The sequence below is a fragment of the Neomonachus schauinslandi genome, chromosome 5 (assembly GCF_002201575.2).
Source record: "Neomonachus schauinslandi chromosome 5, ASM220157v2, whole genome shotgun sequence".
Taxonomy (NCBI): Eukaryota; Metazoa; Chordata; class Mammalia; order Carnivora; family Phocidae; genus Neomonachus; species Neomonachus schauinslandi.
The window spans coordinates 85801454-85945632 of record NC_058407.1 but is presented as its reverse complement, the minus strand read 5'-3'; the positions used below and the strand labels follow the sequence as shown (position 1 = coordinate 85945632).

The following is a 144179-nucleotide window of genomic DNA, read 5'->3' as shown; positions in this document are numbered from 1 at the left end:
GCCGTCCAGGCCGCTCTCCCATGTGAGAGCTCAAGGAACTTGAGGCCCAGGGAGATACGTTGAGTGGCCCAGAGTCACATTATATTTAATGACAGAATCTGGACCAGAACATAGTTTTTTTTTTCACATTTCCTTGGAGGCCATCGGCTGAATACTATCGGGCTGGTTTCATTTCTCAAAGTCTTCCACACTTATTTCTATTTGTGTTGTGGAAGCTAGCTTCAAACATCTGCTTTCTCCGCTCAGTGGATTGGGCTTGAAGAGGGGTGTGTGGAGCAGAGGGTTATTTCTCTGACATGGGGAACTAGAAACTGTTTCATCATCAGAAGTAGGACCCTCAGAGATCATTTTCTCTTACAATACATTCTTAGCAGATGTTACGCTCTTCAGAATCAATTACATTTCTTTCCTCTATAACCTTTTGTTCATGCTATATATTGTTCCCAGAGTACAAGGAAATTTGATGCTTTTGGATTCCTATATGAAATGGCTGAAACTAAATTGGCACTGGTCAGTCTTTTTTTTTTTTCCCATGCTATAGTAAAGAGGATTTAAATTTAATTCAAAATGCAGATGTATAAAAATTCATCTGCTCCCAACAGAAACACAGAAAATGAAATGCAAATAGATACAGTCTATATTGTAGGAGGTGAATGAGAAGAGAGGTTAAGATGGAAGGAGAGTGTTCAGTTCACTGTATCCACATAAACAAGTTTATGCATACTGCCTTTATCTGAAGACATCATGCCAAAGTCTTCCAAAGGAAATAGGCTACAGATTATTATTTCCCTCTAGTCACCATATGGTTATTGTTACAGATCTTCCAGTCAGTGTGTTGGGGGGAGAGTGACTGTTGTTCTTTCGTTTTTCCTTGGGTTTTTTTGGTGAGGCTTTTTAAGTCTGTTGTGTATGTGTGGTGTGTGTTACTTTGGCTTAAACACAACATTTTTTTGAACTGTTTCAAAAAGGAAAAATGTCCCATACTGGAATAGCTAGAAGCCTAGGGAGTTTGGAAAAAACAGTATAGAGTAATTGTAACTCGGGTCAACATTTCAGAAAGCCAGATGAAAATCCCGTACTTGCAAACAATAGGTCAGCATAGGTACTTGTTACAGAATATAGCAAAAGGAACTATTCTCCAAAACTGTGAACTAGATCAATACTCTCTATCTCACCTAAAGCTCACCTTACTCAACTCCTGCTGTCTTATTGGACAGGTGTGCAGAGAGCTCAGGAAGTATGGAGACTTAGAGTAAGGAGGGAGCCAGACAAGCAGGAAAAGCCATTACTCCAAATGCAGGGTTGTTATGGGCGCCACCTTTCCAGCATGGAAGCAAGCTCCAAAGTTTAATGCGTGTCCCTGTTGGGTTGGTTACTCAGACATCACGCCCAAGTCCCCCACATGCCCCTGCCCCCAGTTGATAGAAAGTTCACGGTCTGGGGCTCCTGGGTGGCTCAGCTGGTTAAGCGTCTGCCTTCAGCTCAGGTCATGATCCCAGGGTCCTGGGATCGAGCCCCACATGGGGCTCCTCACTCAGAGGGGAGTCTGCTTCTCCCTCTGCCTGCCACTCTCCCTGCTTGTGCTCTCTCTCTTTCTCTCAAATAAATAAAATCTTTTAAAAAAAAAAAAAAAAGACAGTCGGGGCGCCTGGGTGGCTCAGTCGTTAAGCATCTGCCTTCGGCTCAGGTCGTGATCCCAGGGTCCTGGGATCGAGCCCCTCATCGGGCTCCCTGCTCCATGGGAAGCCTGCTTCTCCCTCTCCCACTCCCCCTGCTTGTGTTCCCTCTCTCGCTGTGTCTCTCCCTGTCAAATAAATTAAAAAATCTTAAAAAAAAAAGACAGTCATACTCCCATGGTGGTCAAAAATTAAACATAATCATAAACAAGCAATCTGCAGACTTCTTTGCATATCCACAAAAGTATTTTTTAAAATTATGTTTCCCGGGGCGCCTGGGTGGCTCAGTTGGTTAAGCGACTGCCTTCGGCTCAGGTCATGATCCTGGAGTCCCGGGATCGAGTCCCGCATCGGGCTCCCTGCTCGGCGGGGAGTCTGCTTCTCCCTCTGACCCTCCTCCCTCTCATGCTCTCTGTCTCTCATTCTCTCTCTGGCAAATAAATAAATAAAATCTTTAAAAAAAAAAAATTATGTTTCCCTTTGCACATTTTAAGTTTGACACCTTTAGTTTTTCATAAGTTGAGATCGTCGAAAAGATGCAATTTTTAGCATACTATCAATTTAACTTTGAAACTTTTTTTTTTTAAGATTTTATTTATTTATTTGAGAGAGGGCAAGAGAGAGAGAAGGACCAGGGAGAGAGGCAGAGAGAGAGGGAGAAGCAGACTCCCTCTGAGCAGGGAGCCCGACATGGGGCTGTATCCCAGGAGCCCAGGGTCATGACCTGAGCTGAAGGCAGACACTTAACCAACTGAGCCACCCAGGTGCCCCTGTCAATTTAACTTTGTAAAATAAAACTGTTAAATCAATTTTTTTAGTGTATCCAATAGAATATAAATACTGTTTTGATTGTTTCATCATCCACTTTTTTTTTTAAGATTTTATTTATTTGACAGAGAGAAGGAGAAGCAGGCTCCCCAGTGAGCAGGGAGCCTGACGTGGGGCTCGATCCCAGGACGCTGGAATCATGACCTGAGCCGGAGGCAGTCAGTAGAGCATGTGACTTGATCTTGGGGTCGTGAGTTCAAACGCCGCCTGGGTGTAGAGCTTACTTTAAAAAAAATAATTCATCACTTCTTGGCCTTCTGGCTAACATCAAGTATAGTTTCTGTTCTTATCAGTTTAATATCTGACATCCTCTACCCAAGGACAGTGTATGAAGTGGATTTTTGGAGCAGTGAGATGGACTAGGAGCTTGCTCTGGCCACTCCTTGCATCAACCTCCTGATATTGCAATACCTCCAGAAACAGTGCACCCCCCTGCCCGGGGGGCTAAAACAAAGATTCAAAAAAAAATAAAAGATGCAAACAAGCTTTTTTTTTTTTCTTTTTAAGTAATCTTTATGCCCAATGTGCAACTTGAACTCACAACCCCAAGATCAAGATTCCCATGCTGTACCCACTGAGCCAGCCTGGCACCCTACAAGCATTTTTTTTCTTTAAGGTTTTATTTATTAGAGAGAGCACAAGCAGGGGGAGGGACAGAGGGAGAAACAGACTCCCCTCTGAGGGGGGAGCCCGACATGGGGGCTCAGTGTCAGGACTCCAGGATCACAACCTGAGCCAAAGGCAGATGCTTAACCAACTGAGCCACCCAGGCGCCCCACAAGCTTTTTTTTTAAATAGGAAAATTTACATCATCCTTTTTCTCCTTGAACTTATATTTTCCATTTTACTTCATACTTGATCACAACAAATTATGATACATAAAATTAAATGATTTTAATTGTTTCTAATTCCATCCATTTCTGCGAGATCTGGTTACTGAGCCATTATAGCCATTCACTTTTTCACCATCCTGGAGAATTTTATACCCTGAGGTGTAAGAGTAAGATTCAGACAAGTTTTTCATACTCGAAGGAGAAAGGAGCTAATGTGAAAGGAGTGCCTTGATCTCAGGAGTCGGAGGGGTGATATATTTTACTGAAGAGTTCACGTGGAAAGTAAAGTTCTGGATGCCAAGTCCATTGAAGTCATCCTTGCCCACATACCTTTGAAATGTTTCTGTGTACTGATTTGAAGAATGCTGTCCTAGGCTATTTGGCCATTAAAATATTTGTAAGCATATTGATTTATAGATACCCGGTCACTTTAACCATATAAAGGTTTTATATAGATTTAGCCCGTGGCAGAGAAACTCACTATTGAACAGTTGCGAACAACTATGTATGTATGAGAATAAATTGACTAATGCAGAAACAAATTTTTTATTATGCGAAAGTAGTAATTTGGAAAGTTTTCCCAGAATTCTTCCAGAAAAATGGATCACATCCTTCATCTATAGGTTAAAAATAAATCTCTGAAGCATTTGGATTGTACTGTAAGAGCAGAAATGTTAAATTTTTAAATTTAACTTTTTAATTTAACATTAATTTTTTATTTTAAAATAATTAACAATGAAAAGTCAACCTAAAACATAAGGTGAAAGACTGGGTCAGAGGCGTGAGGGGAATACAGCAGAAGTATTTCATGTAATTCAAGCCTGGGACAACACATTTAAGTGGAGGATAGGACCCCAGAGCTGCATCTCTCTCACAAGCTCAGTGCCTCACAAACTTCCTGGAAAGTCCCTTACATCCTCTGTTAGCTATATTCAGAAAAGCCTATCGAGTCCACTTGAGGGAAGACTCCTTCTATCTCTCTCCTAGAAAGGGCTCATCTCCGTTCCTCCAGTGCTGGGAAACCGTGTAAGCCATCATCCTAGGTTGGCAGGATGGCTGAAGGGACCTTCCATCCGCCAACTCTGTTGCTAGGAAACCTGAATCCCTCCAGACCCTTGTTACTGCTCTGGGGCCTCCTTGTGTGGCAGTCAGGAGCACAAACTCTGGCACTAGATTGCCTGCCTGGATTGGAACCTAGCTCTGTCACTTACTATGCGCCCTTTGCCAAAGTACTTACATTCTCTCTATGCCTAGTTTTTTCCACATATCGAAAGTTGCTCTAATAGTTACTATTACACTATAGTTATTGTAAAGACTAAATGAGTTAACATGTGTTAAGTGTTTAGAACCTTTCCTGGCACCATGTAAATGCTTGCTACCGTTAGCTTTTATTAATTAAGGGCTGATTTTATCTAAAGTTTCTAAATTTTCCAGGGCACTATTAATTACTTTATTTGAGCAGTGTTTTCAGATTGGATCCCAAGTTAGCATGCATTAAAATCACCTGAAACGCTTGTTAAAACACAGATTTCTGGGCCCCATCTCTAGAATTTCTAATTTAGTCACGCTGGAGTGTGGTCCAAAAATTTGAATTCTGATTCTAACAAGGTCCCAGATAATACTAATGCTGACGCTCCAGGGACCACCCTTGGAAAACCACTGACATATAATAAGGTTTTGTGTTGTGTGTTGAATTTTTGTTTCATTTATATGTCGTGATAGAGTGCGAGGATACATTAAGAAGTCATTTACAAAGGTGTGCACAGAATATAGAAGAACCGAAGATGACGCAGTAACTCAGATGTTTCACACGAAGGTCCAAAGAGATGAGGGAGGTAACTAGAATCCAAAGAAGAGAGTTACTTCAGAGAAGCCCTTACTCTCTTTTTCAAGAGCCAAAGCCAACCTCAGTGTAGGCAACCCTGCATGGGATAGATCCAGGAGAATAAATGTACTGACGGCACTCTGATCACTCCAGTTGCTCTCTGGGGCTCCCAAGAGTTGTACTGGGTGTAGCTGGGAACTCCTGGGGTTTTCAAGACCTTTCCAGGGGATCCTCGAAATCAAAACTATTTTCATAGTAACACTAAGACTTATAGTAGTAACATAAAGGACATAGTAACACAAAGGACTTATTTGTCCTTTTCACCTTTATTCTCCAAGTAGTGAACAGGGGAGTTTCCCAAAGGCTGTCTGACCTCTGATATTTCAACTGAATGAATGCAGAAGGAGATGTGAAAAATCCAACTGTCTTCTGTTAATCCAGATATTGAGGAGTTACAAAAACGGAAAACAATGTTTTTTACTTAAAAAGGATGTTGGGGACACCTGGCTGGCTCAGTCGGTAGAGCATGGGACTCTTGACCTTGGGGTTGTGGGTTCGAGCCCCACGTTGGTTGTAGAGAATACTTAAAATCTTCAGGGGTGCCTGGGGGGCTCAGATGGTTGGGCGTCTGCCTTCGGCTCAGGTCATGATCCCAGGGTCCTGGGACCGAGCCCCACGTCGGGCTCCCTGCTCAGTGGGGAGTCTGCTTCTCCCTCTCCCTCTGCCTGGCTCTCTGCCTACTTGTGCTTTCTATCTCTCTGTCAAATAAATAAAATCTTTAAAAAATAAAATAAAATAAAATGTGCAATTTATACAGAGACATTTGTATTACTTCTAAGAAATTGCTACTAGGCTGTAATTATTGCTCTCTGCCTATTAGGCTGTTCACTTCTACCCAACAGGAAAATGAATGACTCATTCGTTTGTATTTGAAGTAGCAACTGAAGCTATGTGCCCTAAGTAGGTGCTCAAAGATCTGCAGGGTTTTTTTGTTTTTGATTTTTTAAGAAGTAATGTGTCTCAGGGCGCCTGGGTGGCTCAGTTGGCTAAGGATCCAACTCTTGATTTCGATTCATGTCCTAATCTCAGGGTTGTGAGATCGAGCCCTGGGTCGGGCTCCATGCTCAGCAGGGAGTTTGCTTGAGCCTCTCTCAAAAATAAATAATTTTTTTTTTTTAAATAAAGGGGCGCCTGGGTGATTCAGTTGATTAAGCATCAGCTTTCAACTCAGGTCATGTTCCCAGGGTTCTGCAATCAAGCCCCGCATCGGGCTCCTTGCTCAGTAGGGAGTCTGCTTCTCCCTCTGCCTGCCACTCCCCCTGCTTGTGTGCTCTCTCTGACAAATAAAATCTTTTTTTTAAATTAAAATAAGAAAAGAAGTAATATATCTCACCTAGATCCTTGTGTTGGGGTTATAGAGGCATCTGGAAGCTGCCAAAGAGCAGACCTGAGACAGAGCTCATGCCTATAATACCCTACTGGAAAGTGACAGGGACTTAATGGAGTTGTAGCATTTCAAACAAATTGGCCCCTAGCCCTATCCCATAAACCGCCCAAGAGCAAGGAGGAGGCAGCAAAGGCTTCCAGTAAGGGCCCTGATGTAACTTGAAATTTATAAAAGAAACACAAGTACATAGTAAACAGGGACAGATGCTCATTATCAGTGGTAATCAAAGATACACAAAACAATTAAAAATCCCTTTTTACTCAGTAGTTTGGAAATCATGCCCCCAAAAGTGATAATGCAATGTGGTATTATTCACTTCAAAAGTTAAGAGATAAACTTACGGTGTTTTATGTCAATTATATCTCAGTAAAGCTGGAAAACAATTGTTGAGAGTGGATCTCATGTTAGGTGTTCCTACCATGCACACACACAAAAAACATGAAGGACACAAGGGCACTCTGGGAGGTGTTGGATGTCTTTATTACTGTGGCTGATGATGGTCTCACAGGTATATCATATGTCCAAACTCATCAAACTGTGGATATTAAATACATCCAGTTCTTTGTATATCAGTCATACCTCAGTAAAGCTGTGCTTCTTTTTAAAAAAGAAAAAGATAGGAGGAAGGGAAGAATGAAGGGGGGGAAATCAGAGGGGGAGACGAATCATGAGAGACGATGGACTCTGAAAAACAAACTGAGGGTTCTAGAGGGGAGGGGGGTGGGAGGATGGGTTAGCCTGGTGATGGGTATTAAAGAGGGCACGTTCTGCATGGAGCACTGGGTGTTATACTCAATGAATCATGGAACATTACATCAAAAACTAATGATGTGTGGTGATTAACATAACATAATAAAATAGAATAAAAAAAAAGTAATGTCCACAGTTAGCAGGGTGGGGGAAACCGTTATACTCATATAGGGTTGGTTAGAGTGTCAGTTGATAAAACCTTTAGAAAGCATTAAAAACACATACTTTTTGCCCCAGCAATGCTACTTCTGGGAATATATCTTAGAGAAACAATCTAGTGAGTATCCAGAGGCACTTGTAGTTTGTTTTGTAAATGGTTTAAATAATTTATCTCTTGCCATAAGCAATGAAAGAGTAGGGGGCCCGTGGCAAGGGATGCAGAGGGGGAGCCAAGCTCCTCTCCTCCTGCCCTGCCCTCAGCAGTCACTGCTGGGCCCGGGCGTGCCACGCGGATTGCAGGAAGCCCAGAACACGTTCTCAGCCTCTTCCATTTCTATCTCAGTGGTCAGAACCAAATGATATGGCCACCTTACCCCTAAGGGTGTCTGGGAAAGCAAGTGTTCATCTTTCCAGTTTCTAGAATAGAGCAGGGCAGTGAAAGCAAGTTGAAGTAAGTGTTGAATGAGCCAAGTTGCAAAAAATACCCCACGACCTACACGTCCACCTGTATGAAGTTGATTTGTTGTTGTTGTTGTTGTGTTGTTGTTGTTGTTGTTGTTGTTAGGGAACTGATTAAAGAAGAGAATACCCATACTCTGCAGCTACTTATGGTGTGGTTAATCCTGTTCACTGTATATTTAGTAAAAAGAGTATAATATGTTTCACAAGATCCCATTTTGCTAAAAAGACATGGATACTCTACACTCACAGAAAAACCTGATATGCGTGGTATTGCTAATTCTCGGTCTTCTTTAAGGATTCTACGTTCTCTGAATTTTTTTGGCAAGCAGTCATGTTTTACTTTTAGAATAAAGAACAGAACATAAATTTCCATTTTTCAAAGTTCTCATGGGACCTGAAACAGGAGATAAACTAGTCCGTTAAAATCAACCTGATGAGGCCTCCTGCCCCCAAGTGACCTCCGAATCTTAGCCATTAAACCTTCTCGAGATTGACTCAAAGCCAAGTATGAAGAGAAAACCATAAATAAGTCATTTTGGAAAATACTGTTACTTGGAGTCTGTTCCGTTTCATTTTACTTCTAAGAGGACAAACTCCAGCACATCCTCCATTGCCTGACCAAAGCTTAGTCAGTGAAGCCAGGTGGTAATTACTACAGGAATAGGCTCAGCTCAAAATGGTGAAGAACTTGATGGTGAAGAAAAGCTGATCAGGGTGCCAAAAAGCAGTCATGGCCGAGGACGCTAAGTAGAAAGTTATTTGTAAATTGGTCCAGTGGGATTTGATACAGTAAAGTTGTATCATCTCCAAGGAAATCTCAGGAACAGCAACATAAAGCGTAAGTTCTCCTTGGAGTTTCAAGTGATTTGGTTTATTTGATTGCTGATGGGATGGCTCATAAGACATTGTATAGACAATGTGCAGAATTATATTTTTAAATCAAAACTAACCCTATTTTTTTAAAAGATTTTATTTATTTGAGAGCAAGCGAGAGGTGAGAGAGAGAGAGAGAGCACATGAGCAGGGGGGAGGGGCAGAGGGAGAGGGAGAAGCAGACTCCCTGCTGAGCAGGGAGCCTGATGTGGGACTCGATTCCAGGACCCTGGGATCATGACCTGAGCCGAAGGCAGACGCATAACAGACTGAGCCATCCAGGCGCCCCAAAACAAACACTATTTTTTAAAAAAAATAATAGCATAAATCTATCTTGTCCCCAAATCGTCAGATCTGAAGAGGCACTAGGCTTTGACCTTAACAGTATCTGGGCCAGAGTGTTCCAGAAAACTTACAGGAGGTCTGTGATTGCTTTCTAAAGTGACAGTAATCGGTTCTCATAAGATTCCTGTGGTTGAACCGAAAGGAGAATCAACACATACACTTTACAGAAATAATATATGAACTATGATCCCTTTACCTCCTTTTACAAAAGTAGAAGAAATCCAAAAGGAAAAGGAAGTAAAGAGTTTGGTAAAACTCTGGAAACAATAATAAGGATATAAATATGAGGATTAGAGACAGAAGGGAACAAGGACCAGAAAGTGGATCAGGTTGAGGGCTTAGAGAATAATAAAGGTCAAGGGCACTCAAGTACAGAGTTCACTTAGCAGCTTTGTAAAATGTCTGGTGAAATCCAAAGAATATACTGTTTAAAATCAAATTTTAAAATGTGCCTGGGGTGCCTGGCTGGCTCAGTCGGAAGAGCCTGCAACTCTTGATCTTGGGGTCCTGAGTTTGAGCCCCATGTTGGGTGTGGACCCTATTTAAAAAAAGAAAGAGAAAAATTATGGTAATTTCCAGATATTTGGGGGCTTTCAGGATAACTTTTGTAATTAATTTCTAATTTAATTCTATTGTAGGAAAAAAACACATCCTATAGTTTTCCAATCATTTCCAATCTTTTTTTTTTTTTTAAGTAGGCTCCCCTCCCAGCCTGGAGCCCAGTGCAGGGCTTGAACTCAAGACCCTGAGATTAAAAAAAAAAAAAAAAAAAAAGAAAAAAAAAAAAGACCCTGAGATCAAGCCCTGAAGTGAAACCAAGAGTCAGATGCTTAACCGACTGAGCCACCTAGGCATCCCGTCGAGTCATTTTAAATTTATGGAGACTTAGTTTGTGACCCAGATTACTATCTATTTTGGTAAATGTTCCATGTGTACTTAACAAGAGCATATCATTTCACATCTTTGTCCTTAGAGATTTGCTATCTTCTTGTTCTATCAATCACTGAGAGAGCCATATTGGAAGCTCCAACTAAAACTGTGGTTTTGAATCTGTCTATTTCTCCTTTTGGTTCTGTCAGGTTTTCCTTAGCAAATTTTGAAATTTTGGTTTTAGGTGGAAGTGATGAAGGATAATTGGAAGAAGAGCCAGGCAGGGACAAGGGGCCCCTGCCCTAAGAGGAAGCTACCCTTAAAAGGATTTTATACCCACCCTGGAAGGATCCCTCCACCTTTTTCCACGTGATAGATGACAAAAGCTTGATTGGATGACAGGCGCAGGGAGGGTTAATCAGATTAAAACAGCCCACCAACAAGCCCATAAAAACCCCTAGACTTAGCAACCCCAATGGCAACCCTCTCTGGTCCCCTCCATCTTCGGGAGCTTTGTACTATCACTTTACTATTGCTCAATAAACCTTGCTTTGCTGCACACCACTCTGTCTGGTCTACCTCTTCATTCTTCCAAGCGGCCTAAGAATCACAGGCACTGAAGGAGAAAAAAATCCTATAACACATGCTTATTTGGATTGCTATGTCTTTTTTTTTCTTTTTTAAGATTTTATTTATTTGAAAGAGAGAGACACAGCAAGAGAGGGAACACAAGCAGGGGGAGTGGAAGAGGGAGAAGCAGGATTCCTACCGAGCAAGGAGCCTGATGTGGGGCTCGATCCCAGGACCCTGAGATCCTGACCTGAGCCGAAGGCAGACGCTTAACCACTGAGCCACCCAGGCGCCCCTGCTATGTCTTTTAATCAATTCACTTTTTTTTAGTTTATTTATTTATTTTTTTAGTAATCTCTACACCCAATGTGGGGCTTGAACTCACAACCCCAAGATCAAGCGTTGCATGCTCTTCCGACTGAGTCAGGCAGGCACCCCTCAGTGAATTCACTTCTTGTCATTATGAAGCGTCACTCTTTCACTCTGGTAAAATTCCTTGTCCTGATGTCCACTTTGCCTGGTACTAATATAGCAACCTCAGTGTTTTATGATTAGTGTTTTCCTAGTATCTTTTTCTACCCTTTTACCCTCTATGTGTCTTCATATTTAAAGTGCATTTCTTGGGGCGCCTGGGTGGCTCAGTCGTTAAGCGTCTGCCTTCGGCTCAGGTCATGATCCCAGGGTCCTGGGATCGAGCCCCTCATGGGCTCCCTGCTCCGCGGGAAGCCTGCTTCTCCCTCCCCCACTCCCCCTGCTTGCGTTCCCTCTCTCTCTGTCTCTCTCTCTGTCAAATAAATAAATAAAATCTTAAAAATAAATAAATAAAGTGCATTTCTTGGGGCACCTGGCTGGCTTAGTCGGTGAAGCGGCAGACATTTTTTTTTTTTTTAGATTTTATTTATTAAAGAGAGAGAGGGCATGCCAGGGGAGAAGCGGAGGGAGAGAGACAAACACTTCATGCTGAGTGCAGAGCCCAATGAGGGGCTTGATCCCACAATCCTGAGATCATGACCTGAGCCGAAATCAAGAGTCTGATCCTTAACTGACAGCCACCCAGTGCCCCAAAACCACTGACTCTTGATCTCAGGTTTGTGAGTCCAAATCCCACATTGGGCATAGAGTTTACATTAATACATAAATACATAAATACATACATACATACATAAAGTGCATTTCTTGTAGATAGCCCAATAGTTGGGACTTGCCTTTTTTTTTTAAGATTTTATTTTTAAGTAATCTCTCTGCCCAGCATGGGGCTGGAACCCACAGTCCCAGAGATGAAGAGCCACACTCTACCGACTAAGCCAGCCAGGCGCCCCAACCTTGCTTTTATATTCAGTGTGACAATCTCTGCATCCTAGTTGGGCTGTTTTGACTATCAGCATTTAATGTAATTATCAATATATGGTTGAGTTTAAATCTACCATCTTACTATTTGTTTACTATTGCCTTATCTGTTCTTTAGTCCTTTTTTCTTTTTTCTTTCTTTTGAATCCAGTGTTATCTCGGCTTAGGATCTCCCTCCTGGCACCACCAGCCAGAAGAATACGGGGGGCCGGAGGGGGGGGGGCAGCCAATAGGACTGGCCTCATTTGTTTCCGTCCCCTCAGGGATCACAGTCCCGCAGTGTTTGTTGTCCAGTGACTGAAAAGAGTTGTTTCATTTACTTTGTCCAGTTTTCTAGTTGTTTACGGAGGGAGGGTGTATCTCTAGTCCCAGCCACCCCATCATGGTCTGAAATTAAATTCTGGAATATGTGTTGTTAATATATGTAAAGTAGACCCAAGATGGAGTTGCTTGTGCTAAGCCCTATAGCAGCAATGCAAAACTTAATAAGTTCCTACACTCAGCTCTCCCGGGAGAAGAAGACCCAGGCCCCAGTGCTAAAGTTCCCTTTACCTCATGTAAGGAAAGTAGTCCTGCTTTCCCCCACCCCCCCCAAAGTTTTTATTTTTAAGTAATCTCTATACCCAAAGTGGGGCTTAAACTCACAACTCTGAGATGGAGAGTCATATGCTCCACCAGCTGAGCCAGCCTGGAGCCCCAAAATAGTCCTGCTTTAACCCATCAGCAAGGGCCTAGTGTAACTTTCTGTTCCTTTCAGCTTTGGTCTATAAAAATCTCTCACCTTCTATGACTCTTCAGAGCTCCTTCTTATCTGCTAGATTGGATGCTGCCCAAATTCGTGAGTCACTGAATAAAAACCTACTAGATCAGTAAATTTTCTGTGGAAATCTTTCTTTTGACAGTATTTAACAAGTTTTAATTTAGTAGAATTTTTTTTTAAGATTTTATTTATTTATTTGACAGAGAGAGACACAGTGAGAGAGGGAACACAAACAGTGGGAGTGAGAGAGGGAGAAGCAGGCTTCCTGAGGAGCATGGAGCCCAGTGCAGGGCTCAATCCCAGGACCCTGGGATCATGACCTGAGCCGAAGGCAGATGCTTAACGACTGAGCCACCCAGGCACCCCATAATTTAGTAGAATTAAATGGGAAAATATACCTACTAGGCAGGAAAAGGCTTTCAGTACTATTTCTCTTTTCATTCACTCAACCAAATTTTATTGAACACTTACTAAGTACTAAGCACTCTGCATGGCTCTTGGAGATGCAATTATGAGCAAAAATAGATATGGCCTCCACAAGCTTCCAGTTTGGGGAGGGAGAGACTATCATTAATTAAATCATGTGATTATTCTGGTAGGTGCTATAAAGACAAGATTGCTGTGTTTTTTGGGTTTTTCTTTTTTTTTTTTTAAGATTTATGTATTCATTTGAGAGACAGTGCACACAGATGAGCAGGGGAGGAGCAGAGGGAGAGAGAGAATCCCAAGCAGACTCCCCACTGAGCACAGAGCCTGACATGGGGCTTGATCCCACAACCCTGAGATCATGACCTGAGCTGCAATCAAGAGTCTGACACTCAACCAACTGAGCCACCCAGGCATCCCAAGGAAAGACTGTGGTGTTATGAAAGCATATAAGAGAAGTGATCTGGCAAGTATGGTAGAGAGAGTGGGGCTAACACTCTCAAAAAAGTAAATTTGAGCTGAGATGTGAAAAATGAGTGGAGTTAGTTAATAGAAGGGGAAGACAAGAGGCTTAAGATGAGGCGTTGGCTCCAGAAGGAGCTTGAAATCAAGGCAGGCCTGATTGTAGTCTTCAGCCTCAGAGCCGTGGAAAATTGCTGAGGTATTTTAAGCAGGAGATTGACATGATTGGATCTGCCTTTTGAATAGAATAACTGTCATTTTTATATACTCATACAATGAAGATTCCTCCGCACTGAAAATCAATGCACTAGGACAACATGTTTCAGCATGAAAACTTCACACTGATTTGAGTTTAAGTAGGGGGGGGGTGGGGAACAGTGACAGAGGAATACACACAATGTGATTTCTTCTACACGAAGCAATAAAATATTCAAGAAAATATACAAATACATAAACACATAGGGACACATGTAAATGTTGTAAAAGCATAAAGATGTAAGAAAATGATAAATACCAAAATCAGGGTGGTAGTTACCTATCTATAACATTTAAGTACAGATGGAATGAGGAGAGGAGAACATGATTGGGGAGGGTTACAAGAGGGACAAAGCCATATGTAAAGATTTCATTTATTTATTTGACACAGAGAGACACAGCGAGAGAGGGAATACAAGGGAGTGGGAGAGGGAGAAGCAGGCATCCTGCCGAGCAGGGAGCCCGATGCGGGGCTCGATCCCAGGACCCCGGGATCATGACCTGAGCCGAAGGCAGATGCTTAACCAACTGAGCCACCCAGGCGCCCCCTGAAGTACTTTCTTAATAACACCTCGAAATACTGAGATTGGATTAGGAAAAAAAAATGGAATGCAAATAATAATTGATACGGAAAGCTGATTAGGAGATCTTTGTGGCAGGCTACTTGAGAGGTGATGGTACGTTGGACAGCTGACGTGATAACAGAGATGGAGTGAACTAACGATGTTTGAGTAATATTTGCATTTCTGAGATAGAATCAACAGAAGCAGTATACGCCCGCATCTGGTCAGTGTCCCTTCCCTGTCCGTTTTACCTTCTAAAGCTCTCTTGATGACATCTACTTAGTTTCACCCTCACTGCCGCTGTTCCATCTCGCCCAGATTCCTGCGCCAGCCTCAAAAGGACTGTGTGCAGAGTTACCTTTCACTTCCTTCTTTTTTTTTTCCGATTCTCCCCCACCAACCTTTCTATTTGCTATACGTCATCATGTCACTGCCCTATTTGAAACCCTTTAATGAGGGCCCTGTTAGTCTCAGGCAAAAGATGAACTATGTTTCCCTGGCCCTTACCTAATTAAAACAAACTGCCATACACTGTTTGCTATTAGGTTGAGTCACATAAAATTACCCTTTCTGTACACCAATTTGCAGTCCATCAGAAATTTCATATGGTTCAACCAATTCATGCCAAACACTGTCCTATATATATTAACGAAATGTGTGCATACTGACTACGTGTAATCCTCACAACAACCTGGCAAAGGACACACCATGGTTGTCATCCTTTTACAGATGAGAAAACTGAGGTATAGAGAAGTTAAGGATTTGCCAAGGTTTAACAACTGCCCTTTCCAATCCTCACAGCAAGAAGGTCGAAAAGGAGGTACTGAATTGATACCCTTCAAGGTGTGCCTGAGTCCCTTCTCTTTACTGTCTTTTGAGATAGAACTGATTTTGAGGGTTAAGGGAGGCAGAATTCTAAGAGCAGCCATGAACCTCGCCCCTCTGAGTACGGGTGGGAGCTATGACTGTGATGAGCCATCCCTCCTGTGATCCGGTGACATTAAATGGAAAAGGGAGATTATCCAGATGCACCTTATCTCCCTCATGAGCCCTTTAAAATCATGGAGATTTCTCCGTCAAGAAGAGGAGAAGTCAGAGAGGTTAACAACTCAGGGACTGGATGCCACCCTCTTGCTGGTTTGAAGATGAAGAGGGCCACGAAAGAAGGAATGCAAGTGGCCTCCAGGAGCAGGAATAGCCCCTGGTTGACAGCCAGCAAGGAAAGGGGGACTTCTGTCCTACAACTACCAGGACCTGAATTCTGCCAACAACCTGACTGAGCTTGAAAGAGAATCTTCCTCAGAGCCTCCAGATCAGAGCGCAGTTGGGCTGATACCTTGATTTTGGCCCGAAGCCCCCCCAGGACTTCAGACCTAGAGAACTGTGGCTGATAAATGAGTGCTGTGGCAAGCCACGGGATTTGTGATCATTTGTGATGATCCCACAAGTGATGATACCACAAGACTCAGACTTTAGCATGTAAGTTTTGGCGGGGAACTTGGATGCTCAGTTACCTCTTCAATTCAATATAAAATTATGCAAAAGAGAATCCTTTTGGGGCGTCTGGGTGGTTCAGTTGGTTGAGCATCTGACCCTTGGTTTCGCCTCAGGTCCTGATCTCGGGGTCGTGAGGTTGAGCCCCGCATCGGGCTCTGCACCCAGTGCAGAGTCTGCTTGTCCCTCTCCCTCTGCTCCTCCCCACCCTCTCAAATAAATAAATAAAATCTTAAAAAAAAAGAGAGAACCCTTTCTAAAAGTTCTCCTCTACATCTTTTGAAAACTGGGACAGAGAGAAAGGGCATGTTCCCAAGTTTTGATGCTTCTACTAACTTCAGAAAACAAGTAAGACGTCTGAGCCCAGAGGCAGGATGTCTGTTTGGTACCCTACTGATCTCTGGCAGCACCGTGCAAGTCTCTCACACTCCACAGATTCTTCCATTTCCTCCTCCCTTCGGAGATGCACCGGAGGCATACAGCCTTCCTGGCTTGGCTGCCAGAGCCCCTGCAAGTCGGCAGAGGTGACCGCTGAGAGATTCTGCAGCACATGGATGCAGATAATTAGCACCTGACAGCCAACTTTATTTGGGTCAGCTCGTCTTTAATGCCTAGTGCCTTCTAATTAAGAGATTAACCAAATTCTGAGCTGTTAATGTGATATTAATAATAGATTTTTCGGCGGAATTGCAGTGGGAGCTCACCACCCAGCCCTTGCTCATAGTCATTCTATTCCAGCAACAGTGTTTATATGTCCAAAAAAAAAAAGGGGGACTCAAAGGATGACCAAAATCTGTTACAGCAGTGGTGACAGCCGACATTAAACACATGCTTTAAATTATATTAATGGGGGGGCGCCTGGGTGGCTCAGTCGTTAAGCGTCTGCCTTCGGCTCAGGTCATGATCCCAGGGTCCTGGGATCGAGCCCCGCATCGGGCTCCCTGCTCGGCGGGAAGCCTGCTTCTCCCTCTCCCGCTCCCCCTGCTTGTGTTCCCCTCTCTCGCTGTGTCTCTCTCTGTCAAATAAATAAAATCTTTAAAAAAAAAAATTATATTAATGGGGGGCGCCTGGGTGGTTCAGTCGGTTAAGCGTCTGCCTTTGGCTCAGGTCAGGATCCCAGGCTCCTGGGATCGAGTCCCACATGGGGGTCCATGGTCAGTGGGGAGTCTGCTTCTCCCACCCCCCTTGCCCCCCACTGGTGCTCTCTCTCTTTTTCACTCTGCTCTCTCTCTCTCCCTCAAATAAATAAATAAAGTTAATGGGAATCAGTTCCAAAAACCTCCCTTGTGGACCCCCATGTTCCGAGCACTGGGCTACGTGTTGTTCAGGCTGTGTAGACACGGTTGCAGCGCAGAAGGACACTCTATTAGGGCTGCCCAAGCAAAGTACCTTTCTGTAGTACCTGCAGTAATTGTACAACTATCCCTCTTTTTCTCCCTTCCTACCAGGGACGAGCTCTTCGGCAAGACCATAGTCCCTGCTACAAGGCCTATCCTTAGACAGCTGGGCTTCTGCCTGCTTCTCCTCATCTCCTTACAAAGGAAATTGGGAAATTTCTGTGTCCTGAACCTGGTCCTAAGGAGGCTCTCAAAAAACGTTAGTTCCCTCTCTCTCCTCCCCATCCTACTAAGGGCTGTGAGAGAAAGGATTGTGTTCAGGAAGTCCAGTCCACGTACAACCACTTAGTTCATTAAAATTATTCTTAGTAAAAGGGAAACTAGACACTTAAGAAAAAATGCCTCTTTTATAGAAAAATGGGTTTTCAGTTGTTTGTTAATGACCTGTGACTTGCATAGAACTATAACGATCAGAGTCAAATCTCTGTCAGGCCAGAAGATGATGTGATTTCTCTAGAGAAAGGCCCATTAAAAGATGCTTTCTAGGGGCACCTGGATGGCTCAGTCGGTCAGGCCTCCGATTCTTGATTTCCACTCTTGATTTCCATTCGGGTCATGATCTCAGTGTTGTGGGATCCAGCCCCGAGTCAGGCTCTGCACTCAGCAGGGAGTCTGCTTCAGTTTCTCTCCCTCTGCTCCTTTCCCACCCTACCCCTACCCCCATCCCCCGTTCGCTCTCTCTTTCTCTCTTGCTCAAATAAATAAATAAATCTTTTTTTAAAAAATAAAAATAAATAAAAGATGCTTTCTCTATCAAATCCTTATTTTCCTTCCAGAGATTTATCTCCACCTAGGATAGCCTGCCCTTGTGGGCTATTTCTGCAGCCTGCTGAACTGGGCTACAAAGATGACAAACAAATTACACATTAATGAATCCTGGGCTGGCTGACAGGTTGAAAGAGAAGACTTCAAAATAAGAAATGGTTCTGGAACTATGCTGGAGGTAACATGGGTTCTAACATGGCTTTAAAACCCCATGAATGTCAGGGGCACCTGGCTGGCTCAGTCGGTAGAGCATGTAACTCTTTATTTATTTATTTATTTATTTATTTATTTATTTATTTGAGAGAGCGAATGAGAGACAGAGAGCATGAGAGGGAGGAGGGTCAGAGGGAGAAGCAGGCTCCCCGCCGAGCAGGGAGCCCGATGCGGGACTCGATCCCGGGACTCCAGGATCATGACCTGAGCCGAAGGCAGTCGCTTAACCAACTGAGCCACCCAGGCGCCCCGAGCATGTAACTCTTGATCTTGGAGTTGTGAGTTTGAGCCCCATGTTGGGTGTAGGGATTATTTAAAAACAAATAAATAAGTTATAAAAAGAAAAAAAAAAAAGAATCCAGGCCAATTCACTCAGTTTGTTGGGTGCTGGTACCCATGAGGCCAAGGGTTTGCCCCCCCAGGAGCCAGGAGATTCAGAGGATAAATTTCTTCCGTCATCAACACTCCTAATCCCTCTTTGCCATCTCAAAAATGAATGCTGTGAATTCCCAAGTGACTTTGAGGAGGCAGTGTAGACAGGGCCTTTTCAACACTCCTGGGGAAAGTGTGTCTTTATATTTTCGTAATGTATCAGCATCATCTTCACATTCAAGGGACTGCCCAATCTTAGAAGATAAACTCGAGAAACTTCTATGAAGTGAATAATGTTGAAGTTCATGTTCAAACGCAACGTGCCCCTTGACAAAGGAGACGTGGACACATGAGAGACCCCCATTTGTAAGTGCTTTAGATCCTGATTTCCTTCTAGGTCACAGGTCTCTCTTCCCTTGCCAACCTCATACATAATGCAATGGCATCCGCTTTTGGTGAAAGCTTGATTGATTCCTTCTCTTTCAAAAGCAATCACGAGAATGAAGCAATTAAACTTAATAACACGAAGTAGGAAGAAAACAGCTCTGTTTGTGTTTCAGTCCTACCTCAGGAAGATCATGTGGCTTTTGCATAATCTTAAAGAATTTTATGACAATAGTTATATGGGTTTTTTGTATACTCTTAATTGAATCAACCTGTTCAAACAGCTCATAATTTATGAAGTTTAAGTGTTCTTAAGTAATTGAATAGGAGCTTTCTTGGTAGGATATTAAAGGGCATTTCAAGTGAATAAGGACAGCATTGTAGACATAACTTATGACTTGGGCTCATCTTACAAATAGGCAAACATTAGCGACCTAATGTCCTATTTTTTCCCAAATGATATAGAGGAACAAATCAGCAGAGTCGCGCAGTGGAAGCGTGCTGGGCCCACAGAGCAACAAATCATTGTCATTTAATCAACAATGACTAATAAACTTCCCAAAATGTTCCTTTAAACATTTCGTTATTCAATCTGCAGGTACACTCAATACCTAGTTCTTTCTTGTCCTTATTAATCTGCCAACGTTATGCTTGTTATAAGAATAAAGAATATTTTTACACACTAATTGGAGCCAAAAAGATAAAATCCAGATTTTATTTCTAAATCTAGTTTTCAGGAGGTTTTGGAAGTTTGAGTTTGCAGTTCACTTACAAGGGAAACCCCTAAGTAATTATTAGCTCTGAGCTGCTTCACATCACCTTACCAATAAATACAAGCCATCCATTGATGTAGGAAAAAGAAATTTAAGGTATTTCTGCCACTCAAATAGTATGTAGTGGTGTCAGCAAGGATGTGGAGCAACAGGAGGTCCCATTCCTTGTCAGTGGGAATGCAGGATGGAAGAGAGTTTGGCAGTTTCTTACAAGACTAAACCTAACCTAAAACTTACCATGCAATCCAGCACTCACCCTGTTTGACATTTACCTGAATAAATTGAAAATTTATGTACATATAAAAAAAACTGCACATGGATATTTATAGCAACTTTATTCATAATTGCCAAAACTTGTAGGCAACCAAGATGTCCTTCAGTAGGTGGATGGATAAATCAACTGTGGTACATCTAAACAATGGAGTATTATATTTAATGCTAAAAAGAAATGAGCTATCAAGTCATGAAAAGATATGAAAGAAATTTAAATGCATATTACTAAGTGAAAGGAGCAAATCTGAAAAGACTACAGACTATGATTTCAACCCCACAACATTCTGGAAAAGGCAAAAAGTATGGAGACAGTAAAAAAATCAGTGATTCCCAGGGGTCAGAGAAGGGAGGAAGGAATAGGCAGAACAGAGAGGATTTCTAGAACAGTGAAACTATTCTGTGTGACACTATAACGGTGGATACATGTCATTATACATTTGTCCAAACCTGTACAATTTCCCATACCGAGAGTGAACTCTAATGTAAACTATAGACTTTGGATGATTATGATGTGTCAATGTGGGTTCACCAATTATATCAAATATAGTGCTCAGGTGCGGGATGTCCCTAGTGTGGGAGGTAGCATGTGTGGGGGCAGGGGTTATAGGGAAATTCTGTGCTTTCTGCTCCATTTTGCTGAACCTGAAACTGCTCTAAAAGATAAAGTGTATTCTTTTAAAAAAATGTGTTGAGCGCTTCCTACTTCATGCTAAGCAATGTACTGTAGATACAAAGATGGACTAAGACAACATATCTGCCTTTAAAGAGCTCACAGTCTTCTAGGGAGACAGTCCCATACACAAAGAAAGGCTCAGTGCTCTACTGGAATTATGGAATTATGGGTGGGGCTATGATGGAAGTATATCCTGAGTACAGGGAGATCCAAAGATGGCATTTTCTTCTATGGGATGGTGCATTATTATATAATGATTTATAAGAAATATATATTCAGTCATTCAGATAATCAAAATCTTTTTCTCAGATATATTTGGCCTTCACCCACAGTTTCTGAAATCAGGGCCATAAAGGTGAAATGGGTGTCTTCTTATCGATGAAGGTGACTTCTGCATCCCATCCAAGTGTGGGGGCTGCTGCCAGGATTAGAGGGTTGGAACCCTGTCCCCGACCCCTGGGGAGAAGAGTGGGACTGGAGGTTGCCAGGGGCCAAAGGCTTAGTCAGTCATGACTATGTAATGAAGCTTCCATAAAAAAAACAGGAGGACAGCTTTTTTATTCTCTTTTTTTCAGAGAGCTTCACACTTGGGGACCCAGACTGCTTGCACATGCCACCAGGCTCCATGAGGATAGAAGCTCCTTTGTTAGGGACCTCGCCCTATGTGTCTCCTCATCTGGCTGTTGATTTGTGTCCTTTGTATCCTTTACAGATATTGGTCAGGGTTCTCTTCTGTGCTACAACCAAACACACACACACACACACACACACACACACGATTCCTGGCATTATCTCTTTTCTACTGCCTAAAAATTGTGTAATTGAGAGGGAATAAGGGAGGTAGGTAAACCAGTGATATTTCACTTGCTCTTATGACAAGCCCAGAATGATGTCCAAATAATCATTGAAAATATTCTTTAAATGTTATTCTTCAAACATTTATTCAGTACCTATTAGGGACCAAATGATAAGACTGGAAGAGAGGACAGTTTAGTCAAATTCCTGAACTAGGTAATCAGCCCATGCTTCAGTCTCCAGCTTTTCTCACTTTATATTATGTCCTTAGGTGATCTTATGAGTATCTGTAGCCAGAGCTATCTGGAAGCATGTCTTTGCTGTGAATGAATATCTCCAGCTGCTTGTTTGACAAGCATCCCACTTGAATGTCTCAAAGTCACCTTTAATAGAACGTGCTACACACCGAATTCACACACATTCACACTAACCCAGTCCTCCTCCAGTTCTTACCTCATGATTCCTTCATCACTCTCCTTCCAGCTACACAGACAGACCCCTAGGAGCTACCCCTGACATGCCTCTTCTTGCTTCACCTCTGCCATCCAAGCCACCTCCCCATCCTGCTACTGTTCTTTCATAGCCCTTGTGTATGCTCTTCTCTCCAGCTTTTCCTCCATCCCCTGGATCAAGCTTCCAACAACACTCACTTTGATTTATCTCCCTCAGTCCATTTTCCATCCTGCAGAGTGCTATTTTCAAAAATGGAAACCTGAGCATATCCTTCTACTTGAAACCTGCAGTACCATAAAAGATAAATACTTAGTCTTTGTCCCCAGTTCCTAGTATGCAGCTCATAAAATGATTGGAAGCTCTGGAATGATGACAATGTCTTTTGTATGCTATTGAGGTGACTGGTGGTGGGGGGGGGAGTGGCCTCCTAGATAGCTCCAGGGTGGAGGTTGTTCTCCAGCAGAACCCCTAAATTATGGGGTTTGGAGAACTTCTGGGTTGGTGAACACACATGGAGGTGCCGGAAGGGTGGCCCACCCACCTAGAGGGCATGGGACCTCCAAGTTCCTTCCACATACTTTGCCCTGTGCTGTTTCTGAGTTCTAGGATTTTTTAAGTTTTTAATTTTTTTAGGAATCTCTACACCCAACGTGGGGCTTGAACTCATGACCCTGAGGTCAAGAGTCGCATGCCCTGCCAAACGAGCCAGCCAGGTGCCCCTAAAGTTTATTTATTTATTTATTTATTTATTTTAGTAATTAAAAAATACTTGTTTTATTTATTTTTAAGATATTTGTATTATATTTTATTTATTTATTTATTTTATTTATTTATTTTAAGTAGGCTCCACACCCAACACGGAGCCCAATGCAGGGCTTGAACTCACGACCCTAGGAGTAAGACCTGAGCTGAGATCAAGAGTCAGATGTTTAACCAACTGAAGCACCTAAGCACCCTTTTAAGATTTTATTTTTAAGTAATCTCCAACATGGGGCTTGAATTCACGACTCCGGGATCAAGAGTTGCATGTTCCACTGACTGAGCCAGCCAGCGCCCCTGAGTTCTAACTTTTATAAGAAGCCAATAATAGGAAGCAAAGCCCTTCTCCTGAGCTCTGTGAGTCATTCTAGCTAATTATCAAACCCGGGAGGGGGTTGTAGGAACCCTTCATTCATAGCTGGTCAGTCAGAAGGAAGAGTGGCCCAGACTTGTAATTAGTGTCTGTGGTGGGAGCAGTCTTGTGGGATGAAGTCCTTTAACCTGCGGGAGCTGATGCTAATTCCAGGTAGAAAGCGTCTGCATTGAAATGAATTGTTGCACATCCAGCTGGTGTCAGATAGTTGAGAAAAATCTCCTTTGTTGTCGGAAGTGTTGTGAATAGACACTACTGAAACTCTTCAAAGGATTCCCATTAGTTTTGGGCCAAAGAGCAACATGCCTTAAGTGCCACACGCTTACTTCTTCAACCTTAATGTGGATGTTCTCCTCCCGCACCAATTCTCTGGGCACTCTGGAGTCCCCTCTGTCCCTTGAGCAGAGCTCCTTGATCACACTTTCTGCAGATCTTGGCACAAATTTTGCTTCCTGAAGAACTTGTCTCTGATAGCCTCCCCCAACACACACCAAGACTAGCCCTGTTCCCCAGTCCACGCTCTCAAATCACCTTGTATTTCCCATCAGAACAATGATCACACTTCATAAATTATGTTCTCAATACATGCCACTCCATTAAAATAGAAGCTCCCATAAGTGTAGAGACTGTGTCTGTTTTGTTCACCATTCTAACCCAGCTCTTGGCGTAGTGCCTGTTCTATGACAAATGAGTGAGAAATATTAAATTAATAGTATTTTATAGTATACTGAAGAGAAAAGCCCGCCAATTATTTTATGTGAGAGTATGAGCCCACCAATTATTTTATGTGAGAGTATGAGCTCTGCCCTTTAAGATGCTGGGATGAAAAAGGGCCGCTGTGCCATTTTCTAAAAGTGCTAAATCTAAAAATAATCTAAACTATCTAAAAATAATAAATCTCCTTATAAAAGAGCCTCATGGATTAACTAAAATATCAAGTCATTTGCTTTGAATGAAATGATATATGTCAATATGTTATCTCCATCCTCCTCCGAAGCTCTGATTACAAGATTTATTTACCTTTGACTAAAGATCAAATTAATGGCTACATAAAAAGATAGTTTAATAGACAAAATGAGATGTACCAAGGAGCAATGGAAAGCAGACTGACTTTGGAATTCCAGAAACTCCAGGACTGGGGTGTGACCATGGGCCTGTTCCTTAATTTCTCTTAGTCTAAGTTTCCCCATACATAGAATGAGTTTAATAGGCTATGCAGATTAAAAATGAAATAATAGGGGCACCTGGGTGGCTCAGTCACTGAAGCATCTGTCTTGGGCTCAGGTCATGATCTCAGGGTCCTGGGATTGAGCTCCAGGTCAGGTTTGCTGCTCAGCGGGGAGTCTGCTTGTCCCTCTTCCCCTGCCCCTCCATCCACTCCTGTGTTCTCTTTACCCCCCCAATAAAGTCTTTTAAAAAATGAAATAATACATTTAAAATTCAATATTTTGGGGGTGCCTGAGTGGCTCAGTCAATTGGGCATCTGCCTTTGGCTTGGGTCGTGATCCCGGGGTCCTGGGATCAAGTCCTGAGTTGGGCTCCCTGCTCAGCAGGGAGACTGCTTCTCCCTCTCCTTCTACCCCGCCCTCCAGCTCTCTCTTGCTCTCTCTCTACCTCAAATAAATAGGTAAAATCTTTAAAAATAAATAAATAAAATAAAATAAACTTCAAAGTTTTGGGGCGCTTGGGTGGCTCAGTTGTTTAAGCGTCTGACTTTGGCTCAGGTCATGATCTCAGAGTCCTGGGATCAAGCCCCACATCGGGCTCCCTGCTCAATGGGGAGCCTGCTTCTCCCTCTCCCATCCCCTGCTTGTGCTCTCCCTCTTGCGATCTCTCTCTCTCTCTCAAATAAATAAATAAAATCTTTTTAAAAAATTAAATAAAAAATTTTTTAAATTTCACGAAAGTGGTGCCTGGGTGGCTCAGTCGTTAAGCGTCTGCCTTCGGCTCAGGTCATGATCCCAGGGTCCTGGAATCGAGTCCTGCATCGGGATTCCTGCTCCGTGGGAAGCCTGCTTCTCCCTCTCCCACTCCCCCTGCTTGTGTTCCCTCTCCCAATGTGTCTCTCTCTGTCAAATAAATAAATAAAATCTTTAAAAAAATTTTTTTCAGGAAAAATAATGGAAATCATTCTGAAAGATAGTCACCAGATAGAAGATACATATCATTATGAACATAAAAACTAAAGAAAAAAAGGTTATCCTGCACAATAGGAATAACCATTCAAGAAATCAAAAAATTGTAATAAAAAAAAGATCTGAGGGACACCTGGCTGGCTCAGTCAGTACAACATGCGACTCTTGATCTTAGGGTTGTAAAATCAAGCCCCGTGCTGGGTATAGAGATTACTTTAAAAAATTAAAAAAAAAAAAAAGATCTGAGTCATGATGGCAACAGAGCCCCTAAATTGCCTTAAGAATAAACTTAACAAGAAATAGAAAACATTAGTGAAGGAAGTGAAAGAAGGTTTAAATGGAGAGACATACCATATTCCTAAATTGAAATACAGTCATCCCATGAAATCAGCCTATGAATTCAGTGTCAATCCTCATTATTTCTCATAGAGATTCTTTATGTAAATTGACAGGCTGATTCTTAAATTCATTTGGTAGAATAAATGACAAGGAATAGAAAAAAACAATTTTAAGGAAGGAAGATTAGTAAGTAAAATCTTGCCCTATTAGATTCCGAAGCATAGCCTGGTGCCATAGTTATTAAAACCATTAAGATATTGGTATTTGATATAACAAAATACAGCCCCGAAAGAGAACAGCATCCGGAAAGAGGGAGACTTTCAAATGAATAAAGAAAGAGTGGGCGATGTCTCCCTATTTCATCATATTGAAGGAAAAATAGTAATCTCTTTCTCACACTGTTCCCCAAAATAAATTCCAGATGAATTAACCTTGAGAAAGTTAAAATCTAAAAAAAAAAAGCAGGAAATATAAATTACCCATAAGAAAAAGTTTTTTTAAAATGACCTGAAATAACATATTTAAGCCTATCAGATTGGCAAAGATCCAAATATTTGCTAAGACACTCTGTTGTGACATGAGAAACAGACACAGAAACTCATATTTTGTGGTTAAAAGTATAAATTGAGGGGTGCCTCACTGGCTCAGTTGGTAGAGGTTGCGAATCTTGATCTCAGTGTTGTGAGTTCGAGCCCCACGTTGGGTGTAGAGATTACTTAAAAATAAAATCTTTAAAAAAAAAGAGTATAGGGGTGCCTGGGTGGCTCAGTCAGTTAAGTGTCTACCTTCAGCTCAGGTCATGATCCCAGGGTCCTGGGATTGAGTCCCACATTGGGCTCTCTGCTCAGCGGGGAGCCTGCTTCTCCCTCTCCCTCTGCTGCTCCCCCTGCTTGTGCTCTCTCTCTCTGTCAAATAAATAAATCAATCTTTAAAAAAACAAAAAACAAAAAAAGAGTATAAATTGATACAACCTCTATAGAGGCAATTTGGTGGCACCTATAGAAATTACAAACGCATATTTAGCCTAAAAATACACATGTACACATGTGAAATGACATACACTACAGCAGCATGGTTCGTAATAACTGCAAAAGATTAGAAAACACATAAATGGCCATTGGTAGGTAACTGGTAATATAAATACTAGTACATCCATACCATAGAACTAGCAAATAAACTGAAAAAACTCAAAATACCAATATAGAAATGTCTCCAAGATACATATTCAATTACTTTTTTGGCTAATTTAAACAAAATAAAACTAGACTTCACTTTCTTTCTTTCTTTTTTTTCTTTAAGTTTTTATTTATTTATGAGAGAAAGAGCTGGGGAAGGAGCAAGAGGGAGGGGGCAAACAGACTCCGTGCTGAGCATGGAGTCCAACGTGGGGCTCAATCTCAGGACCCTGAGATCCTGACCTGAGCCAAAACCAAAAGTTGGACCCCCAGCCAAATGAGCCACCCAGGCGCCCTTAGACTTCACTTCCTAGAGCAGTTTTAGTTTCAGAGAAAAATTGAGAGGAAAATACAGAGCATTCCCATATACTCCCTACCCCAACACATGCACAGCCTCCCCCAGTATCCGGCACTAAGGTGATACATTTGTTAACAATCGATGAACCTATATTGATACATTATCACCCAAAGTCCATAGTTTACATTAGGCTTCACTCTTGGTGTTGTACATTCTATGGATTTGGACAAATATACAATGACATGCATCTACCTTATGGTATACAGAATAGTTTCACTGCCCTAAAATTCTCTGTGCTCTGCCTGTTTATCCCTCCCTCCCTTCTCTAACCCCTGGGAACCACTGATCTTTTTACAGTATCTATAGTTTTGCCTTTTCCAGAATGTCCTATAGTTGGAATCATGTAGTATGTAGCCTTTTCAGATTGGCTTCTTTTACTTAGTAGTAGGCACTTCATTTTCCTCCATGGCTTTTCATGACTTGATAGCTCATTTCTTTTTTTTTTTTTTTTTAGATTTTTATTTATTTATTTATTTATTTTTGACAGAGAGACATAGCGAGAGCAGGAACACAAGCAGGGGGAGTGGGAGAGGGAGAAGCAGGCCTCCCGCAGAGCAGGGAGCCCGATGCGGGACTCGATCCCAGGACCCTGGGATCATGACCTGAGCCGAAGGCAGACACTTAACGACCGAGCCACCCAGGTGCCCCAGCTCATTTCTTTTTAGTGCTAAATAATATGCCATTGTTTAGCATAATCTACCCATCCACCTACTGGATATCTTGGTCCTTTCCAAACTTGGGCAATTATGAATAAAATTGCTATAAACATGCGGATACAGGTTTTTGTGTAGACATAAATTTTTAACACATTTGGGTTCATTTCAAGGAGCATGTTTGCTGGATTATATGGTAAGAGTAGGTTTGGTTTTGTAAGAAACTGCCGAACTGTCTTCCAAAGTAGTTGTACTATTTTGCATTCCCACAAACAGTAAATGAGAGTTTCCACCTTCCCCATCTTTGCCAGGATTTGGTATTGTCGGTGTTTTGTATTTTGGTCATGGTAATAGGTGTTTAATGGTATCTCATTGTTGTTTTAATTTGCAATTCCATAATGACATGTGATGTTGAGCATCTTTGCCTGTGCTTGCCTGCCCTCTGTATATTTTTTCTGGTGAGGTGCCTGTTCAAGTCCTTTGTGCATTTTAAAATCTGGTTGTTTCTTTTCTTTTCCTTTCCTTTCCTTTCTTTCTCTTTTTCTCTCTCTTTCTTTCTTTCTTTTTCTTTCAAGGAGGGGGGCAGGTTGTTTGTTTTCGTATTGTGAGGCTTTTTTTTCCCCCAACACCAAATATATGGTGTCTTTTCCAACACCAGTCAATTCTCCAATTCTCTAATTCTCCGTGACCAACTGGGTGTCCAACAACTTGATTAAATTCCGGCACTATCTACTTAGAGTCAGTATCAGATGCCACAGATAAAAAGGCTCACACTCAAAAGTCTGCCCCCACTTCAGATGCCAACTGCAAATGAGGTGCCCAGGCTATCCACACTTTTTGCCTAACCAACTACAAACTCAGGGGTTCCCATGAACCCCTTTTGCATTTAGTAATTTGCTAGAATAGCTTACAAAATCCAGGAAAACACCTTTATTATGTTCACCCATTTATTATAAAGGCTACAACTCAGGAAGAGCCAAATGGAGAGATGCATAGGCAATGTATAGGGATGGAGGGATGTGCAGCTTCCAATCCCACTTGGGACACACACCCTCCTAGCACTTTAATGTGTTTACCAACTCAGAAACCCTTCCAATCTCTTTGTCAAGGGTTGTTATAGAGCTCAATCTCTAGCCTCCCTTTCCTCCCCCAGATTGTGGGTGGAGCTCAGTGTTCCAACCCTTTAATCACCGGGTCAGGCTCTCTTAGGACCCCTACTCTGAGTCACCTCATTAGTATAAACTCAGAACTGGTGCAAAGGGGCCAGTTATGAATAACAAGATACTCTTGTCACTTAGGAAATTCCAAGAGTTTTAGGAGCTCCGTCAGGAATTGGCGACAAAGACCAAATATATTTTTATTATACCCACTTGTCAAGTTTTAAGAATTCTTTGTATATTTTGGATAACAGTTCTTTATCAGATATGTCTTTGCAAATATTTTCTTTAGTCAGTGGCTTGTCTTTTTATCCTTTTGGCAGCGTCTTTCATAAGAACAGAGTTTTTAATTTTGATGAAATCTAGCTTATCAATGATTTCTTTCATGGATCACCTTTGGTGTTGTATCTAAAAGGTCATCATCAAACCCAAGATCATCTAGGTTTTCTCCTATGTCCTTGTCTAAGAGTGTGATACTTTTGCATTTTACAATTAGGTCTATGATCCATTTTGAGTTAATTTTTGTGAAAGATGTAAGGTCTGTATCCAAATTAATTTTTTTGGATGTGGATGTCCAGTTGTAGATTTTGCTCCTTTGTCAAATATATTTTGAGGGTTAAGAAAAGAATACAGATTAATATTTGGCTATGTTATCCTTTGTATAAAAATAAAGATTGGGGTTTAGGGAAAATATATATGCAGTTACTTAAATGTCCATAAAATGTCTCAGAAAGCGTTATATTCCTCACTGCAACAAAAACAAAGCCAAAACAAGCTTATAATATTCATTTTGAAAAGGAAAATTGGGCAGCTAGGAGGTAGAGTTGGAAAGACTTTTCCTTTTGGAGGGACTGAGGTCAGGCTGCCCCAAGGTGGACCACTTCGTCATGAAGATTATTCTGAGCTGAAGGCAATCAAGACCCTGTGGGCTCAAAAGAAAAATCCCCCCCACCCTAACTACATAGAAGAATCTAAATTGGGGGTCTTTCCCAGAATTAAGGTTATTAGCAAAGAAAAATTTTTCTGAGTGACCCATCTCTATGGCAGGGCAAACATCTAATTACCAAACATCAGTTCTTCTTATTGCCCTGTGAATTGTGTTCCTTCCCTTGGAAGTCCCAGACCCCTACCCACTTCTCCTTAGTTCAGATGACATATATACCCCATTTGCCTGACTTTTTTTTTAAAGATTTTATTTAATTAATTTATTTATTTATTTATTTATTTGACAGAGAGCGAGCACAAGCAGGGGGAGCAGCAGGAAGAGGGAGAGGGAGAAGCAGGCTCCCCACCGAGCAGAGAGCTCAACGTGGGGCTTGATCTCAGGACCCTGGGATCATGACCTGATCAGATGCTTAACCAACTGAGCCACCCAGGAGCCCCTGCCTGACTGCTTTTGGATTTCAGTATCTGTGTGGATTCCCCATGCGTATGCTATTAACTTTTATTTTCTTCTGTTAATCTGCATCATGTCAATTTGATTCTTCATTCAGTTAGAAGGACCTTGAAGGGGACAGGATATTCTTGCTCCCCAACACTGTAAACCCTTTCTCAGTTTGGATTAATGTGAATGAATACATACTGTCAAATGACAAAAACAATTTAGTAGGGGAGCCTGGGTTGCACAGTCGGTTAAGCGTCCAACTTTTGATTTCGGCTCTGGTCTTGATCTAGTCCTGCATCAGTCTCCATGCTCAGCATGGAGTCTGCTTGGGATTCTCTCTCCCTCTCCCTCTGCCCCCTACCCCCAACGGTCTCTCTCTCTCTCTAAAATAAATAAATAAATCTTTTAAAAAAACCAATTTAGTAACAAATCTGATGTGCTTTATTCAAGGGAAAATAATCTATGGATTAGAGGAATACATATAGTGTCTCACAAGCAGTTGAGCATTCTTCCTGAGGTATGCTGGGCAAGAGGGAGTTTTATAAAGCGTCAGAAGAGGCAACCCAGAAATGGGGTATGATTGGCTAGGAGGTCCAGGATTGCCTTATAAGGTTAGCAGGTCCTATTTTCTAGAGTAAGGTAAGCTAGCAAAAGCTCAGTTAGCAGTTTGTGAGCAGTGTGGGGCACCTGGGTGGTTCAGTCGTTAAGCGTCTGCCTTCAGCTCAGGTCATGATCCCAGGGTCCTGGGATCGAGCCCCACATCGGGCTCCCTGCTCAGGGGAAGCCTGCTTCTCCCTCTCACACTCCCCCTGCTTATGTTCTCTCTCTCACTGTCTCTCTGTCAATTAAATAAATGAAATCTAAAAAAAAAAAATTGTGAGCAGTATATGTTAGGACTCTTTGACATGTGTTTCCTGTAAGTGCAAGCTGACTTACTTTTAGATTTGTGACATGGTCTGGGCCACGGGCACAGCTTCCATTTTGTGGATCCCAATATGTGAATTAGCTTTATCAATACAAAGAATAAATACAAAAAAATGCAAAAGTAAAGGTTTTTTTGTGTGTGTTTCTCTGCTAGAAGATATATCTTATGCGTATATAAGCAAATATGTATATATCTTTTTTTTTTGCCTGGAGTAGAGTTTGGCATAAGATACGGGGAAATTAGGCCAGTGAAGAAAGACACCCCAAAACAAATCCAACCTGACTACAAAAGCCAGCAATCTTCAACTACTGATTTTTAATTAGCTTGCTTAATTTTGCAACACCAAAGCAAAAAAACAATTTTTTCCTGCATCATTTAATCTACCTGCATTGGTATTTCTCTGGCAGGTGGCTACAAAATCACATTAGTTCAATTACAGAACTTTGCATTATATTAGGCACACTATTTCCCATGGGTCCTAATTAAATAAGATGGAGTCAACTTCCTGCCTACAGCTTTTGTGCTAAAAAAAGAAAAAAAAATGCCCAATGCATTATTCTACATATCCTTAGAAAAACAAAAGAAAAAGAGAATAAACATCTTCTTTCAAAGGGTTAAAATTCAGAATTTTTTTTTTTTAAACCCACTGGAAAATGGCTTCCACATTCCAAAGGATGAGGAAGGAAAACTATGAAATCATTTTGAATGGATTTGTTCAGCAGGGGAAGAGCTTGCTCATTTTCCACGTGGGCTGCCAAGTTCACCAGCCGTGGTGGGGAAATGATTTTACTCTTACTTTCTTACTTCATGTACATTTTTAAACTGTAGTCTTATGGAAATGAAAATCCCATTTGGAGATCAGATTCTTCAGATGGATTTAATTTATATACCATTTGACCAAGTCAATCAGACCAGGCTTAGTAGACGGCTTTTTTCATTATAACGTTGTAGGCTTTGCTTCAGAATCGTTTTTCCATAAGTTACAGAAAGTCGATTTAGCAAGTACTGCATCTAATTTGGGTTTTGTAGCTAATTGTTTTGGGGCTGCATTAAAATTTTCTTCTGAGCAATAATTCATATTACCTTTTTTATTTTATTTTATTTTATTTTTTTTTTTTAAAGATTTTATTTATTTATTTGACAGAGAGAGACATAGCGAAAGCAGGAACACAAAGCAGGGGGAGTGGGAGAGGGAGAAGCAGGCTTCCCGATGCAGGGCTCGATCCCAGGACCCTGGGATCATGACCTGAGCGGAAGGCAGACGCTTAATGACTGAGCCACCCAGGCGCCCACCTTTTTTATTTTAAAGCAAACTTTCTGAATCACTGTCTGATTTCACCTTCTAAAATCTAGAGTACCCCCTAGATTCATGGGTAGCTCAGTATGCTCCAGGGAACTGATTTCAGCCTGCATGTAGCTTGTTTGTGTCGTTCATTGTCAGATATGGGCAAGAATGGAGCCGAACAGGACAAGAAAACAGTACAAGCAGCCCCCTTCTAAGAGATCAGACTCTTTCTAAAATAGGGCCCCGCCCACCAAAATAAAATAAAAACAAAATAGGGCCCAGTGTCCTAACTTCACAGCTCAGCCTCCTTTTTTGTTGTTGTTGATCGAAAATATAAACGAATTCATTTACTCTCTCTTACAGAGCTGAAGCCTGTTGTACTTAACAGAAAATCACATACTAGCATGCGCACCCACACGGAAATGTGTGCCCTGGGATTAACCGAGGAAACTTTTGCAGCTATTCTTGCCCTTCAAGGGAAACTGGAGTAAAACACACCTCCTGCCACTTCATTATGTCAGAGGTTTGTGTCTCCCATTAGTAAATCCACAGAGAGCAGGGACTTCCTGCCAGCCAAATGGTGTAGATGGAATAGATTCAAATATTTGAGACAGAACCTGCTTTGTGTCTGGTCCTTTACAGACGGTTTCTCCAGCGGAGAGCCCCAGTTCAAATGCCTTGCTCTCTCCAAAGCCTGTTAGTGCCTCTAGGAATTGCGGCTCTCTTGTTTCTAGGCTTTATCCACCCCTTCTCCGACCAAAACCGAGTTTTGAATTCTTTGCCAGAGACCTTACAAATCCTGGCACATAGTAGGGGTTCAGTACTTATTTGCTGAATCAATAAAAATACCGTATTATCATGTATGGAACCTGTTGGCCAGACTGCTGGTAGCGACCAGAACTGTTTCTGCCCAAGTGGACCTTGAGAGCTACAAATTCTGGGGCTGGAAGCATTTGAAAGAGGTCTCATTGCTGAGAGCTTGAAGAAAACTGTCAGTGATATGCTAAACTATGTAGATAGCCGCATTTCAGGCTGTGTAGGGGAGGCTTACTGTGCTTTACAAGTGCTAAGACGCAGAGTTTGTTTTGGGTAAACTAACTTTTGTTACTTAAACAAGAGTTAACTCCCATATCAATGGCAGAGAAGAAGTTGATGATGGCAGCGAGGAGTAGGTTCCTGAAAGCTCTTCAGGGAGGTTAGGTGTGAAACACACACCCATTTTGCTGACTGATAAACTAAAGAACTGGCAAAGCTGTTGGCAAACTATTAAAAGTCTGCGTGTGGGAGCTTATAATGTCAGATTTGGTACTGGATATTCTGAAAGTATTCAAGTCTGCTAAGCAGACAAACCTACCTATTCTCGTATTTCGTAAAACAGAGGAAATCGTCTTATGACCTCGTGTTCATCATTAGTTCAAGTGTTGTAAGAACTACACAGCTTATCTGAGAACACAGTATTAGGGATTGGCCAAAGGAGTGGATATAGCTCACCAACTCGGCATGGAAACCCCCTGGGCAGGCAGTGTGCATGACCTGATAGCCACATGGACTAGAGAAGAAAGATGACCATGTAAAGAGAGAATTTCCTCTTGTGCCTGCATTTCTTCACTTTTGCAAAGCCAGAGAAGCCCCCGGGCCCTGGTGAGGGGCTTTGTGTATCTCTAAATGGGGATTTTACAAATTTCAACCTCATGGGGTTGGGAGGATTAAATCCACGTAAAGTTCTTAGAACAGTGCCTGGCAGAAGTGAAGACTTAATAAATATTATTATTGGGGTGCCTGGGTGGCTCAGTCTGTTAAGCGTCTGCCTTCGGCTCAGGTCATGATCCCAGGGTCCTAGGATCAAGCCCCGCGTCCGGCTCCCTGCTCAGGGGTGAGCCTGCTTCTCCCTCTCCCACTCCCCCTGCTTCTCCCTCTCCCCCCTGTTTGTGCTCTCTCTTCATATCTCTCTCTCTCAAATAAATAAATAAATAAAATCTTTTAAAAAATAAATAAATAAATAAATAAATAAATATTATTATTATTACTATGATCATCTCAAATGTTACTCTCCGGGTCCTGTAAGTGGGGGCGTGGCATATGAGAATACCGCCTCCTTCCATTTTTCTGTCCTAGGCACCTCTCCTCACCCTAGTCCTGGCCTTGTCAGTAAACACTGAAGAGTTCAGGGGACCTGGATGGGTACAAAAGAGTAGAGAAGTGGTTTGAGGCCCAATCCTAGAGTGTTTTTAGAGTCATTTCTGAGACCTTGCATGTTATACTGTGGGTAAGCTTCTCAAAGTATGGTGTTGGAATCATCTGTGTTTTTATTTCATCTTTTAAAAAACATTTTATTTATTTATTTGAGAGAGAGAGAGAGGGAGCATGAGAGGGGGGAGGGATCAGAGGGAGAAGCAGACTCCCCACTGAGCAGGGAGCCTGATGCAGGACTCGATCCCAGGACCCTGAGATCAGGACCTGAGCTGAAAGCAGCTGCTTAACCAACTGAGCCACCCAGGTATCCCCATCTGTGCTTTTAACTTCAGAATTCCCGAACTGATTAGAAAGAAAGTTCTTCTCTATAGAGAATACTTGTTAGTCTGGCTGAGTTCTTTGGACACCTTCTTCCTCTTCGAGGAAGAAAAATGTGAGGGAGCTCCTGGCTGGCTCAGTCAGTGGAGCCTGCATCTCTTGATCTTGGGGTCAGGTTACTTAAAAAAAAAAAAAAAAAAAAATATATATATATATATATATATATATATACACATATGAAATAGATAAGATAATGTTGGTGAAAATATCTAGGAAAGTCATTGTGAGGTCTGTTGTTATCTTCAAAATATTGTAGCATATACATTGTGTTGCTATGGATGTGCCATTTGGTTTAAACCATAACCCGGAGGCAGCCAGCGCTCTAATCCAGAAGTTACAAGTCATTAACAACCAAATACAAGGCAAGATTCTCTTTGGATCTGGTATTTAAAAATCAACTGTAAAAGACACTTTGGGGACAAATGTGGAAATCTGAGTACAGACTGAGCATTAGAGGATATTACAGGATTACTGTTAATTCTATTAAGTGTGATCATGGGGAAATGTATTTAGGTTGTTAGAAGTGCATAGTAAAGTAATTAAGGGTGAAATGTCATGATGTATATAATTAACTCTATAATACTTGAGCAAATATGAGGAAATTATAAGAATTATTAAATCTAGGTGATGAGTGTTTGGGTGTTCATTATACTATTCTCTCTACTTTTCATATGTACAAAAATGTTAATATTGAAAAGCTAAAGGGGAAAAAAAGGAATTCACAGTGCAGGGTGGTGGTTTCCTAACATTCAGAGGTAGCTTTTACAAATGCTTCTGTTATCAGTATCTTGATCAACAATGATTCTTTGCAATTTGCCTACTAAATGTGAGAAATGGATTTTACCAGTAAAAACAGTAGCTTGTTGACCAACATGATGAATGTTGGAAATGAGGGGGTTTTTTAGGGCAAAATGAAAAGATATTCAAGATATATGATTATCTAAAAATATTGCAGAGATTCTCCCTGCCCTGGCATAAGTAGGGTGTTCAAATCCCAAGAGACTTGTAGCCTGTATCCTTTTTTTTTTTTAAAGATTTTATTTATTTATTTGAGAGAGAGAGAATGAGAGAGAGCAAGCACATGAGAGGGGGGAGGGTCAGAGGGAGAAGCAGACTCCCTGCCGAGCAGGGAGCCCGATGCGGGACTCGATTCCGGGACTCCAGGATCATGACCTGAGCCGAAGGCAGTCGCTTAACCAACTGAGCCACCCAGGCGTCCGTAGCCTGTATCCTTAGCAATGATGCCCTAGGCTAAATCCTTTAAGGGGTCGGTCTCTGGTCAAAACACTGGAGCATTCTGGGTGCCTGACCCAATTTTCCCTCTGGAATCTTGGCTTTTACTTGAGAAGAAATTTTTTTGGTACTTGTATCTACCAAAAAGAACCTAAAAGTTGTGCCTACCCAAATTGACTCAGATTAATTTGCAAGAACAGGACTTGCGCATAATAGGTTTTCAATATTTTCTCATTGCTTCAGTTTCCTAGTTTTCAACTTTCTGCTATTTTTTTTTTAATTCCTTTAAGTAAACTCCATGTCCAATACAGGGCTCGAACCCATGACCCCAAGATCAAGAGTCACATGTTCCACCAACTGAACCAGCCAGGCACCTCGACATTTTCATTATTTATTTATTTATTTATTTATTTTAAGATTTTATTTATTTATTTGAGAGAGAGAGTGAGAGAGAGAAGCAGACTCCCCGTTGAGCAGGGAGCCTGATGAGGGGCTTGATCCCAGGACCCTGGGATCATGACCTGAGCCGAAGGCAGATGCTTAACTGACTGAGCCACCCAGGCGCCCCTATTTATTTTTTTTATTCTATCTTTTTTTTTTAAGATTTTACTTTTAAATAATCTCTACACCTAATGTTGGGGTTCGAATTTACAACCCCGAGATCAAGAGTCACAGGCTCCACCAACTGAGCCAGCTAGGTGCCCCTACTTTTCACTATTTTAAATAATCTGAGAAATATGCTGTCTCCTTAGCTATATTTTCAAAATAACACCCCACTAGTCTCTTTCACTTACAGTATACTCCAGCTACAATTATTATTCAGCTATTAGCCAGATCTTCTAAATATACCCCCGTGCAACTTTACTTTCTTTGAAAAGAAGTTTTGGACATAGTGGAAACACCAGTGAAACCCGTGATGTCCTTGATCACCTATATTCCTCAGAGGTCGATGTCAAGGATGAATGCATGTTTCACTTCCCTTGTCATTACAAGTGTGCAGGAAAATCACACGGTGGTTTCCTTTACTCTCACACTCACCATACTTCTGACACCAGATGGGTGAAACAGTTCTCAGACACCAGCTGGGTGTCCCACAATTTGATTCAGGTCTGACACTATCTACCTGGAGTTAGCCTCAGATCCCTCAAGTTAAGGCTCAGTCTTCTAAGACTGTCCCTACCTCAGATGCCAATTACAAGTTCCAGGTTGTCACCTGTACTTCTGATCTACTGACTCTACATTGGTGTTCTCATGACCCCCTCTCAGGTTCAGTAATTTCCTAGAACAGCTAAGAGAAATAAACTTACATTTACCAGTTTATTATATAATGAAGGATACAATAAAAGGTACTGATGAGGGGCACCTGGCTGGCTCCATCGTGGGAGCGGGCAGTTCTTGATCTTGGGGTTGTGAGTTCAAGCCCCACATTTTGTGTAGAGATTATTTAAAAATAAAATCTTTTTTTTTTTTAAAGATTTTATTTATTTATTTGACAGAGAGAGACACAGCGAGAGAGGGAACACAAGCAGGGGGAGGGGGAGAGGGAGAAGCAGGCTTCCCGCGGAGCAGGGAGCCCGATGCGGGGCTCGATCCCAGGACCCTGAGATCATGACCTGAGCCGAAGGCAGACGCTTAATGACTGAGCCACCCAGGCGCCCCTAAAAATAAAATCTTAAAAAAAAAAAAAGATACTGAAAAACATCCAGATGTAGAGATACTTAAGGCAGAGTCCAGAAGGGTCCCAAATGCTGGAGCTTCTGTTCCTGCGGAGTTGGGGTGCACCATCCTCCCGGCACATGGGATGTATTCACCATCCTGTAGTTCAGGGATTTTTATGGAGGCTTTATCACATAGGCATGATAAATAATTAACTCAATATCTACTCCTTCTCTCCTCCCCAGAGGATGCGGGGTGGGGCTGGACGTTCTAAGCTTCTAATCATGGCTTGGTCTTTGGGTGACCAGGTCCCATCCTGAATTTATGGGAGCCCACCAAGCATTGCCTCATTAGAACAAAAAGTGCTTCTATCACCCAGGAAGTTCCAAGTGATTTAGGAACTCTGGCTCAGGAATTGGGGTCAAAGACCAAGTTTTAGAACAAAAGATGTTTCTAGCACCTTTCTTTCTTTCTTTTTTTTTTTTTTTTTTTTAAGATTTTATTTCTTGGGAAGCCTGGGTGGCTCAGTTGGTTAAGCATCTGCCTTCGGCTCAGGTCATGATCCCAGGGTCCTGGGATCGAGTCCCACATTGGGCTCCTGCTCAGAACCTGCTTCTCCTTCTGTCTGCTTCTCCCCCCGCTTGTGCTCTTTCTCTCTTTCTCTGACAAATAAATAGATAAAATCTTTTTTTTTTTAAGATTTTATCTATTTATTTGAGAGAGAGCGCGCAAGCAGGAGGAGGAACAGAGGGAGAAGCAGACTCCCCGCTGTGCAGGGAGCTGCACTCAGGGCTGGATCCTGGGACTCCATCATGACCAGAGCCAAAGGCAGACGTTCAACTGACTGAGCCACCCAAGTGCTCCTTAGCACCTTTATTTCTTAGGAAATTACAAAGGTTTTAGGACCTCTTGGCCTGGAGTCAGGAATGAAGGCCAAAACATATATTTCTTATTATATCACAATAAGATATGGAAAATGTCATTACTATAAAGTAGCAGTTATTAAAAAAATAAAGAAATAAAATAAAGTAGCAGTTATTAACACTACCAGATCATCTGTGGAACTATATATATATATATATGTATGTATATATATATATATATATATATAAATGGACCAAAACAGATAGCATTTCAAGTATATTTTTTTTAATTTTATTTATTTATTTGACAGCGAGAGAGGGAAGACAAGAGACAAGCAGGGGGAGTGGGAGAGGGAAAAGCAGGCTTCCCGCTGAGCAGAAAGCCCAATGTGGGACTTGATCCCAGGACCCTGGGATCATGACCTGAGCCAATGGCAGATGCTTAACGACTGAGCCACCCAGGCCCCCCTGATATCTCCTTTGATATAAATAATATTCTCTACTACAAATGACTTAATAAAGTCCTGTGGGTTGTTTGTTTGTTTGTTTGTTTTCCAAGTAATCTGTATACCCAACATGGGGCTCGAATTCACAGCCTCTAGATCAAGAGTTGCATGCTCTACCAATTGAACCAGACAGGCGCCCTCATAAAGTCCTCTTTTTACTTCCTTTTTTACCCAACTTAAATTTTCTTGTTCATGCTCCTGCTTATATCTTTAAGTCTTTTGTTTCTTTGCCCTTTTGATTTACTCTCCTGGCAAAACCCTGGTGCCAGAACAATCCAATACACTTGTCATAAACTCCTAAGAACTTCTTCAAGCATCTCCATCACCCCACTGAACAAAAATGTAAAGGCCCTCTAGCCTTACCAATCCAAATCAATTTTGGCATGAATCTCAGGCCCAAAATAGGACAGTTATAATCTCTTCCTCAAGGTATTTGGAGTCAAAATTCAAAGAGGCTTGTCAGTTTCTTCATGGCTAAAGAATTGAGCAAGAGTGTTATTGAACATACTCAATGGTTGGAATAGTATGCCCATACTATTCCCACACTGGCCATTCAGAATGATGGTTTACAATCGTGATTGTAAACCAGGTTACACTACAATGGTCTGGAAGCCCCTGATATGCTGTTTGTTGTCCCTGTAGTTGCTGGATCATGAGGAGAACCCAGAGGTCCTAAGGGAGATGGTGTCTTTCAGTATTTTAAAACCTGTATATGAAACTTGAGAGCTCTGTACAACCATGCTTCTTGCCATGTTGTTTTATTACTTCTGTTATAGTTTACTTTAAAACACTTCCTTATAAACAGTGTAATGTACTTGTGTGTAAATCAGCTTTCATCTACACCCTGGGGAAGGTTGGGTATCATTAGAGTTACCCTATTAGGAATCCACACTCCAGGGGAAGTTAGTTATAATCTGAAGTGCCCTAATCAGGGATCCATAATCCCCAGGTGGCTACTTAAGCATTTCAAGGATCTTTATTGAAATTTATATCAGAAGTTTCATTAATTAGCTTAAGGGACGTTAGAAATACATTTTCATTGGTGAAATAAATGATGTCCCAGATATATGGCTGGCTAGAAAGATGTCACAGCCCTGTCACTCATGTGAATGAGATGCAAGAAGATACTTGCCTCAAAACAAAACAAAACCAACCAACAAACAAAAAACCAAGAACACGCCTGACCAGAGTATAAGTTTCACAAGAGCAGGGATTTTTATTGGCTTTATTCATAGCTATATACCCAATGCTAAGAACAGTGCCTGACACATAGTAGACAATCTATTCAATACATGGTGAGTAAGTTGGTAGGAAGCCCAGCAATCTACCACCTTCTTGGTCTAAGTTCTATTTGATTCTGTGTTATCCACCTCTCCCCAATGCCTTCTAGTCCATTTTTGGGAATGACAGACTTGACAGACAGACCTGAATAGAAGGCTGGCTGATTCTCTGTTGGATATTGCTGTACCTACCTCAGAGTGAGTCTCTCATACAAGACTCATGTGGGCATACCTGAGGACAAAGTGTGACGATGTACCGAAACTTATATGAACATGTTATATGACTTTTTTGCCCACTTGGCCAATAAAAGTTTATACATTGGAAGAATTACGATGAAGTCTTGCTTTCCTTGTAATCTACCCCCTGCTATCAGTGCTGGGAGGAAGGCATGCCCAGCTTTCACTTAGTCCAATCAGTGGATGCTATTGACAGTTACTAATAGAAACTGATCATTGCTGGGGCACCTGGGTGGCTCAGTCGTTAAGAGTCTGCCTTCGGGCTCGGGTTATGATCCCAGGGTCCTGGGATCGAGCCCCGCATCGGGCTCCCTGCTCTGCGGGAAGCCTGCTTCTCCCTCTCCCACTCCCCCTGCTTGCGTTTACTCTCTCGCTGTGTCTCTCTCTGTCAAATAAATAGGTGAAATCTTTAAAAAAAAAAGAAACTGATCATTGCTAAAAAGTCAAATGGACTGAAGACAATTTGCAATACACGGGGAAAACTGAGGTAGAAGCACATAAAATTTTATATATTGGTGCCAATATAAATCAGTGATCTTCTTCCTCAAGAGAGAATCAGTGCTGTCCAACAACATGGAGGATGAATACAGGAGCCTCTTGTCTGAGATCAGAATCAGCAGGACAGACGTTATTTGCCAGGAAGACTTCCTAGAACAAGAAAGAATGGGCCAAGGAGGGAGACTTGGGAACCAACATTTCATAAACAGGACGATCAAGAAGAAACCGTGAAAGATACCAGCAATCTAGAAGCTGTGGCATTGTAGAAATAAGAGAGGAGAGGAAAAGAGGATGGAGCAGAGGAGAAAATGCAGCAAAGCGCACAATGCAGAATTTGGCCTGAGACTTAATTGCATTGCAATGTGATAGCAAGTTTGTAAGCGCAGAGCTGAGGAGTATCCTCCCGATTGAGTTAATGATTTTACTGAGAGTCATCTTAAAAAATGTGGGGATGGGTCCTGGGATCAAGTCCCTCGTCGGGTTCCCTGCTCAGCAGGGTGTCTGTTTCTCCCTCTCCGTCTGCCCCTCCCCCCCATTCATGCTTGCTTTCTTTCTCTCTCTCTTTCAAAATAAATAAATAAAATCTTTTAAAAAAAATTTGGGGATGGATATCATTCTATAGTAGAAAGGCAGTATGTGGGAGGTAAGAAAGTGGAACAAACAAGTATAGTTCATATTTTAAGAAGTTTGGATGAAAAAGAAAGGAATACTTATTTGTAAGGATGGAAAAACTTGATCATGGGGGCGCCTGGGTGGCTCAGTCGGCTGAGCCTCCGACTCTTGGTTTCAGCTCAGGTTGTGATCTCAAAATTTATGAGATCGAGCCCTGCATTGGGCTCCACGCTTAAGATTCTCTCTCCCTCTCCCTCTCCCCCTTCTCCTCCCACTAGGGCACGTGCGCACTCTCTCTCTCTCTTTCTAAATAAATAAAGAAATAAAATAAAGGACTTGATCATGTTCATAAACTGAAAAGGAGCCAGAGTAGAGGGTGGGATTGAAGACACAGAAGAAGAAATGGAAGCTGATGGGTCAAGATGTAAAGTTTTCTTAATTGGAGTAAAGTTCATGTTGTCATTAAAAAGAGAGACCCAAAAATACAGTAGCTTGAATAAAATAGTTTATTTCTCTGCCATGTAACAGCCTGGTCAGTGTAAACTGGCCTCTAGCTCTACATGGCGCAGTCACTCAGGGACCCATATTCCTTCCATATTATTTCTTCCATCACTGCATGTTGAAGGTGGGTTAATGGTACAGCTCTTTTCCAGCACATGGGGAAGGAAGTCAAGAACAAATTACATGGAGGTTGTACATATTATCTCTATTCACATTCTCTTGGTAAGAATTCAGTCATGGAACTAACATTAACTGTTAATATTTCCATAATTCAGTTTAAAATACCGTATTTCGGTTGGTTTGTGTGATATTATGCCAACAGCGTAAGTTTTAATTCTATAGAGTTAACTAGTATACTAACGAAAAAAAAAATCCCAGGTCAGTGGTCTTTAGCTAGCATTCTATCAGAAAGTGGCATACCCCGGAGGTTGCTGCTAACACATTTTTTACAATCAAGATCTCCACAAAGCCTCACTAAATGGCATAATGAATGTTATAAAAGGGTTTTGTATTGGGGAAGCTAGTGATTTGTTACACAGCAGGATGAATGTTAGAAACAGTGACATTAAATTTACTCAAGGTATAAAGCTTGTCTACAATAGTTAGGAGACTTTCCTTATGTTTGCAGATCAGCAAGTTTTGTTTTGTTATCTGATATCTTAGAGATTTCTCATGATGCTTGTCCTAAACTGTCCTATGCTGAGCTGTTGGGATTTCTGATTCCAAAATGGTAACTGCAGGGCACAGAATCCTGCCCCTGAAATGGTTTTATATTTCTCTTGAGGGTATCTTTCATTCAACATGTCACCAGAGCACCTAAAAGGACAGAGAGAGCTGCAATTTCACCTTGCTTACACACTTGTTATATTTACAGTTGTTTGGTAGCTACTGCTCTCTACCTGAAAGAATCCAATATTTGGATGGACCAAATATTGCTTAGGTTAACTAACTGAATGTAAGGGAGCATAGGGGAGGCTGGGAAATGCCTCCAGCTAGGTAGCCAAGTGCCTAAGAAGAAGGTGAGGGCAGGGGGGAATCCCACCATGCATACATATATGGTCATTTTTTCTCTTTTTTTAGGACACCTAAGAGTTCACCACAGTAGAATGCTTAGGCTTGTTTAGAGAAGAAAAAAAAATTAGTGTAGATATAGATGATTTTATAGATAAAGGAGGAGAAAATTGAAGGCCTCACTCCTGAGGGTCTCAGATTTCTAGGAAATAAGAAACCATGTTTGTCTGTTTATTTATTTTATTATTTCTAATTCTATCTATCTATATCTATCTATCTATCTATCTCTCTATCTATTTATTTATTTATTTTTAGTGATCTCTATACCCAACTTGGGGCTCCAACTCATAATGCTGAGATCAAGAGTCCCATGCTCCACGGACCAAGCCAGCCAGGTGCCCCTATTATTTTTAATTTTTAAGAAAATTTTAATGTGGGGGGTGACTGGGTGGCTCACTCAGTTGAGCATCTCACTCTTGATTTCAGCTCAGGTCATGATCTCAAGGTTGTGAGATCGAGCCCCACCTTGGGCTCTGCAATGGGCACGGAGCCTGTTTAAGTTCTCTCTCTCTCTCTCTCTCCCTCTGCCCCTCCCCCTTCTCTAAAACGAATAAACAAAAATTTAATTGAGAGTTTATTTGAGCAAAATTGATTCCAATCAGGGAGGACCAAACTGGAAGTGGTTAGGAACACTATTTGTTCATTTATTTATTTTTTTTTTTTTAAAGATTTTATTTATTTATTTGAGAGAGAGAGTGAGAGAGAGAAAGAGCACAAGAGGGGGGAGCGGGAGAGGGAGAAGCAGACTCCCCGCCGAGCAGGGAGCCCGATGCGGGACTCGATCCCGGGACTCCAGGATCATGACCTGAGCCGAAGGCAGTCGCTCAACCAACCGAGCCACCCAGGTGCCCCTATTTGTTCATTTAACATGCATTAATTAGGATATTGATTTGGCTGGTTTACAACAGACAGACAACATAAAAGACTTCTTTCTCATTACAAAAAATCTGAGTTATTGGTCCAATGGAGTGGGCGGTATTGTAAAATGAGATCTTGATTCCTTCATCTTCATCTAGAGACACAGTTCCCTTCTCTCTGTGGCTCTGTTATCCTAGGGTGTGGTTCTGGTATGCATGCTTGCATACCATGAATCACCCCCACATTCAAGTGTCTGCCCCAGCCCAAGGACAAGACACAGGAAGAGTGAGAGGGGGGAGGGCAACCGGCTTTCCTTAGGAAGATGTGATCCTTCTGCTCATACCTCATTGGTCAGAACTTAGTAACATGGCCAAATCTAGCTGCAAGTGATACCCAAGTGGGAGTGAGGTGGGAGGAGGATTAGCAGGTTCTGCAAAATCAAAAACAAAATAAACCAACAAACCTCACTTTAAAAATTAATTTGAGGGCCACCTGGCTGGCTCAGTCAGTGAACATGCAACTCTTGATCTTGGGAGTCCTGAGTTCAAGCCCCACATTGGGAGTGGAGTTTCATTAAAAAAAAAAAATTTTTTTTGAGATAATTTACCAAGATGTATAAAGGGCTACAAAGTAGATATAAAACAAATAACAAAATAAGGGAGAATGGGAAGAACAGGGAGAAAAAGTGTATGAGTAAGGTTAGTGGTCAAAATAGATGCCATACATACATTCATCAGGAAAAGGAAGGGGTGGAACACCTTTTTTTTTGGCTTGAAGCCAAGGTAATTTATCCTAGCTGCTGAGTGCTTTTTTAAATATTTCACCCATTACGTATTTTGTTTAGTTTTTTCCCTCCCTTCTTAGAGATTTAGTACTAACTGGTATTTGCAGGCTCTAGTAACTAATCCAGCAAATTCAATTTAGTAATTAAGAGTATTTTGAACATTGACAAAAGTTATTTGGTTAGCAAGTCAGATATAAAATACCTGAAAGGGGGCGCCTGGGTGGCTCAGTCATTAGCGTCTGCCTTCGGCTCAGGTCATGATCTCAGGGTCCTGGGACCGAGCCCCACATCGGGGTCCCTGCTCAGCAGAAAGCCTGCTTCTCCCTCCCCCACTCCCCCTGCTTGTGTTCCCTCTCTCACTGTCTCTCTCTCTCTGTCAAATAAATAAATTAAATAAATAAAATAAAATGCCTGAAAGCACAAAAAATGTGGTGTTCAACTTATTTACCTTTCACATTTGCCTACCCATCACTGTTAGTTTATAGGAAAGCATTTTTACTATATTCAAAATGAGGAACTATCCAAAATACCAAACATGTATATGATCTCCTTATTGTGGGAAGTTGTCAGCCAAATGCAGTTATGTCTCAAAATGGACACATTGACAAATTTAAACTATAATCTGTATGTGTATATAACTATACACAAAACTATAGTCATTATTTGGTTGTGTTTTGGTTGGATGACAAACTGCAGGTTGGGGAAGATTTCATCTGATTTCTAGTTCTTTCCAGCTTTAGGATCCCATCATTCCTTCATTCTGTAAGATGTTCTATCTTTTCATGCATACTTTCTTTAGACCCCAAGTCCATCAGAGGATGAAGTCATCATGCGGCTACCGATCTTGCTCACTATGGTGGTCTCAACATGCGGAATGAGGAGCCTGAAATAAAGGTGGAAAGGGTGCTATAGCTGCATGTTTTAGAGACGTTGTTTGCAGAAGTCTCTCGCGTGTGGTGGAGCAGGAATCTCAGCCTGAATCTCAGCTGGGTCTGTTGCTGGGTTCAAGCGTGTCTGGGCATGTCTGGCAAACTGGTAAGGCAGGCCTGAAAGAAACTGCTGACGTGGGGGCTGACACTGCTTCCTAGAACAGAACTCATTTTAGTGGAAAAGAATTAGACAGAGAAGCTCTATAAGAAAGACTTAGTCATTGGATGGGGAGTAATAAATACAGCTTGGGGTAGTTGTTACTCAAATCTGTCGCCAATCTAGGCCCATGAAAGCATGTCTAGGTTCCTAAGAGGAACAGAGCTCTGAGTAAAACATAAAGAGCTGTTTCACTGAAAACCTTCTAAGATATTGGGCACAAGCAGTCTGCTTCGGGGTTCCCCTAAAAGAGGTCAACACAGTGGTCTCCCTTTCTTCAGGCTACACCATGGCTTTGCTGTTTGGCTTGTATCACAGATCCTGGTAAGGAGCCTGCAGCGCCTAGAAGAGCAGGGCAGGGGAGGGGGGCACTGGGAGAGAGGGGGCGTGCAAATGTACAAGAGACCTCCCACCCCAGAGGCTCCCAGAAAGCTAGAGGTGTCCTTATTCTGTTAGCAGGCTTGGTAGGTAGAAAAGCAGGGAAAATTCAAGTTATTATTACTAATCTGCCCCCATTAGTACTGTGGTCGATGAGTTTGAATACTGTTTCCAATCAAATAGTTCTTACTCAGTGATGTGTTATTAGGTAACTTTTAATTATGCATAGAATCACACACTCTCCTAGTGGGAAGGAGGGAACTCTACAACAGTGATTTTCAATCTGTAAAGGACCAGTATTTTTTTTTTTTTTAATTTCAGTGGACTGATACTTCTGCAAAATATAGGAAAGGTGAATTACAAGAATACTAGGATAAACTGATGACATCAAACATATAAGCCCCAATTGTTTATTATTAGATTCAGTAGGCATAAAATTGCTCTGTCAAGGTGTTATGAAAGTTTCCAGAAGCTAATTTCAGTACTTGTCTAGCTACAGACGGGTCACAGTTTATGGAGGTGTTTATGGATGTGCACTGGTTGGTAGACCCTGCTTCTTGCGGGTTCATGTTTTCATCCCACCTCTCATCTGATGCCACCTGAAAGAACTCCATCATCCACAAGTCCGTCCTCTATCCACACACTTCAGTGAGTGGGATAATGACATTTTGCGTCATTACCCATTGTGGTTATGGAGGAGAGTGGCCCTGTTCTAAGGAGATACATGCAGAGTAATGACATCTGCAACTGAACCAAGGCCTGGAGAGAGAAAGGGAGAGGAGATAGAGGTGGGGGTTAGAAGAAAGAGGGAGGGAGATCGGGGGAGGGGGGGAGCGAGAGAACTTGTGGCTTTGATACCTGCCACTTCCATGTGTTTTTTTTTGTTTTTTTTAAAAGATTTTATTTATTTGACAGAGAGAAACATAGCGAGAGAGGGAACACAAGCAGGGGGAGTGGGAGAGGGAGAAGCAGGCTTCCTGTGGAGCAGGGAGCCCGATGTGGGGCTCGATCCCAGGACCCTGGGATCATGACCTGAGCCAGAGGCAGACACTTAATGACTGAGCCACCCAGGCGCCCCTCACTTGCATGTGTTTAATCCCCATTCACTTTCACTCTCTTCACACTTTTCTTCCTATCTCCTATACATTAGATACCCTTAATTACCTTTTCTTTTTTTAATTTTTATTTATTTGACAGAGAGAGAGACAGCGAAAGAGGGAACACAAGCAGGGGGAGTGGGAGAGGGAGAAGCAGGCTTCCCGCAGAGCAGGGAGCCCGACGCGGGGCTCGATCCCAGGACCCTGGGATCATGACCTGAGCCGAAGGCAGACGCTTAACGACTGAGCCACCCAAGGCGCCCCCTAATAATTACCTTTAATCATATCATCACACCTTTAAAAAAAATCTCAGTATATATCTCAGTTGTCTTTCAAAGTCAAATTTTTTATTCAAGATTTTATGCAATCTGATCTTTAGGACCTTTTTAGTTTTCTAGATTGCTTACTCATGGTTGATTAACACTCTCATGAATAAAATTTTATGCCTTTCCATGTTATTACTTCTCAGTCCTCTAATTCCCCCTCACACAGAATTCTATTCTATTCACTCTTCAAGATTCAGCTCAAATTAATTAAACTTAAATGTAGTTATATATCTTATTATACAAATTTGTTCAAGTCCTACATTCTTCTTGCTTTCCTTGATTAGCTCAGCTAAATGTTAACCCTAATTTCCAGGGTTTAATACAGTGCTTGGCACATATGCTTAATATATACTTTTTAAACTCTCTGATAGTACTTACTTTGCAACACAGGATAATGCATTCCTGGTATATCTCAAAGAGTGGCTTTGAGGTTGAAATGTTTGAGGTTAGTAATTTGCATGGTATGTGTATAAAAAGGTATCTGTAAACCATAATGCCCCATACCATTATATTTTCAATTGTTGCTTTCCCTTGAGGCAACATATGGAACGTATAACAGCTGTCCAAAGGCCTACGGCAGTGGATAGAATGCTTGGGTACTCATGATCTATGAAGACTTTCCAAGATGTGTATGAGCAGGACATTCTTTTTTTTTTTATTTTTTTAAGATTTTATTTATTTATCTGACAGAGAGAGACAACACAAGCAGGGGGAGTGGGAGAGGGAGAAGCAGGCTTCCCGCCCAGCAGGGAGCCCGATGCGGGGCTCAATCCCAGGACCCCGGGATCATGACCTGAGCTGAAGGCAGACGCTTAACGATGGAGCCACCCAGGAGCCCCAGGACACTCTGTTTTAATGTAAGCAGTTCTCAAATCCTCACTTCCCTTAGGTGGCTGTTCCTAAAAGTGATCTGCCTAAAGATCCACCTCTGGGGTCAGAGTGTGAAGTTCTTTCCAGCCTTCTTTATCCCACTTGCCCCTCCCCTGCTTTACAAAAGAAAAGCATAATTCTTCCCCATCCCAAATCTTAGGGGTGGGTTGGGGGGGGAAAGCAAAAATCTCCAGGTTGGGGACGTCTGGGTGGCTCAGTCGGTTTAAGCATCTGCCTTTGGCTGGGGTCATGATCCCGGGGTCCTGGGATCAAGTCCCATGTCTGGCTCCTTGCTCAGCGGGGAGCCTGCTTCTCCCTCTGCCTGCCGGTCCCCCTGCCTGTATTCTCTTTCTGTTTCTCTCTCCCCACCCAGAGATCTTAAAAAAAAAAAAAAAAACTCCAGGATGCCAAAAAAGGAACAATTGACTAGTGAATGAGAATGGGTAACACATCCTTTAGAAGTCAGGCGGTTTTCTGTTACTTGCTTTCAGCAAAGTTGAAAGAGAACCTAATCAGAGTTGTCAGCTGATAGATCATGAAAAGTATTTTTTTGTTAGTTCTTTATGTGATTTTTTGGGGGGGGCATATAATTTGGAAGGAGTTCAAAGAATCACGTGGCATTACTAAAAACTCCATTCATTTTCATCTACTTATTTATGTGAATAAGTTTGCTCATTGCGTACATCCATGGCATTGAAAACTAGGAATAGAAGTGATACTGAACTTGTTCTCATTCTACTCAACTACCGATAAACTAGTTGGGGGTGCCTGGGTGGCTTAGTCAGTTAAGCAGCTGCCTTCAGCTCAGGTCATGATCCCAGGGTCCTGGGATCAAGTCCCGCATCGGGCTCCTTGCTCAGTGGGGACCCTGCTTCCCCCTCTCCCTCTGCTCCTCCTCCTGCTTGTGCTTGCTCTCTCCCTGGCTGTGTTAAATAAATAAAATCTTTAAAAAAAAAAAAAGCTCAAGTTAAAAAAAGGTCCAACTCTTGATCGCAGCTCAGGTTGATCTCAGCTCAGGTCTTGATCTCAGGGTCATGAATTCAAGTCCTGCCTTGGGCTCCATGCTGAGTGTGGAAACTACTTGAAAAACAAACAAGCAAAAAACTGGTTGGAACTAGCAGTTCCATCTCTGTAACATGCATTTCCAACAAAAATTTACTTTTGTGTTTAATATAAGTATTTAAAGATTTATTTATTGTTTTAGAGAGAGACAGAGAGAGGGAGAAGGGAGAGTGTGCATGCAGGGGTGGGGAGGGGAAGAGGGGGAGGGAGAGAAAGAATCTCAAGCATACTCCCTGCTGAGCACACAGCCCTACCTGGGGCTCAATCTGAGGACCCTGGGATCATGACCTGAGCAGAAAACAGGAGTCGGAGACTTAACGGACAAAGCCACCCAGGTGCCCCACTTATATAAGTATTTAAAATATGTGTTTTGATCAGTTGAAATAAGACTTCGAGTTTTCCTGTGATCACAGGAAATTAAAAAACGACCCTTAAATTTCAATTTATTTCGTTTTATTACAAGGAAATATAAGATGATCAATAAAACAGTTCAAATATAAAATCTTTTATTAGGGTAAAATTCTGGAGGGAATATGGAATGTAAATATGAGTTCCAGAAGATAAAGGAAGGATGGAAATTGACCAAGTATAAAAAAAATTGTATTTTAAAAAGTGGATGTTGGTGGGTATTAAATCCCTGCGGTAGAGTTCATTGGCTTTATTTACAAGGGTGACAATTACAAAATATTGATAACATGCTGGAGAAAAATGTAGATGTCTTTTTAAACTGTACAAGGATGTACAGAATTTAGAGGACTCATGAGCTAAAAAGTTTGAAGATCTTGAACATAAGACACGTTTGCTCTGAGACTGACTTAACCGTTTCTTGGGGTATTCAAACGAAGGTTGGATTGAAACCTGTGGCTCTGTGCTACGTGTGTGGACTTAGTACCTTGCATTGCATTATTTATTTTTATTCATTTTAATCGTCTCTCCTCGTAGATTGCAAGCTCTCAGAAGACCAGGGACTTGTTCGATTCCTGGCTCATTGCCCGTACACGGGGGACACTCCCCAAACATCCCCGGAATGAATGACTTTATCGTGAGAACTCGGAGGGCTGTTAAAATCCCCGGCTAGCACTCAGGCTTTCGTTCTGCGTGTCCCGGCGGCTGCGAGGCGGGGGAAGGCGTGGGCAGGCCCCAAGGAAACTCTGAGCACTGAGCGGGTCTGGGCGGGGGCCCGGCGGGGACACGGGTGGAGGCGCGGGCGAGGGCGCGGAATCCGCGGCCCGGGGGAGGCGCTACCTCGTGCCGCCGCGCAGGCGCGCAACCGTCTCCGCGTGAGTGCGCGCAGTCGCGCGCCTGTCCCCGCGCGGGCTCCGTAGCGCGTGTGCAGGCTGACGCAGCTCGCGGGCCCTCCTCCTGCTCTGCAGCGGCGTCGGCGGAGTTTTGGGCGTTTGGGAGGGGGCGAGGGAGCTAGAGTCAGGAGAGGGAGGCGGCGGTGGGGAGGAGGAGGAGGAGCAGGCGCCGCCATGGCCGCCGCTATCACCGACATGGCCGACCTGGAGGAGCTCTCTCGCCTGAGCCCTCTGCCCCCCGGCAGCCCTGGCCCGGCGGCGCGGGGCCGGGCTGAGCCCCCCGAGGAGGAGGAGGAAGAGGAGGAGGAGGAAGAGGAGGCCGAGGCCGAGGCGGTGGCAGCGCTGCTGCTGAACGGCGGCGGCGGTGGGGGCGGCGGCGGCGGAGTGGGGGGCGGCGAGGCGGAGACGATGTCGGAGCCGAGCCCCGAGAGCGCCAGCCAGGCCGGGGAGGACGAGGACGAAGAAGAGGACGAGGAGGAGGAGGACGAGAGCAGCAGCAGCGGCGGGGGCGAGGAGGAGAGTAGCGCCGAGAGCCTGGTGGGCAGCAGCGGCGGGAGCAGCAGCGACGAGACGCGCTCGCTGAGCCCCGGCGCCGCCAGCAGCAGCAGCGGGGATGGGGACGGCAAGGAGGGCCTGGAGGAACCCAAGGGACCGCGGGGCAGCCAGGGCGGCGGCGGGGGCGGCAGCAGTAGCAGCAGCGTCGTCTCTAGTGGCGGCGACGAGGGCTACGGGACCGGGGGAGGCGGAAGCAGCGCGACCTCCGGGGGCCGGCGAGGCAGCTTGGAGATGTCGTCGGATGGGGAACCCCTGAGCCGCATGGACTCGGAGGACAGGTCAGTGCACTGAAGCGTTTTCCCTTCCCTTCCTCATTTTACACTCGTGTGCCCCTCAGAGGGGGCCAAGGGGACTTTTTGCTGAGATCCCCCTGCTCCCCGAATCTTCGGCCCCTCCCCCAGGCTCTCAACTCGGAAATCTCTCCTGGTCGCCGCGCCCCTCTCGCTGCGGATAGCCGCTTCCAACTCTCAAACCAGTTCCCCCCCAACTCTCCTTTCCCCGCCCTCTTTCCCCTCGCTCTGCACTCTTTACGGACCTACGGACAGCTCTAACTCAGAAACAAACCTCAAAGTAGGCCCAGATCCTCTGGCGGAGCTTAAGAGGGCCTTGATGTACACACCTCGGTACACAGGGTTAGCTTCATCCAACCGTGTTCGCAAACACTTGTCAGAACTATAATTGACAAGTGTTTTCCAACATGGCTGGTCTCGCCTGGATTTAACAGAACTTCCTTGTTAGGGAGGAGACCCCCCAACTATCACTTTTCACTACTTAAGGAAAAGACTCATCTTTTATATTTAATCAGTACTTCTAAAATTCCTCCTGTGTAGTCATTAAGATACTCTCCAAAGTGATTTTAATAACTTCTATATTTTTGTGTGTGTTTGATCAAATCTGGGAGAAAGTTTAAAACAGGTATAAATTAGTGTAGAAAAGAATAATGAATTGATGTCCTTTAAAATAATTTTACGGAATCAAAGAATTGGAATCGTAATAAAATACAGTCTGGAAGGTACATCATGGTAGCATGTGGTTTATAATCCTTATATAATGCCTTAGCATGAATGTCATAATTTTAGATAATATTTAAAGTCATGTATTGGAGAGATCTCAAGAAACTAGCTTTTTTCTAAAGCTTGTTAGAAATAACGTGGATACTGACAAAAATACACTTCATTTTTTCCGAGACATTAAAATTTATTACATTAGTATGTTTTATTTGTTATTATCATTACTTCTGATCACTTTGGAAAACTTTATTTTAACTAATTGGTTTTTAAGGTACTTTTTAAACACAGAGAGAGAACCACGTCATGAATTTTATGCTGCTTCTAGCATTTATTTTGACTATCAGTGTTTCGATGAACAGATTTTTAACCATCGGTATTGACTTGGCTTTAAAAGTTTAAGTATTCTAAAGTTCTAGGAATTCTGATTGGTAACTAATAAAAAGAAAACTTTGGTTTATGTTTAATGTTATAAGGAATACAAAGCTCTAAATATGAAAATACAGCATTAGATTCTGTTTGACGTTTACTTTAATATCTAGTGAAAAAATATTTTGGATGGGATAAAATAGACTGTACAAACCCTAGAGAAATTGTGCTGAACTGTATAGGCATGGCAGGAAGGAGAGTCTTCAAGACAATTTAAAATGGATGTGAACCACACAATGAAGCATGTTATTTATCATTTTATTATATCCTCCTTCATTGATACCAGTAGATATTTGAAAGTTGACATCAGTTTATAACGTTAGCATCTACCACAGTTCTTCCATTTACCTAGCGCGTGCGGGCACACACATAAACGCTTAGCACTGCACAGTTTAAATGTCTATCCCATTCTCAGAACTCTGGTGCAGGATAGGAATTATTTTGACTTCCATTTAACAGATGAAGAAGCAAGTTGAGTGTCTTACTCAAAACAGTAAGTCTAGAATGGAAGTGGTGGTAGAGCTGGATCTGAACAAAGGTTTTCAAGCCCCCTGCTATTTCCACTTCACAAGAGTTAGAATACTTCAACTTAAATAATAAGCTGTGTCAGGATTTTTTTCTTTTTTTTTTTTGAGTTAATATCTATGCTACATCCCTTTAGGAGATGATGAACTATTGTCAAGTAATATTTCAGGAAGTGGAGTTTTGGCTTCATTGCATATTTTAAGATACTCACTGGAATATCTAACTTTTACATAATCTTTCAGAGTAAGATATTAGAGCCACAAGTCCAAATAAGGTTAAAACTTGATAGTCAAACATACTTGCTCTTCTTAATTCTTAAACTTTAGAGACCATAAAATATTGTAATCATTTTACTGTTTCAGGGTAATAGATTTATCACTTGTATGAAAAAGCTTTACTGGTGAAACTGGATATGGTGATTTTAATAATCTTCATTCTTAAATGACCGACCCCTTGTTGCCTTTAAGTTTGTTTTTTTTTTTTTAAGAGTCCTTTTAAATTTGGAAAGGATTCATAGTTCTTATGGACTGTCCTGCAGATTACACTAATCTATGTGGATTTTATAAATTAATTTCATGGTAGGAGGCTTTTATTTTTGTGACTGATGGAAGGATATCGTGATTTTAAAGTGCTTTTAAAAAACTTGGGGCATTCCTATCAATGATTTTATTATTAGAATTTACTGTTTTTTTTTAGAATGCCTATTCAGTTTTTCTCTTACTTTGAAAGTAGATCATACTTTTGAGTTAACATACTTTAGAATTTGTTGAAATGTCTTATTTTAACTGTAAGTGCTTCTTTTTAAGAAACATTGAGATATAAAGGCTTAGGTATTAAAGCTCATGATCCAAGGTGTCAGTTTACAAACATGTATTGGAAGTGTTGTGTGGTGAAAAGAGACTAATTTATAAAATGAATAAATGACACTTGGTACAAAAACATTGATTATTTTCCCCATGAGAAAGTTATTCAAACCAGAGTAAGGGTGTTAGTGTGTTTATTTTGGTAAAGTTAGAAAACAATGTTGATACGTAATTTATTTTCTTTAGGGGGATATTTAGCTACTCGAGACCACTATAAGCTAGCTTTTTTTTTTTTTACTTCAAACTTAAGCTTAACTACTTTTTAAAAAATTACTGCCTTTTAAAAAATAATCACCACCGTTTTAATTTCTGAGACTAATTTTTGAATAGAATTTAAAATATTTCTGAAATTTTTTTAGTTTACAAATTAGTTCTAGCTATTGAATCAGATTATACATTGAAAGTATTCTTACCTTTTCTGTATAAGTGAATTGATAATAACTACTTTTGTGGTTGTCTCATATATATATATAAAAATATATATACACATATATATGTTCTTCTCCCCCTCCCCCCGCCCCAACTAGAATAGAAGCCAAGACTTGTTTTGAAAAACCAAGACCACTTTTAGATTTCTATCAGCCTTTCTGGGTAAATTCAGATGTCAGGCGAAAAGTGCACTTGTAAGGATGCGGTGATAGGGAAAGGCATATAGTATGAAACTTAATGATCAGGAAAGGCCACAAGCCCTTACCATTTTTTGGATCAGAATTTGGAAACCCAGTCTTACGAGTTGCAAACTTTGAGGTGTAACTGACATTGCTCTGATGCTGGGAAAACAGGCTTATATTGCCCAATTTCTTAGTAGTATGATTGGGAAGATCTAATACGGAGCCTAAATTTCTAAATCCTATTAATGCCAGAAGGCTGGTTGCTGAAGTTATCATCAAGATTTATTAAGGATCTGTATGGTTGAGGCAATACAATACTTTTATGTAAAGTAATTTTTGCTCATACTTCATGATAAACTCCTTTCAGTACTTAACCTCTTCAATTCTGAAGCAGCTGTCTGTAGTCTCTCAAATCATTCTTTTAGCTACCCTTTTATTTTGATTAAATTTAGGGAAAAGAGCTTTTAATTTTTTTTATTATGTTAATCACCATACTTCACATCATTAGTTTTTGAGGGAAAAGAGCTTTTAGTAGGTCTCAGTTTTCATTGACGACCTGTAACTCCCAGTTAAGGAAGGCATGGCTCTGTGCCCAAAACAAAATCATGAAAAAACTGACAAGACTTCAGGATTGAATTTATGGAGAGATTCTAGGGGGTCATTTTACTTTAAGAAAAATTAAGACTCCTGTGTTGAGTCGATTAGAGAAACCTGTGTGTAAGTTGATTTGCTAACCAAACACAGGTATTTTCTGTGTGCTGAACTCTTTACTAAGTATTGTGGAAGATGGGAAGAAAAAATGCTTCCCACTTCATCCATCTTGCATATTATTGTGAGACTTTTAATTCCAAGGTGTAGGTTTTTCCCTAGTTCCTAGCACAAAACTGCATTGACTCTAATGTAAACAAAGTCAAATTTCACACTTTGCCAATTGTATTAGCTATTTATTCCTGTGTAATAAATTTCTTTCAAATTTAGCAACTTAAAGGAACAGACATTTGTTAATTCTGAGAGTCAGGAGTGGATAGGCTTAGCTGGGTGGTTCTGGCTCAGGGTTTCATGAGGTTGCAGTGAAAAAGTTGGCCAGCACTGCAGTCATCTGAAGACTTGACTGGGGCTAGAAGTGTGTTTCCAAGATGGTTTACTTATTGTAGCTCTTGGCAGGATCCTTCAGTTACTCACCAAGTCAATATTTGTTTGTGTGTCCTCATAACATAGCAGCTATTTCCCCTTAGAGCAAGTGATTTGAGAGAGCAAGGAAGAAGCCGCAAAGTCTTTTTATGACCTAAAATATTTGCTTATTTTTTATTCTTCCTATGTTTTCTTTTTTCTTTTCTTTTTTTAAAGATTTTTATTTATTTATTTGACAGAGATAGACACAGCAAGAGCAGGAACACAAGCAGGGGGAGTGGGAGAGGGAGAAGCAGGCTTCCCGCGGAGCAGGGAGCCCGATGCGGGGCTCTCATGACCCGAGCCGAAGGCAGACGCTTAATGACTGAGCCACCCAGGCGCCCCTATTCTTCCTATGTTTTCATTTAGCGGATGAGTTTTTCCTGTTTTTCTTTTCATTCATACCCAGTTACACAATAATTCCTTCAGATTTTGTTCACCTAAGGCCACCTTTCAAAGCCCGTCAGAATGCCACAGTAAATCCTGGCTTTAATTTCTTTTTCCTTTTAATTCCCATAGATGTATTTTTGTTCTTTTCCTCCCTGCTTATGGCTCTGTTCTGTAGGTGGTGGGATGTAGAATATCTCTACATCTGTATACAGAGCATGTAATCTGAGTCCGTCTGAATTCAGATCTTTGTATTGCTGCCTGTATTATGATTTTAAGTTAAATCTTTGAGCCTTAGTTCCTTAACTGCGAAAAAGAGTTAGGTTTTACCATGAAGGTATTCTAAAGTCCAAATGAATTTCTGTTCGAGTCCTATGAACTTCTTTGAAGAATCCATGTTATTTGAATGCTTGGTTCATCCTTTTTGTTGTACAGTGGTATTTTTGAGAGCAGGGACAGTTTAGCTCATTTAGATCTAAACACAGTACCTTGGATTTGTGAGTACTTAATTATTAGAATTAAATTGAAATACCGACAGTAGCATTTATATAAATAAAGGAGACTGTAAACTGGGGGCCAGGAATTAGTGCCTTTGGTTGGATCATTGTATTTGGTGTTGGTAAGTTTAAAGTTTACTGGGTCCATGTACTCCAATAAAGCCCGTGAGATCCTATGCAAAATTTCATGTGATTTCTCTGAGATGTCAACAACTTCTATCAGATTTTCAAGAGTTTGGTCCAAGTTAAGAACTACCTATTTAGGGGCGCCTGGCTGGCTCAGTTGGTAGAGCCTATGATTCAATCTCGGGCTCATGAGTTCAAGCCCCATGTTGAGAATAGAGTTTACATAAAACAACAAAACAAAACATGGGGCGCCTGGGTGGCTCAGTCGGTTAAGTGTCCTACTCTTGACTGCTGGTTTCTGCCCAGGTCATGATCTCAGGGTTGTGGGATCCAGCCCTATGTGGGGCTCTGCACTGAGCGTGGAGTCTGCTTGAGATTCTTTCTCTCTTCCCTCTGTGCCTCCCCCTGCTCACATGCATGTGCCCCCCTCATATAAATAAAGTCTTAGAACAAAACAAAAACAATTTACCAATTTAGAGGAGATCCAGAGGTGCATAATAAATATTTATTAAATGATTGTGGACAAGTCTATAAAAAAAAGTTGGAACAATTCTGAAATTGTGAATTTCTGTATACATATTTTTATAAATGAGTTTGGGTATGAAAAATCTGAAATGGATAATCACCACAGAGTTTTTTCCCTAAATCATTGTTTGTTTTTTAAAAGATATTATTTATTTATTTGACAGCGAGTGAGAGAGTGAGGGACAGCACAAGCAGGGGAGCAGCAGAGGGAGAGGGAGAAGCAGGCTCCCCACTGAGCAGGGAGCCCAATGCCAAGCTCATTCCCAGGACCCCGGGATCATGACCTGAGCTGAAGGCAGAAGGCAGACGCTTAACTGACTGAGCCACCCAGGTGCCCCTCCTAAATCACTGTTAAGAAGCATTTACTGTAGGGGCCCCTGAGTGGCTCAGTTGTTAGGTGTCTGCCTTCAACTCAGGTCACGATCCCAGAGTTCTGGGATCGAGCCCCGCGTCGGGCTCCCTGCTCGGCCGGAAGCCTGCTTTTCCCCCTGTTTGTGTTCCCTCCCTCGCTATGTCTCTCTCTGTCAAATAAATAAAATCTTGAAAAAAAAAAAAAAGCATTTATTGTATAAAAATGCATAACATTTTATCAAAGTTAAGGAGGGAGAAAGTGTAGGGAGAGCAGTTGTTTAAGACTGATTTGAGTCAGAATGTGTGGTTTGAATTCTGGCTCTCACTTAAACTGGGTGACTATGGGACAGTTATTTAAATTACTTACCATCTTACTACTCAGGTTTCTCATCTGCAAAAGGGGTCAATAATAGTTAACTATCCTGTAAGATTGTTATGGGGATTACATGTAGAGTGTTTGGCACACAATCTATTTTATTTGATTAAAGATTTTATTTATTTGTCAGAGAGAGAGAGGGCACAAGCAGGGGGAGTGGCAGGCAGAGGGAGAAGCAGGCTCCCCACTGAGTAAGGAGCCTGATGGCGGGACTGATTTGGGACTGATGCGGGACTTGATGCCAGGACTCTGGGATCATGACCTGAACCAAAGACAGATGCTTAACCGACTGAGCCTCCCAGACGTCCCGGCGGCACACAGTCTATTTTTTTTTTTTTAAAGATTTTATTTATTTATTTGAGAGAGAGAGAGAGCACAAGCAGGGGGAGAGGCTGCTGCTGAGCAAGGAGCCCGATATGGGGCTTGATCCCAGAACCTGGAGATAATGACCTGAGCTGAAGGCAGACTCTTAACCATCTGAGCCACCCAGGCGCCCTGGCACACAGTCTATTTTAAATGTTTACTGCATACATAGAACCCCTTTGTTTTGTGCCAGGTAGTATTCTAGGTGCAGGGTAAAGAGCAGTGAGTAAAACAAAGCCCCTGACTTCACGGGTGGGCAGACAGATTGCACAAATGAACTAGAAGTGGTTAGTAATGATTTATTGTTGTTATGAAGCGATATCAGATCTGAATGCCAGAATGTACTAGGCCAACTGTTAAATGTGTGGCAGGTATCTGTAAATGAGTGCTGCAGAAACTTGCAAAAGGATATGCCAGGCCAAATACTTCATTGCAAAATCTACATTTTAATGGCTTTTTAACATATATACACACACACACACATATATTCAGTGGTTGACCTAAAAGGCCATATAATAGTTTTTAATATGTAAGTGAAGCTACTGATCTATTAGTAAAAATCTTTGGAGTGTATTCTCTAGTAATAGTAATGGATTTACAGTGATCTAATCACATGTTGAGTTCATTTTTATGATGGATAGTTTGCATTTGTGAAAATCATGGTTATATTGGCCTTGGAACTAAATGGACAATTTTGGGCATCAGAGGAGATGAGAGGGATGTATGGATGTTTAAAAAAGCCACATTTTGAGCATTTATTCCGATGGTTAGCATGGTGCTCTGTCTAGTGTTAAGAAAGAAATGTGATGGTTCCTCCCCAGTTTTTATTTTTTTAAAGTAGGCTCCATGCCCAATGTGGGGCTTGAACTCACTACGCTGAGTTTGAGTCAGATGCTCTTTACAGACTAAGCCAGCCAGGTGCCCCCAGATAGCTAGTTTTTAATGAGAAGACTAAAAAGATGATTCCACTGTTCTCTAGTTTTTCTGTAAAGTGTGACACAGTACATTAAAATAAAAACTGGCAAGTATTGTAGTCAATGGTTAAAGTTTCGGTGGGGAGGGGGTTGGAGTTTAGGGTTAGGTGAGTGATGAGAAAATGTTTCTAAAGATTTATTTATTTGAGAGAGAGAGAACACAAACAGGGAGGAGGGGCAGAGGGAGAGAGAGAAGCAGACCCCCGTCCCCCACTGAGCAGGGAGTGGGACCCTGGGATCATGACCTGAGCTGATGCCTTAACCGACTGAGCCACCCAGGTGAGGGAAGGAGAAATTTTTAGAAAGCCTAAATGAAACAGGAAGAATAGAGCCTACCATATTCAGGAGACTTCCTGCCTAGGTCAGAGGGTTCACATTGGAACTGAGAAATAAGAATGGCTAAAGTGGGATTTTTCATGCCAATAACAGATGTTGGCATTTTTGTCAGTGTAGGTCTGTGAATCAGTTTTTTTTTTTTTTTTTGCCTCTCTCCAACTTCTCTTTGTAACTCCTAATCACATTCAGGTTTTATCTCAAACATTTTCACAGGCATGACCATCCCTGATTTCTTTGTTAGACACATGCTAGCACGCCCAAGTTCTTCATTGCCCTTGTTACAATTTGAGTATTACTTACTGTTCATCTCTCCTGCTAGAGGTTATGCTCCCTGAGAACAGGAATCATGTCTCTTCTGATCATTGTTCTATCCAGAGCACCTGGCACAGTGCCTGATGCTTATTTTAGGTGCTTTTTTTTTTTTTTAAGATTTTATTTTTAAGTAATCTCTCCACCCAGTGTGGGGCTCAAATTTACAATGCCATGATCAAGAGTTGCATGCTCTACCGACTGAGCCAGCCACGCACCCCTTAGGTATTCTTAAATGTATTTTGGATGAATGATGAAACTTCTTTGTTACAGGAAAATTTGGCAAAAGTAGAGAGGAAATTTTGGGAGTTGGGAGACCAATTAGGAAGTGGTAGGAATAGTTACAGGTGTGAAATGAGACTTGAACTAGGGTACAAGTTGGGGAAAAAGTCATGCTTGGGAAACTAAATCAAAGGAAAGAAAAACTAATTTCCTGAGTGGCTTATAAGAAAAATATTATGTTATTATTTCTGAGTAAAATGTTTTTTTCTTGAGGATTTCATTGGAACAATAGCTTGCTTATTTTTCCAGACACATCCGTCACTAAAATAACTCAAGGAAAAGTTAACCTTAACTTAGAAGGAATTATAATTTAACTTCTCAGAAGTTGTTTCCCTGCCTGTAAAATAGAATATCTTAGTGTTGTGATTAAATGAGATGGAATATGTAAAGGGCCTAGGGCTATATTTAATTCATAGAGTCATTTATGCTTCCATTTCTTATGCAGATAGATGTGGAAAGAAAACTGTGAGAGTAAGTAATTCATATTATAGTACTGGCTTACTAGAGACTGCTTGCAAATCATTTCTCTGAACTTCAGATTGATTCCTTTTCTTAAAAGTGAGGGTTTTAAACAATGTAAAATAATTTGGAGCTCAAATTTGGTGATTCTGTTGTAGACTTGGCAAATGCTCTATTTTATCCTTTCGATAACCCAGAATATTGGAAGCATAGCTTTGCTATATCCAGGATCTCAAAGATACTTTACATAGGTTCTTCTGGGTTCAAAAATCACCATACTTTATGGTGTCATATTGAAATATCCATTTGTGTTTGTCTTTTCTAGGTTATAACATTTTTAAGAATTAAAATCTGGTTCTGTTTATTTTTATACTTCCATTCCCTACCAGCTGTACTTACCTATTGCACTGCCTATATTCAGAACTTAATAATCGGTTGAATTCAACTGAATGTGGATGTATCTGATACGTATTTCTTGTTTTTCACTATCATAACTGTATGAAACAGGAAGGAGAACCGTTCTGTGCCTTTTATCTTCCCCAGTTTTTTTTTTTAAAGTTGGTTTACTTAAGTAATCTCTACATGCAACGTGGCACTCAAACTCACAACCCCAAGATCAAGAGTCCTCATGCTCTTGTGACTGAGCCACCAGGCACCCCTTCTCCCAATTCTTTTTAACAGCATATGTAGAAACAGTATTTGAAAAAAGTTGTGATTTTTGAAAAACTAAAAAAGCAGACTTCCCCAACTAATACTTTGTTTCCCAACAAAAAAAATAAATTTAGATACTATTTTAGGAGAAAACTACTATTCTGTACTTTGCTTATGAATCTGAGACTTTTGAGCTTATTGGAAGGATTTTATGAAGTTCACTTCATTGCGTCCTCACAAACTAATGAGGCAAGGAAGTGCAGACATTAGAACTTGCCCAAACTTACACCTCTCCTTGAGAATGCAGGCAGTCCTGGCTCTGGATGTGCTCTTAGCTACTATACTGCCTATATGACTCTTGTAACCAACCTTGACTGGGGAAGTTTAATTAAAATACTATTAAGTCAGTGGCTAGTTTAAATTTCAACTGCCTCTTTTGCAAAGAATAACTTAGGAGCTTGAATTCATTTACCTTTCTGAGCCTCATTTTCGTTGGTAATTATAATATACATAGCCTAGATCCCTTTTAAGACTGTGAAGTATAAAAGTTGTTTTTAAGTGTTGTAGCTATTCAGTCTTTAGGCGAATAGAGAGTCTTTATTGGCATTTTATTTAAGTTTAATGCTTTTCGAAGTCCCTGTCTTGCTTTCTGGTTTCCATTTATGTTTCAAATTTCTAAAAAGATGAAGTGTTACTAATTAGAGAAAATATAGAGACTGTAGAAGGGTATTTGTATTTCTCAGTAAATACATTTACTATATCATTGCTAAATTATAAAATTTTTGTCATTACTTTTTATAAATATTTGTTAAAGTACCGAGAGTGGATAAATCAGCAGATCTTTTAGTGCTTTACGTTCATGTTGGCAGTCATTTGAACATGTCTTTTGAGGCGTTGAGGACTCCTGTAGGCATTTTTGGCAGAAATGTGTGTACTGAAATCATCTGATAAAATCATTTTTATGATTTAACACTAACTTAAAAACAAGTAAATGTGATTGTTTCTTATAAAATGGGTGTTAGTCTTCATAGATTTTTTAACCTACCGTCTTTGCATATAGGCATTTTCCTGGAAATCTTTTTGAAGGTAAAAGATTAAAAAAAAAAGAAGGTAAAAGATAACTCCTTATAATGTAATTACATTGGAATAGAATGTTTTTAGTAATAGTCTTTTTGAAGGTAATTGCTTGCTGATCTGGTCTTAAACTGCTTGAAAAATGTGGGTGGAGTAATCTTAAAGAGCAATAGACTAGAAATGAGAAGCAGATTTAAAATGATGTGCACAGTGGCAATATACGAATGCAGCCTACTTGTTTTCCATAAGCTGTATTTCATCATTGTTGCATAAAGTCCCTTTTGACCAATTTAGTGAATGCTGCTGGGTCTTAGGGAAAAAATCTTTTGTTTTTATTCAGAGAAATAATTGTAGGGATGGAGAGTAGTCTTTTTCTTGATTAGAAAAACCCATTTTAGCTTTTTAAATTACAGTGATAATAGCTTGTAATTACAGTAACAATAGTAATAATAATATCTTGGTTTTGGCTAATGATTTTTAGTGTGCCTCCAATTAATTTTTATGATTATCTCAGTATGACAAAGCCATATATTTTACTTGCCTTAAAAATCCTACTTAAATTTGTCACTAAAAGTATGTGAGCATTTACTGTGTGCAAGGCACTACACTACCTAGGCTTAGGAGTTTACTCTAAATGAGAGACTTTTAGGTGATTCATAGTACAAATCAAGCAGATCAGAAGGAGCAGAATTCTTTCCACCTTAGGTGAGTAGGGAGGGCCTTAAGGAAATGTGGCTGGAGCATATATAACGCATGTAATAAAACAAGCACTTGTCTTTACTTCTTTTTTCTTTTTTACTTTTTTTTTTTAAAGATTTTATTTATTTGTGAGAGAGAGAGAGAGCACGTGTGCAGAAGCAGGGGGAGCCTGCAGGCAGAGGGAGAAGCAGGCTCCCTGCTGAGCAAGGACCCTGGGATCATGACCTGAGCTGAAGGCAGATGCTTAGCTGACTGAGCCACCCAGGCGAACCTTTACTTATTTCTTCTGATCGCTTCTGAGCTTAAAGATCTAAAAGCCTTCAGCACCGTAGCAGTTTGGAAGGCAAAACCAGGCAGCCTTACAGAAATCTGATGTGATCTAAATTCCTTAATGGCATTTAAAACCCAATTTCATAATTTACTATTTGTTCTTGATAAAAATCAAAGTGACTGCCCCTGTCCCTAGACAAATGAATATTTGGAGTTGAATTTTATGTTGGCAATCTTAGGCTCCTATCTGTTTTAGTGGCTTAAGTTCTAAATTTGGGACAAGTTCTATCTGAGGATAGTGTTGCTTTCTATGACCTTGAATTAATTTTTTTATGAAGCTAATTGGCTTGTAGGAATCTTTTTTTTTTTTTTTAAGATTTTATTTATTTATTTGACAGAGACACAGCGAGAGAGGGAACACAAGCAGGGGGAGTGGGAGAGGGAGAAGGAGGCTTCCCACTGAGCAGGGAGCCCGATGCGGGGCTTGATCCCAGGACCCTGGGATCATGACCTGAGCCGAAGGCAGATGCCCAAAGACTGAGCCACCCAGGCACCCCTTTTTTTTAAGAGAGAGAGGAGGGGCAGAGGGAGAGAATCTTAAGCAGGCTCCCTGCCCCGCTAGAGGCAGATGTGGGGCTCGATCTCATAACCCTGAGATCATGACCTGAGCCAAAATCAAGAGTGGGGCGTTTAACCAACTGAGCCACCAACTGAGCCACCCAGGCGCCCCAGGAATCAAATTTAATAGTTTATCTTGTTAGCAAAACTATATGCCTCAAAGAATCAAATTATATGTAAGTGTTAAATATCTTTTGTGTGTGTTACAGATGTACAAAAGCAAAGAAACAACTTTCTGTATGAGCACACCAAGTGAAACTGTTATTTTGACATGTGATATGGGCTGCATTTCAGTATTTCTCAAATATGTGGTTTGCCCCTATTCTTCCTTTATATAAATGTAGCAGCTGAGTTGTTTGGCATTGGTGTTTTGTATTTGTGTGACTTTGGGCAAGTCACATAATTCCTGTGTCTCGGTCTTTTATCTGTTAAGATGAGGATACTGATGTACTTATCTCATGTAGTTGTTGTAAACATTAAATGAGTTAATACATGTCAAGCATTCTTCCAATTACTATGGCTCCATGACAACCAACTCCAACATTTAGTGATTTAAAACAATTACTTTGCTTACAAATCTAAGATCTGAGCAGGGCTGGGTAGGGTTAGATCATTCCTGCTCTACTTGGTGTCAGTTTAGAACAGCATAAAGGCTGGGAACTGTAATCACCAGAAAACTTACTTACCCACTCACCTATCTGTCACATGTGTGGTGCCTGGGCTGAGAAGACCGAAACAGCTGGGACTCCCTGGCATCTCTCTCTAGCTCTGTGTACTTTTTTCATGAGATCTCTTGAACATGGTGGCTTTAGGGGAGCCAGATTTCTTTATGTGGTAGTTCTGGTCTTCCAAGCTGTGTGTCCCAAGAGTGAGTCAGGCTGAAGCTGTAGTATTGCCTTTTATGACCTCGCCTTGTAAGTCTTGCAGTATCACTTTTGCAGTAGTCTCAGGCTTGTTCACATTCAAGGGGAGGTAATAATGACCCCCCAGCACCTTGATGCCATATTGTAAGAAAAGGATATGGGAAAGTGTATATGGTGTGGCCATCTTTGGGAAATAAACTCAGTAAGTTTTAGCTGTTATGATAAAGAATAGGAGGGCAGATTTAAATAGAGCACCTTTTGTGATGCAAATTTTGATTCAATAGGTTATATGATCTTTTTTTTTCCCTTAGGAGAAAGTCATAAAATGTAACAGGCAGGCAGTTCATAATATTCTTGAACTGCCTGTTCCTTTTAACTGGTTTAGTTTTGACTTTCAATCCCATTTTCAGTGCCTAGAATAAGGAGCAGGGCACAAAATTATAGTCCATTGCAACAAATGGAGGTGAGGAATAGTAGAATTTCACTCTTAAAGTTTGTATATTCATATAATATCAGGGGTACAACTTCACACTTGTCAAGAATACAGGCTTGTCTTAAATGCTTGGCACTCCTGAATTTTAGCCTTTAATAATTTTGATTGTAAGCATGGGAGAGACATAGAGTAATCATTCTAGTAGTGAGTGGCAATTTCGTAGATGACAGGAACATCACCTGTTAGCCAAATAACAACTTACCTCGTTCTGTGATTAGATTAGGAATCTAATGTGGATATAATGCTGTTTACCTACAATTTGATAAATACCTTGAAAACTGTGTATAATTTACATATTTCTATGTAAAGCTATTACCAGTTAGAATTAAGCTAAGTTTATAATGCTTGCTCTGACCCTGTTAAATGTAACTTATAAATCATTAGAATTTTTATTTCTTTTTATCTCATGCCACTTTCTTCAGTCCATATGGAGGACCATGTTCATTCTTTTAAAATAAGAATTATAGAATATTTGTTTTATAGTAAGTCAGATAGAAGCTTACGAACCTAAGACTTTCTGAAGATTATATGGTTTTCATTGAAGAACAAAAATAAAACAGCCTTGATTCTTTAGAGATTAGGAAGGTTCTTTTGTGGAACCTCAATCAATAACTTCGAGATCCTGAAGGAAGTGGTTAGATGCCTTGATCATCTTGTTTTCCTACTATATTCTTTTTTTTAGATTTTATTTTTTATTTATTTTTTTTAAAGATTTTATTTATTTATTTGACAGAGAGAGACACAGCAAGAGAGGGAACATAAGCAGGGGAGTGGGAGAAGGAGAAGCAGGCTTCCTGCAGAGCAGGGAGCTGGATGCGGGGCTCGATCCCAGTACCCTGGGATCATGACCTGAGCCGAAGGCAGACACTTAACGACTGAGCCACCCAGGCGCCCCTTTAGATTTTATTTTTAAGTAATCTCTACAGCCAATGTGGAGCTTGAATTCACAATCCCCAGATCAAGAGTTGCACGTTCCACTGAATGAGCCAGTCAGGTGCTCCTTCCTACTACATTCTTTAAGTTTATGGCACTTTTTTATCCTCTCTGTCACTTACTCTGTATATGATACAGCTCCATGTTTTCTAACTGTTTTTTTGTTGTTGTTGTTTCTAACTTTTTAATGTAAAAGTACTATCCATTTCATAACTTGTAGTTTGACAGTTTTGAGGACTATTGTTGAGAAAATAATCTAAAAACAATTTACAGACTGAGTAGTGGATGACATTTTTCCCCCAAATGAATTTTTGTGTGGAACCCCAATGCCTAAGACATATTAAAATGATATTTTATTAGTATTTATTTTTTATAAGTTCAAAAATTTTACATTAATTTATAAAGTCAGAACAGTAAAACTTAAGTGAATTTAAATTCGAAGTAGGTTTTGTAAATCAACATTACAAGTTTATGTCAGTTTTAATATTCAAACAAAATTTCCTTATTCTATTTTTTAAATTCTTTTTTTTTTGTCAGTCTCACCAGAGGTTTTCAGCTTTTTTTTAAAAAAGATTTTATTTATTTATTTGTCTGGAGAGAGCATGTACAAGCAGGGGGAGCGGCAGGCAGAGGGAGAAGCAGGCTCCCCACTGAGCAAGAGCCCAATGTAGGACTCGATCCCAGGTCCCTGGGATCATGATCTGAGCTTAACCCAATTAACTGACTGAGCCACCCAGGTACCCACCCCCTTTTTTTTTTTTTAATATTTTATTTATTAGAGAAAGAGGCAGAGATAGAGAGAGTACGAGCAGGGAGGAGAGGGAGAAGCGGGGGAGCCAGCTTGAGGCTGGATCACAGGACCCTGGGATCATGACCTGAGCCTAAGGTAGATACTCAACTGACTGAGCCACCAAGTGCTCCACCTTGTTCTATTTTGGCTGCTTAGTCTTGAAAATTTGACTTGCAGATATGGGCAGCTTGTCTTTCAGTCTCCATATACTACACTTAGTTCTACTGATCAAGAGCTACGAAAGGGGATTACTAGTAGGGAAATTTTGTTTGAAAAATACCATTACTTAATCTTTTTTTTTTTTTTTTTAAAGATTTTATTTATTTATTTTGACAGAGAGACAGCAAGAGAGGGAACACAAGCAGGGGGAGTGGGAGAGGGAGAAACAGGCTTCCCGCCGAGCAGAGAGCCAGATGTGGGGCTCGATCCCAGGACCCCAGGATCATGACGTGAGCCGAAGGCAGATGCTCAACGACTGAGCCACCCAGATGCCCCACTTAATGATCTTAATTGTGTTTATATCACAAATGCAAAAGTGACTAGAGCCTCAAACTTTTTTTTTTTTAAAGATTTTATTTATTTGACAGAGACACAGCGAGAGAGAGAACACAAGCAGGGGGAGCAGGAGAGGGAGCAGCAGGCTTCCTGCCGAGCAGGGAGCCCAGTGCGGGGCTCCATCCCAGGATCCTGGGATCACGACCCAAGCCGAAGGCAGACGCTTAACGACTGAGCCACCCCGGCGCCCCTAGAGCCTCAAACTTAAGCAGTAAAACTCTTAGTATTGTTTCATGTCAGCCCTTTAATTTGTTACTAGCTCCCTAGGAGGGGAGAGCATGGAGCAAGTAACTGTGAGTCTTCTTGGAAGGTGTTTACTAGGTAAGGCATAAGGGTGTGATTTGCAGATCTAATTTTATGTAAATGGACGTGTGGAGGCCTAAATTAGATCTGCAGTACAGATCTGCAACTTTGCTAATCAATGACATATTTATTAGGAAATTCTGATATTTTAAGTGTTTTGAGTGACAAGAGTAAATTATACTTGAATTGAAATTATATACCCATATATCTTCAGGCCCCTGTTCTCAACCCTCCTTTAAAGTTAGACATTTCAGGGGCACCTGGGTGGCTCATTTGGTTAAGCATCTGCCTTCGGCTCAGGTCATGATCCCAGGGTCCTGGGATAGAGCCTGTTTCTCCCTCTCCCTCTGCCTGCCGCTTCCCCTGCTCATGCCTTCTCTCTCTCTGTCAAATAAATAAAATCTTACAAATAAAGTTAGACATTTCAGTAATCTAGAAATTAGGAGCAGGGAGAGGAAAAGTATCCTTGGTATCTTACCAAGGAAAATCCACAATTCAAATGAATTTCCTCATAGGTAACTGAAAAGAAACCTCCTGATAAGGCTTCTACTCATTGGGCCTCGGATTCAATTTCAAATTCAGCAGTTACACTCAGAATAAAATAAAAATATTCCAGCTCAGAAACATACTCTTTCCAATCTCTTTTAGGGAGTCATTTAAGCTTTGCTCCAGAACAGTGGTTCTCAAACATTTTGCTTTTAAAAACCCATTTGCGTTCTTAAATATTGAGGAATATAACTTAGATCTCAGTAAAGCTATTAAAAAAGTTATTGAAAAATTAAAGAGCTTTTGTTTATGTGGGTTACATTTATCACTATTTTACAGGAGCAGAAATTAATACCAAGAACTTTAGAAACATTAATTTAAGAATAAACCAATATGGGGACACCTGGGTGGCTCAGTCGTTAAGCGTCTGCCTTTGGCTCAGGTCATGATCCCAGGGTCCTGGGATCGAGCCCCACATGGGGGTCCTTGCTCGGCGGGAAGCCTGCTTCTCCCTCTTCCACTCCCTCTGCTTGTGTTCCCTCTCTCACTGTGTCTCTCTCTGTCAAATAAATAAAAATCTTAAAAAAAAAAAAAACAATATGTATATGTATTTTCTATCTTTTTAAGGAGGCTCCCTGCCCAATGTGGGGCTTGAACTCACGACCCTGAGATCAGGAGTTGCATGCTCTACTGCCTGAGCCAGCCAGGCACCCCTAAACAGTATTTTCTTAGTGTAGAATAACTTTTCCAGTTAAAATTGAAGAGGGATGTTTTATAGTTAATGTCTTTAATATCTGGCTTAACAGCTGGTTTTTCATATCTACTTTTGCATTCAGTCTGTTGCAATGAATTGTTTGGTTGAACTATACGAAGACTACTTGGCCTCATACAGATATTTAGTTGGAAAAGGAAGGATATTTTAATAGCCTTTTTAGGTTAATTGTATGGCTATTTCATAGTTTTTTGTTTTGTTTTGTTTTATAGTGTTTGCAGTGTAGAATCTGAAACCGTATCAGTGAACTTACTCTGTTACATGAAGACCATGGTCTTGTCCTCCATCATGATAATATAGCATCCATGTATTGCTTCCTCTTTTCCTGTATCTTGTCATTTAGCAAGCTGCTCTTTACTTTTCAGTGTTGGCAACCCTGTCAGCTGTGGTCATATCCACCACACAGATGTTTTGCTTGATAGTATTTGAGTTCTCAAAGAAGAGTCTGTTCTTATAGTGAGTTGGCCTTTGAATTCTCAGAGGAAATCATTTTCATAAAATCTGTGTACTTTAGATGTTGGGGTAAAAAAGTCTGGTGTGCTGGGTGTTTCTTAAGAGGAAAAGGGCCCATGGAAAAGAGGGTAAAGGGAATGTTGTTATGTTGAAAATGTCTCATGTCCTTCTCTAAATATTGCATTTGAATTTCCAACATGTGTTTTTTTCGAAACTTAGGGATTATCTGTTGTCACAGGGTGTGCGTGTGTGTCTGTGTGTTTTTGTGTATGCTTTAGTTTATCATTTTGCAATGGGAGATACTTCCTTACATAGTCTGATCAGTCTAACTTGGGTAATAATGGTAAAAGATCTTTTAGAGTCTTGCTACTTACACTGTTGTAGCAGTAGTCTCAACAAGTAGGTGCTTGTTAAAAATACAATATCTTAGGTTCTACCCCAACATCTACCAAATCAGTATCTATTTAATAAGATTCCAGGTAATTCATATAATATTGAGAAGCACTGCTTTAGATTATTATAATTATCTGAATAGTAAGAGTGCTTTTTCTGGCTTCGGTTTTTGTCCAAATACTAGGCTGCTTTTGTTCACATTTTACAGAATCAATAGGTGTTCATTGGGAAGGAGAACTGAGTGAAAACTTTTAATGTATTTACTATCCTAGGAATATTACAGGATCAAGTGAAAGGAATGTCCTCGTCTAGTTCAGATCATCTTGATATCTTATTGTTACAGGAAGGAGGAGGACAGTGTTTTCTATGAGATCTACATCTAGCTCAGTGTCCTGTCAAAATCGAAATTAACTACAGCTTGTCTCCTGTGCTCTCCTGCATCAGGACTTTTGCCCTTTATCAGTCTTAGGAATGGGGAGAACCACTGATTTCAGCATGGGTCTGGGGCCAAAAGGGAGCCTGGAGGCTTAGGATTTGGGCACTTCCTAGAAATTGGAGGAACCTAAAAGGGCTATATGGCAGGACTCCAGCTGGCCCTGCTAGGGAATGGGAGACTCTGTGGGTATGCTGCACGTGTGTGAAGGTCTCTTGAGTCTTCTAGGGCATGGGACCTGTCCCTTACCTCCTCTGCCACTGCATTTGCAGCTTAGTTGCCATTGATAGAATTCATGCTCTTAACATCAGCATTACGCCATCTTTTTATGAGGATCTGTATCCACATGAAGTACTGTGTTTCAAGTGAAAGATACTGCACATAGACTGATTACCCAGTGCTTAGTGTTTATGGATATTTGGACTTACAAGGTTCCCCTTCTGTGGTAAAATTAATAAGCAAAAGTACATTAAGCACTGTGTAGATAGTCTTTATATTGCTAGTTGGATATGTTACAAGTAGGAGTCTCTTGACCTTTACTCTGTCCAATTTAAGGAGAAAATTGGTTTCATTTTCAACTAATTTTGGACTTTGACATGAAAGTAGTACATGTATGAGATTTAAAATTATACAAAAGGTATATATAGTCAAAGTTTCTCTCCTACTGACCCTCCCTTCCCCCCCTCCAAAAAAACATGGACAGTGTTTTGTGTATCCTTCAAAACAAGGTTTGCCTTTAGAGGATAGCTGTGTCTATATCTCCCTTTCCAACCTAGGTATGGAAATTAGAGCATTACTACCGTGTGTGCGTGCGTGTGTTTGTGCATGTGTGTGTGTTTACGCTTTGCTATACCTTAGAGATTGTATCATAGTAGGTCATTGAAATTTATCTCTTTCCCTAAGATTGTTTATAATTTGAGTGTGGTTGGTTGTTCACTTAAAACTACTAGTATTTTGGGGCGCCTGGGTGGCTCAGTTGGTTAAGCGACTGCCTTCGGCTCAGGTCATGATCCTGGAGTCCCTGGATCGAGTCCCGCATCGGGCTCCCTGCTCGGCAGGGAGTCTGCTTCTCCCTCTGACCCTCCTCCCTCTCATGCTCTCTGTATCTCATTCTCTCTGTCTCAAATAAATAAATAAAATCTTTAAAAAAAAAAAAAACAAAAACTACTAGTATTTTATTTGCCTTTGGAGTTAATTAGTATGGTTTACAAAAGTATGAGTTTTATAGTCAAAATGTATGAAACAGCAATAAGGAAAATAGGTAACCAACCATTTTGTGGTTAAGGGCCTCATGAAACTTGAAATTTCTAAGGCTCAAATTAAAATACGCATTTCAGTATAGAAAAACTGCCATACTCACAGTTTATTCCTGCAAAAAAACAAAAAAACATGAATAAATGTTTAGGTATTCAAGAGCTGATTTGCATTTGAGAGTTGAATAGAGATTACAATGGAAAAAAACCGAATCTCCACACCCAGTGTAGGGCTGGAACTTACAACCCCGAGATCAAGAGTCACATGCTCTACTGATTGAGCCCGCCAATTACAAAGTTTTAGAATGAAGTTTTAGAGTTTAAATTTAGAACATATATATTGACTGGTAGATAGCCAGATGAACTTACGTGAATATTCTTTAAAGGGAAATCTGAGACATTTTTCATGTCTGAAGCATCCTACAAAAACATTTTTGCTAGTTTTTTTAAATGGGTGCATAGGATGTTAGACACAAATTATTATTAAGCTTACTTAATAGGGAGGAGGGAAAACCAAAACAGAAAGCTTACTTAATAAAATTTATTTTGACTTTTACATACGAGCAAATAAGGTTGTGGTTTTAGGTGAATGTTCTTATTTTTAGAAGGTGTGTTCTGAAATAATTGTGGTTGAAGTATCATGTTTGCAACTTGCAGATGATTGAGAAAAAAAATTACAGCAAAAAGGACAAAATGTAAATTGTGAAGTTAAGATTTAGATACACTTTTCTGTGTTTTTGAAATTTTCTGTAATTAAAAACTTGGGAGTAGGGAAGCATACCCCTTAAGAGTTAATATAACTTTCATGATTTTTGTTAAATTGCAAGCAAATACATAGCTTTTGATGGATTTTAGCCTGCAAACATTGTTACTGTTGACCCCTCTGTGGTTGAAGCTACTTCCCTGTACTTTCTGTATTGGGAAGATACTAAAAAATTTTTTTTAATGAATTGCTTTTAATTTAAAAAAAAATTTATTTTTTTTAGAGAGAGAGAAAGAACGAGCACGAGGGGAGGGGCAAAGGGAGAGGGAGAAAACCTTAAGCAGACTCTGCCTAGCGTGGAGCCTGATGAGGGGCTTGATCTCACAGCCCTGAGATCATGACCTGAGCCAAGTTGGTTGCTTAACTGACTGAGCCACCCAGGCACCTCTAAAGATTTTTTTTTAAGATTTTATTTATTTATTTGATGAGTCACATATTCTCTTGACTGAGCCAGCCAGGTTCCCCTAAATTGATTGCTTTTAAAAGGAAGGCAAAACTGTGTTCATTTTATTAAGATATGAAATTTTGGGCATTCAGAATTCTGTTACTTTTATTTCTACTAAAATGTGATTTTCTTAATAAAAGGGTTACTAATATGTTATACTTTGTTTAGTAAATAAAAAGTAAAAAGGATTGATTGGCTTTTCAGTCCTTTTTTGTGGATTGAGATGAGTTTAAAAAATATTGAAGGCCAGGAAAAGACATTTTATTTGGACTTCAGTAAAATCAGGGAAACTTTGATTGTACCCAGTTTTCTCTCTTCTGCTTATTTAATTTTTTAAAAAAGATTTTATTTATTTGTCAGAGAGAGAGAGAGAGAGTGCGCACAAGCAGGGGGAGCGGCAGGTAGAAGGAGAAGCAGGCTCCCTGCTGAGCAAGGAGCCCAGTGTGGGACTTGATCCCAGGACCGTGGGATCATGACCTGAGCCAAAGGCAGATGGTTAACCAGTTGAGCCACCCAGGTATCCCTGCTTTTTTATTTAGAAGGGAAAATACAGTACAATTTCCCAAACTTATTTGAGATGGAGAGAGGTAGGCTATGACAAGCAGTTGTGTCCTCAGATTAGTGAATAGAAGATAAGATTTTGGATTAACAAGTGACTTGCAGAACTGTAAAGATACTCTTGATTCTTAAGTATTTATAGCTAGAGTAGCTATTACTCTGTTACTTTATTGTGCTTCTTAGAACTGTGGAAGGGATGAAATGTGTTGAGCTGTGTGTGTGTGTATGCGTGTGTGTGTGTGTGTGTGTGTTTTCTGTAGGTTTTAGTATTGGGGAGTTCATGTCTGCCAAAAGTTGCTTAAATTATTCCATATCTGGTTTTGAGGTACTAGTGTTTTTTGCCTTGATTTGCACTTCATTGCCAACTAAATAATTTCAAAGCAGTGTTGTTTTCTAATAGAAAATACGGTTAGTATGCTTTGTATGGAGCAGAATGTCAAGTAGTAATCTTAATTATTTATAAGATCATATTCATGTTAGTGAATTTCTAGGAATAACACAGCCTTTTTTCTTCTTTTGTAGCATAAGCAGTACTATAATGGATGTAGACAGCACAATTTCCAGTGGGCGTTCAACTCCAGCAATGATGAATGGACAAGGAAGCACTACTTCTTCAAGCAAAAATATTGCCTATAATTGTTGTTGGGACCAGTGCCAGGCTTGCTTCAACTCTAGTCCAGATCTGGCAGATCACATCCGTTCCATACATGTAGATGGTCAGCGAGGAGGGGTTGGTTTTGTCATTTCTTTTTTTCACTCCCTGTTTTCATTAGTTTTATTAATTTATAATTGCTAGTTAGGCTTTTTTTCTCAAAGTGATTTGGGATTGTTTTTACACAGGCTTTATTTTTTCACAGTTTTTTTCCTTTGGTTATTTTGCACATACTTGATGGAATCAAATAGAGAACAGAATATGTGTTGGATTTTAATTTGCCTTTAGAAGAAATTAGACTTTCTAAAATATAGTGGGAAGAAATTCAATTTTTTAAAATATAGTGGTAATACTAGACTTTCTAAAATATAGTGGGAATATAATAAATGAATGCAGCCTATTCCAAGTTTCTGTTTTGAGTTTTAGGAGTTGGCACTATCTAGGATTTCTTTTGTTAGAATGGTCCTAAATTATCTCTGATGCTGAAATTAACTGGAGAGACTCTTGGTACCAGGATTAATATATAGAGTTCTGTTAAATGACAACTTGCATTCTTATTTGTGAATGAGAATTGATTGTCTTTTCCCAGGTCTTAGCAGAGCTGGCTTAGATAGGAAGTTATGATTAGTGAGTATTGACCTATACCCTTTTAGGAATACGTTTAATTGTGTCAGTTTATATAATTTTTATTGGATAGTGAATTAAGAGCTAAGTAAATTAGGTGAGTCAAAGTGTAATGGATCAAAGTATTATAATGTTACTTAAAATTTTTTTCAACTTTACTAGGTTTGTCTTGAATAGTTACCACACTTTAGTGCATTTTCCAGAAATTAATGTCACATTGTAAGTACAGATAATCTTTAGGCCACATAATTTCCTATCAGCCTGCCACCACTATTGAGATAATACTGATATTAAAATGGTTAAGGTCATTATGGTTTAAGTGAGTGGGTGACTATTTCCAAGGTTGCATTGATACTTAGATTGCATTATTGATCTTTAAAAAAAAAAACATGCAACCATATAAGCATCTCTAACATTTTAACCGGTGGTATTTGTGCATTGAAATTTCTTCTAAGAAATCTTTGCCATTGTCACAATATGTTGTAATGTGTCAACAATCTTTTGATTACTTAAATTTGATAAGTAAAGATTTGTCTTAATAGATTTGATTTTGACAACAGATGGTATATTAATGAACTTTGCCCATCATATGGTATTTTCACCTTCTAACCCAGCCGAGCTCAATGGTTAGGTTACTTTTGTAATAGTCTTTTTTCCCTTCTCACATATTTCAGATTTTTAGTGTGAACTATCAACCAAGTTGGTTTCCTATTTATTATAGAGTTGCCTTTTGTGAGCCAGTGCTTGACGTCACTTGGTATATGTCACTAAGATAGCATTTTGAGCCATGGCATGATGCTTTTTTAGTTACTGGACTTAGCAACTATATATAGGATCATGGATTACTGGGCTTCTCTTAGTAGGTGTGGGAGAATTTCACATCTGTAAGTGTTGGATCCTACATGTTGAGGAGTTGGTACACAGCTTTATGAGAAAGTTTTTAGCCCTTTAAGGATCTGTAGAAAAAATGGAGGTGCAGACTGAATGTATCATGTAATCACTGCAGCTGTATTTACTTTATTAATATCAAAGAGCTAGGCATGAAGTCTTGGTATTTCTATAAGTATAAACTTGTTAAAATGAACCTCCCTGCCCCCATGTCATTTCTTGAATGCATATTCATAAAATTACTTTATTATAAGATTATCTGGTTAATTTTTAAGACTAATGCTGTTTTGACCACAGAAAGGAGGCCTGATCTTTGAAGGACATTAATTGCTGAACTACAAATGTTAAAGAATCAGCAATGGAGAAAATACATTCAAATTGTTTTTTACATACCAGTCATTGGTACATAGACTTAAGCTTTCAGAATGAAAGTATGAATGAAACTGTGAAAACTAGACACAGCTATATAACAGGAAATCTTGATCTGGTTTTGTGCTTAAAATAAAGTGGGTGTTGGCTGGGACTTTTTTTTTTTTTTGAATGGCCTCTTTGAAGGGAACTTTAAAAAAATCATTGTAACTGTTTTTTTTTTTTTTTTTTAAAGATTTTATTTATTTATTCATGAGAGACAGAGAGAGAGAGGCAGAGGGAGAAGCAGGCTCCCAAGGAGCAGAGAGCCCGATGCGGGACTCGATCCCAGGACCCTGGGATCATGACCTGAGCCGAAGGCAGACGCTTAACCATCTGAGCCACCCAGGCGCCCCATTGTAACTGTTTTTAAGCATACAGTTCAGTGGCATTAAGTACATTCACATTGTTGTACAACCATCATCACTATCCATTTCCAGAATTTTTTCAGTTATCTCAAAACTGAAATCTGTACCCATTCAACAGTAAATCCCTAATCCTCCCTTTCCCCAGCACCTAGTAACCACTATTCTACTTTCTGTTTTCGTAACTTTGTTCTAGATATCTCATATATGTGGAAAACAGCTGATTTTCATGACAATTTTATTTTTTTAGATTTCTTATTTCTCTTCTTTCTACCCCAAGTGTTAAACTGTCTTGATGGAACAGAAACAAATGAGGAAAAAATTGGTACCTCTAGAGGATTTTATGCTTCTAATTATTAAAAGATGACAGTTTTATTGGAGCAGTAAGTTAGCAAGATCTAAATACTATATTCATCCTGTTCTTTTTCTCATCCCATTCTAATTGTCACCCTGGGAAAATAAAACGATCATGTAACAGCTTAGAAACTTCTTCCCCCCCCCCTTTAAACTTTTTATGTTGCCATGTCACATGGACTGTAACTATATTTGGAGGCTGAAATTGGGTAGAGTAGCTTTTCCTGACCTTTTCATATATCAAAGTGGGTAGATTCTTCTATTTCAAAAGTTAAACTAACCACTTAAATACCAAATTATGAATGTAACTTTTTTTTAAAAGATTATTATTATTATTTTTTTAAAGATTTTATTTATTTGAGAGAGAGAGAATGAGAGAGAGCGAGCACATGAGAGGTGGGAGGGTCAGAGGGAGAAGCAGACTCCCTGCCGAGCAGGGACCCCGATGCGGGACTCGATCCAGGGACTCCAGGATCATGACCTAAGCCGAAGGCAGCCGCTTAACCAACTGAGCCACCCAGGCGCCCTAAAAGATTATTTATTTGGGGGGGGCGGTGCACAGGGAACAGGAGAGTCTCAAGCAGACTCTGTGCTGAGCACAGAGCCTGATGAGGGCCTCAGTCTCATGACCCTGAGATCACTACCTGAGCCCAAACCAAGAGTCAGATACTTAACCAACTCCACCACTCAAGCACCTGAAATGTACCTTTTAAGGAACATTTATGAAAGTGCCCCTATTGAAAATATAAAAACAAAGAAGCTTAAAAAAAAAAGTTAGCCTTTTTTCGTTAGGTATGGTAGAATTGTGTTCTTGGGTCCATACTTCCATGCATGACTGGATTTCAAAAACTGGACTGAACTATTTTACTAATCAAATTTCAAATTCCAGTGTCCTCTTAATATACACTGAAGTCTTGGTAGGTGGGAAAGTTTTCGTCTTGTAGGATTTCAGTGGTTCAGTGACATCCATTAGTGTTCTTTCTGTTTTAACTATTTCTCACTTTAAAAACAGTTGCCAGAAAGAAATCTGTTTCTTGATGTAGGAGTTACTTTACATGTGTCATTTTATTAAGTTATTTTTGTATATGTTCTTGGGTGTTTGAGGGTAGAGGTCCCAAGGGAGATTTGCGGGGGGAGGGATGATATTCCAAGACTTGAATGAGGTCAGTTACCTTTATATGCTATATAAAATGACATTTGTAGACACTCAGGGTTAAATTGGAATGCTCCTAGGAAGTGAAATCATTAGAAGGTCACTTTGAGTTTTGATTGCCTATCTGGTATCTCCTGAACACAACCTGAAATTGGTCATATCTTTTGTAATAAAGGAGAAATACTTAATTCTTGTAATTTGAGTGTTCTATTAAGTATTTTTGTCCTCTCTTTTATTAAATATCTTTTAACAGAGAAAATTGAAAATGTTCATTTTATGTGGCTAAAAATAATAAGATACAAAATTATAGCTGTCATTTTAGGTCTTGGAAGAGCAAACTGAATTTGAGACAAAATAATTACATATAAAAATACTTTGTTTCTCTTCTCTTTGTTCAAATCTTGTAAAAGAGTGAGCTGGATTTTTTCCTAAGAAATATTAAAGCTTAAGGGATCCATGAAATCCTTCAACCCCTTCCTGACTGTAGATGGTGTATCTTTTGCTTTATATAAAATCTTTTTGTATCATTTTACTGCAAAAGAAATCTAATTCCTTGGTAAACTAGCCCCTTTCCCCACCCCTCCATATAAATTATATTGCCTACTGGCTCTACTTAGAATATACTTGGCTGATTTTATTTTTTTTAAGATTTTATTTATTTGACAGAGACACAGTGAGAGAGGGAACACAAGCAGAGGGAATGGGAGAGGGAGAAGCAGGCTTCCTGCTGAGCAGGGAGCCCATTGTGGGGCTCGATCCCAGGACCCTGGGCCCATGACCTGAGCCGAAGGCAGATGCTTAACGCCTGAGCCACCCAGGCACCCCATACTTGGCTGGTTTTAATTTATCTTACTACTAACTGAATTTTCCTTACGCATACTTAGATTCTGTCACGTTGCATTGTATTCTTTTGCAGTAGATTTTACAATTAAAATTTTGTTGGATTCATTTGTACACTTCCAAGTGTGAAATGTTAGTGGCCAGATAGGTTTAAGTGCATGTATCTTTATGCTGTCACAAGCTGTCAAAGGAGTAAGCCATGAATACAGTCAGAAAAATACCCCTGGTACATTTGGTCAAAGAAATTGACGAAAGTGAAGGAGATTTACACTTGGTCCCCAGGTTTGTACCATTCTTTTTAATTTGGGGCATTTTGGAGGAGTTCCCTTAAGGTAAAATTGACCTATTCTGATAGTAATGAGGAAGGTTTTCCAGAAGACTTCTCAGCAGAAAGCCCAAGCCTCCCTGTAACATTGAAATTTTAGACCTCTACATCTTTTAAGTTAGGTCATTATAAATTTGAAGATTCTTTGGTAGTCCAGAAATATTCTTTAGATAACTGTGTGGGGTTTCTTTTCTTTTCTTTTTTTTTTTTTAATTTCTTAAAAAGATTTTGTTTATTTGACAGAGACACAGCGAGAGAGGGAACACAAGCAGGGGGAGTGGGAGAGGGAGAGAAGCCGGCCCCCCGCCAAGCAGTGAGCCCGACGCGGGGCTCGATCCCAGGACTCTGGGATCATGACCTGAGCCGAAGGCAGACGCTTAATGACCGAGCCACCCAGGCGCCCCCCCCCCTTTTTTAAGATTTTATTTATTTGAGAGCGAGAGAATGAGAGAGAGAACACGAGAGGGGGTAGGGTCAGAGGGTGAGCAGGGAGCCCGATGTGGGACTCGATCCTGGGACTCCAGGATCATGACCTGAGCTGAAGGCAGTCGCTTAACCAACTGAGCCACCCAGGCGCCCTCTTTTCTTTTTTCTTAAGACAGTCTGGCAGAAAAATTTGGTGGCAGTTATTTTGAGAAAGGACCGCCAGTCTCTATTATAAACCCAATTTTTCTGTTAAGTAGTCCTTCTGAGAGAACTTATAATATATAATCTTGCATTTTCATCGTATTTTGGAGTTAGCAAATGTGTGCTCACAGTGTTTGATGAAAAAGGAAATAAGGTTTAGATAAGTATTCTTCCAGCATTGCTGCAAAGTGTGAAAGCTCTGGATAGAATTCAGGTCATTTACTTTTGTGCTATTTCTATTACTTTTCTTTTTTTTAAAGATTTTATTTATATATTTGAGAGAGGGAGAGAGCACAAGCAGGGGGAGGAGCTGAGGAAGAGGGAGAGAGAGAATCTCTCAAGCAGACTCCATGCTGAGCGCACCCTGAGATCATGACCTGAGCCAAAATCAAGAGTCGGACACTTAACTGACTGAGCCACCCAGGCGCCCCTATTTCTATTACATCTAATAATAAACCTTATATGTCTGCCTATCATGAGAGACTACACTATGCACCTCTGTGCCTCAGCATTCTAATTAATACAGCTAGATATTAATTTGTTTTAAGATGGTATAGAGGAACCATGACAGATTTTATTTTTGAATAATTCCTTTCACATTTGGATTGGATTCCTATGGTGTTTGGTTTTCAGGGTTAATTTTTACAATGAGAAGGTTTCTAAAAATTGGGTATGAAAACATTTTTCAGATCCTGTGCATCTAAAAACTCACGTTAGAAGAAAGACCCTTTTGTCAGATTTTGAACTTTTTTTATCAAAGTGTCTTCCTAACATAGATTAGGGAAAAAATTCAGCTTTTAAACAGTTTTGTGGTTTTTATGGATCCTTGGTGTGGTGTTGTGGTGCCTCTTTTGTCTTTGTGCAACTTTAGTGCTTCCTCTTCCCCTACCCCCCATCCCCGGGAATTATTTTCCAAATATTTCACCCCATTATAGCTAAACATAGTTAACTTTGGTCTCTTTTTACACTTACTTCATTTCCTATAAAATGTGTTAGGTTGAAGGTTATGGTTTTTCTTTGAACCTGAAGGTGTTTCTCTAATAATGTTACTAGACATTATTCCATCTAGAGTCTAGCCCATACCTACTCAGAGTGAAGGCTATTATCGAGTGGAATTACAGTCTGCCATTGTCTCCATATTCATGTTTATTACCAGGGAAAAAAATGAGAAGTCAGATTGTTGTTGCTCTCAAATGCAGTGGTTGGCTAATGTTAGGTAGGGGTAGTGTTTGAGTATTTACCTTTATTGTTTGAAAGTAACTCAGCACAGAGCTTACTTAAGAGTTAAGACAGCAGAATTCTTCACTGTTACAAAAATCATTACATAAATGATGTTAATTTTGTTTCCAGTTACTTGCTTTAAGGCGTTTTTCTTTATGTGGTATGACTTGTGAGAGAATTTTAAACCAACCTCTGAGTCCTGTTTATTACTTAAGTTGAATATTCAAGACTTAGAATCTAGTAGTCTTGAGTCAGGAAATTGGTAGATAGCACTGATCATCTGCATGTGATTATTAAACATTATTGAATTAATTTCCACAAGATAATACATGTAGTTTTAAGAACTTTTTTCTTTTTTTCACATTTATTTAAAAAGTAGCTCTTAATTACTGGGAACTTCAGGAATCATTTTATAAACCTACACTAGGGTCAGGGATTTGAAGTATGAAGGAGGAAATGTAATGATTTCTATATCTGTTTAACTAAAAGTAACTAAAAGAAATTAGCCAATCTGTACAGGAGTCAGGATATGTATCTAAGCAGTTGTGTCAAACAGCAAAAGCAGTATTGCCTTGTTAGACCTATCTGATATAAAATAGTTTTGGTTTTCGGTAAAAATTCAGTTATTTTAGACTATTGATTTTTCTAGGCTTTAAAAAAAGTTTATTTTAAACTGTTTAATGATTGTTTCTTCAGTTCTGTAAGTTTATTCTGTTCTACATACAGTAAAGTCTTCAAAGTGTCGCTCTATTTATAATTGCTCTTACCTTAGAAGAGAGCAGAGCCTATAAATGATTCTTTGAAGGTTATGATTACAGTGGATTCATACTTTTACTGATGTTGGGGGACAGTTTTCAGTGTTCAGTTTGATGGAAATATAATGTTAGAAAACTGATCTCTCATTAGTAGGAAGATGATAAAGATTAGATTGTTAGTTGTTAGATTAATACTTTCCAAGCCCAGTTATACTCAATTACGTGAATCCAGGAATGTGGATCTATTATGATGATAGAACAGTTTATACCCATTGCTTTTGCAACTGTATTAATTTAACATTTTGTATTAAATTTTGCTTCATAATCAAGATAATTAGAAATAATTTTCAATGAACACTGTAAAATTGAGTATTAGTATGCATGTGAGAATAAGGAATCAAGAGCAGAAAAATTTAATTTGGTAATTTAATTGCTTTACTACTTTTTTTAAGTTCATCTTTAAAAATTAATATTTGATTATTTTGATTTATTTTTATTGTTTCTTTATACCCTTATATTGTCCTGATATTTATGATTAATACATGCTTGTTCCCTCATGTAGTAAATATAAAAATAATGGTGTATAGTCCTGGTTCCTTAGGGATATATTGTTAATATTTTGTATATTTCCTTCTCAGTGACACTTTGGGATTGGTTTGTCAGTCCCCATTTAAGGAATTGGACCGCAGCCTTAAGGGGGAAAAGGTTAAAACCATGCCTCTCATACTGGAAGTTCAAAAGTTTAAGCATTCTGACTGATACATACATTAATGGCTCTTTTTGTCAATTAAAGACTTGCAACGTGTTCATTTGAATTTACAAGGAATAAAACTGTTGAAATGAGTGATGAAAATTATGGCTCTTCTTTTAACAGGTATTTGTTTGCTTATGGAAAGGTTGCAAAGTATATAACACTCCGTCAACCAGTCAGAGTTGGTTACAGAGGCATATGCTGACACACAGTGGAGACAAACCTTTTAAGGTAAGTAAGCATATGTGAGTTGTTTTAACTTTTAGTTGGTGTATTTCTTAATGGGCATACTTTTGCCCTTCTTAAAATGTTTAAAAGAAGCACTTGTTTAGACATTCCTGTGGATACATGGAATTTAAAAAATAGGTGGAGGGCGCCTGGGTGGCTCAGTTGGTTAAGCGACTGCCTTCGGCTCAGGTCATGATCCCGGGGTCCTGGGATCGAGTCCCGCGTCGGGCTCCCTGCTCTGCGGGGAGCCTGCTTCTCCCTCTCCCACTCCCCCTGCTTGTGTTCCCTCTCTCGCTGTGTCTCTCTCTGTCAAATAAATAAAATAAAAAATCTTTAAAAAAAAAAAAATAGGTGGAGATAAAGATAATTTAATCCAATTCTTAAAATTTAGAGAACAGAAAAAAGTGAGTTTAGGGTCTTCAAAATAGCTAATGAGCAGACCAATTTGAATACACGTCTTTAAAATTGGTGGCTTTTAATACTTTGTGCTCTTTGTTTTTTCACTGCTGTAGGTTTCAGTCTTTTTATTAGCAAACAACACTGATTATTATACAAAAAAGTGAAATTGTACAACATTAAGGGGTTTGATTGTTTTCACTCAGTTTTGAGATCATATTACTGAGCTTTGTTGTAAATAACTGCGTCAAATAGGTGTATTCTGAGAAATTGTATGAAGAGCAAGTGTTTATAAAAACCATTTTTCTATTTATCTTCACTAAAAATTGAACAAAATATTTTGATTTTTAATTATGGAAAGCATATACCATAGAGGTTAAAAGTTTGTGTTTAGAGAAGTTTAATAGTTGTTAAACTCATAATCTGCTGGTATGTAAATACTGTGCCAGAAACTTTCCTTGGGTTTCATTAGAGAAGGAGATAATTCTTGTGGAGCTGCTTTTTAAAAATTACTCCGTTTTTTTTTTTTGGAAAGACAATCTTTAACAAGTTAAAAAAAAAATAATAGCTTATATTGAGAAATATTGCCCCCTGTTTTCTTGTTCCTTCTTCATGAAATGTGTGTCACTGTTACTAGTTTCCAGTGAATTCTTCTAGTATTTCTTTATGAAAGTGTAAGCGGGTAAATACGTAGTTTCATTCTCCTTTCTTACACGTAATCCAGTGAACTGTATACTGTCTATACCTTATTTTTTTTTTTTAAAGGTTTTATTTATTTATTTGAGAGAGAGAGAATGAGAGAGAGCACATGAGAGGGGGGAGGGTCAGAGGGAGAAGCAGACTCCCTGCCGAGCAGGGAGCCCGATGCGGGACTCGATCCAGGGACTCCAGGATCATGACCTGAGCCGAAGGCAGTCGCTTAACCAACTGAGCCACCCAGGCACCCTATACCTTATTTTTTTAAATGAGCTTTTCATTTTGTTTTATTTTAAAGATTTTATTTATTTGAGAGAGAGAGAGAGAGCGCATGATTGGCAGGGAGGGACAGAGGGAGAGGGAGAAGCAGACTTCCCCGTTGAGCAGGGAGCCGGACGCAGGGCTCAATCCCAGGGCCCAATCCCAGGGCCCCATCCCAGGGCCCCAGGATCATGACAGATGCTTATCTGACTGAGCCACCAGGTGCTCCTGAGCTTTTTATTTTAAAGCAGTTTTAGATTTACAGTAATATAAAGATTACAGAGCTCCCTTATACCCTATACCAAGTTTCCCCCACTGCTAATATCTTTGTTGCATGTATGTGTACCTTGTTCTTTTAATTTACTTTATGCTAGAGATCTTTCTATATTTGTTCATAGAGAATGTTCTTTCAGTTTATTTAACCAAACTTGTATAAACACTTGGGTTATTTCTAGTCTTTGGCTATTTTAAATAGTGCTGCAGTGATAAATCTTTGACCATAATGTCATTTTGTACATGTATAAATATATATGTAGGAAAAATTCCTAAAAATGATATGAGAGGGTGGATCAAAGGTTATGTAAGTATTGGTGATTTTGATAAATATTGCCAAACTGCCCACCCTAGGGGTTGTGTCCTCATCATCATCATTAGAGCATCTGCCTTCTCAATAGCCCTGCTAAGAAGGTGTTGTCAAACTTTTGGATTTTTGCCAGCCTAATAGATGAGAAATTGCATCCTAATGTAGTTTGAGTTTGCTTTTCTTTCATTATGAGGAAATTTGGGGATCTTTTCATATGTTTAACTATTTGGGTTTCTTCTTCTTACAAATTTTCTTTATTTTTTATTTTAAAAAATATTAATTAATTTATATTAAGTAAGCTCTGTGCCCAGTGTGGGCCTTGAACTCATGACTCTGAGATCAAGATTTGCATGCTCTACTGGCTGAGCCAGCTAGGCACCCCTCTTTATTCTTTTTAAAATAAATGGTCTCATTGAGCTTTCTCTTGGCATGTGGGTCTTATATAACTTTAACACCCTAGTCTTTTTTGTGGTCATACTTTAGATCCTGGCCCTGGTAGGTACTGGAAGTGTATGATCTGGGACAGTTTTTAAACTTCCCATTTAAGGTGTAGCTAGTAAGAATAGTTACCTCATAGAGCTGTACAGTATGTATCCAATAAATGTAGGAGCTTATTGTTGTTAAAGTAGAAGAATCATTTACTTTCTCATTTTGTGTATTTCCATAAATTTTTATTTAGAGCAGCAATCCTGCTGGTTGATTTTGATGTGCAGATCCATTTCAAAGCCTGTCAGATGCATTTTTTCTCCCAAATCCTCTATTTATGTATGTATGTATGTATGTATGTATTTATTTATGCATGCCCAAATCCTCTTTTTAGAAATGGTAGAAGATTGCCATTGGAGAGGGGGAAACAAATTGTCTTTAAAAGACAAAAGTTAAGGGGAATGATTTAGTGAGGCATTGTTCTGTAAGTCATAGGCATCATTTAATTTATTGATTGATTGATTTTTTTAAAGAAGATTTTATTTATTTGTCAGAGAGTGAGCACAAGCAGGGGGAGCGGCAGGCAGAGGAAGAGGGAGAAGGAGGCTTCCCGCTGAGCAGGGAGCACAATGTGGGACTCCATCCCAGGACTCTGGGATCATGACCTGAGCTGAAGGCTGACGCTTAACCAACTGAGCCACCCAGGCATCCCCATAGGCATCATTTAAATCCAGAAAACATTTATTGATTGCTTCTCGGCCTTTTGGCTAAGATCAAGTGCAGAAAACATTTATTGATATCTCCAGTACATGGCAGTGTGCTAGGCACCTTGGAAGCAAGGTGAATAAGAAAGCCAGGCCTCAGCTCTTCAGGGAACTTAACATTTCTTCAGATGTATACAGCTCTAAATAGATTTAAGTAATGAAATGTTTTAAATGCTTTAATAGTGACCTGTGAAAGGTTTTCTGGAAACAGGGATTAGGGATCAATTAAAAATACTCTAATAAGGACTGGGAAGGAGTAGTAGAAAGTAAGTGGGAGTCAACTATAGAGAGAAGGTCATGAAGTGGTGATGTTTGAGGGATTCTCTTTTTTTTGAAAAAATATTTTGGTTACAATGTACAATGAAGTGTCTAAAGTATACTTAAGTGTTCCACAGCTTGATTGTTTCCATGTGTGCATGCACCGTGATGTATGCACCTGTGCTGCCACCACCCTGATGAAGAATATTCTCAGTAAAACGGAATTTCTTAGTTCCCTTTCTAGTCTGTTCTTCTGTCCTCTAATCTCCCCCGGCTCTATTTTTTTTTTTTTTTTTTAAAGATTTTATTTATCTGAGAGAGAGAATGAGAGAGAGAGAGCACATGAGAGGGGGGAGGGTCAGAGGGAGAAGCAGACCCCCTGCTGAGCAAGGAGCCCGATACGGGACTCGATCCCGGGACTCCAGGATCATGACCTGAGCCGAAGGCAGTCGCTTAACCAACTGAGCCACCCAGGCGCCCCCCCCCGGCTCTATTATAATTTCAGTCATCCTGGCTTAGTTCTGGCTGCAGCATTTTATTTAACCTAATTTCTCTTGGCTGTTTACCTATGAGTGGAATTACCAAGTCATAGAATAGGGCATTTTTAGCTTTGGAAACTACAACTCTTATCCAAATTGGTTGTATCATTTTACATTCACACCAGCAGTGAATTAGAGTTTTAGTTGCTCTATATCTTGGTATTATCAGTCTTTTAATTTTAGCCATTCTGGTAGATTTGTAGTGGTATCTCATTTTGGCTTTAATTGTACTTCCCTGATGAGAAGTGAGGTTGAGCACATTTTCATGTGCTTATGGCTATTTGAATTTCCTGTTTTGGGGAGGTGCCTATTTAAGCCTTTTCCTGTTATTTTATTGAATGGCTTGTCTCTCTCTCCTTTTTTTTTTTTTTTTTTAAATAACATGAGCTGAGCATTAATTTTAATTTTTTTTTTTTTTAAGATTTTATTTATTCATTTGACAGAGACACAGCGAGAGAGGGAACACAAGCAGGGGGAGTGGGAGAGGGAGAAGTAGGCTTCCCTTGGACCAGGTAGCCCAGTGTGGGGCTCGATCCCAGAACCCTGGGATCATGATCTGAGCCGAAGGCAGATGCTTAACAACTGAGCCACCCAGGTGTCCCTGGCCTGTCTTTTATTATATATATTTTTAATATATTTTGGATGCAATTTCTTTGTCATCTATATATGTATTGCAAATACCTTCTCCCACTCTGTCTTTGGTTTCCTATTTTGTTTATTTTTTTTTAAGTAATCTCTACACCTGGTGTGGGGCTCAAACTCACAACCCGGAGATCGAGAGCCATGTGCTCCACCAACTGAGCCAGCCAGGCACTGCTGTCTTTGGTTTCCTAATGGGATCATTTGAAGAATAGTTTTTAATTTCAGTGAAACCTAATTTACCAACTTTTTTTTTTTTCTTAAATAGTGCTTTTTGTATTCTGTTTAAGAAATTTTTGCCTACCCTTAGTATATGAAGATGAGGGTTGGGGCTCCTGGATGGCTCAGTTGGTTAAGTGTCTGCCTTCGGCTCAGGTCATGATCCCAGGGTCCTGGGATCGAGTCCTGCATTGGGCTCCCTGCTCAGCTGGGAGCCTGCTTCTCCCTCTCCCTCTGCCCCTCCCCCTGCTTGTACTTTCTCTCTCTCTCTCTTTCAAATAAAATCTTAAAAAAAAAAAAGAGGGTATTATAGAAAATCTAAGAGTTTTGTCTTAATGGTTGTAGGGAAATCATTTGAGGCTAATATTTAAATATAATTTGCATACTATAAGGTTTATCAAGTGTACAATTCAGTAGTTTTTTAGTGTATTCATAGTGTTCTGCAACCATCACCACTATTTACTTACAGAATTAATAGCTTTTGAGAGAAAGAAAAGGAAGCATAAAAGAATGAGTGGACTATTTAGGGAGTAGCATTTCTTATTATTTTTTTAAGATTTACTTATTTATTTGAGAGAGAGCAAGAGCGTGTGGGGGGGGCGGGCAGAGGAGAAGGGAGAGAGAATTTCAGGCAGACTCCCCACTGAGCGTGGAGCACTCTGCAGGGCTCCATCCCATAATCCTGAGATACGACCAGAGCCAAAATCAGTTGTCGGACACCTAACCAACTGAGCTACTCAGGTGCCCCGTGAGTAGCATGTTTCATATATGTATGTGATACTTTATTGTGGCAATTTGAAATATTTTTAGAACTATTTCTGTAGATTGGTGAGCTTGGACTATCTAGAAATTAAATGTATAAGCAATTGACTTCAAAAAGTTTTTCATATTTACTGTTACAGTATTTGTTGTATAATGAATAAGGGGAACGTAGGGGTCAGAAATAATCATGATTAGCAGAGGCTTTAATAATGCTATTTTGTGCCTTGCATATTACCCATATATTTTATTGCATTACCTATTTTAACTAATTCTTAAAATAGTCTTTGAAGTAATTACTGTTGCTCTCATTTTAGATATGAGGAGACTGAGGTAAGAAGAGATTAAATATTTTTTTTCTTTTTTTTTCTTTTTAAAGATTTTATTTATTTGACTGGGAGAGAGAGAGCACTTGTAGTCAGAGCTGCAGGGAGAGGGAGAGGGAGAAGCAGACTCCCTGCTGAACAGAGAGGCTCACTGTGGGGCTCGATACCATGACCTGAGCCGAAGGCAGTGGCTTAACTAACTGAGCCACCCAGGCGCCCCGAGGTTAAATATTTTCTACGGTCATGGCTAGTTGGTGGTGGATTGAGGACTTCAGAGGCAGTATTAATTCAGGGTCTTAGTCCTTAACCACTCACGCTCTGGTGCCTCTCAATAATTTATAATGCAGAATAACCCCTGTGCAATATATGGATTGTGTACTGTGTTTCGATTACTGTTATTATCTCTTACTGTATCTTGTTCTGGAATTTGATTATCCTACGGAGTTTGCATTGTATTTTGGGGCCTTTTTCATTATATTTACAGTATGCTTCAAGCATTCACCTAAGAGATCAGTTTTATTCATACCTTAAAAAAATATCAATGTGGCTGCTCTGTAGTGGTGCTTTGGTGTGGATAATTGATAAAATCATCTTGATGATGAATTTTTAAAAATGTGCACTGTCTTTACTGAAAATATTTAAAGTTGTTTATTCTTCAGGATGAAGTCTGAATAAAGAAAAGGGATGGAGAATAGGGAAAGGAAGGGCTAAGTATAGCACCTAACGTTGCCTGATTATGACAGACTTTGAAATTTCACAGCCAACAGTTTTTTCTTTTTTTTTTTTTTTTTTTTTTTTAAGATTTTATTTATTTATTTGCGAGAGAGACAATGAGAGACAGAGAGCATGAGAGGGAGGAGGGTCAGAGGGAGAAGCAGACTCCCCGCCAAGCAGGGAGCCCGATGCGGGACTCGATCCTGGGACTCCAGGATCATGACCTGAGCCGAAGGCAGTCGCCTAACCAACTGAGCCACCCAGGTGCCCCGCCAACAGTTTTTTCTTAATTCCTAGTAGAGTCTTGCTCTTCCACTTTGTCACATGGAAATAAATATGTTATAAATGTAATACCAGCTACTGTTTGAAAGATTTGATACTAAAAACCTTCAAGAAGATAGTGGTACTATAACATCTATAGAAAACCATTGTTTATTCTGTAGTACATACTGGATTTCTTAACCTATGTATGAAATAAAGAAATAAATTGAATCATTTTGCACCTACATGTAGCTTATGTCATCATTTCTATATTGGGCATTGTTTCACATCAATGAATATTACTTTTTAATGGTTGTATATTATTATTATTTTTTTAAGGTTTTATTTATTTGAGAGAGAGCATGAGTGGTGGGGAGGGGCAGGTGGAGAGGGAGAAGCAGCCCCCCCACGCTGAGCAGGGATCCCAATGTGGGGCTCGATCCCAGGACCCTGGGATCATGATCTGAGCTGAAGTCAGACGCTTAAGAGCAGCTGAGCCACCCAGGCACCCCTGGTTGTATGCTATTCCTATGAGATAGTTTATCATATTTAAATCAGTCCTTTTTTTTTTTTTTTAAAGATTTATTTATTTGAAAGAGAGGTGGGGGAGAGGGAGAGAGAGAATTTCAAGCAGATTCCCCACTGACTGTAGTGCCCAACACGGGACTTGATCTCATGACCCTGAGCAGAAATTAAAGAGTAGGAGGCTTAATCGACTGAGCCACCCAGGTGCTCTTGATTAGTCTTTTTTTTTTTTTTTTTAAAGATTTATTTATTTGTCAGAGAAAGAGCGAGTGAGTACACACGAGCAGGGGCAGTGGCAGGCAGAGGGAGGAGGGAGAAGCCGGTTCTCTGCTGCAGGGAACCCGATGCAGGACTCGATCCCAGGACCCTGAGATTATGACCCGAGCTAAAGGCAGATGCTTAACCAACTGAGCCACCCAGGCATTCCTAATTAGTCCTTTCTTGATGGATCTTTTTTGTTCCAGTTATCCTCAATATAAAGAACAATGTAACCAATGAACATATTTTATAAACTGCTTTTGGGAGCTGATATAAATTCCTAGAAGCTATTTCACTAGTTCAGAGAGTTGATGTATAGGCTTGCTTTTGATAAGTATTATTAAATCCCCTTCCAGAAAACCATACCGATTTATAGTCCAGCTAGCAGTGTATATAATATAGTGCTGTTTCTCCAGTCTTCCTGAAGCTTGGCAATAATTATTGACATTAATAATTGGCATTATTTTATCTTTGCCAATTTACCAAGCACATTTTTTTGATTACTAGCAAGATTTGAGTATCTTTACATGTTCTGGCTATTGGTATTTTTTTCTCTAAATTGATTATTTGGTTGCTTTGCCCTTCTTTTGGAGTTTTTCTTCCTGATTTATATAAACCTTAACATTAAATGTACATATTTCCTGCATGTAATAGACACTTGGTCTGGATTGTTATTTCTCATAAGCTTTTGTGTGTTCTGCCATCAAGAAGTTTCTGTGTAGTGATATTACCATATATTTCTACATATATATATGTAGATATATGCAATGTAAACACAATGTAAATATATTTTTATATATTTGCATTACTCTTTTTCCTGTATTGTTTTTGTATTTTTATTTTTAAAAGACTTTATTTATTTATTTATTTATTTAGTACGAGCAGAGGGAGAGAGAGAGAATCCCAAGCAGACCCCATACTGAGCATGGAGTTTGATGTGGGGCTCAATCTCATGACCCTGGGATCATGACGTGAGCCAAAATCAAGTCAAGATGCTAACTGACTGAGCCACTCAGGTGCCCCGATTTTGTTATTTTTAGAATGGAAATCTTGTTAACCTACTCATCTTTATTAAGTAGGAAAAACATCATTTCCCTGCTGTGATAGGAGTTAATTTCCCCCATTTTGACATTGTTTTTCTTGACTTTTTTTATGGTGTTTTTTTTTGAAAGGCAGAATTTTTAAACTGAATTTTGAAATAATTTCAGCTTCCAGAGAAGGTGGAAAACTCTCATATATTTTCTCTGTCACACATTAATGTATAAAATGCCATATACCCTAACCCCAATTTACGAGTTGTCATTTTGCTACATTTGCTCATATCCATCCATCATTTGTCTCTCCATCTGCCTGCCTTCCTCCTACCCCAATCTCTCCCTCTTTCTCCTTCCCTGCCTACCTACCTACACACACACACACACACACACACACTTTTTTTTGGAGAACAGTTGAGAGGAACAGAATCCCTAAATACTTCAGTGTGTGCATTTCCTAAGAACAAGGATATTCATTTACATAACTTCAGCATAATTATCAAGACCCAGAAATTTAACATTGATGCTATTAGTATTGAAGTTGCACTAAGTCCCAATAATATCCTTTGTAGTAGTTTTTTTTCCTCTGCTTAGAATCCAGTTGGGGATCAAGGATCGCATTTAGTTTTCATGACTCCTTTAAAGTTTCCTCAACCTTTTTTTTAATCTTTTATGTCACTGATAGTTTTGAAGAGTAAAAACCTTTAATTTTATATACTCCCCATTTTGGGCTTGTTTGGTGTTTTTGTAATGATCAGATTTGGTTAATGCAGTTTTGGAGAAAATAGAACAAAAGTCTCACTGTATCACTTTAAGGGGTACCTGATGACAATTTGTTCCATTATAGATGATGTTACCTAGATCACTTGATGGAATTGGCTTTCATATGTATCCTATGAAAATAATTGATGTTAGCTCATTATGAATTTTAGTTTTGTAAAATCAACATACTCCTAAAATGTAAATATAGCTGCTTTGCCAAGGGTTTTTGTAATATTTATCTTTGATAATGAAAGTGCAAAGATTATTCCTAGATAAGATTTCCCCACCCTATGTTCACTTTATCATGTATATATACATCTGCATAATGTATACATTTAGGGTTTGTTAAATGTAGTGAAACATTTTAATTATTAAGGGTTTGGAAAACATTACATGTTTTGGGATGCCTGGCTGGCTCAGTCAGTAGAGGGGGTAGGACTCTTGATCTTTTGGGGTTGTAAGTTGGAGCTCCACATTGGGTGTGGAGATTACTTAAAATCTTTAAAAGAAAAAAATGACATGTGTTTACAGTAGTAGGGTATGGGAATATTTTAAACTGTTCTTGGCCTTTTTTTTTTTCCCTTTTCAATTTTAATTTTGATTCTTGTTAGTTATCTGGTGTTAAGCTTTATAACAGCTAAGTGGCTTTAACCCTACCATGCTTAGAAATACATATATTACTTAACTGAGGAAAATAAAAAGTAATGATATGCAATATGTTTAGTGATGGTTTTGATTTCCTTACTTTATTGCTAATGAGGCAGTGGTTTGTCTTGGTAGATTTGTATATGTTAGAAATTACGTAGTTGTACTTTTTATTAGATAAGCTTATTAATATGTACTTTTACTTTGCACACACATTTCTCCCCTCTGCCAGTATTTGTTTACTTTGAACATAGTACAGTTATTTACTTGTCTTGGGTTAATTTATTTATTGTAGCTTTTCCTCAGCAACTAGTCTTCTATAGCTCAGCATGATTGATTACGTTCATAATATTGACATTTGAATGACTTCTCGTTGTGTTGGAGTAGTGCTTGAAAAACTCAGACTTTTTTTCAAGGTTGGTACATTAAATAGCCTATCTTTTTAGGTGTTTTGGAATCAAGATCCTAGCCTAAATTGTTGATAAAGAAAAAAGAAATTTTATCAAATCAGACTTAAACTATGATATCCTTATAATTGTGCATACAGGTTAATTCTGGTAACTTGTTGTATAGTGAATGATAGATACTGTTATTGCATCATCACTGTGATGGATGATGAAATAATTTCCTTCTCTTACTCCTTTATGACCTGTTTTGTAGTAGTAGTTGATGCCGATAATTTTATGTATGTATGTATGTATGTATTATAGTGCCTGAGGGGGGCCCCCAGCTTTTTGAGGTATAATTGACAAATGAAATTGTAAGATATTTAAATTATACATCATGAAGATTTGATATGTATATACAGTTGTGATGAAAGGATTTTCTCCATCTGATTAACATATCCATCACCTCATATATATAGCTTTTTTTTTGGTAAGAATCTTTTGATTTTTTTTTTTTAAGATTTTATTGTCAGAGAGCTTGCTAGTGCACAAGCAGGGGGAGTGGCAGGCAGAGGGAGAAGCAGGCTCCCTGTTGAGCAAGGAGGCTGATGTGGGACTTGATCCCAGGACCCTGGGATCATGACTGAGCCGAAGGCAGACGCTTAACCAATTGAGCCACCCAGGCATCCCGAATCTTTTGATTTTCAACAGACATTCTCTGTAGTAACACGAAGCTTTAAATACCCTGTGCTGCTATCTTTCTTTAATTTGTCTTTGACATTTTGTATGTGTGTCTGTATTTGAAGCTCTCATGTTCCCTAGCCTTGGCAGCCAGTGTTTAGGATGCTCCCGCTGACCAAACGTGGTAATATTTGACTATAAAGAATAATAACTGCAGTGATCCCCATGATTCTAAAAGACAAAAAATGATTCCCTTTCTTCCTCCAAAAGAAAAACTTAATTGGTCACCATTGGAGGATGATCGTGATCTCATTATTTAGAAAGCTGGTAAGAATCAAGTAGTTTTTCTTTTACTGTGTGAACTGTGCTGCCACTGGGTGTCCAAATCCTGTGCTTGAGTTGCATCTGTGACCAATTAAATTAGAATCTGGGGCATGCAGCCAGGCATTTTGCTGTAATGAAAAAAATTGAATGACTTGGATGTGCACCTAGGCTTAAGAACCACTGTTCTACAAGGTATTTCTCTTATGGGGTACCTTGTACTAAATAGCATTGCTATGGTAAATGCAACTACCAGTTCAGTGGTCCTCGAAAAGGGAGAAAAAAATAGAAGGACAAAGAGTTATGCTATGTATACTGTGTGCATGTTGCACTTGGGATCTTGTTTTTATTGATGTAAACTTTCTTTTCTAGGCCTCCTTGATGCCGCACTTGCCTGTTCTTCATCCTTCCCACCCCTATTTCCAAACTCATTGGCTGCTCTGTCTAGTCACCTTTGCTGGCTTCTGCTCTACCTGACTTCTAAATGTTGGAGAGTGCTCTCTTAAAGTTCTTACCCTAGGTGTCCTTTGGTTTTAAATACTATTAAATATTATTTATATACTGATTACTCTCAGATGTTTATCTCTAGCCCTAACAATATTCCCTCTTGGATTCCAGAATGGAATATTTGGCTTGGATGTCTAAGAGAGTATTTTTTCATTTCAGACATGGTTCTACTCTAGACTCAGTAAATAGTAAGATCATCAGGGGCTCTGGCTTTAAAAGCCCTGTGTCATTCTTGATTCCTCTCTTAAAGAACTTCTCCTGTACTCCCATAAATGCATTAGCAAATCCTGTCAATTTGAGCCTCAGTATATTTTGAATATGACTACTACTACTCTCCCTACTCTTTTTTTTTTTTTTTAAAGATTTTATTTATTTATTTGACAGAGAGACAGCGAGAGAGGGAACACAAGCAGGGGGAGTGGGAGGGGGAGAAGCAGGCTTCCCACGGAGCAGGAAGCCCGACGCGGGGCTCTGTCCCAGGACCCTGGGATCATGACCCAAGCTGAAGGCAGACGCTTAATGACTGAGCCACCCAGGCGCCCCTCTCCCTACTCTTTTATCCCCAGTTATCTTCTGTGATTCTATTAGTCACTCAGGTTTTTTTTTCTTTTTTAAGATTTTATTTATTTATTAGAGAGAGCCCAGTGCACAAGAGTGGGGAAAGGGGCAGAGGGAAAGGGAGAAGCAGAGAGTCTGCTATGGGGCTCAATCCCAGGACCTTGAGATCATGACTTGAGCGAAAGGCAGACGCTTAACTGACTGAGCCACCAAGGCACCCCTAGTCACTCAGTTTTAAATAGATGGTAACTCCTCACTCTCTCCAAATTAAAATCCCTGTTTCCTAGCATGATGCATAATGGGGTCTTCATATCTGTTATTTACCTGCTTAACTCATTCATTCCCTTACTATAATGATCTAGCTATACTATATACTACTTGTAGGTCTCAAGTGGATCATGCTCATTGTGTTTTTTTTTTTTTTTAAGAAATTTTTCTTTTTAAAGGTTTTATTTATTTGACAGAAAGAGACACAGCGAGAGAGGGAACACAAGCAGGGGAAGTGGGAGAGGGAGAAGCAGGCTTCCCGCTGGGCAGGGAGCCCGATGCAGGGCTCGATCCCAGGACCCTGGGATCATGACCTGAGCCGAAGGCAGAGGCTTAACGACTGAGCCACCCAGGCACCCCATCATTATGGCTTTGTATAGGCTGTGCTTTCTGCCTGGAATTTTTTTTTTCCCTAAGCTTTTATTTATTTATTTGAGAGAGAGAGCATGAGCACGAGTGGTGGGGCGGGGCAGAGGGACAAACAGTCTCCCTGCTGAGCAGGGAGCCCAATGCAGGGCTCCATTCCAGGACCCTGAGATCCATGACCTGAGCCGAAGTCAGATGCTTAACCTACTGAGCCACCCAAACACCCCTGCTTGGAATTTTTAAAAGCTTTTTATTTTGGAAAAATTTTAGATTTACAGGAAAGTAAGTTGCAAAGAAAAGATAGTACAGAGAGTATCCATATACCTTCACTGACTTTGTTTCCCTGGGTGTTACCTCAGAGTACTTTGGTACATTTGTCACAACTAAGAAACCAACATTTCTATCTGGAATTTTTATTTTTCTGTAGATCACCTGCTAATAAATACTGCCCTATCATCTGTGAAACTGATGTTTTCTGCTCTGTGTTTCAGTAGCCCCTCCTAGATTTTCATAGCACTTCTCGTAATATATGAATAAGACAGTACTAGCAAAGATAGTTTCATTATTACTACATTCAAACACATTTGGAAAAAAAAACAAAACCAGCGATTCCATGTTTCACATTTTAGAACAGCTACTTGACCACAACAGTAGCCAACATGAGTATTTCAGTGGATTTGGGAGATAGATCATTAAAAATTATTGGGTGTCCAACAACCAGATTTTTCCCTGATTGTTGAAATCAGAACATCAGAGTGGTGGCTTAAATTCAGGGCTCATTTTATGTGTTGGTGAAAACATGACTATTTGAACATTAAAATCACACTCAGCACCATGAGATGCTCATGTTGAGAGGAATGAAAGGCCATTTGAGGCAATAGCTCAAATGTCTCTCACCTTGTTCTCTGTGATGTATACCTAATGAATGGAATATTCATTAGATGATGCTTAAAATTATTTTCTCTTCTAGGGTAAAAGAATTTGTATTTAAGTGAAATGTGTGTAATTCTGTTATTTCTTTTTTTTTTTAAAGTACTTCTCATTCTAAATTCTCATTGTACTTTTGTGTTTTCTTGTTTAGATTTATTTATGATTCTTGATGGATGAATGGTTAAAATCAAAACTGTTTTCTTTTAGAATTCTCATTATTAATTTCCAGAACATTGAAGCGTTGCTGATTAAAATACACTTGTGATATTTACTCAGTTCTAGATGCTGTCAGGGCCTGTTCGTTGAAGTATTGAAGGATTCTGGGACAAAATGAATCTGCTAGCCTACTGGGACTCTTATATTTAAGGATATTCCTGGGTGGAGTTATATCACAAAGTCCTTCTGAATTTAAACCTGAGGGCTTGGATCTGAACTGTCATCTCTTCCTTAATTGTAGTCAGGTAGCTATTCTAAAATTTGAAATACAGATTTTTTGGCTTTTTTTCAACAAATTTGTTTGAATAACTAATATTAAACTGGGAATTCCAGAGCAAAGATGGTCTTATTTTATTGTATTCCTTAAATCATATGACACAAGGACCACAAAGGACAATGTATGTTTTTAACTAGGTATTAGGAAATACAGGGATGATATCTTCTAATATTAAAAAGTAAGAGAAATAAATACTGTATGGCTTTATTCTGTGGCAGTACTGTATAATAGAAATATGTATGAACCAAATATATCATTTCATATTTTCCAGTGCTTCATTAAAATAATTGAAATAGATGAAAATAATTTAAGAGGTATCTTTGACTTAACCCATTTTATTATTTCAACATCTTAGCAGTATACAAAGTTAATGAAATTTTTTGCTTTTTGGGTACTAAATCTTCAAAATTCAGTGTGTATTTTTTTTTTTTTTTAAGATTTTATTTATTTTGAAAGAGCGAGCAGGCACAGCGAGGGGGAGGGGCAGAGGGAGAGGGAGAAGCAGACTCCCCGCAGAGCAGGGAGTTGATCCCAGGACCCAGGGATCATGACCTGAGCCCAAGGCAAACGCTTAACATACAAGCCACCCAGGTACCCTCAGTGTGTATTTTATACTTAAAATTCTTTACAATTTGTAATAGCCACATTTCAAGTGCTCACTAACTATATGTATCCAATGCCTAAAATGTATTGGACAGTGTAAAATTAACTCATTAGGGTAATTCTACTTAAGCATTCTCAGTTCAGATGCAAAACGTTTCATCTTTATTTAGGTTTCACAAAATTTGCAATTGGAGAGGTAGATTCACATACCAAGCTGTTCAGATATACTTAAAAGTTTTTCAGTAGTGAAATTGAGTATCAGGTATTCAATTGAAAATTAAAGTGGAAGGGGCTGGTCTTACTGTTACAGTAAAAAGACATTACTTTTTTTTTTTAATTAAATGGTTATTAAGGAAATAAAAACCACAGTGAGTTACTACCTCATACTAGGATGATTTTAATAAAATAAACTGAAAATAACAAGTGTTGACAAGGATGTGGAGCTAGCTGATGGTTATACAACATTGTGAATGCACTAAAGACCACTGAATTGTACACTTTAAAATGGTATGTTCTATGAATTTACCTCAATTAATAAAAATTAATTTAAATAAAATTAAAGTTTTGTTTCTTGGTTAGAGTATTCTTAAAGTTTTAAGTAGCAACATTTGCCTAGTGGATTTTGTAGTAGACAGTGTTCTATTGGTAATCTATAGGAGATGGAAATTTTTTTTTTTTTTTAAAGATTTTATTTATTTATTTGACAGAGAGAGACATAGCGAGAGCAGGAGCACAAGCAGGGGGAGTGGGAGAGGGAGAAGCAGGCTTCCCGCGGAGCAGGGAGCCCGATGTGGGACTCGATCCCAGGACCCTGGGATCATGACCTGAGCCAAAGGCAGATGCTTAACGACTGAGCCACCCAGGCGCAGGCGCCCCTATAGGAGATGGAAATTTTTAAAGCATTATTTCTTGGCACTCAAAATATACATAGTAAATTTTTAAGTTCTGAGAATTCAGTAACCATTAGTTGCTAAACTTCTCGTTGTCAGAATCTGTAGCTGAACATTCTTTTTTTTTTTTTTTTTTAAAGATTTTATTTATTTATTTGAGACAGAGAGAATGAGAGAGAGAGAGCACATGAGAGGGGGGAGGGTCAGAGGGAGAAGCAGGCTCCCTGCCGAGCAGGGAGCCTGATGCGGGACTCGATCCAGGGACTCCAGGATCATGACCTGAGCCGAAAGCAGTCGCTTAAACAACTGAGCCACCCAGGCGCCCTGTAGCTGAACATTCTTGATGCAGGCTCTCTGAGGACACTATTGATAGGGTCATTGTAAGAATTAAATGAAATACTAATTTTAAAACACTGGATAGGGGGCGCCTGGGTGGCTCAGTTGGTTGAGCGACTGCCTTCGGCTCAGGTCATGATCCCGGAGTCCCGGGATCGAGTCCCGCGTTGGACTCCCTGCTCGGTGGGGAGTCTGCTTCTCCCTCTGACCCTGCCCCCTCTCGTGCACTCTCTCTCACTCTTTCTCTCTCAAATAAATAAAAAATAAATAAAATTAAAACACTGGATAGGGGTGATTGCTCCTTTCTGCCCTTAACCCCTGAATGTAGTTGAAGTTGTTATTTCATAGGTCTGCTGACCACATGTCAGCACTTTAAGGGTGGGAACTTAAGTATTCATTCTTAGACCTTTAGCTTTTTTCTTTTTTTTAAGATTTTATTCATTTGAGATAGCACGAGCAGGGGCAGAGGCAGAAGCAGGCTCCCCGCTGAGCCAGGAGCCCAATGTGGGGCTCCATCCCAGGACCCTGGGATCATGACCCCAGCCGAAAGCAGATGCTTAACGACTGAGCCACCCAGAAGCCCCTACTTTTAGCATCTTACATAGTACATAGAATAGGTAAATATTTGAACTAAAACCTTGACTCATTCCTCTGCCTCTTAGTGTGCACCTTAGAATGGGCAAAGATTTTTATTAGTAATGCTGAGTACCATTAGAGCCCATGAAATGTCTCTTGTCTATCAAAATAAATAGAATAATTATGAATGGCACTGTATAAGGAGCTTGCTGTGAAATATTTCAGCCAGCATCAGTTTTATCAGAATCTCTAAGTAGTTTAGTTCTTCAGATATATTTAGAAATAGGATTTGTAAGGTGCTTCTGGATATATATATATGCATATATTCGTAAAAGTGTATTGTTGCCTTCAGAATGCATGGAGAAAAGATGAATTGGGGTAAGTATCTAGATAAGCAGGAAAGTGTCGGGATATCCTCAGAGGAAGATGGGCTTTTTATAAGTTGGGTAGATTTAGAGGGACTTTCTAAATAAAGGTACGATCTCTACCAACAGAGTTGTATTGTGTTTTTAAAAGTTTAAAATGGTAAAGGTGCCTGGATTGAAAGAAAGAGCCTGGAAACATGTAGATTTTTTATGGTATTATCTAGATAAACTCTAATATAAGTTGAACCACCTAGGACTAATGTGATGGATTTATTTGGTATTCAGCATGACCGATGTGCATGCTTGGAGTTTGGTTGTTAAGTCAGAAGCTAAGTAAATTGGATGAGTTATTACTAGAAAAGCCACCAGAAATCCAGCTGTGGATTTTACTGTTTGGGGATCATTTTGAAAATGGTGTTTGTTCTAATTAGTAACATTTATTTGTTAGAAGTCACACACTTGTACTATAGCTAATTTGTGTACTATGATTTTAGTGATATTCAAACATTCTGCATTCATTGTGGGATAGTGCTCTGCCAGGGGACTTGGAGAGTTAACCTTTTGTTTTCTCAATCTGGCAAGTGCAGAAGGCTAAAGAGCATTATTTAATGGAACTTACAGAGAGTTGCATAAGACCAACCCTGGGCATAAGTCTTCTCTGAGCAGCTGGATCTAGTAGTTCAAAAGTCAGTATCACTGTCTATCTTCCCGTTAAAACAGTGTAGAACAGTAGGGAGGCTGCCGAAGGTCTTGAAGTAGTATGTATCATTAAGATAAAAATAATTTTAAAAATCTAGGAGTCCTAAGTAGTTGTTAGGATATCTAATTCTTTTTTTTTTCCTAAGCTTTATTTATTTTAGAGAAAGTGTGTGTTTGGCCGGAGAGGGAGAGGGAGAGAGAGAATCCCAAGCTGAGCGCGGAGCTGACGTGGAGCTTGATCCCACTACCCATGAGGTCATGAGCCATTACCAGCTGAGCCACCCAGGCACCCCAGGATATCTAATTCTTTGATTTAAAAACAACTTTGGGGTGCCTGGGTGGCTCAGATGGTTAAGCGTCTACCTTCGGCTCAGGTCATGATCCCAGGGTCCTGGGATCGAGCCCCACATCGGGCTCCTGGCTCAACGGGAAGCCTGCTTCTCCCTCTCCCTCTGCCTCTCTCATGCTCTCTCTCTCTCTATCTCTGTGTCTCAAATGAATAAATAAAATCTTTAAAAAAAAAAAAACCAAAAAACAACTTACTAGGACGCCTGGGTGGCTCAGTCAGTTGAGCTTCTGCCTTTGGCTCAGGTCATGATCCCAGGGTTCCAGGATCAAGTCCTGCATCAGGGTCCTTGCTTGGCAGGGAGCCTGTTTCTCCTCCCCACCCCCCCGCCCCGACGAATAAACAAATGAAATCTTAAAAAAAATAAAAACTTACTGTTTCTCTTAGGAAAGTGATTAATTGAAGACCCATATTTTTTCTGGGAAGAACATTCACTATTTTTGTCTTGTGTATAGCGGGAAGCGCAGTAAACTGGAGAGTTGTGAAACTATAGAGTTTTCTTCTCCAGCTCTGCCACTGCCTAGTGTATTATTTTGGGCTACTTATAAAAATAAAGGATGTAGTAGTCTCATAATTCCTATCTGGAATAGTTCTATAGTGTTACCGATTTACTTGTGAAACTACAAAATATTCCCTCATTCATATTATACTTGTGCCCTACATGGCATCCCTGACATCCTTTTTTATTTTTATTTAGTGTGTTGTTGGTGGCTGCAACGCCAGCTTTGCTTCTCAGGGAGGGCTAGCTCGCCATGTACCCACACACTTCAGTCAGCAGAACTCCTCAAAAGTTTCTAGCCAGCCAAAGGCCAAAGAAGAATCTCCTTCTAAAGCTGGGATGAACAAAAGGAGAAAATTAAAGAACAAAAGACGACGCTCATTACGTAAGTGTTTCACTAAAAATCTGTATGTGTATTAGATAGCTTTTGTTTATATCTTGGGCATTCATGGAATTCAGGTTTTACTGTTCTTTAACTCTGCTTGCATGTTTTTGTTAACAATAATAAACAGATAGGATCCCTTGGGTGTCAGTGTGAGAGTTCAGTGTGATAAATGTTTTATCTTAGTAGTTAAGGGAGGGTAAGTATATGTGGCCTTAGAATATAAAATCTGTGTAGAATTACATTTTGATGGCTCCTTTGATTCTGTTCTAAAATAAGAAAATTTAAAATATGGCAATGTTGGTATTTTAGAAAATTTGGACATGTTAAAGGTAATAATGAAATAAAAGTAACTAGTCTGCCCCAAAGCGGTATGTGTGAATAGCAAAAACTATTTGTAATATGTGTCTCAGTACTTAAGTCTATTGTAACATCTCTTATGTGCTCAATTACCAGATTATGAAATGTATCCTCAATATTTAAGATAGAACACAAGATGATGAGGCTTACAAATGCAGGGAGCAGGAATTGACTTAGAACCTCCAGAGCCTAGCACTGGCCCTGGTTCTTAGTGTCACCTGGCAAATAAATATGTCCTAAATGAAGAAGTATGATTGACTGCAGCTGTCATTGAAAGGGAGTCCACTGCAAGGGTGAACTAGAAAAAAAAAATAGATTGCACTGTACCCTCCTTTCTCTTGGGATTTGATTATAGAAGAGACTCCAGACACTAAACCAGATTAGAAGGTTTGTCTCTAGAATGTTAACATTTTTTTGTTACTACAAAGCTGCAGTGGACAAATGAACAAATCATAGGTGACAAACTTTTCTAAACTCTTTAAGTTTCTTGTTGAAATAAACAAGTGTATTTTTCAGAGTTGGCTATTGAATTTAGGTTATGGATCCATTTTCCTTTTGCCTTCCATTTTGTAAAAACAGAAATGACATCTGTTTATTTTACTTGACTATTGATTTGGGTAGCCTGCAATCACAGAAAATTGCTAAATATATATTATGGTATTCAAAACTGAGAATGACTTTCCCACCTATTCCACTTAATAACCTCATTATTTTCTTCTGAGTGTATACATAGTAATCATTTAAACTTACTGACTTTTTCACATTATTTGTTTGGTAATACCTCTACAGTTTGCTAGTTCTCTTAAGGAGAACGGTTCAGTTAAGTATCCAGTCCTCACTTAGAAATGGAGGGACCGGTGGCTGCTTTTAAGTCTGGCCTCTTTTGAGAATGTTTTTTCCAATATTAACTAATAAAATGGGCTACGTAGGGAGAGTGGTGGGGAGGGAGGTCTTGTGGTAGGTGAAAAAAAAAACCTTTTTGCTTCCTTTTTTATGGGGGAGAATGAGGATAATCCTGAATATATGAACTTTAAAAGATCCAAGACCTTTCACTGTGAGTAGCCACTATTAAGTGCTGTGGTTTGAATGGCAGAGCTGCTGCCATTGCACTCCATTCCTTCCTTAAAAATATACAAGTCTATAGTAGTGTACTAAAATCACTTTGATAGTACCTTCTTCATGTAATTCAGAGAGGTCATTTTCACTTAACTGGGTGAAATGTATATTAACAAATAGTAGAACTGTAGCTCTTGCTGTTTGATACAATTTTGACATACTTTAAAGTGGAAAGAATAGTACAATAAATAGTTGTATATCTTTCATTTAGAGAATATGCCGTATTTGATTTATCTCCCTACATACATACTCTTTTCCTGATTCCAACATACAAGAATGCATCTCCTAAGAATAAAGATATTCTTTTACATGGCCATAATACCATTCTTGGGGAGATACCCATAATACCATACCAAAAAGGCAAAAAGAAATCAGGTAACATGTATAGTTTTGAGCCACAGTCTTTATTTTTGTGGTCTCCAAAGGTTTTTTGATTGTATAGCTCATCAGTTAAAAAAAAATGCTTGAGCACCCAGTCCCAACATCTGTGCTTATATAGTGCACACAGATAATGCTACTGATACATATTATAAAGCAGTTACCAAGAAGGGTATACTGAAAAACATCAAGATGAAAAAAAAAGTAGTGATAGTATTTTCTTCCCTTACCCTAAGGGATCATGACACAGACCTGCTTTGGAGACTATTGTTCTAGTTTCTCTGTTTCCTCTAAGTGCTTATCCTGCTCAGGAAAAAGCGTATTTGGAGAGCACGGACAGAGTAGAGTACACTTTTTTTCCCCCCAGTAGGCACAAATCTGATAGGAAGGGGATTTGTTTTTCCTTTTGACTTTTTTTTTTTCCCCCATAAACGTCAAATATTTTTTTCTGATTTACTGTTGCATTCCTAGTCTTGTGGGTTCTGCTAGTTTATTACTTGATGTTTTGCTTATTTCCTTTTGAAGAAAAGTCCAGTGAAAAAATAGCTATTCATTATTGAGTATGCCAACTGGTGAAAACATTTCCCACAAAAGCTCTGGTGGATTTGTGTAGATGTTCTGAGAACTCCATGATTAGCAGAGGCAAATCCACCTCACGTAGTAAATCAGAATAGTGTGGTAAATCAGCATACATGTAATTCAGAATAGACTGTACCAGGAAATCAGGCCATTTCATTTATTGTCAATAAAATTTAATTTTTAATTACAGATGATCTTGAAAATTTTCATGTATTAGTAAGCTCCACAATTGTAAAATATGAAATTCACTTTCCTTATTTTGAGCAACATTCTTATTAGGAATAAAAATAGCATAATTTATAATAATACTAGTGGGATGAAAACAGAAATTTAAAAAATGTTCTTACCAAACCAAATTAAATCTTCAGTGTATAGTTTTGTTGTGATTACACTAAGAGATTGCTTACTCCAGATTTGTGAACTTATTTTAAAAAGTAGTATAAGCTTATTAATATAAACCACTTTGTGATTTAAGACATTTTTCATATGCATTTGTTTTACTTAATCATAGTCTATAGCTGTTGTATATTCATTTCACAAATAAGGAAACAGGTTAAGTAGATTAAGCAGTTGCCGAAGTCAGACAGCTAATAACTGGTGGAGTTGGGAGTTAGAATTTTGGCAGACTCATTGGCACTGAAAACTGTATTTATAATTTTCTTAGATTGTTGTTAGTTATTTTTTTTCTTTGAATATTTATTTATTTGAGAGGGAGAGGGAGAGCAAATCCCAAGCAGACTGCCCACTAAGCGTGCAGCTGATATGGGGCTCAATCTCAGGACGCTGTTCCAGGACCTGAGCCCAAACTGAGTCAGATGCTCAACCATCTGTACCACCCAGGCGCCCCAGAAGAGTTATTTATATTCAAGAAAATACTTGCCAAAAACTCCAAAATAATATTACAGGTTTTTCAGATTTGGAAAAAAAATTTTTTTTTAAATTTATTTAAGTAATCTCTACACCCAACGTGGAGCTCAAACTCACAGTCCTGAGATCGAGTCCTTTGCTCCTCCAACTGAGCCAGCCAGGTGCCCCAGATTTGGAAAATTTTTGATTACATGTTAATATAGAATATTCATGACATGTATTTTATATATTTGGCTGTGGTGAATTAGATCTCAGCATATTGATAGATGAGATACTCATCAGATTTTTGAAAATACAGGACTGGTGCTCAGGAGAGGTACTGAAATAAAATATGAAATTATATGGAAAAGATAGTAGCTGTAGTGTGGAATCATGAGGCCTAAGGTTAGAACCTCACACACCAATGGGCATAGTTAACACACATTCACTCATTAGTTGGAAGTCTACTTTTGTGTATCCTTCTTGTCAGGTAGACCCTGTGTTCTGAAAGCAAAATAAAATTTTTTATTTAAATACCAGATACGTATGTTAATTGTTTCAGTCCTTCTTCTTACATATTTTTGTGGAAAATCTTGGCAGATTGTTACATTTTTCTAAATATTCTTTACCTTTTTGTATTGACTTTTAGCACGACCACATGATTTCTTCGATGCACAAACACTGGATGCGATAAGACATCGAGCCATATGCTTTAACCTCTCAGCTCATATAGAAAGTTTAGGGAAGGGACACAGTGTTGTTTTTCATAGTACTGTAAGTATTTGTTACTGTTTTTTTTTAATTATCAATGTAGGTTTGCAAGAGCATGTATTTTGACTTTCACAGTCATATTTCTAAACTGCTCAAAATCTTAAGAAAATATATTTTAACAAAATCACAAAAAGTTCTGCTTTATCAGTATTTTAAAAATTACATGTATTGTTGGTTATAAAGCAAATACAGTTAACTCTTAACATGGGTTTGAACTGCACAGGTCCACTTTGAACACAGATTTTTTTTCAATAAAGATAGTAAAGTACTGTAAATGTATTTTTCTTCCTTATGATTTTCTTAATATTTTCTTCTAGTTTATTATAAGATATGGTATATAATACATATAATGTATAAAATATATTAATTGTTTATGTTATCAGTAAGGCTTCTGATCAATAGACTGTTGTAAAGTTCTTGGGGAGTCAAAAGTTAAACGTGGATTTTCGATAATATGGGTGGTTGGCAGTCCTAACCTCTGCATTGTTTAAGAGTCAACTGTATTTTCCACAATTCAACATTTTGATGATTAAATTGAATATTTTAGCCTTTAGTTTGAGCTATTTAGGAATATTGGGGTGACATTTGGGCTTGTAGGCATTTGAAGATCAGGCTCTAACCTTAAACTAGGTGTCTTTTCTGCTTTCCTCATTTGTAAAATTAGAATATTAGACTCTTTTTAACTCATAGCCATAAGTGCTTACATGCTTCCCCCTCACCCCCCAGAACACATCTAAAGTTGGAATTAAATAAGATAACGGCCACAGATTAAAGATTTGTGAAGGAGGGAGTTTTTGTTTATTCTACTGATGTATCCCAAATTTCTGTAATTGTGCCTTGACACATAGTAGGCAATCTGTATATTTGTTTGAATGACTATGTTCAGTATCAAGTTCAAATTTCAAGTGTCAAATTTGAAAAAGCAATAAATACTTTTATTTTTGGTTAGCTAGGAAGTAACAGAGAGTTGTTCTTTATTCCCATGCCCCTTGCCATTTTATTATCCAGTCATCCTTAAATTGGTGTATTTTGGTGTAGGTAAGTTAGTAGAGATAAATTTTAGACCAGACCTTGGTGATTTGAAACCCTGGAGAAAGGGATTGTTTAATTTTGACTGTTGAAATATAAAATATACTAAATTTAGGTTTTATTTCTTCTTTTTTTTTTTTAAAGATTTTATTTATTTATTTGAGAGAGAGAATGAGAGAGAACACATGAGAGGGGATAGGGTCAGAGGGCAAAGCAGACTCCCCGCTGAGCAGGGAGCCCGATGCGGGACTCGATCCAGGGACTCCAGGATCATGACCTGAGCCGAAGGCAGTCGCTTAACCACCTGAGCCACCCAGCCGCCCTAGGTTTTATTTCTTATTATCAGTCAGAATGCACAAGAATTATATACAGAAGATCTATTATTATTATTATTGGTGCAAAAATGTGGTTTTAGTATAGCATGGAGATAGGACCTGTGGGCAGAAAGAGCTGCCTAAAAAAATCAGTATTGATACCAGTTTCTCTACTGGTTTGAATATTTTTTCCATCTCCTATAACTCTATTGCATTGCATTTTCACTTTTTCTTTTATGTATACTTCCAGTGAAACATTCCCAATTTTGATTATGATGACCAGAATGAAGGGCAAGAAATGTAAAGATTAGACCGAAAGCAAGGGACATTTTCTGAGATTGGAGCATGTGTTGTGAGTTTGGGTTTGAGGAAAGGTGCACCGTTATTTATTCTCTTTTAAAGAACATTGGATTAAAAAAAGAACATTGGAAATATAGTTATCTAAATAAGAATGAAAGGGTTGAAAGGAAAATTAGAGTTTGAGAAGACAAAGTTAAAATGGCTGTATTGGGAATTCTGTTGGGATTCAGCAAGATCAGGTACTTGTTCAGCAGTAATGGTTAAAGTCCTCCCTTGTTGTTGTTGTTATTTTTAAAATATTTTATTTATTTGAGAGAGGAAGAGAAGAGAGCACAAGTGGGCGGAGGGGCAAAGGGAGAGGGAGAAACACATTCCTCGCTGAGCAGGGATCCCGACACAGGGCTCCATCCCAGAACCCTGGGATTATGACCGAGCTGAAGGCAGATGCTTAACCAACTGAACACCCAGGCACCCCTGAAATCCTCCTTTGAAGTTTGATAACATAGGTTTATGATTTGGTAGGTCTATAATTGTTTTTTTTTCAAAGGTCAATAAGTAAGATGTGGTCACCAGACCCAAAGTATGGCATTAGTACCTGTTTGTTCATTCACTTAAATATTGAGCTCCTACTGTGTACTAATGATACAACAGTGAGCAAAACCATTAAAACAACTGTGTCTAGTGGAAGAGACATGATAAATAAGATGAAATAGTAGTAAATTGCAAAAACTTACAGGAAGTGGGGGTATGAGCCATTTAATTATTAGGGGGATGAATGTCATAGCTAGAAGGAAAATCAAATATAAAATTGAAAAATAGGAATATGCTAAGTATGTCTGAAAATATGCCAAGTATGCGAGAAGGCAGAGAGTAGGAGTTAAGTCAGAGAGGTAATAGGGGGAGAATCTTGTTGGACTAAGACTTTGGTTTTTATTCTTTGTGTGATTGAAAGCCATTGAAGAAGTTTGAGTAGCCATGATCTGATGTGATTTTTTGTTTTGTAATTTTTATTGAGGTATAATAAATATAAACTGCACCCATTTAAAGTACACAGTTTTATGAGTTTTGACAGTTGATCTATGAAACCACCACCGGCCGCCACAGTTAAGATATAGAACATTCCCATCACTCAAAAGTTTTCTAGTGTAAAACTTCACTGATCTCTTTCCTCTCATGTGGATTTTAATGTGCTCACTTGGGTTTCTGTGTTGAAAACAGAATGTAGGTCAGGTTGGGGAAAAGAGGATCAGTCCTTTTAGTATCTGAGGTGAGAAAAGGCCAGAATGGTTACAGTGGAGATGCTAAGAATTGTTAGATTCTGAATATCTTTAGAAAGTAGTACTGACCATGGGTGGCTCAAACGGTTAAGCATCTGCCTTCGGCTCAGGTCACGATCTCAGGGTCCTGGGATTGAGCCCCGCATCGGGCTCCTCCTCCCTCTCCTTCTGCCTGCTGCTCCCCCTGCTCGTACTCTCTCTCTAATTAAAAAAAAAAAAAAAAAAATCTTAAAAAAAAAAAAAGTACTGACCAGAATTATGGATGGATCAGATGTTGTGTTTGATAATGAAAGTAAAGGATAACTCCACTGTTTTTGGCCTGGGCAACTGGACAAAAGAATGGAGTTGCCATCGAACAGAGAATTTGGGGAGAGCAGATTGAGGGAGAGGGCAATGTCAAGAGCTTAATTTTTGACACATTCAATAGAGAATCTATTGCCTCTTTCACTTAGCCAGATGGAGGTAAGAGTTTGAGCCCAGAGGAGAGGTGTGGCTACAGATACAAATATGGACATTTTCAGCATATTAGTGGTATTTAAAGGAATCAGACTGGATATGGTCACCTAGGAATTAAGTATAAATAGAGAAGAAGTGTAAGGAATGAGGTTTGGGGCTTATCACTGATTTTAAAGGGCAATAGATCTGGTGAAATAATCGTTTAGTAATGAGCAAGTATCATGAATATTAAGGAATAATGATGGTGACGGTGAATAAGCTTATGTTTTGAAAATGAAGCACCAATGTTCACATGCTTTCATTAGAGCAGCTTTTTTTTTTTTTTTTTTTAAAGATTTTATTTATTTATTTGACAGAGAGAGATATAGCGAGAGCAGGAACACAAGCAGGGGGAGTGGAAGAGGGAGAAGCAGGCTTCCTGCTGAGCAGGGAGCCCGATGTGGGACTCGATCCCAGGACCCTGGGATCATGACCTGAGCCGAAGGCAGACGCTTAACGACTGAGCCACCCAGGCGCCCATTAGAGCAGCTTCTTGTGATGAAATCTTTAGGTTCACCATGGGAAGAACAGAGATGATCAAAAGAATGAAGGAACTGAAAACTGGTGATATTAGGAGTCTGGAAAAAAAAATTTTTTAATTCACTGTGTCAAAATCGTCTATGAACATGAAAATCAGTTTTTTAGCTGTAGAAAATATCTGAGAGGTTTTAAGAACATGATACTTAATGTTTGCCATACAATAAAAAACTAACGAATAACAGTGATTTGCACCCTGAAGTCACATCAGGGATGCATGAATACCTTGAACTGAGGAAGAGCCACAAAGGTAGAGTGTAATCTGAGGAGTGCTTTTTCCTGAGGAAAGTGGAAGGAAGAGGTAACAGTATGGGAAAAGGTACTTCATTGGACACAATAGAAAAGAAGGGGGTTACGTGGACCTCCCAAATTCCATGACTAGGAAGGTTTTGATGGAGGTGGTATGTGTTAAATAGAATCACTTCTTCTTTTTTTTTTAAAGATTTTATTTATTTGACAGAGAGAAACACAGCGAGAGAGGGAACACAAGCAGGGGGAATGGGAGAGGGAGAAGCAGGCTTCCCGCTGAGCAGGGAGCCCAATGCGGGGCTCGATCCCAGGACCCTGGGATCATGACCTGAGCCGAAGGCAGACACTTAACGACTGAGCCACCCAGGCGCCCCCACTTCTTTTTTTTTTTTTTAAAGATTTTATTTATTTGACAGAGAGAGACATAGTGAGAGAGGGAACACAAGCAGGGGGAGTGGGGAGAGGGAGAAGCAGGCTTCCCGCCAAGCAGGGAGCCCGATGCGGGGCCTGATCCCAGGACCCCAGGATCATGACCCGAGCTGAAGGCAGACACCCGACAACTGAGCCACCCAGGCGCCCTGAATCACTTCTTTTAGTAGGCAGACTATTCAATATTAACTGCAAATTTAAGTTTCCTAGCAACCAAATAAGCAATTACAGGAAATAACCATACTGATAATGAAACAGTTTGCAGAAAAATAGGTTGTGAGGTACATACTGTGCAGTTGGCCTAATTTGTCTTACTTCTTTAATTGAAACGTTTTCTTTTGAGCCTTCTCCAGAAGAGGTCAGCAGAATCCTAGTTACCAGTTAGTTGGCTTGCTGTGCTTGGTTGGTTTGCATTGTTTTCATGTCTTATTTTTTTGTATAGGTATTTTGTTTCAACATCTTCAGATCTGTTTTGGGGCTCTTAAATTAATCTCATTGCCAAGTCTAGAGTTAGTGTTGGTTTTTAAATAATGGGAATAGAGGTATTTTTTTATAAAGTGCTGTTTTTACTTAGTTCTAATATAGTTTGAGGTGGCTGCTGCTTAAACTTGGTAAAAATACTGAGATTTAGATTATGAGAACACTAAAGTGCTAATTTTGTTAATATGGAAGTTGTAAGAGTTATAAAATAACAGTTTTGGTCAGTTATTTAAGCATTTCCTTAAATTTTCAGAATCTGGTAATGAATGTCAAGTATGTTGCCTTTTTTACGTTTTATATTATTTGGTCTTTTTATTCAGTTGATCCACCATTTAACTTTGATCTGTAGATTCCTTATAACTGAACCTAAACACTGATCGGCTAATGTTTCATTTAAAATAACACAGACCAACCAGCAAACAGAAACATCCAAGCAAACAATAAATATCTTAGTCATAAATTAGAGACTTTTCCTATCTCAGCTGTTGTTATTTTTTCTTTACTCTTTTACTTGTTCTTCAAGAATATTCCAGCCAGGGGCGCCTGGGTGGCTCAGTCGTTAAGTGTCTGCCTTCGGCTCAGGTCATGATCCCAGGGTGGGATCGAGCCCCGCATCAGGCTCCCTGCTCTGCGGGAAGCCTGCTTCTCCCTCTCCCACTCCCCTTGCTTGTGTTCCCTCTCTCGCTGTGTCTCTCTCTGTCAAATAAACAAATAAAATCTTTAGAAAAAAAAAGAATATTCCAGCCAATACGGATTTTTGGCTGGCAGTCTAGCTGATCTTTAGACTTTAATTGATAGTAAAATAAATAGCATTTTCAGTCCCTTAATAAAATTAACATGGTGTTAGTATTTGGCAATGCAAAACTTCAACTCCTTTTTTCTCTTTTTTTGTGAAAATACATTATCAAAGGTGACGCTTCTCAAAGCAGGTCAGAACAAAATATTGTAGTAATAAATGGTCTAGGATATGAACACTTAAAAAATCTTGATTAGGATCAAAAGTGCTTTTTATTGATATATTAAAATAATGTTCTACAAATCATTTTTATGATCTCTTTTATATCATTACTAGGTAATAGCTAAGAGAAAAGAGGATTCTGGAAAGATAAAACTTTTGCTTCATTGGATGCCTGAAGACATGTAAGTATTTGGAATACTGTGTATAATGAATAGACTCTTATTTTTATTAAAATTTTATACTAAAAAATTACTTGTTACTGGATTTGAATATCATAAAAGAATTACAGAAATTAAACTGCAAAACATTTTGACTTGTCAGTATTAAAAAGATAATCTGTGAAAGCTCTTAGAGTATCTTGGTCAAGGTATAAGCTTTACAACTAGCTTTTTTACTGTTTTGTGGGGTTTTTTTGTGTTTTTTTTTTTTTTTTAAAGATTTTATTTATTTATTTGACAGAGAGAGACACGGCGGGAGAGGGAACACAAGCAGGGGGAGTGGGAGAGGGAGAAGCAGGCTTCCCGCTGAGCAGGGAGCCCGATGCGGGGCTCGATCCCAGGACCCTGGGATCATGACCTGAGCCGAAGGCAGACGCTTAACGACTGAGCCACCCAGGCGCTCCTTTTTTACTGTTTTTAATAAAAGTTGAAATAGCATCATTTTTAGGATGTGATTATGTGATTATTTTTAGGATTTTTCAGTGACCCTTAGGTAGTATGCAAGCAGCCTTAGTTGTGCCTTTGTTTGAATCGTTTATTTGAAAAATTTCTAAATGTTTTCTACCACACAAGGTATTTTGAAGAAAAATCAGTTGGCTAGTTTTCTAGCAAGTTATGTTTTTCTGGCCCACATGCTCCTTAATTAGACGTTTCTTTCTTTTCTTTCTTTCTTTTTTTTCCCCAGAGATTGTTATTTATTTAACAGAGAGAGAGAGAGCGCGTGCGCACAAGCGGGGAGGGGCAGAGAGCAAGGGAGTAGCAGGCTCCCCACTGAGCAGAGGGCCTGATGGTGGGGCTCCATCCCAGGATCCTGGGATCATGACCTGAGCTGAGGACAGATGTTTAACCACCTGAGCCACCCAGGCATCCCTTAATCAGACATTTCATGTTTAGTTTTCCTTTTATCTTTAAATTAAAAATTTTTTTTTCTTGTTAGAAAAGGTAATGAAAGTGTATCATAGAAGTTTTGGATAAAATAAAAAACTACCAAGGATAGAATAAAGTTAAGTGGATGGAATCTCATGTGTCCTTGGTTTTTCAGAAATCAGTAGTATGTGGTTAACATTTGTCTTTGTTATTAAATACCTTTCTATAATATTTTCTCATTCTAAGGAGATGTTAATGAATGTGATGTGAATTAAGAGTTCTTACTCTTTTTTTTTTTTTAAGAGAAGGGAGGGGGGGGGGGAAAGAGGGGCCGAGGGAGAGAGAGAAAACTAAGCAGGCTCCATGTTGGGTGTGGAGCCCGGCGTGGGGCTTTATCTCAAAACCCTGAGATCATGACCTGAGCCGAAATCAAGAGTCAGATGCTCAACAGACTGAGTCACTGGTGCCCCATGAATTAAGAGTTCTTAAATAGATTTGGGAGTTTACAATACATGCTAGCATATTGGTAAAGAAATCTAGCTTTTTTTTTTTTTAGATCTGTGACTATCAAACTGCCATTAATGTAGAACATATTTTCCACCACTTTCCCCCCTCCCCACCCAGGTTTTGTGGAAATGCTACTGTAAAATATTTTGAAATGGCTTTGTAAAATTTATTTAATGAGCTCCTTTTTAGCTGAAACATTAAAGTTACCCATTTTTCTCTACTGTTAAGAGCTATTAAAATCAATACGCAAACTGCAAAATGTTCATGGTTTTCGATACACATTGCCTTCCTGAAAGTTTGTGCCAATTATAATCCCACCTACTACATTAGAGAACTTATTTCTCTGGCTTACTATTAATACATTGATTATTATCACAAATTTTGTATTTCTATGATTACATATAACTTTTAAACTTTTTAATCTTTGGTGAATTTTTGGGTTTGTGTCCTTTGTCTCCCCTGTCCCTTTTTCCCCAATGAGTATTCACCTGTTTCATACTGATTTGTAAGAGCTCTTTTTATATTAAGGTTAAAAACATAGTTCCTTTAAGATATATTGAAATATATGTGTATTCTTAGTATTTTGGAAATTGATCAGTCCAAATATCAGAATGCTTTTATTTGAATTTCCTGGTAGGATTAGCTTTCTTTGAATTCAGGATTTGATCACTTGCAATTTTTTACATGGGTTTTAATCTAGTGGAGTGTTTGTTTATTTCTTCATTAAAAAACTTGGTGTCAGGGGCGCCTGGGTGGCTCAGATGGTTGGGCGTCTGCCTTTGGCTCGGGTCATGATCCCAGGGTCCTGGGATCGAGCCCCGCGTCCGGCTCCTGGCTCGGCGGGGAGCCTGTTTCTCCTTCTCCCTCTGCCTCTTCCCCTGCTCATGCTCTTGCTCTCTCTGTATCTCTGTGTCTCGAATGAATAAATAAAATCTTAAAAAAAAAAACCAAACAAACCTTGGTGTCAGCATAAGGAATATAGTCAGTAGTACTATAATAATGTGATATGGTGACAGAGTAATGTAGAATTGTTGAATTTAATATGTAGTACACCTGAAACTAATATAACATTGTAAGTCAACTGTAATTCAATAAAAAATAAAAAGCGGCTCATTGTCAAAATGTCATCAAGTCAAGCTCAAATATGAATTTTACTCCGTGAATTTAAGAGTGTTTTATAATGCATGTTTCCAAGTTTGATGTGGCTTTGCCACCAGAAATTCCTAACTCATTCCCAAATTCATGCCTGAAATTTCACTGCCATTTTTTAGCTGAGACTCTGCATCCCATTGCTGTTCTTGGCTCCTGAAAAGCTTGTTAACCCAGCAGAAAAGTCTGGGTAATGTGAAGTTATATGAAGAGTAAGCTTAAGATTAATGTTATTTCATTTATGACTTGTTTTTTACCTAGTCTGCCTGACGTGTGGGTGAATGAAAGTGAACGACATCAATTAAAAACTAAAGTAGTTCATTTATCAAAGCTACCCAAAGATACTGCCTTGCTTTTGGATCCAAACATATACAGGTAATTTAATTCTTGATTTGATGTTTTACTTTTTGAATTGTAATCTTAAATCTCCCTAAATTTTGGATATAAGGTTAGGACTTATTTTTAAGTACTGAATTTCAGTACCAAGCATAGTTTGCTTTCTGGAGCTTTGTATATGGAAATTCCATCACAAACGTTTATAAATTTGTAGGATCCAGAAAGATAATATTTTGGTAAAGTTTATATGCCACTTTACTTCCCGATTTATCTTATGTAGCTTAGATTGTAATATATATAGTATTTTGAAAATAAGTGCCTTTTGTTTAAGTATATAATTCTTTCTATAATACCAGACTTCTGTGGGTCTGGGAATATATCCCATGTGCCCTAAAATACCATAAATGGTTGAATCTTTAAACTTATACTCCACCCAAACTTTTTAGTAGAGCAGTTTAAATATTGTTGTGTTTGTTTTTAAGAGGTAGCTCAGTGTTCACATTGCTAATAACTTTCTGATCTGACCTTTGTTTTAGTGTGCTGTGCTTATGAAGGTATAGGGGGGGGAAGGAGAAGAGACCAACATTTCTGACTATGTGCTGAGTCACTTTGCTAGGTGCTTTACATATACTTCATCCTCACAGCAGCCTGTGAAGTAGGTGTTACTATCTCTGTTTTACAGATTGGAAAACTGAGGCAAGAGTTTAAGTAGCTTGCCCAAGGTTACACAGATAGTATGTGACTGAACTCTCCTTACTGCCTCCATCCAGATGACATATACTAGGGTGATTCAGAAAGTGGTGAAAATGCTAAAAAGCACTCTTCATGAGCAAACTTCCTGTGTTTTTAAAATCAGTTTTAATTTGATATGTATTTTGCATAGGGATAGGTTGAATAAGAATATAAGATAGAATATAATAATTGATAATCCCAAATATGAATTTTAGCTGTCATAAAGAGACCGTGATCTATGCCAAATTCTGAAGCAGTTAAACACTTTGAAGGTTCTGTTCATTCTATGACTCAATTTTTGGAATGTTATTCAGTATAATAGGATTTCTTATAATTGGAGATATCTTCTGAGAATGAAATTTTAACATAATGGGCCTTGCCATGTGGAAACATTGAGACTCTTGAGTTTTCCCTACTCCCCTCCCAAATTTATTTTAAATGTCTTCTGATGAAGGTGCTAATAATAAGTACCGTAAAAACTTGTTTTTTTGTGGGATGAACTGTATTAACAAGAGGTTAACTAGTGTAGTAAATAGTGAAATTACCTTAAAGGAGAAGATTGAAGAAAATCCACTACCAAAAATACAGGAAAGTAACGATTTACCTTTCTCTTTATAAGAAAATAATTGAATATTCTTTATTTACTGGTACTTAATTTAGGGTTTATTTCTGCTTACTCTTTGAAGGTAGTAATTAAAATTAGCATTCTAAAAGAGTGATATTTTGGGAAAGCCACCCTGCTATTAGAACTGGTTGTAAACATCCCTTATGCAGAGGGTTGACAAAGGGGCATGAATCTTAATTATAAGATTCAGACTAACTTCTGTGTTTCTGCCCTGCATTCTACTTCCCCCTCTCTAAGGGTCTTCCTTTTTCACAGACCAGCTTATTTTTGTAATTCTTGTGTATATAGGAAGCGAATTAGATATTTTAGTGAATATTTTTAGTGACTTAAAAAAAAAAAAAAGCATTCAGGTGCAGAACTACTGTCCAAAAGGGTGTAGGAATTCCATTGCATGTTCTCAAAAGTGTACATCTACAGTTCTTACGGATTTCATTTTTGGGTAATGAACATGTTCTTAAGACATATTAAATGCATCTGTGGAGTTAATTTTCTTCAACTGTATTTCACCCCCCTCCTCCAATCCCTGCCCGGGTCTTAACATTTAATTTTGAGTTTAAACTTTCATGCTTCTACTGTTCTGGAAATTAGAATTGAGTCTTTCCTAAAGTGGTACAGATTAATAGAAGTGGCTACATTTGCTGTGGTGTAACATGTGAGCAAGGTCTGGGTTTTGATTTTGAAAACTTGTGAAATGAGGTAAAAAAGCATTTGTTCTAACTTGTTTTAGGAGAATTACTTTGTGGCTTATACACATCTCAAAATGAAACCATGACAAACCTTCCAAAAACATACTAACTTCAAAATGAAACTAAAAAGAACATAATTTATTTAAGATTTAAGCATCAGTTTTAAAGTCCTAGTTGGTTAAAGTGCATGTGTTAAGCATGAGAATCTCTTTCAGAATCAGGTTACATAAAAAGGATTTATTAAAAAGCTGTATTAGGTAACTGAGTTTGCATCCATTAAAGTGTGAATGCTTTGGAAATAAATTTTAATGATCAATGATTATCACATTGCCTATATCTTATTTAATGTTTTTAATGTCTCTTTTGTAATACTTAATGTGTTTTGATTCAGTTGAATAAAAGAATATTCCTTTTCTCTTTTTTTAGAACAATGCCGCAGAAGAGGTTGAAGAGGTAAAAAATAAATAAATACATAAAAAGCAAACAAGCGGGGACACCTGCAGTCTTAGTCACTGACAATGGGTTTAGTAAAAGTTGCACATTAGAGTCAACCCCTTTCCTTTTTTTTTCTTAAATCCAGTATTTAGAATAATATTTATGCTTAGTGTAAACATTCTGTGAATGAAGTAGGCTCTTCTGTGGAATATATTAATATATTACTGTATATCCACATTTTCATGGAATGGTACTGTGGGAGACTGAGCAAACACTTTTCTGGCAACTTAGTGGAACAGCTTCTTAAAGGCTTTGCATGCTTGCTGCTTTAAGCTGCTTTTTTTCCCCCCTTTTAGCGATTACAGTAGTTTATATTGGAAAGAAAACAATTACAACATGTGCCCTTAAAAATACCAAAAGCACTGTAAGGATATTTGTCTTGACAGTGTCTATTGATTTGAAGTCATATTAGGAAATATTTAGACAATGAAAATTATCAAGAGATAATTTACCTTTCAATTATGATAAATAGATGTGATTGGTTGCCATTTGTGTTCTTTTGCAGAACTCTGATAAGAAAAGTGTTCAATTTGTATTTAAGCAAACAGTGAACGACATTTGCAATCAACTAAAAATTCGTCTATCGAATTAGGGCTGAAAATTTCTGTTAAAGAGTGTTGCAGTATGTCTGGTGGCTCCCTTTTCAGGACTAGGGTTTTCTCATGGAGTACAGTATGTTAATATTTACCTATATAACTAACTAATCTGTTAAACGGTTTTTGAAAAACCTCTATTTCAAATTATTTGAATAATCCTCATATTTTCATTTTAACCTATATAAGCCTCTAATTTTTTTTTTCTGAGGAAAGCATTTGGTTTATGAGTTGTTTTTTCTTAACGTAAGAAAAATTGTATTTTTTTTTTTTAAGTTTTTTCAAACTGAATCCTTTATGCACCAAAGTTGGTTTTGAAAAGGAAAATAAAATCACTTTCTTGCTTGGTAAGCAAGAAGCCATATGGATTTTTTTTAACTTACAGAAATGGAAATATGTGTAACTTGTTAGTATTGTATCAAACAAATGTTGCATAGAGATAATAGAACATTGCTTGTAAATAATTCAGCAGATTTGTAATATATTTTTATATTATGAAATGTACTGTAGATGTTTTTCTAGAGGCATGAAAGTTAAATGTATATATTATGGGTAGAAATAATATTGAAGGATATTGTAATTCACTAGTGCTGCCAGAGGAATTGTTAATAAAGCACCTTCTTTAACAATAAATGTCTTTGCAGACTTAAGGGACTATGTACTACTGTTAATATCTATAAGAACAAAACACATTGAACATCCTTCCAGAAAGTCTTTGAGGGAGGACCTATACCCATAATAGAATTATGGCACTCATTTCTGACAGTGACCGTGAAATCAATTATTTCCTTACTGTTGGAAGGACATATTGTAAAGTATATGTGGTTATATGCAGTCAAACTGCAGAAAATACTCCTGATTGAGGAGTTTTCACTTTACTACAGTGATATAAAAACCAGCAATTTTTACACTAAATTTTTTAAAGAATAGACAAAAATATAGAATTAAGCCTTTGGTTCCAAAATGGGAAAGGTTCCATGATACATAAGTCATTTCTCATTTACTTTAAAAAATTTTAAAAAGAATAAAAATTATGGGAGACTTTATTCGTTAACAGTGGGGTAAAGAGCTATATACATGAAATGAGTCATATAAAATTAAATGAAGTGCAAATAAAAGCACTGCTACTAGAAGACATTCTGGAATGGTTGTTTAATAAGGGTATTATCCATTTGATCTGTAGCAAATGTGATTTTATTTTTGAAAAGAAAAGAAAAGCAGTGTGTTTTACTTTTTTTTTGTTTTCTTTTGCTTAAGCACTTCATCAATTGCTTTATTCTGTATCTACGAAGTAATCTGCAATCTCCTTTGTTCTTTTAAAATTTTGATTTGTTATAAAATTGCCAAATAGAAGTGTTTCAGATATATAGTTTGTACCTGTATTTTTTATTTTATTGCCTCATGTTCTTGTAAGTCATTCTTAATTGACCGATGATTGTAGACCTTGCCTGAGTATTTTTTCTAATAAAACAAAGCAAATCACATTTAGCTTCAAAATTGTAACAATTCAATTAAATTTTAAAACGACATCTGAAATACACATCTCATATTTTCTTTAACGGCACAGCAAATAAATTAGTTTTTTCATGGTTTGGAAATATTTAGATGTCAGAATCAAATTTCATGGTTATTGATTAGCTAGCCTCTGAGTACTCAATCACTCATGGTACTTTGCTGCTTATCTGACTTTGGTCTGATACTATATATTAACACACCAAAAAGAATATGGAATTAAAACGAAATAGTTTTATAACTTGTATATATACATGTATACACACATGCAATTAAGATTGGGAAATAAGTGTGAAAATTTTAACCAAAAATAGTTCATTTAGTGATGTTTACCATTTATATTCTTCCTCCTAACCCCCATATATGACGTATTTGGAATATGGCACCTGAAATTATCAGTCTCTTATTCAGAATCCATTGTATAGTTCAGCAGCAGGCAAACTGCAGCCCACAGGCATATCCATTCATGTCCGCGTTGTCTGTGACTGCTTTCTCCCTGTAGTGGCAGAGCTGAGTAGTGAGAACAGAAGGCCTGCAAACCCAAAATACTTCGTCTCTGACCTTTTAAGGAAAAATTTGCCAGTTCCTGGTATAGTCGATAAAATTTTTGAAAAAACACACCTAGGCCACACAAATTAATCTACATTTTAATCTTACAGTACTAATTTTGGTAATAAGCCAGTACAGTAAATTTCAGTGAAAGTCATTTATACTTTTCAGTAAATATTGCTGTATTAGGTACCTGCAACAAATGGTGTTTTTAAAAAAAATTTACATTGAATTTCTTAATAGTTACCAACATTTCACCATTTGTGTTTTTGTATCTTTAGGACTAAATGAGATTTTGTAAATCAAGATTATATTTAAATCATAAGGCACATCTCCTCTATATAAAAGAATTTTGGAAGTGGAAAATACTGTAAAATTTAAAGTTGTTTATTTTTCTAATAAACTTTTTCCTATATAAATCTTCCCTAAAGTGGACACACATGACTTCTGAATTTCAGATGAAAGGAAATTAAGATGAAGAGTAATTACTTCTCAATGCATATTTTAAGATTTGTTTTACTCTGATTGAAAGCATTGATAATCATGTCAGTAAATCTTTGACTGTAAAACTTTTTTCCCTTTCACACCTTAATAAAATGTTTTAAATATACAAGTACTCTTAAAAGGATTAGAATTTGCCACAGTTATTTAAAACATCTTTTATCGTTTGCTATTTGAATTCTTGTTTTAATATATATGATTAACAGAAGGATTAGATACTCAGATAAAATTTAAAATGGGAAAATATGGTTGAAGTCTGTAAAATAGTTGGTGGGGGCTTTCTATATGCTTAATTTTTTTTTTTTAAGTCTTTAATACCTCTGCAGAGTTCTTTAAAAGGCAAACAAATTCTTAGTTTAGGTAGCTTCTCAGTATGAAAAACTGATATTTATCTGTAAAACAAGGCCTAGGGTTGCAGACCTACAAGGAAATGCTAATAAACATATAGTCTTTCTTAGAAAGGCAGTTAAATCCTGTATATCATTTGAATGTTTGGAGTTTTGTTTTAAGACTTTATTTTTAAGTAATCTCTACAACCCATCACGGGGCTTGAACTCAAAATCCTGAGATCAAGGGTTGCATGCTCCACCGACTGAGCCAGGCACCCTGAATGTTTTGGGTTTTTTGGGAGAGGTAATGGTACATTTTGAAAATGAAAAATATTCTTCCAGAAGATGTAGAGACTATTTCTTAAAAGGATAAAATTTATTAGAAAATTTTGTACATTTTTTTAAATTCTTTTTTTTCTTTTTAAGATTTCATTTTATTTGACACAGAGACAGTGAGAGAGGGAACACAAGGAGGGGGAGTGGGAGAGGGAGAAGCAGGCTTCCCGCTGAGCAGGGAGCCCGATGTGGGGCTTGATCCCAGGACCCAGGTATCATGACCTGAGCCGAAGGCAGATGCCCAACGACTGAGCCCCAGGCACCCCCTTTTTTTTAATTCTTAAAGAATCTGTGACTTGGTGGAGGATTTTATAATTCCAGCACTAACAGTTTTATATTAGTATTTTTTAAAGATTTATTTGTTTATTTGGTGGGGAGGGGCAGGGAGTAGGAGAGAGAGTCTGAAACAGACTGCGCTGAACGCAGAGCCAGACGTGGGGCTCGATCTCGCGACCCTCATCACCACCCCGATCACAGCCTGAGCCGAAACTGAGTTGAATGCTTAACCGACTGTGCCAATCAGGCGCCCCAACAGCTTTAATATAAATAAGGGTCTGCAGCATTTTTTTTTTTTCTTTTTAGGTTAAGAGTATTTTGTCATTTCTAATGGTGGTTATGAGCCTCGGGAGCCTTAAAAATGTAATGAAATACTGTATTTTTATTTTTAATTAAAAAAAACTTAAAATATTTACATAGTCCAATTTATTTTCTGAATCAGGTTTGCATAGTGTATAATACATGGTTCTATTACCCTGAAAATTAAAAAGGAGTTGTAAGTAGCTACAGCAGTAATTACCACATTTTTTTTCTAGGTCAGTATTCTTTTCACTATACCAAACTGCTTTTTGCAATGTGTGAGAAGAAAGAAATGTACACTGTAATACCACTGTAAAGTCGTTTTCAGTGTTTCTGCCGTAGCCAGTCCCTAGCATGATCCATGGCACAAAATAGTTTATAAAATAGTCCGTTTGTTGAAAGAGTGTTATAGGTGAGTACTTGTTACAGGAACATATTTTGGAGAATTATGTCCATAAAACACCAGTAGGGTTGAAACAACCTGGCTTAAGCCACACTGTGGTAATGTTTATGTACCTTTATTTATGGACCTACAAAGGGAGCTATACTTCAGTTTGTCTGAACATTCTCAAAGGATTATTGGTGTTACATATTCAATTGTAATTAACCATTTTGGGTTTATTAAAGGGCTCAATTTAGTTTTTGGTAGAGCTCCATTTTTTTTTTTATAGTAAGACCTCAATTTATGATATGAATAACATTTTAAAAAATTTAAATCCAATTAGCCAATGTATAGTATATACTTAGTTTCAGATGTAGTGTTCAGTAGTCAGTTGTGTATAACACCCAGTGCTATGAGTAACATTTTTAAGTAATAACACTACTTTGAAGGAGTTACCCAGTATTTGATTTCTTTATTTAATATTTTGCATGGTCCCAGAGCATTGTCCCCCAAAGGACCTATTTTCCTCTTCAGTATTTATATGCTTTTGCTAAAGAAAAATCTCTGCATTACAAATCTTAGGAATTAAGAAATTGCCAAGCACTTATATGTTCCTATTAAAACCATTTCAGGAATTCATTTATGCCTAATATGTCTTACATAAGATTATTACATTTTGGGCCTTTTTCCTTTTAGAAAAACAGTTTTCTTAGAGACTGTGTAGCAAGGGAATAATAATAGATTGTAAAATGTGGGCATTTACTCTTGACAGCTGGGCCCAGTGTAAGTAGTTTAGTATAAACATCATTGAGCATTGCAGAAGAGTAGGTCAGAAGATTCAAAGGTTAGGTCTTCCTGAATTTCATAAATTAAGAGGGCCTAATTGGTTATCTTCTTAATATTTAAATATTTTCTTAATACCTGCATAATAGCTTTAAAAGAGTGTAGTGTCATAAATGTCATTCTTTATAGAAATTAAGAAACTTATTTAAGTTTCTGTTTATCTCCTCTGTGTATGTTCTTCCCTAAATCAACCAAAATACCTAGTTTTCTATTTAAATGTAATTCAGAATAGTCAGCACTTCATTCAAAATTTGTCTTCAACATCAGTAGTATTTAAAAAATATATTTTAGTTTATTTATAATTGCCAAAATGAAGAAATTAATAGTGTAGGAAATAGTGATAAAAGTGAAAATCCTCACTTTCAACTGACCACACTTTCCTGGTCTCCAGATAAATATTTTGTTGAATCCTTCCCCAACTACTACTGTGCTTGCTTCTTAAATTGTTACACACTCAGTTCTAGGATTTGGCTTTTACTCAAGACCTCTGTATAGATCTTTATTCTTTTTTATGGCCAGGTATGATGTTCCATAAATTATCTAGTCATTCCCTACTGGTTCACATTGTTTACAGATTTGCTGATTAATACAGCAGCATCCTTGAAAATATAGTTGGAGAGATTTCTATATTGTAGTCTCCTGGGAGGGATGATTAGCTGATTTAAAGAGTTAAATGAGTTGTGTCTATTTTAAGTTTCGGTATTGCCAAAATGTTTTCCTGAAAAGGTGCTGCCAACATAAACTGTCAACTGGATGTGAATGTGTTTTTCCCCTTCAGTGTACCAATACTTAATATTATCAACCTTTAAATTTTAGTCAGTCTGAGGTGGAAAAGTGGGTTATGAGAATTTCCTGGGTTTGATTCTCAGTTCAACTGAAAACTTTGTGGTTTTGGAGAAGTTGAACTCCTTGTGTCTGTTTTTTCATTTGTAAAATGGCATGCTGTTATTACTTGATAGGATTTTATACTCCTTGTTTTGATGAGCATGGTTTGAAAGAGTACAGTCTTAATCTTTATATCTTTTTACCCCCCTTTTTAAAAAAGATTTATTTTATTTTTTATTTTTTTTAAAGATTTTATTTATTTGACAGAGGGAGACACAGCGAGAGAGGGAACACAAGCAGGGGGAGTGGGAGAGGGACAAGCAGGCTCCCCGCTGAGCAGGGAGCCCGCGGGCTCGATCCCAGGACCCTGAGATCATGGCCTCAACCGAAGGCAGACGCTTAACGACTGAGCCACCCAGGCGCCCCAAAAAGATTTATTTTAGAGCATGCAAACATGGGGGAGGGGCAGAAAGAGGGGGACACAAGCAGACTCCCTGCTGAGCGTGGAGCCCAACTTGGGGCTGTGTCCTATGACCCTGAGATCATGACCTGAGCCGAAATCAAGAGTCTTAAATGACTGAGCCACCCAGGTGCCCCTATATCTTCTCATCCCGTTAAACCCACTCTAGATGCATCCTTTCTTGTCATTGGAAGAAATCTCATATAAGTTCCTTCATCTTTCTGATTATTCTTGGGGAATAAGCTCTCCAATCGTGTAATCACAAAAATAAGCTCATTTTCATCTTATTAACTTCAGTAAGTATTTTATCTTTGAATCAGTTTTAATTGTACAATTAGGTGAGTTTGACAGATGCACATAACCATGAAATCAACAACAATTAAGACACATTTTTATTTTTTTTAAAAGATTTTATTTATTTGACAGAGACACAGCAAGAGAGGGAACACAAGCAGGGGGAGTGGGAGAGGGAGAAGCAGGCTCCCTGCAGAGCAGGGACCCCCAATGTGGGACTCGATCCCAGGACCCTGGGATCATGACCTGAGCCGAAGGCAGTCGCTCAACCAACTGAGCCACCCAGGCATCCTTAAGACACATTTCTATTGCCACCCATAAGTTGCCTCTTCCTTGTCTGTAGCGTGTCCTCTGCAGCCCAGCCCAGCCAACCACTGAGCTATAGTCTCTTAATGTAGATTGGTGTGCATTTTCTGAAATTTAAATAAATAGAATCATACAGAATGTACTCTATGGTATTTGGCTTTCACTCAGCATAATGATTTTGAAATGGAACGATAAATACTCTAAATATTTACATTTTCTTCTTATCTAGTGATCACATTTTTTCTGTTTTCTATTTGTATTTTAAGTAGGTAGTGGGGGCACAAAATTATCTGAACTCTTCGGACTTAAGATTATTATTCCAGATCATTACTTGAGATTTATTAAATAGAAAAGATTTCTGGGATGTGATTAGGCACTTTTAAAGATATTTTTAAGGCAGTTTTTAAAAATAGTTACCTGTTTAATCGTAACTTACTAGTTTTTAAGGTAGTTGTGTGGCCTAAGATGGAAGTCTTTAGGTATTTATACTGGAGATGTTAGGACAAGTATTTCTAGCAAAGAAGTTTGTTGCTGTTGTACTAGGGATGTCTTGAAGTTAACTGTTAGCCTTCAGATTTAATAAAATATTAATGGAACGCAGAATCTTAGAGTCTCTGAAAGTGTAAGGCGCTGCTCTGGATACTAGGGGTTCAGCAGTGAACAAAATAAATGTTCTTGATCTCATGGAACTTAAAAGTGTGTGGATGGGAGATGACAGGCAATATGTAAATGAGTAATACTAGAACAAGAGGGAGTGAGGTGGTATAATTTACTATGAAGGAAAACAAAATGGAGGGAGGGATAGAGAATTTGTGATGCAATTTAAGTAGGATAGTTCATTAAGTCCTATTGATGGGTGATACTTGAGCAAAGCCTTGGAGGAGCTGAGTGGGAAGCCATGCAGGTATCTGAGGGATGAGCATTCCTGGCAGAGAGAAGAGCAAGTATAGAAACCCTTGAGGCAAGATCATTTATTCAAATATACATTCGTTTCTTACGTTGTCCTAGCATGACTGCAGGTATTGGTGATGCTGCATTTAGCAAGACATTAAAAAACATTAAAAAGTAATTTTATCTTTGAGGGGAGGGGAAGCCATTGGAAGGATCTGAGCAGAGAAAAGTTATGTTCTGCATTGTTTTTAAGGGGTCATTCTAATGACTGAAGAATTGACTATAAGGGAGCAAAGACAGAGGCTGGATGAGCATTTAAAAGGCCGTAAGTATAATCTGGAACCAGAATGCGTGGTGGTAACAAGTTGGAACTTGGAAATCCATTTGGAGGTAGGTTTGCTGAGGCTTCAGATGTGGTATGGGAGTTAAGAATGTCTCCAGGTTACTTTGGCATGAAATATTGGAAGGCTAGAACTGCCAGCTTCAGTAGTGATGGGAAAGACTGCAAGATGGACAGGGTTTGGGGAGAGCTGAATTAAGCTTTGAATGATTTATATTGGGCTGCTTATCAGACAGCCAAGGCAGGTATCATGAGTTAGAGGAATTTATTTTTTTCTTTAAAAAAAAAAAGATTTTTACTTACTTATGAGAGAGCGTGCGTAGTGGGGCTTGATCTCAGGACCCTGAGATCATGATCTGAGTTGAAACCAACTGAGCCACCCAGGCGCCCCGAGTTAGAGGAATTTATAGTGGAAATGATTTAAGGTAGAAGACTGGTGAATGCAATTTACATACTTTCTTTGAAAATCTAGGTGAAGTTGCTACACATAAAGATGAGTTTATCATTTCACTTCCAATGAAGAGTTTATAAATTCCTTGAGAGTCGGCTTGAGCAAGAGCAGGATCCTGGGTGCTTTGGGAACAAGCGGCGAGCTGCAGTAATTCCACCTAAGGCCTGGTAGAAACAGATACTACTTGATATACGTACCAGCTGCCAAATGGTGGTAAAGAATGATCAATGGTTCAAGTTGATTGTGTTAAAAAATTTGAGTATAGTAAGACAACTGCTTATCCTTACATCCTGTGTACCAAAACCCAATTAAATCACTTTTTTTTTTAACATGGGAATCTTTTATCTTGTTTTGTTTTTTGAATTTATTTATTTGAGAGAGCGAGAGCATGAGTAGGGGAGGAGGGGCAGAGGTGAGGGAGAAGCAGACTCCCTCCTGAGCAGGGAGCCCCATGCGGGGCTCGATCCCAGGACCCCGGGATCACGACCCGAGCCGAAGGCTGATGCCCAACAACTGAGCCACCCAGGCGCCCCCAGCCAGAAATTTTTTAAAGTTGAAATTTAATTGACGTATAATGTTACATTAGTTTCAGGTATACAACATAATGACTCAACAATTCTGTATATTACAAAATGCTGTATTCTCTATGCTGTGCTTTTCATCCCTGTGACTTCCTCTTTGATTTATTTCACTTAGTGTAATACTCCCTAAGTCCATCCATCTTGCAAAGGATGATCTCTTTTTTATGGCTGAGTAATATTCCATCATCTTTACATATATATGTGTACACATACACACCACAGCTTCATTTATCTACTGATGGACACTTAGGTTGCTTCCATATCTTGGCTATTGTAAATAATTCTGCAGTGAACATAGGGATGCATATATATTTTAGAATTAGTGGTTTTGTTTTCCTTGGGTTAAATACCTAGCAGTAGAATTACTGGGTCATATGGTAGTTCTATTTTTAACTTTTTGAGGAACCTCCATACTGTTTTCCACAGTGGCTGCACCAATTTGCATTCCCACCAACAGTGCACAAGGGTTCCCTTTTCTCTACACCCTCACCCACACTTGTTATTTCTTGTCTTTTTGATACTAGCCATTGTGACTGATGTGAGGTGATACGTCATTGTGGTTTTGATTTGCATTTCCCTGATGATTAGTGATAAATAAGCATCTCGTGTCTGCTGGTCATCTGTGTGTCTTTGGAAAAATTTCTATTCAGGTCATCTGCCATTTTTTAATTGGATTATTATTTTTTTAGTTGTAGGAGTTCTTTATATATTTTGGATATTAGCCCCTTATTGGATATCATTTGCAATTAAGTGAATCATCTTAAATCTTTTCCTTAGTAATGTGGGTTAAGTAGGCATTAACACTACCACTTCAAATAGTAGGAATAGTGAACATTTATCAAACACTAAGTGCCAGACTCTGTTCTGAGTACCTCAGATACATTAACGCATTTAATCCCTACAATAACTATGTGAAGTTGGTGTCACTCCATTTTATGGTGGAGGAAACAGTTGCAGAGAGGTTAAATGATATTTCCAAGATCACATAAATAGTAAATATTTGGAGAAGTTTCTTGGGGAATTTGTGAATTCTCCCAGAATAATCCCAGAGGAAGTGACTTTCAACCTGGATATAGAAGGGCCAGGTGGAATTTGCCAGAGGAAATGGCATGTTCAAAGAAGACAAAACGTTTAGTACAATTGTGTAAATATTTAGTACCCAACGCCTACTTAAACTACTTTGAACAAAAATGAATATTTTCTGTTCATACTTCACAGACTTGAGAGTAGGGGGAAGATGGCAGTAACATAATTTCTGTACGGTGTGAAGTGCCATGTTGGAGTTATGCCTGGGGTATTGTGGAGCACAGCGAGCATTTGACCAGTCCTGAAGCACTAGACAGGCAGCATTCAGTTACCTTTTAAAGATGATGACCGACTTAGTGCTAGAGAATGGAGGGGGAGATGGACTGGTTTAACCCAGGAGGATCTCCATGTGCCACAGCAAGGAACAGCCTGGGGTCGGGGGTTGGGGCCAGTGGTAGTGGTGGGTGGGGGTGGGAAGTCCGCAGAGGTAGGGTCCCCTGCTGAGGACCTTCCCTCCATGTGTCACAGTTTGTGCTCTATGTGGAAGATTGATGGGAGCACTTTAAGGCTTCAGCAAGGGAACTGTTGGTCAGATTTGTTTTGGCCACCATGCCTAGGAGTAGATACGAAGCTGGGTTTGGTGGAGCAGCGATGCGAAGACTCATCCAAAGGCTGCTGCTGTGCCTTGTTGTCCAGAGAGTGGAAAATAAAAGGAGTAATCAGGGGCGCCTGGGTGGCTCAGTCGGTTAAGCGTCTGCCTTCGGCTCAGGTCATGATCTTCGGGTCCTTCATCGGGCTCCTTGCTCAGTGGGGAGCCTGCTTTTGCCTCTGCCTGCCGCTCCCCCTGCTTGTGCTCTCGCTCTCTCTGACAAATAAATAAAATCTTTAAAAAATAAAAACTAAAAAAAAGGAGTAAATCAATATTCAGAGATGTTTAAGTTTTACTGAAAAGTAATTTTCCAAGGTTTGAAAATAATGGAATTCACTACTGGGAAAGTTAATACCAGATTTTAATCAAATATACTATCAAATTCAGACTTGCTTTGGAATGAGGTGAGGGACTAGAATAAGTGTCCTTTTTGGAGCACTTGGGTGACTCAGTTGGTTAAGCGTCTGCCTTCAGCTCAGGTCATGATCCCAGGGTCCTGGGATCGAGTCCCGCGTGGGGCTCCCTGCTCAGCGGGGAGCCTGCTTCTCCCTCTGCCTCTGCCCCTCCCCCAACTTGAGCTCGCTCTCTTGCTCTCACTCACACTCTCTCTCAAATAAATAAAATCTTAAAAAAAAGAAGTGTCCTTTTTGCTCTGTGATGATCTGTACCATTACATGTTTTCTTTTAAAATGGGATATAAAAAAGTAATGGAGTAATACAGAATATAGTACATTGCTCATTTTATCTTTGTGAGAGATAAAACATCAAAAATGCCCTTAAAGTCCTTAAAAGTGGTCTTGCCTTGTGGCGCCTGGGTGGCTCAGTTGGTTGAGCGACCAACTCTTGATTTTGGCTCGGGTTATGAGATCGAGCCTCTGTCAGGCTCTGCCCTCAGTGGAGAATCTGCTTGAGATTCTCTCCCTTTCCTTTCCCCCTGCCCACCCCGGCCCTGTGTATGCACTTTCTCTCTCAAATAAATAAATAAATCTTTAAAAAAGTGATCTCGCCTTTATAAGGTATGTCATATTCAAACTGGCAGACAAGTCCTACCTGGATGTATTTCCAAATAGGGAAAATATATAACCTCATTACCGTGGGACTGAGCCAAAGATTGTTTTTTGTGTTCAGCATCATGGCTTATTTTGTGACATTGTGCAAATCCCTTAGGAACTTAGCAACATAGGGAATATTTCCTAAAATAGAGAACAATATTTAATATGGAAAAAGTAGTTGCTATGTAGAGTTACAAAGAAATTTGAACATGAGACAGAAATTCAAAGCAAATTTAGTTAATATCAGTTCAAATTTTGTCTGCTAGGAAAAGGAAAAGGAAAATATAGAAGTGAATCATAGTGAGCAACAGAGATGTATGTAGTGGGCATTTCCTGTTAGGTGCCCTATTATGAAGATTGGAGGTTGAGGTACTTTTAAAATGCTCTCCTAGGATCATTTCATCCATTCCTTCGAGAAAATGGAAAACTAATCGTTTGTTCTTTACCTTTTTATTTCCCCTCTTGTTTTGTTTATTTTTTACTTTTTATTTTTATTTTTTGAGAGAGCGTGTGTGCACGTGTGCATGCGTGCAAGCAGGGGGCTGGGCAGAGGGAGAGGGAGAGAGAATCTTAAGCAGTCTCCATGCTCAGTTCGAGCCCGACTCAGGGCTTGATCTCATCACCCAGAGATCATGACCTGAACTGAAATCAAGAGTCGGACACCTAACTGACTGAGCCACCCAGGTGCCCCATCCCCTCATGTTTTAAATGTTTCGTACTATTATGATGAAGCAAGATACTATTGTTTAAAAAACTAGGGTGGCTCAGTCAGTTAAGCGTCTGCCTTCGGCTCAGCTCGTGATCCCAGGGTCCTGGGATCAAGCCTCGCATCAGGCTCCCTGCTAGCAGGCTCCCTCCTCTGCCTGTTCTGCTTGCCGCTCCCCCTGCTTTGCTCCCTCTCTCCAACAAATAAATAAATAAAATCTTTAAAAAAAATAAAAATAAATATAAGATACAAGGGATTTTTTTTTTTTTTAAGATTTTACTTATTTGAAAGAGAGCACAAGCAGGGGGAGTGGCAGAGGGAGAGGGAGAAGCAGGCTCTCCACTGATCAGGGAGCCCAATGTGGGACTCGATCCCAGGACCCTGGGATCATGACCTGAGCCGAAGGCAGATGCTTAACTAACTGAGTCACCCAGGTGCCCGAGATGTAGGAAAGTAAGGTACAGCTGGGGTGATGTCCACAAAATGCATGCTCTGGAATTGTATACATTTACTAAAGATTGGCTATAAACTTGTAGTTTTAAGCTAATTTATGAAGCTAGTGTAAAGAGAAAGTTACATGATCCATAGTGTTTATACTCTGTCATTAAACATTAGAATTGGCTGGACAGAGAGCTGGGTGAATTTGCATATCCTTCATATTTAATCTTGACAATTAACATATGAAATACGGGTTTCACTATTTTTGTTTTATAGATGAGTTACTTAGGTAACTTTCCCAATACTTTACAGCCAGCAGGTTGCTGAGCCTGATTCTAAACCCAGAGACCTTAGTACTATGCTTTTTTTGGGGGGGGGGTGAGAGGAGAAGGAGGAGGGCGGAGGAAGAGGGAGAGAGAGAATCCTAAGCAGGTTCCACACCCAGGGCTGAGCTCATCTCATGACCTTGAGGTCATGAGCTGAGCCGAAACTGGCAGTCAGACATTTAACTGATGGAGCCACCCTGGTGCCCCACTACTATGCCTTTTTCATAAGTGGTAAATTATTTGAACGTATTTGTCAAGGCTGTGTTGAAAGCCTTACATAAGCATCTCAGGAAGAAATCAATTAGTGTCAAGGAAATCTTTTTTTTTTTTAAGATTTTATTTATTTATTTGACAGAGAGAGACACAGCGAGAGAGAGAACACAAACAGGGGGAGTGGGAGAGGGAGAAGCAGGCTTCCCGCGGAGCAGGGAGCCCGATGCGGGGCTCGATCCCAGGACCCTGGGATCATGACCTGAGCCGAAGGCAGACGCTTAACGACTGAGCCACCCAGGCGCCCCATGTCAAGGAAATCTTAATCAAGTTTTCCTCATCTTCTTGTCTGCTTCCAAACTATTTCCACTTATTAATGCAACTCTGATTGCCTAGGGATTGAAATTACTTAAAATTTAAAAAAAAATTTTTTTTTAAAGATTTTATTTATTTGACAGAGAGAGAGAGAGAGAGAGACAGCGAGAGCAGGAACACAAGCAGGGAGCCCTATGTGGCTCGATCCCAGCACCCTGGGATCATGACCTGAGCTGAAGGCAGATGCTTAACCAACTGAGCCACCCAGGCGCCCCTTAAAAATTTTTTTTGAAATTACTTTTAATTTATGACATATAACAAGGTAAATAGGGTTAAAAAAAACAAAAAGCAACAGTGGAAGCTTTTTATCTTCACTTATTTCTTGTCTAATGTTCTTCCTTTATGCAGATCTGAGTTTCTGACCTATATCATTTCCTTCTCTCTGAAGAACTTCTTTTCTTTTTTTAATATTTAATTTATTTTTAAGTAGGCTCTACACCCAACATGGGGCTTGAACTCATGACCTCAAGATCAAGAGTCGCATGCTCTACTGACTGAGCCAGGCAGGTGCCCTGAAGAACTTCTTTTAATATTTCTTGCAAGGCAGGTTACTGGCTACAAATTCTCTCAATTTTTGTTTACCTGAGAAAGCATTTCTCCTTTACTTTTTTTTTTAATTGAAGTGTCAGTGACATACAATATTACATTAATATCAGGTATACAACACAGTGCTTCTATATATATATATATATATATATATATATATATATACACACACCCACACATTATGAAGTGATCAGGATAAATCTAGCCACCATAGGTCACTGCACAAAATTGTTAGCATATTCTCCATGCTGGACATTGCACCCCTATCACTTACTTATTTTATAACTAGAAGTTTGTACTTTTTAATTCCCTCCATTTGCCCCTCTTCGCACCCCACCTCCCCTCTGGCAACCAGACTGTTCTCTGTATCTATGAGTCTGTTTCTGTTTTGTTCATTTATTTTGTTTTTTAGATTCCACATATAAAGTGAAATCATATGGTATTTGTCTCTCTCCTTCACTTTTGAAGGATAATTTCACAGGATACAAAATTTTAGCTTTTTTTTCTCTCAGCACTTTAAATATTTCATTCCACTTTCCTTAATTGTGTGGTTTCTGAGGAGATGTCTGATGTTATTCTTATCCTTGCTCCTCTATGGAGAAGGTGGTATTTTTTGCCTCTGGCTTCTTTCCAGAATTTTTATCTTTGATTTTCGGTAGTTTGAATATGACATGCCTAGTTGTAAATACTTTTGGCATTTTATCCTGCTTGTTCTTTGAGCTTCCTGTGCCTGTGGTTTGCTGTCTGACATTAATTTTAGGAAATTCTCTGTCTCCATTGCTTCAAATATTTCTTCTGTTCATTTCTCTCTCTCCTTGTCTTCCCATTGCATGTAGCTGTCCCACAGTCCTTGGATATTCTGTTCCCTTTTTCTTTTCTTTTTTCCTTTGCTTTTCTAGTTTTGGAAGTTTCTACTGATAGATCCCCAAGCTCACAGATGCTTTTCTCAACTGTGTCTGGTCTACAAATGAGCCCATCAAAGTCATTCTGCATTTCTCTTACAGTGTTTTTGATTTCTAGCATTTCTTTTTGATTCTCTTAATTTCCGTCTCCACTTACATTACCCATCTGTTCTTGAATGTTGCCTGCTTATTTTCATTAGCATATTAATACTTCTTCTCTTACCGTATTCATTTTTTAAATTTCTCAATCAGATTATTCCAACAGGCTTGCTGTATCTGGGTCTGGTTCTGATACTTGCTCAGTCTCTTTAAAATGTGCTTTTTGCCTTTTAGCCTCCATGTAGTTGCTGAAAGCTGGACGTGATGTGCCTGGTACAAAGAACTGTGGTATTTGGCATCAGCAACATAGTGGCGAGGTAGGCGGAGGGGAAGGGTGTTATAGTCCAGCTGTTGGGGGAGCGTGGACTCCCAGGCTGTGACCTTCACAAGTGCTTCCTCTTTCTCCCTCCTCAGCTGGGGCAGGATGGCTAGCCGAGGCTGGAGTTGGGTATTGACCTTATCCCACCTGGAAGACTTCTCCCAGGTCAGTGAGGCTCTCATAAAACTATGTAAGTTTAGGCTCTTGAGGACAGGTCTTGTTAAAAATTGAAGAATGCGTTGGGTGTATTTCAAAATCCCCTCCTTCTGCCAAAAGCAGGAGAGGACTTTTTTCTGTCTTTGCTCCGCAAATCTGTTAGAATTCCTGGAGATAAAAGTTAGAAAACTGTTAGAAGGAGGGCCTTCCCTAAGACTGCGTGCCCTTGCAGTTTTTACCTCTCAGACTTACCCACACTCCGCCTTAGCAATTTGCCAATTATGGTTTAGGTGTTTCTACCCCAGTGCTGGTTCCCAGGGAGGTTTCTGCTCCAGGGAAGTTGTGATTCTCTTTATCCACCTGTCTGTCTCTCCAGTTTTGGGAGCAGTGGCTTGCCCTGTGATCCCAATACTCTGATGGATCTAAGAAGAGTTGTTGATTTACAATTCAGCTTTTTCACTTGTTAGGACAGAGTGATGACTTCCAAACTCCTTACACGCCAGAATAGAAACCAGAAGTTCAAACTGTTAGAAATAAATAGTAATCTGTTGTTGATTTATCCATTGCTCTGGTGTCATTACTGTAAATGAGAGTTAAGTATATACAAGGGTCAGAGATGTGTTTTCAGATTGCATGTTATATAATTTATATCATCTTACATTAAGCATTCTCAGGCAAAATTAAAGTACAGTATTCTCGTTTTTATGATTTTTAAGTTTTGTTTTTCCTCTACAATCTATTCAAAGTAGAGGAACTTGAAGAAAAAGGAGGAATGAAGTGAGCAACAAGGAAGGCTCAAATGAGGACCAAGAAAATACAGTTGTTCAGTACTTATTGAATTCCTACTACGTGCAGTGTTCTGGGGATGCAGGAATGAACAGAACAGAAGGCCTGCCCTCATGGAACTTAACATTCTGTGGGGAGGTAAGGGATAAGCCAACGACATCTATGAAGTCAGTGAGGAAGGCCAGGCAGAGAAGTGAAGCAGCCTGAGGAACTAGAAAGGTAGGTGCTGTTTTAGTGAGCACAGTCAGGGAAGTTCTCTTCGTGGTGGTGACGTTTGAGCAGAGAGGCCTGGCTAACGTGGGACGTGGGACGTGGGACGTGGGACGTGGGACGTGTGGGAGAAGCACGTTCTGGGCAGAGGGTGTAAGTTCCAGGCCTGAGATGGGAGCGGGCTCGGCCCGCTGCGTGTAGAGAAAGCCGGCCAGTGTGGCGGGAACCCAGCGCGTGAGGGGAGACCAGAGGCACGTCAGCCTTTGTTCTAAGGAATAGTTGGGCACTTTCAGGTCTCTGTCATAGCTGCTAATCTTTGACCTTGTAGCAGGAAAGTAGCCAGATGCGTTACAAAGACGAAAGGGCATGGCTGTGTTCCAGAAAAGCCTTTTTTACAGAAACATGCCATGGGCCAGATTTTGCATGTTGGCCCTAGTTTGCTAACTGGTAATTTAGGGTCTCATTAGGCCATTAGAGAGAGTGCTTTGAGTTTTATTCTAAATATGACCAGAGTCACTGGAGGGTGTTGAGCAGGCGAATAAAGTGAAAGGACTTACCTTAAAAGGATTACTGGTTGCTTCCTGGGGAACAGAGTGTATTGTTCACACGTGGAAGCAGGGGAAGCTGTTGGGGGTTTTGTATGAGTTGAGGAAAGAAATGGTGGCTTCACCTGAGGTAGTAGCACTGAGGTTGGCAAGAGGGGGTAGGAGATGGAGTGTGTGTGTGTGTGTGTGTAGGGGGTGACTCTAAGCCTGTTTGAGCAGCTGAGTTAGAGGTTGGGGAAGAGTTAACAAGCATGAGATTTGGTGAAGAAATTGAGTTGGGTTAAATCTGAGATGCCTGTTAGACATGTCAGTGCCAGAAGTGAGTAGGCAGTTGGATATATTCCATTCTTCTCTCTTCTAGGAAGAGAGGTGAAGGTGTGAAGAGTGAATGGAATAAGGAAATGTAATAGAAATACTGGACAGCTCTGAAGTAAAATGAGGTTTGTTAGCCTAACTTTCAAGTGAGAGCAGATATCATTACTGTGTACATTTCCCCCCAGCCGTGGTGAGCTATATGGGTGCAGGCGTGGAATTAGTGGAGGGTTGGTTCTAACTAGAACTTGGATTTTATTAGGCAGGTAGAATGGAGGAAGAGATTCCCAGGAAGATACGTGGTCTATGGAATCTGATTTGGGTGGGGAGTGAAAAATCAAGAGATCGTAGGTCCTGGTGGGGTTGAAGAACTTTGGACTCATTGTCTCTAGTGGAAATGAACCGGAAAGGCAGGAGTCTGGTCGGAGTGGGATGATTGAAATTAAGACTTTGCTCACGATACATTAACTGCTACGTTAAATATCCAAAAGATCACTCTGAGAGCGGGCGATTGAAGAGAGAGTGAGGATGTGATCAGTGGATGAAAGGAAGTTGAGTCACTGAGAGGCTAGAGTGTGCCACTTATCCCTTACGTGCATTTTGGAATCAGAATGACCATAAGAGTAGTAGTGGAGATCAAGACTACGCTTGGAGGCAAAGTGCAGACTCTAGTGAATGTGAATGATGGGGAGTGAGCTGGAAGATAGTTGTAACTGCTAATTCCCATCAGCTTTGACTTTGCACCATCAGTTAACTCCTTGATGTCTGTCTCCTTCTGTTTGTAATGATGGATCTATGACCTGCACGATAGCAGATTAAGGGCTCGGAAGGGGAAGAATGGAAGTTTCCTCCTAGTGCAATGATTATCTTTGAGCATCACTCACTTCAGGCCTGAGTTTAATGAATCCATTGATCCAGAACATTCTTCAGTGAAACAGTCACAAAGTTGTCAACAAAATCAGAAAGCCAAAATCATAAATGCTCTGTTATTATAACTGACTTTTGTATCTTGTGATTTATTTGTCTCTATTTTTCAGTTTCTACCATAATGTTTTATATTTTAAAAGGTTCAATAAATTGTTATTGAATGAATATAAAAAACTTCCTAAAATTAACTTTTTAAAAAAAGATTTTATTTATTTGTCAGAGACAGCGAGCACAAGCAGGGAGAGTGGCAGGCCGAGGGAGAAGCAGGTTTCCCGCTGAGCAGGGAGCCCCATGGGGGGCTTGATCCCAGGACACTGGGTTCATGCCCTGAGCCAAAGGCAGACGCTTAACGACTGAGCCACTGAGGCGCCCCTAAAAGATTTTTTAAAAATTTATTTATTTGTCAGAGAGAGAGAGAGAGAGCGAGAGAGTGCACAAGCAGGGGAGCGGCAGGCAGGACAAGCAGAATCCCTGCTGAGCAAGGAGCCGGATGTGGGACTTGATCCCAGGACCCTGGGATCATGACCTGAGCCGAAAGCAGACGCTTAACCGACTGAGCCACCCAGATGTCCCCATTTACTAATTTTTAAAAAGATTTATTTATTTTAGAGAGAGAGGGAGAGAGAGAACACAAGCATGCGCACGTGCAGTGGGAGGGGGAAAGGGAGAGAACCTTCAAGCAGACTCCCTTGCTAAGCACCGAGCCTGAGGTGGAGCTCAAACTCATAACCCATGGGATCATGACCTGAACCAAGAGTCGGACACTCAAGCGACTAAGCCACCCAGGTGCCTCCTGATTTATTTTATATGTAAATGACTCTAAAGGGTGTAAAATCTTTCTGTTAATAAGAATTTTGTAATCTGTAATACTGAACAACCAGTATGTGTTATAGCTAAACATATATATATATATTTTTTTAGAGAGAGAGAGAATGAGCGGGGCAGGAGGGGCAGAGGGAGAGGGAGAGAAAATTAAGCAGGCTCCACACTCAGCACAGAGCCTGACGCAGGGCTCAATCTCACAACCCTGAGATCATGACCTGAACCGAAATCAAGAGTCAGTCACTTAACTGACTGAGCCACCCAGGCGCCACAGCTAAAGTATATTTAAAATAAGATATGGGGCGCCTGGGTGGCTCAGTCATTGGGCATCTGCCTTCGGCTCAGGTCATGGTCCCAGAGTCCTGGGACCGAGCCCTGCATCGGGCTCCCTGCTCAGCGGGAAGCCTGCTTCTCCCTCTCCCACTCCCCCTGCTTGTGTTCCCTCTCTCGCTGTGTCTCTCTCTGTCAAATGAATAAATAAAATCTTTAAAAAAATAAAATAAAATAAAATATGATCAGGCTTATTTAAAACTCAGTTGGGTCAGGAGGAAGCAGGAAAATGAATTCATTTCTGATAAGGTTTGCAGTTTGATCCTCTCTCTTTCAAGGATTTCATAGTCTCAGATACAGGTATTTCTTGTTTTCCTTTAAGTAGCTCCTGAAAAGTGATCTGTAAAGGAGTATTCTCTAATCATGATGCTCACTTTTCATTAAAAATGTAGAGCTGTCAATTTATTCCCATAAAAAAAAATCAGTCCAGGAATAGGTGAAGGCCTAGAGTGTATATAGAGGTATATTGAGTTTATAGAACATTTAGAAGGCAGCAGGGGAAAAAAAAATCCTTTATCTACAAGTACTCCTTCTCCTGACTGATAGTGTGTGGCCCATAGCAAGTGCTCAAGAAGTATTTAAGTGAATGATGGTGCTGTGATAATGTTAGACTTTGTTTCTAGAGTCTTTTAAAATTTACAAATCCCGTAAGAACCCATTAAGGGCCTTCGTGATCAAGGATGGAGACAGTTTACCTGTGAAAACAGCACTGGAATGCGGCTGGCTTTAGAAAGGCTAATGTTTTTGACAAATTTTACTTGCCTACTTGGCTTAAACAACTTTCCTTTACAGCCACAGTTTTGTGCAAACTGCTTCAATTTTGCGGTTGTAGATTTTTACTCTTTATCTAATGGAAAATACCTGAACTGATTTTTAGTAGGTGCTATACAACTAGCTGAGAAATGTTCCCTTGGCCACGATTAAGAGGAGAAATTGGGATAGCTTGTGTTTTTCACCCACACACAGCCAGAGAGAAGTAAGAAGAAAACTTAGGATAATACTTGGAAAATTGGTGAAGAAACCTCTTAAGTCGTTTGCAGTCTTTGTGTACAGAGTATTGAAGAGGAGGGTTTTGGTCCTAAATCAATGATTGTTTCAGGGACAAGACTCAGCCAGACTGGTTGATCCCACAGGAGACAGTATATCATGTGTGAAGGAAGATTTCCTTTTTGGTTTACAGGATCATCTAATTCATAAAGAGGAAATATGTATTGAATCTGAATTTAAGTTGTGTTGGCTTTACTTTGGGGGGAGAAAACAGATCCACATTTCAAAAAAACTCTAACACTCCAAATAGTTAAATTTTTACTTAAAATAGCAACTGGATAACATACAAGGGAAAATGGTGATTTCATTTTGAGTAGCATTCACTATATTTCTTTTTACTTGAACCCCTTTGTAAGAGAACAAAAAATTAGAGTGATTCCTAGCCAATAAAGTACATTTTCCAAAGTATGAAATAATTTCCTTTAAAATTTTCTCAGTATGAAAGTAACATAAAATACAGAAAAATAAGCAAAAATTTATAATCTAATCATGTTTTTAAATTAAATTAAAAAAAATTTTTTTGAGAGAGTGTGAACGTAAGTGGGGGGAGGGACAGAGAGAGAGAGGGAGAGAGAATCTTAAGCAGGATCCACACTCAGCGTGGAATCCAACACAGGGCTTGATCTAAGGACCCTGAGATCATGACCTGAGCCAAAATCAAGACTCAGACACTTAACTGACTGAGCCACCCAGGCACTCCTATCTACACAGATTTTTTTTTTTTCCCACATTAGGTTAGTAAATGATCCTGGCTATGTTGAGCACCTTCACATCATTGGACTTCTAGTGCTCATGGAATATCCCATTGTAAATGTGTGCTGTACTTCAGTTAGCAGGTCACCTGTTGTCGAGTATTCTAGTTTTCAGTGTCTCCCCAGTATAAAGAATGCTTTCATAAACATCCTTGAACTGAAAACTTTGAGTGTGTATTTGGTTACTTCCCTAAATTAAATTCCTACAATGGGAATTATTATCTCAAAGCGTAGACACATATTTTAGTCCTGGTGTCTTTTGTTATTTGCATTCTAGAAATGGTATGTGGCATTGTTTTTTAAGTGCCCTTCCAATCATGAATATTGTCATTAAAATTTTAAAAAATTAAGTATGAAGGACAGCTCATTGTTTTAATTTTTATTTATTTTACTCCAATAAAGCCTGGGTATATTATTGTGCCTGTTGATCAATTATATTTATTTCATTACTCATTTTTGTAAGAATAGTCATCCTTTTCGCTTGTATATTGCAGGCAGTGTGTGTCTAAGTTTTGTTATTTTTATACAGATTTTTAATCAAATCTCAATCCTTTTCATTATGGATCTTTTCCTGTTAATTTGTAGAAAGTCCTTTCCCATCCAATATCAGAATAAGTTGTTTTCTTCAGGTTCTTTCTTGGTTTCGTTTTTAAAAAACAATTGTGTAAAATTTCAAGCATATTTAAGAGTACAGGGAGAAGCATAATGAATCTGTGGCACCCATCCCTCAGCTTTAGGATATATCAATATGTGGCCAATCTTATTCCATCTATAGCTGCCTCCAGACCCTCTTGGCACATTTTGAAGCAGATTTCAGACATCTGAATATCATTTAATCTACTGATATTTAGGGTTGTATCTCTAAAAGATAAAAGGGCTTCACTTTTTAAAACATAACCACAAGACCATTACCACATGTAAAGAGTTTAGGTAAAGAATCCTAATATCCGTCATTCAGTGTCATTTTCCTAATTATAATTATTTTTAAAAGTTTGAAATTAGGAATTGAGTAAGATCCATACATTGCTTTGGTTGATATGTATTGAAGTTTCTTTTAATCTGTAGGTTTCCCCTCCATGCCTCCCTTTCCTTCCTCCACTCATTTTTTGTTGAAGAAATGGCTTTAAAATTTTTTTGACTCTTGGGGAGCCTGGGTGGCTCAGTCAGTTAAGCGTCTGACTCTTGGTTTCAACATTGAGCCCCCCAGTGGGTTCTGTGCTCAGCCTGGAGTCAGCTTCAGATTCTCTCTCCCTTTCTCTCTCCCTCTCCCTCCCCCTCTGCTTCTCCTCCCGCTGGTGCTCTCTCTCTCTAAAGTAAAGCAAATAAAAAAATAAATAAATTCTGAAAAAAAATTTTTTTTACTCTGTAATGCAATTGATTTTTTTTTTAATGTGTATTTTGAAGCTGGGGTCCACCTCTTGTCCTCTGCTTCTAACAGTTAACCAGTATCATTTAAAATAAAATCTTAAATAAATAAATAAATAAAATATAAACTTAAATTCTTCATTGAAGTGCCACTTTTATCATATAGGAAGTATTATATAAGAAAAGTGACATTTCACATTAATTGAAAAATACAGAATTTTTACTATGTAAAAATCCATTGGATAAACTGAGAGTTCTAGAGGGGAGGGGGGTGGGAGGATGGGTCAGCCTGGTGATGGGTATTAAAGAGGGCACGTTCTGCATGGAGCACTGGGTGTTATATGCAAACAATGAATCATGGAACACTTCATCAAAAACTAATGCTGTAATGTATGGTGATTAACATAACATAATATTAAAAAAAATCCATTGGTGTTTTAATTGGAATTGTAACAAATATATTAATTTGTGCAGGATTGACATCTTGACAATTTTGAGTTTTCCTACCCAGGAACATGTTGTATCTTTTTCATTTATACAAGTGTTCTTTTTTTTTTTTTAAGATTTTATTTATTTATTTGACAGAAAGAGAGAGAGCACAAGCAGGGGGAGCAGCAAGCAGAGGGAGTAGCAGACTCTCCGCTGAGCAGGGAGCCCATGCGGCACTCAATCCCAGGACCCTGGGATCATGACCTGAGCCGAAGGCAGATGCTTAACCGACTGAGCCACCCAGGTGCCCCACAAATGTTCTTTTGTTTCTCACAATGAAGTTTTGTTTTTTCTTCACTTTTTTTTTTTTTTATTGCATTTTGTCCCATTTGCTTCTCTGTGTCCACCCTGGCTTCATATACATATATTTTGCTGAACCATTTTTTTTTTAAAGATTTTATTTATTTATTTGATAGAGAGACACAGTGAGAGAGGGAACACAAGCAGGGAGAGTGGGGGAGGGAGAAGCAGGCTCTCTGCTGAGCAGCGAGCCTGATGCGGGACTCGATCCCAGGACCCTGGGATCATGACCTGAGCTGAAGGCAAACACTTAACCAACTGAGCCACCCAGGCACCCCTTTGCTGAACCATTTGAGTGCTATTTGTAGACATTACCCCTAAATACTTCAGCCTGTATCTCCTAAGAAGATACAATTAATCACATTCAAGAAATTTAATATTAATGCAACACTATTACCTAATTGTGTTCAATTTCCCCCAGTTGTCCTGGTGACGTTTATAGCTGTTTTTAAAACAAGGACCCAACCAAGGAGCAAGCAGTGCATTTACTTGTTATGTCTCTTTATTTTTATTTATTTATTTTTAAAGATTTATTTATTTATTTGAGAGAGAGTGCATGCATGTGCACGCAAATGGGGAGGGGCAGAGGGAGAGGGAGAGAGAATCCCAAGCAGACTCTGCCCAAGCATGGAGCCTGACTTGGGGCTTGATCCCACGACGCGGAGATTATGACCTGAGCTGAAACAAAGAGTTGGGCGCCTAACCAACTGAGCCATCCAGGCACCCCTTGTTTATGTCTCTTTAAATCTCCTTTAGGCTAACCAGTATAGTTCAGTAGCTTAATTATTATTATTATTATTTTGCCTTTCACGACACTGACAAGTTTTGAAGTGTCCAGGTCAGTTATCTTACAAAATGTCCCTAATTTAGGTTTGTCCAACAGCTTTGTCGAGATTCAGCTGGAACATTTACCTACAGCAATACATACAGTAATACATATGTGATGTTTTGGCCATTTCATTAAATTCTGTTTTCCATCAGTCTTTCATCCAGTGGTTTTAATATCCATTCATAATTATGGCCTGAGTCAGTTATGACTATGGTAGTTATAAAATGACAGTTCTCTATTTCTGTCATCTTTATGTATTTATTTGTTGGCATTCTTCTGTCTTCTCTCTTCCCTTTCTTTTAGACATGTCCCCATTTGCTGAGCACTTCCTTTATGGCACAAGGAATTGTTCAATTGTTCATAAGACTCAACTTA

General features: G+C 39.3%; 1 protein-coding gene and 1 non-coding gene across 3 annotated transcripts; both read left to right on the top strand.

The window, feature by feature from the left end:
* Nucleotides 1-2745: 2745 nt before the first annotated feature.
* LOC123325051 lies at nucleotides 2746-2937 on the top strand. The gene has a single exon (XR_006540216.1). It is a non-coding gene; the product is annotated as a U2 spliceosomal RNA (small nuclear RNA).
* A 48583-nt stretch (nucleotides 2938-51520) lies between these two features.
* On the top strand, nucleotides 51521-121401 carry AEBP2 (AE binding protein 2). 2 transcript variants are annotated; one of them, XM_021690669.2, is made up of 9 exons: nucleotides 51521-52206; nucleotides 74846-75053; nucleotides 83410-83517; nucleotides 102601-102787; nucleotides 106713-106837; nucleotides 113017-113084; nucleotides 115905-116018; nucleotides 118449-118475; nucleotides 119023-121401. In XM_021690669.2, exons 1-9 carry the CDS (start codon nucleotides 51548-51550, stop codon nucleotides 119066-119068), a joined length of 1542 nt encoding a protein of 513 aa, XP_021546344.1. In that variant the 5' UTR covers nucleotides 51521-51547; the 3' UTR covers nucleotides 119069-121401. The 2 variants fall into 2 exon arrangements, with proteins under 2 accessions (XP_021546344.1, XP_044770850.1); XM_044914915.1 differs by lacking the exon at nucleotides 115905-116018.
* Nucleotides 121402-144179: the final 22778 nt, after the last annotated feature.

Coding starts and splice junctions, on each gene's coding strand:
- AEBP2 (XM_021690669.2), top strand. CDS start 51,548: ATGGCCGCCGCTATCACCGACATGGCCGACCTGGAGGAGCTCTCTCGC. Junction 102,788..106,712: donor CAAAAGACGACGCTCATTAC/GTAAGTGTTTCA, acceptor ATTGACTTTTAG/CACGACCACATGATTTCTTC. Junction 113,085..115,904: donor CATTGGATGCCTGAAGACAT/GTAAGTATTTGG, acceptor TTTTTTACCTAG/TCTGCCTGACGTGTGGGTGA.